The 144,179-nt window shown below is 41.0% G+C and overlaps 1 protein-coding gene across 2 annotated transcripts; it reads right to left on the bottom strand.

Moving 5' to 3' along the window:
• Positions 1-30,748: 30,748 nt before the first annotated feature.
• LOC128686360 (acyl-coenzyme A thioesterase 13) lies at positions 30,749-142,268 on the bottom strand. 2 transcript variants are annotated; one of them, XM_070085873.1, is made up of 5 exons: positions 142,198-142,268; positions 120,127-120,363; positions 86,833-87,017; positions 85,255-85,330; positions 30,749-35,383 (listed from the first exon to the last, which is right to left on the bottom strand). In XM_070085873.1, the coding sequence occupies exons 2-5, from the start codon at positions 120,214-120,216 to the stop codon at positions 35,327-35,329; spliced, it is 408 nt and encodes a 135-aa protein (XP_069941974.1). In that variant the 5' UTR covers positions 120,217-120,363; positions 142,198-142,268; the 3' UTR covers positions 30,749-35,326. The 2 variants fall into 2 exon arrangements, with proteins under 2 accessions (XP_069941974.1, XP_069941973.1); XM_070085872.1 differs by lacking the exon at positions 85,255-85,330.
• Positions 142,269-144,179: the final 1,911 nt, after the last annotated feature.

Genomic DNA, 144,179 nt, shown 5'->3' with positions numbered 1-144,179 from the left:
GGTGATGTTGGCGGTGACATGCGTCATGTGGCACCAGCAGCAGGCCACGCCACTAACTTGGCACAGCCACAACAAAGGCCACACTCCCACAACCTGCACAACCACTGCCACCTGTCAGTATCCATTACCCACCAACAGACCGCATCTGGGATTGGCAGCAAGGTGCTAATTTTGTTCCCAATCCCCATCACTTTGATGAAACGCAAAGTGGAAAACGGCCATCGTGTACACTTGGGAACAAAGCCACTGAACCGGAATGCTTTCAGTTATTCTTCGATGAAGCCCTGATAGACATTATTGTCAGACAAAGTAACACACGCATACTTTGAATACACCATGGCAAACACAATTGTTTCACCAGCATCACGCCTACACAAGTGGAAGGACGCAACTGTGGCAGAGATGTATCTGTTCTTTGCTACAATAATGCTTATGCCACATGTGTATAAGCACACTGTCACCACATATTGGTCAACAGACTGCCTGATTTCAACCCCATCTTTCAGTGACATTATACCAGTGAATCGATTTCTGCTACTGTTAAGTATGCTACATTTCTCAGACAAAACTAGGCCTGACAGAAACGACAGGTTATATAAGATAAGGAATGTGATGAACGGTTTTGAAAACCAATGAGTTGGAGAATTGAGACACTTATGCACCATATGTGAATGTTTATTGAAGAAATGTTTTGCCACACAGTGGCTTCATCAGTCCATTACAAATTAGGAGGAGATTGAGGTAATCAGTTCCTCAGCCTTGAATCGATGTGTTCAGTCCATCACTCTTGTAGGAAGTACAGCATAGGGCCAGAGAGGTGGCTTATATACTGCAGACAGGTGAGTAGAAGCAGGAGGAGGCAGGATCTCGGTGGGACCTTCCACTGGTGTAAGTAGGCCGTCGTCCAAAGATTGGACAAGTGTTGAAGAAGTCTTTGTACCAAGATCCCATGATGTTGCAGTGTCTGACAGATGGACTGATGAAGCCACTGTGTGGTGAAACATTTCTTCAATAAAGATTCCCATATGTTGCATAAGTGTCTCAATTATCCAAGATAAGGAATGTGTTTATGTACCTGAAATAAAAGTGCTGTATGTATTTCTATCCCTTCAGGAAGCTTGTTATTGATGAGTCTTTGATTTTGTTCAAAGGTAGACTGTCGTTCAAGCAGTACAGTGGACCCAGGGGAACAGCATTAATCCATTCCAGAGAGCTTGCCTTTAACCGATTTTGCCATTATCCGAATTAATTTTGCCCATAAGAAATAATGGAAATCCAATTAATCTGTTCCAGACACCCAAAAGTATTAAACAATTTTTTTTTTTTTTATGAAATATACATTTCCCTACACAGAAAACAACAAGACATGCACAATAAACAATACTGAAATGACACTTATCTTTATTGAGGACTTATTGATGAGTGATGAGATGGGAAGAGGGAGAGGATGGAGGTGTATTATTGTTTGGGATACGCTGTATAGCCCTTGTGGCTTAGCGCTTCTTTTTGATTATAATAATAATCCCCTTCCATAAAGACTTTAGGTAGCAAGTCCTTTTCTGAGGTTACCTCCCTTCTTTGTTTTTTAATGCCACTAAGACCAGCTTGAGAGTCACTGGACCCCTGTCACACCAAAAATCTGTCCAGAGAACTCTGTTTCTGGCATGTCTTTAAGATTTCCCTAAAATGGGATACAACACTGTCATTGTAAAAGTCACCAGCACGGCTTGCAACAGCTGTGTCAGGGGTGATGTTCATCCATAAAGGCTTGCACCTTTGTCCACATTGTACAAATGTCCACTATCTCCTGATAATTGTTTCTTGTTGATCCACACCAACAAAAGTCTCTGCACATCTTCGAGTATTTGTGATCTCTGTTTTGTAAGCATACTTGCACCTTTCGCAACAACAGCTTCCTTGATTGCATTTTTGTTGGCCAAGATAGTAGTGATGGTTGAATGGGGTTTGTTATATAACCTGGCCAACTCGGAGACACGCACTCCACCTTTGTATTTTCTAATGATCTCTTTCTTCAAATCGATAATATTTCTCATCCTTTTTACCAGAGGGCTGGCACTAGAAGGTTTCTTTGGGTCCATGGTGGCATATTTAGCAGTTACAAGCACTAAAAAAATGGAATACAAAATATTCAAATTCAAATTCAAAGTTTATTCTCTATAAGGATTACAATGTTGAATTTACAGAATTTGGTTATTGTGTGGTTTACATGTAGTTAAATAATGATTACAGAGTGTACCACTAGAACACCTAGCATGGCTAGGTATTTCGGGCAGACTTAGTTTAATTCTTTATTTTAAAATATTACAAATTATGAGGTAAGTTGGTATTATGGCTAAGTGACTAAATACTAGTTTGTGAGTTTAGCAATGTGAATGCTTTTGTTTTGGCACAGTACATAGTTTCAGTATTGGAGTATCATAGGATTCATTATTTTAAGATTGAGATTAATATTTCTGTTTATTTATTTTTTAGTAATTTAAGCATACAAACAGAGGTACAAAAAATACAGGTAAGAGCAGCATGCCAAAGCCACTTACATGCATAGCATTACGGGCTGGCTTAAAATTAACTTAAGATTAACTAAGCAATGATGAAATCAGTGATAAAACATTATTGTAAACAGATAACTATAAAGCACAAATGAGTATTACAAAGACAGGTCATATGGTTGCTTGCATTGCTGTACATTCAGTCGAATGGAGTATTCTGTTAGGTAGTGTATTTAAAAAATAATAAAGTTAGATTGGGTCCTAGGTTTAACATTTGTGTGATATAATTGTGAGTAACATATAGGATATACAATTTATAAGGTTCAGTTATTCAGTATTTGGTTTTGAGTGAGTAAGTGATCTTTGAGAAGAGACTTGAATTTATAAACAGGTAGTGTTTCTTTTATATTTACAGGTAATGAATTCCAAATTTTAGGGCCTTTTATGTGCATTGAGTTTTTGCATAGCGTGAGATGGACACGAGGAACATCAAAGAGTGATCTGTGCCTTGTGTTATGGTCATGTGTTCTGTTGAGGTTGGCAAGGAGATGTTTGAAGGGAGGGTTAATATCAGAGTTAAGTGTTCTATGTATGTAATAGGTGCAATAATAAGTATGGATGTTTTGTATAGTGAGTAGGTTGAGTGTTTTAAATATTGGTGGAGTGTGTTGCCTGTAGTGAGAATCTGTTATCATTCTAACTGCAGCCTTTTGTTGGGTAATTAGTGGTCTGAGATGGTTAATTGTTGTTGAGCCCCATGCACAAATTCCATAGGTGAGATAGTGGTAAATAAGAGAGTGATAAAGGGCCAGGAGGGCTGACTGTGGAACATAGTACCGTATCTTCGATAGTATGCCTACAGTCTTGGAGATTTTATTAGAAATTTGTTGTATATGTGTATGAAATTTGAGTCTATTATCGAGGTGGATTCCTAGGAATATTCCCTCTGTTAGCTTTGTGATAGGTGATCCGTTTATTGTTATGTTAAGAGGTACATCTGTAGCTCTGTTACCAAACTGAATGAAGTAGGTTTTGTCAATGTTTAGTGTAAGTTTGTTAGTCATCCAGGTAGATATTTTCTGTAATTCAGTGTTTACAGTATTGGCTAGCGTGACTGGGCTCGGGTGAGAGAAGACGTATGTAGTGTCATCTGCAAAAAGTGTGGGTTTGAGTAATTGCGAAGCATTTGGTAGGTCATTTATGTATAGGACAAAGAGAAGAGGGCCAAGGGCACTTCCCTGTGGGACACCAACTGTAATTGGTTGTGCGGAAGAGCTTGCCCCATTTGCGTACACATATTGGCTTCTGTTGCTGAGGTAAGACTTGAGGTAGTTGAGGGAGTGCCCTCTAATACCATAGTGTGACAATTTTACGTGGAGCAAGTCATGGTCAACTGTATCAAAAGCTTTACGTAAGTCAATGAAGATCCCCAGTGGGACTTCTTTTTTCTCTACTGCAGTGTATATATGTTCTAGCATGTGTATAATAGCATCATTAGTATTTTTATTAGGCCTGAATCCAAATTGGCAGGGGTTGAGAATGTTTTGGGAGATGAGGTAGGAGTAGATTCGTTTATGAATTAATTTTTCGAAGATTTTTGAGAGAGGGTGTAAATTGGATATTGGCCTATAGTTATTCAACTCTGTTTGGTCTCCTCCTTTATGGATCGGGGTGACCCTTGCTATTTTGAGAACTGTAGGGAAGGTGGAGGATTCAATGGATTTGTTAAAGAGTGTTGCAATGATTGGTGATAGTACTTGTGATGCTTTTTTTGTATATAAAGGGTGGTAAGGTATTTAAATCTCCTGCCTTGTTTTTCAGTGCGTTGATAATAAGGGAGACTTCGTATGGGTTAGTCGGAGCTAGGAACAGTGTGTTTGGGTAGTTGCCAGTGAGGTAGTCATTTGGTGGGGTATCTGAGCTTGGAATTTTATTGGCAAGGTTTTGACCTATAGTGGAGAAGAAATCATTGAGTCTGTTTGCTGTTTCTGTTGGTGGGAGTTGGGGTTCATCTGATTTTGCTAATTTTATTTCTCTATGTCGTGATATCTTTTTTGCTCCCAGAATTTCTGATAGGATCTTCCAGGTCTTTTTTATATCACCTCGTAAGTTGGATAATCTGTTCTCATAATACAATTTTTTTGCCCTTCTTATCAGGCTGGTTAGGATTGACGAGTAACGTTTTGTTTGGTCTCTGGTTATGTGACCCATTCTGTACTGTTTTTCATATCGGTGTTTTGTATTTATGGATTTGAGAATGCTGGGTGTTAGCCAGGGACTGTTCAGTCTCTTAGCTGTCATCTGTTTAGTTTTTTTTAGGGCAGTGCTTGTTATAAAGGTATTGGGTCTTTTTTAGAAAATTATTAAAACATTCGTCAATATCTGTATAGATTTCTAGCTCAGTGTGCCAGTCAATGTTTGTTACTGCTGTTGTGAAGTTATTAATGGCTGCCTCATTGTGAAGTCTGAAGGTGACTTTAGTAGTGTCTTGGGGTATTTTACCAAGAGTTGTTATGAGGAAAGTAGGGTAGTGGTCTGTGGTATTATCTGTAATTATGCCTGATTTTAAAGGGGATATGGTGTTGGTCCAGATGTGGTCAAGTAGGGAAACACTAGTCTCTGTAACTCTTGTAGGTTTTGTTACTGTTGGTAGCAACATGCAGTTACTCATTGTGTTTGTGAATTCAGTAACGTGTGGGTCCTGGTCTTGCAGGAGATTTATATCGAAGTCACCTAAGAGTAGTAAGTGATCTTTGTTCATGCGTGCATCAGTTACCATACTTCCTAGGTTTTGACTAAATTGGCTAATGTTTGATTGTGGAACTCTGTAGATGTTTATCACTGTGAGAGGTTTTTGTAGGTATTTGGATTTGAATTTAGCTATTATATATTCCCCATGTTCATCCCTTGTGCAAGTATTAGTAATACATTCTAGTTGGTCTGAGTAGTATATAGCAGTGCCACCCCCTTGTTGGTCTGGCCTACAGTTGTGTATGGCTGTGTAACCAGGAATGGCATAGACATCTGTAGTATCAGGCTTTAGCCAGGTTTCAGTTAGTGTAATGATGGACATACTGGCATGCAAGGAATTTAGTAATGCTAGGAGGTCATCATAATGCTTGCTTAAAGATCTGATATTGTAGTTAAAGATAGTTATGTTGTTGTTAGCTCTGAGAAGTGCCTTTGATTGTTCTGCTGTGTAGTAATTACAGTAACTGTTTGAATCATTTAAGTCATTAAATAAGAGGTTGGTATCAGGATCAATGCTTGTAATCATAAGATTTGTAGTGAATCTATAGTTAGAATTAAGTAAAAAATAAAGTAAATATTCTAAAGCTAAAAAAAAATAGCACCTGAATTATTTAACAAATGTAAAAATAATGAGCTAAGGTAGTTTTTTAAAGCTAAAATAAAGGAGACAATATAAAAGGGACTAAAATAATTTGTGGTGAGCAAATAAAGTGATGATCAAATAATGGAGCTTGGGAATATGATAGTAGGTAGTACTTTAAAGGTAATTCTTTAAAGTTAAAATTATAATATAAAAGGGACTAATATAAGTTGTGGTGAACAATAAAGTGGTAATCAAATAATTGCACTAAGGTCTAATATAATGACTTTTGTGGAGTCTATGTTTTGAGCTAGAATGAGCTATAGTACAACTAGATTTAATCTAATAATATAACAATACAAATTAAAAATAGCACCAGTCTCTCACTAGTAATTGCAATATGGTCTAATATAATGAATTTGGTATTGACTATAGTACAACTGAGTTTAATCTAATAATATAAAAAAGGCACAAGACTCTCAATTGTAATTGCACTAAGGTGTTATATAAGTTGTTTACAAGAATTAGAGTATAACTAGATTTAAATTGACAAGATAAAATATGCAAGTTAAGGTAGCAAAAGAATAAAAAAAGTAGAAAAAAAATATATGAGGTAGTTGGTACTAGTTAGCAAAAGATAGTTAAGGGCCTTGAACAATAATATAATTGAAATATACACTAATTGCACACACAATATAGTCACTAAGATATGAAAACAATCTTAGAGTAGGAATTATAATACAAACTTATAATATAAAAAATACAAATTGAAATGGTACTTGCAATTGCACTAGAGTCTGGTATAGGTTGTTGACAAGATCAGGAGTATAACTAGATTTAAATTGACAAAATATAATTCACAATTAAAGTACAAAAGAATAATAGTAAAAAAATAACAAGGGTAATGTCTTGGTGATAATATGATAATAAGATGGTAGACAGGTACACAGGTACAAAGGATAATATAAAGGTTGGAGTTGAATATACAAACTTGAAAATTTGGCAACAAAATGTTATGGGAAGTATAAAATAATGTTTAATGTACAAAAGTAAAATTGACTGGTAGTAAATATGGTGTTTAATAAAATTTTAGTAAGTAATAATGATTACAAAAAAGTGAAAAAGTAATGTTTATTTCATTCAGTATTGCACTGGTAGTTATACTAGAGGTTATATGGCAGCACAAGGTAATTAAGAGTACTCTAAGATAGTAAATGTGGTATTAAAACAGGTAAAGGTAATTAGACAAGTAATGGTTATTAAATGTCAAAAATGTTAAGAGTAAATTGAAATTATAGTAAAAATGATAATTATTAATTTTAGTAAGTAATATCAATTGATAGTATTTAAAAAATATGAGGTAATAATATGGACAGAGAAAGTATCAATTCAGCTAATGTTTATGGTCAAATAGGTGAGTGAGTGTAAGTGTGAACCACCAGGTGGTATTCGTGTAGTTAGTTGATGGGGTGTATCAGGGAGATAAGATGTTTTCTAATGGTAGTTTTGAAGGTGATGAATGTTTCTGCAGTTCTAGAGTTCTCAGGTAGGGTGTTCCAGATTTTAGGGCCTTTGATATACATGTACATTGAATTTTTGTAAAGGTTTAGTCGGACACGGGGAATGTCGTAGAGATGTTTGTGTCTGGTGTTATGCCTGTGGGTTCTGTCACAACTATCAAGAAAGCGTTTTAGGTCAAGGTTGATATTGGAGTTTAAGGTCCTGTAGATGTAGATTGCACAGTAGTAAGTGTGGATGTACTGAACAGGGAGTAAGTTTAGATCTATGAAGAGTGGGGGGGTGTGTTGCCAGGGATGGGATTTAGTGATTATTCTTACTGCAGCTTTTTGTTGGGTTATTATTGGCTTTAGGTGTGTTGCTGCAGTTGATCCCCAAGCACAAATAGCATAGGTGAGGTATGGATAAATAAGTGAGTGGTATAGTGTGAGAAGGGCATTTTGCGGCACGTAGTATCGTATCTTGGAGAGGATCCCAACCATTTTGGATACTTTTTTGGTTATGTGTTGGATATGGGTGCTGAAATTTAGGTTGTTGTCAAGGTATAGGCCTAGGAATTTGCCCTCATTATGTCTGGTAATTAGAGTGTTGTCGATCTTAATGTTAATTTGTGCATCTCCTGCTCTGCTACCAAACATAATATAGTAGGTTTTGTCAGTGTTAAGCATAAGTTTATTGGCTGTCATCCAAGTCGATATTTTGATCAGCTCCTCGTTAACAATGGTGTTGAGGTGGCAAGATTAGGGTGAGAGATGACATAAGTCGTGTCGTCAGCAAAGAGAATGGGTTTCAGGTGTTGGGATACGTATGGAAGATCATTGATGTATATGAGGAAGAGCAGGGGACCAAGGACACTTCCCTGCGGAACTCCAGTATCAAGTGGCCTTGTTGTTGATGCTGTGTCTTTAATGGTGACATACTGATACCTATTAGTAAGGTAAGATTTGAAATAAGCAAGCACATGGCCTCTTATACCATAATGGTCAAGTTTGTGGAGTAGGATGTCGTGGTCTACTGTGTCAAAAGCTTTTCTTAGGTCAATAAAAATTCCTAGTGGATATTCCTTATTTTCCAATGCTGTGTAAAGCAGATCTAGCATTTTTATGATTGCATCATTAGTGCTTTTATTTTTCCTGAATCCAAATTGGCAGGGGTTGAGTATGTTTTCTGCCGTTATAAATGAATATAGTCTCCTGTGCACGAGTTTCTCAAAGATTTTGGATAGCAATGGTAAGTTTGATATTGGCCTATAGTTGCTTAAGTCTGTAGGGTCACCACCTTTATGTATTGGTGTAACCCTTGCCATCTTGAGTAGTTTCGGGAAGGTGCTAGTTTCTGGTGACTTGTTAAAAAGTAATGAAATAGCATGCGAAAGGACATGGGCCGCTCTCTTGTACAGTAATGGTGGGCCATGAGACAGATTCCCTGAGTTATTTTTAAGTGACTTTATAATCTCGGTGACTTCTGTGGGCTCAGTTTGTGCAAGATAGAAGGAATTTGGGAAATTCCCATCTAGGTAGTCCCCGGCATGGGCATTGGTATGTGGGATTTTATTGGCGAGATTAGATCCTATGGTTGAGAAGAAGTCGTTTATCTTGTTAGCTGTGTCAGTGGGATGTAGTGGTGTTTCATTAGGTTTAGTTAGGACAATATTCTTGGTTTTTTTCAGTTTGTGGGTCCCTAGAATCTGAGTGTGTTTTCCAGGTCTTTTTTATATCTCCTCTTGTGTCAGTGAATCTACTGGAGTAGTATATTTGTTTGGCTTTCTTTATTACTTTGGTGAGGACTGATGAATAGTGTTTAAGAATATCTTTGTGTATTAAGCCCTGTCTATATTGCTTTTCATATTGGCGTTTCTTATCAATGGATTTCAGAATGGTGCTGGTTAGCCATGGGCAACCAAGCCGTTTGTTTGTGATCTGTTTCGTTTTTATAGGACAATGTTTGTTGTATAGTCTAAGTAATTTGTTAAGAAAAATGTCTGTCCATTCATCAATACCATTGACCTTGGAGAATTCTGTAGGCCAGTCATCAGTCTCTAGGTCAGCTGTGAACTTCCTTATTGAGACCTCGTCATGGAGTCTAAATGAGACTTTGTTGTATTCAAGTGGTGGTTTACTAATGTTTGTCAGGCGGAAGGTAGGGTAGTGGTCTGTAGTGTTATCTGTGATTATCCCTGATTTAAGGGGGGCTAGTATATTGGTCCATATGTGGTCTATTATGGTTGCACTTGTCTCAGTGAGCCTGGTTGGTTTAGTTATTGTTGGTATGAGAAGTGTGTTGTTCATATTGTTGATGAAATCAGTTACAGGCTGATCATCTAGTAAGCCAAGGTTGATGTTAAAGTCTCCAGCTAAGAGAAGGTGGTGCTTATTCATTTGTCTGTTTGTTATTAGTGACTTTAATTTCTCACAGAAATTTGGGATGTTTGTGTGAGGTATCCGGTAAATGGCACCGATTGTTATAGGTGTCTTAAGGCTTTTTACAGTAAAATTAGCAAAAATGTATTCCCCATATTCATCACTAAAGCAAGTGGTGCTAAAACAAGATAACTGGTTAGAGTAATAGATTGCAATACCGCCCCCAACTTGGTTTGGTCTGCAGTTGTGAATTGCTGTGTATCCTGGTAGAGGGTAGATATCTATTGTGTCCTGCTTAAATCGTAATGGCTTGATAAAGCTCCTGGAGAGCGAAACGTTGCCACAATAAAATGTCACATTAGTTGCACTTGTGTCGTTTTACTTTACATACAACATTAAATCACCTAAGACCACTAATAAACCCAGCAAAAGGCAGCAGTCAGAATGATAACAAATTCCCACTCCCAACAGCATACTCCACCAATATTCAAAAGTCTAAATCTGCTCACCATTAATAACATCCATACTTATTCATGTGCCTTCTACATACATAGAATAATACACGCAAACATAAACCCTCTACTCAGACTTTTCCTCACCAATCTTAACAGGACACACGACCATAACACAAGACAGATCTCTTTTTGATGTACCCCGTGTCCATATCACACTGTAAAAACTCTATTCACATAAAGGGCCCAAAAATTTGGAATTCATTACCAGAAAATACCAAAGTAACCCGGTCTGAAAGTCAACTTAAGACTTCTCAAAAGCCACTTAATCACCCTAGACTAAATACTCAGTACTCAGTAATTAACATTACCAATAAATCTACCAATTACCTAAATCTTAAAACTCCATGACTAGACAACCAAGCTCATATATTGACAAATTACCACATAGAAGTATGCATACCTACCAAAACCAGTACTGCCCTTCACCAAATTGTAGCATTCTCGTACTGTAAACTACTGAAAACTACTACTGAATCATGTTTCATAAAATGCATTTTTGAATACATGAATACCCTTTGGTTTGTATAAATTAGATTCACTTACAATTAATAGAATTACTATTGTACAACTATGATAATTTATTTAGTGATAAGTAGTCAGTAAGCCATTAAATTAAGTCAGCCCATAATGCCAAGGCATAATAGTGGCTCTCTTTGCACTACAACCTATCATTGTATAAATATTATCTCAATGTACTACTTGCAAAGAAATAAATGAATTTGAATTTTGAATTTTGTAGTCCTGTTTAGCTTTTCTTATTCCCTCTTAATGTCAATATATTGATTTATAAGATGACCCTCACCTCTTCTGATGCGCCTATAAATTCCTTTTTTCTGCCCTAAAAGATATTGGAGCCTATTCATCCGTTTTGGGTCATTTCTATTTGATCTAATTTCTTTATACGGGATAAACATTCTTTGGGCAGCATGTACAGTATTTAGAAAGCTATCATATTGATAGCTCTCTTCTTTACCTCAGTCAACAGATGATAAGTGTTCTCTAAGCCCAGTGTAATCTGCTAAACGAAAATCTGGGACTGTTACTGAGTTGTTCCTACTGTCATACTTCCATTCAATGCTAAAGGTAATTGATTTGTGGTCACTTGTGCCGAGTTCCTTCATATTTCTAAATTATTAACAAGGGTTTCCTTGTTTTCCAGAACCAAGTCAAGCAGGGTATTTCCCCTTGTAGGTTCTGTCACAAACTACTTCAAAAAAACAATTCGGAACTACTACTAAAAAGTTGTTAGATTCTATAATCCGTCAAAAAATTCCAATCAATCTTACTAAAGTTAAAGTCCCCTAGAATTACGTTTTCATGCCTTGTGGCCTTAACAATTTCCTCCCAAAGTAGTCTCCCTTGGTCCCTATCTAAGTTTGGGGTTCAATATATCACACCAAAAATCAATTTTTCATACCTCTCTGAAAACTCTATCCAGACTCTGTATGTGTTATTTCACTCTTTATACCCATTTTAATGCAACAATTTACCCCTTAAGGGAGGTTCCTTGATGTTGGTGAGGGGCTCTTGATCTAGGGAATTGGATCTGTGCTCCAGTTCCCTGAATTGAGCCTGAATACCTTCTATCCCCTCCACTTGCACTGTATAATCCTACGGGTTTAACGCTCCCTCATAATTATAATAAATGCAACAATTTAAACGATCTCAGATATAGAGTGCCACCCCACCTGCCTTACCGATACTTCTACTTACTTGAAACAATTTAAAACCCTGAATGTAACATTCAGCAGGCATGCCTCGATTTTTCATATTAAACCACGTCTCAGTTATGGCAAAAATATCAATGTTACCCGCACTTGCAACTAATCTCAATTCACCCATCTTATTTCTCACACTACGTGTATTAGTATGAAATATGTTTAAAAAACCTCCCTTCTCTTTTTGCTTCCTGCTGATTTCTGTTCCTCCACTATACCTGTTACTCTCCTTGTCACTTAGTGCTACTGAGTTTCCAATATTCACCAGTAACTCTACTTCATTCTGCCTATTACTGGTTTCCCTAAAACTCACACTATTGCTACACTGAGAATTCACTGATTTTTCCACAAAAACCCATACCACTATCTATTTCTGGTTTAAAGACCTAAGAGCTCCCTCCACTGCACTGGCCAGTGCTCCCACCCCAAACCTAGATATGTGAGAATCCTATTCCTTCCTTGTCATTTCTACCATAGAAGAGGTCCCAGTTGTCTATGAATGTTACTGAATTTTCCTTACAGTGTTTGTCCAGCCAGCAATTGATATCAATTTCCCTGGACAACCATTCATTTCCAACTCCTCTCCTGGGCAAAAGGCCACATATCACAGGATTCCCATCCATCTTCCTAATTATCTCTTTTGCTGTCCTATACCTGCTAATCAGGTCTTCACTCCTACATCTGCCAACATCAATGCCTCCTGCACTGAGGCAGATAATAGGATTGCTCCCATTACCTTTCATATCATCTAGATGGCTAACAACATTCCCCATCCCAGCCCCATGAAAACATGCCCTCTGCCTCCTCTTCCTGTCCCTAAGACAAAAAGCCCTATCCATAAACTTAACCTGACTGTCCCCAACTAAAACGATGCTCTTACCTTAATGCGAATGAAAAGCTCTTTATCCAGAATTAAAACTACCCTTCCTTTCTTTGGATTGAACATGATTTCTCAAGGCACTGCACTCCCCAATGTGACACTAGTATTTTTTTTGTGTGTGGGTTTACTTTTATTGTAATTCATAACTAATAAATGGGATAACTTTATTTACAAAACACACAGTACTATGCATAGGCATGTATGCACATTTATATATAATCATAATTAAATGCTAAACCCACAAGAGTATACACATTTATAATGTGGGTAAATATTCTTATAAAGCCCAATTATGAGGTATGTCTTTTCAGGCTCCAACAAACTGCATTACCTTTTCACAAATTAAGGTATGTATTGCTAGTTCACAATGCACAAGATTTAAATAAACCTATTATAAAATTTACAAGTTTACCGCATGTTTTCAAGTATAATTTTTTCAAGTTCCCAAACCTCATATACAAGTATTAACCCTTAAACGGTCCAAACATACATATACGTTAACTCGCGCAGCACCTCGAATATTTTGAAATGTTTTTTTTTTATAGAAAAAAAGAACACATTTTTTGACATGTTTTAGAATAAAAAAAAAATTAGGGTCAGTACTTACCAAGGTATGAGACCGAGAAGTTGGCACTGGATGCTCATGTGACAGCAACATTGAGTCCTGCCGCTTGCATTATTATTATTATAATCAAGGGGGAAGCACTAAACCCGTAGGATTATGCAGCGCCTATGAGGGGATGGAAGGGATTATTATTATTATTATAATCAAAAAGAAGCGCTAAGCCACAAGGGCTATACAGCGCTGCAGGGTAGGGAAGGAAGCGAGGGTATTGGGCGGTAGAAGGTGGGAGGGATGATCAGTAGGATACAGAAAACAGCGGGGCAGGGGTAGAGGGCAGCAAGAGATTGAGGTAGAAAGGGCTGAAGGTATCATCAGAGTTTGTGAAGTAAGTCAGTTGTTGTCAAAAAGTCAATGAGAGAGTCCGGATGAAAGGTGGGTCCATCAGCGAGAAGGGAAGGTAAAGAGAGAGCTGCGGAGCGAAGACGACGTTGGAGGTATATTCTGCATGCTCGTTGATAAAGTGGGCAGTCTAATAGAATGTGACTAACCGATAATGGAACCTGACAATTCTCACAGAGAGGAGCAGGGCGCCTTTCCATGAGATAACCATGAGTAAGACGAGTATGGCCAATGTGAAGACGGGAGAGAGTAGTCTCCCAACCTCGACACTGGTGACAAGAAGACAGCCAGTAACCTATACTCGATTTAATAGATCGAAGTTTGTTACCGAGCAGAGTAGACCAACGTTGTTGCCAACAGGTGTGAAGGTGGGTAGCTATTGCAGCAAAATAGTCCATAAATGGAACACCTCTATATGAAACTGGTAGGTCATGTACTGCTGACCGTGCAGCAGTGTCTGCCTGTTCATTGCCCTGTATGTCAACATGACCAGGGACCCAACAAACAATATCTTTATGCTTGGAAGAGATGCGGCGTAGCCAAAGTTGGATACGGAGGACTAAGGGGTGAGGTGTATCAAATTTCTGTATAGCCTGTAAAGCACTAAGGGAGTCTGAGACAACCACAAATGATGACATAGCCATAGATTCAATATGGATAAGTGCTGCAAGAATGGCATACAATTCAGCAGTAAAGATACTAGCTGAAGATAGTAAATGCCCTCGTACGACGCTGTCCGGAAACACTGCTGCAAATCCTACGCCGTCAGAAGACTTAGAGCCATCTGTACACACTGCAATGGCATGAGAACGAGAGTGGAAGTGGTCAAGAAAAAGAGAGCGGGAAGCTACTGTAGACAGTTGGGCTTTCGAGCAAGGGAGTGAGAAAGAACAGACTCGAACAGCTGGAACTTCCCAGGGGGGTAGGGAAAAGTGAGATGCTACATGAACATAGAGAGGTGGTAATTGAAGAGAAGACAAGAGTGAATGTAGGTGAAGGGAGAAGGGATGGAGCAAACAGGGGTGGAGAACAAATATAGAATGTCTACTAATATCGGTGACCATTCTATAAATGGAAGGATTGTGGAGATCATGAGAGCGTACATAGTAGCGAAGGCAATGGGCATCATGGCGATCGGATAAGGATGGAATGTTCGCTTCTGCATAGAGGCTCTCAACAAGGGAAGAGCGAAAAGCACCAAGGCATAAACATAATCCTTGGTGATGAATGGGGATAAGGCTAGAGAGAGTAGCAGGAGAGGCCGCTGAATAGATCTGGTCACCATAATCAAGTTTCGATAAAATGAGGGCGGAATGTAGGCGAAGGAGAGTTCGACGATCAGCTCCCCATGAAAAATGAGCAAGGGTTTTAAGAAGGTTCAGCCGGCTGTGACAAGTTGCCTTCAGAGAGGTAATGTGAGGTTTCCAGGATAACCTATGGTCAAAGAGGCGGCCTAGAAACCTGACTGTATCACGTTCAGGGATACGGGAGCCATAGAGGTACAAAGGATGATCGGAGATGACAGAGCGTCTAGTGAAAGTAATTTGGTGAGTTTTGGCACTGGAAAATTTAAACCCATGTGTGGTGGCCCAATTGGAAACACGGTCGACCGCATGTTGGAGAGAAACTGTAATGAGGTGACAGTCAGCACCTGCACAAGCAATAGCGAAGTCATCAACATAGAGTGATAACCAAATATTGGATGGAAGACTAGAGGCCAAATCATTTATAGCAAGGAGAAAAAGTGTTGTGCTCAGAACACATCCCTGGGGGACACCTTCAGCTTGGATAAAGTCCGGGGAGAGCACATTATTAACCCGAACACGGAAATGTCTGTCAGTTAAAAAGTTCTTAAGGAATCATAGTACATAGCAGCGGCAGCGGCAGCAGCGACTTCCAAGCTCCGTACTTTTCTCCAACTACCAGAGCTACCAATGCTCCTATGATGACCTAGTTACAAGCAAAACTGCACTACCCAACGTAGCACCCAGAATGACCAAAGATTACCAACAGTGAAACCTACAAATCGAAAAAATAGAGATCAAAGGAAGACTGCAAACAAACCGAAAGCAACACCCCGCTGCCAGCCGAACAACGTAACCCTAAGCTTTGTATACTACAACTTCTTCTTAACTACAACAATTCCTGTAGTATTATGAGGCGCAATCTAAGAGGAAACAGCACCAAGGCCAGCAAGAAAACACCGAAAAATCAACTATTCAACAAGTGTAGTCAGGAGGACGCCAGCCCAGCAACCACCCCACTCACCACCACTCAAGGCGACACCACAACAATAACAACAAACATGGCTGCCACCAGCCCATCCTCCCCTCTCTTCCCCGGATTCAACCTACCAAGTAGTCTCTCAGGTATGACCAACGCTCCAGATACCCTAAAGTCATGCATCTCCAACTTAGTTATTGAAAATATGAATCTTCGAGAGACACTAACAAAACAACACACCAGGATGACACAACTCGAAAACAAAATCCTCAGTCTTGAACAAAAGTTATCAACACCAGGAATGACTAACTGTGACAAGACCATCCAAACAGTCAAAGATAGCCATACCCAACAAATAATATCTCTTAATACAAAGGTTGAAGAAGCAGTAAAAGAATGGAAGAACAACTTAGATAACCAGTTCAGTGACTACTTTGCTCTCCAAGAAGATAAAACGGAACAAGATAAACTATCGGACGCAGTAATAGTTAACAGTCCACTTTTTCCCAGTGATATGAACCAAACAAACAGTAAAGAAATTACTCTGCAGATCATAAAGGACCAAACAAGTGTTATTGTACCAGAGTCAGAAATAAAAGAAGCCAGGTTACTAGGATCCCATGGTAGAAAAAGTGTTATGCTTAGATTCCACTCACTTGACAGGAAAAAAGACTTAATTATTGCATCTATTAAAGTAAAGAAAGAGGTATACATAAACGAGTGTCTTACCAAAAAACGTCAGAACCTCCTGTATAGAGTCAGAAAACTTAAGCGAGAGAATAATGACACAATACACCAATGCTTCACACGGGATGGGAAAATTCTAGTTAGGAAAACAAATGTAGGTCAACTGTACACAATCACGAACTAGAATGATCTATCACGATTTCTCAGGGATACTAATCTTACAGAGAACAACTAAACAATGTCCAACCTAAAAGCCTACGTAGTGTAGTGTACGTTTTGCTCCATTATTGTTCAAATTTCATTGTACAATCTCTTAGTAATTAAATAATCAACTACCTCATTTTGTGATTTTACTAGTAAGCATAAGTCACCTTATGTGATTTTCTTATTTACTATTGTTCGCTTAAACATTAGCTGAATTGATACTTTCTCTGTCCATATTACTACCTCATATTTTTTTAAATACTATCAATTGATATTACTTACTAAAATTAATAAATATCATTTTTACTAAAATTTCAATTTACTCTTAACATTTTTGACATTTAATAACCATTACTTGTCTAATTACCTTTACCTGTTTTAATACCACATTTACTATCCTAGATTACTCTTAATTACCTTGTACTGCCATATAACCTCAAGTATAACTACCAGTGCAATATTGAATGAAATAAACATTACTTTTTCACTTTTTTGTAATCATTATTACTTACTAAAATTTTATTAAACACCATATTTACTACCAGTCAATTTTACTTTTGTACATTAAACATTATTTTATACTTCCCATAATATTTTGTAGCCAAATTTTCAAGTTTTTATATTCAACCCCAACCTTTATATTATCCCTTGTACCTGTGTACCTGTCTACCCTCTTACTATCATATTATAACCAAGACATTACCATTGTTATTTTTTTACTATTATTCTTTTGGTACTTTAATTGTGAATTTTATTTTGTCAATTTAAATCTAGTTATAATCTTGATCTTGTCAACAACCTATACCAGACTCTAGTGCAATTGCAAGTACCATTTCAAATTGTATTTTTATATTATAAGTTTATATTATAATTCCTACCATCTGTCCATTTAACTTTGCTTACCATTACTTAATTTTAGTCCCTTATATATTTTCTCCTTTATTTTAGCTTTATATAACTATCCTAGTTTATATATTCACAATTGTTAAAATAATCAAGGTGCTATTCTTAGGTGCTAAAGTAGAATAAGTTCACAATTTTGCCATTATATTCCAAAGCTCATTTATTTGATTACCACTTTATTGTTCACCACAACCTATATTAGTCCCTTTTATATTATAATTTTATACTATAATTCTAACTTTAAAAAATTACCTTTATAGTACTACCTACTACCATATTCCCAAGCTCCACTATTTGATCATCACTTTATTTGTATTAGTCCCTTAGCTCATTATTTTACATTTGTTAAATAATCCAGGTGCTATTTTTTAGCTTAAGACTATTTACTTTGTATTATACTTAATTCAAACTATAGATTCACTACAAATCTTATGATTACAAGCATTGATCCTGATACCAACCTCTTATTTAATGACTTAAATGAATCAAACAGTTACTGTAATTACTACACTGCAGAACAATCAAAGGCACTTCTCAGTGCCACCAACAACATAACTATCTTTAACTACAATATCAGATCTTTAAGCAAGCATTACGATGACCTCATAGCATTACTAAATTCCTTACATGCCAATATGTCCATCATTACACTAACTGAAACCTGGCTAAAGCCTGATAGTACAGATGTCTATGCCATTCCTGGTTACACAGCCATACACAACTGTAGGCCAGACCAACAAGGGGGTGGCACAGCCATATACTACTCAGACCAACTACAATGTATCACTAATACTTGCACAAGGGATGAACATGGGGAATATATAATAGCTAAATTCAAATCCAAGTACCTACAAAAACCTCTCACATTGATAAACATCTACAGAGTTCCACAGTCAAACATTAGCCAATTTAGTCAAAATCTAGGAAGTATGATAACTGATGCACGCATGAACAAAGATCACTTACTACTCTCAGGTGACTTCAATATAAATCTCCTGCAAGACCAGGACCCACACATTACTAAATTCACAAACACAATGAGTAACTGTATGTTACTACCAACAGTAACAAAACCTACAAGAGTTACAGAGACTAGTGTTTCCCTACTTGACCACATCTGGACCAACACCATATCCCCTTTAAAATCAGGCATAACTACAGATAATACCACAGACCACTACCCTACTTTCCTCATAACAACTCTTGGTAAACTACCCCAAGACACTACTAAAGTCACCTTCAGACTTCACAATGAGGCAGCCATTAATAACTTCACAACAGCAATAGCAAACATTGATTGGCACACTGAGCTAGAAACCTATACAGATATTGACGAATGTATTAATAATTTTCTAAAAAAAAACCCAATACCTCTATAACAAGCACTGCCCTAAAAAAACTAAACAGATGACAGCAAAGAGACTGAACAGTCCCTGGCTAACACCCAGCATTCTCAAATCCATAAATACAAAACACCAATATGAAAAACAGTACAGAATGGGTCACAAAACCAGAGACCAAACAAAACGTTACTCGTCAATCCTAACCAGCCTGATAAGAAGGGCAAAAAAATTGTATTATGAGAACAGATTATCCAACTTACGAGGTGATATAAAAAAGACCTGGAAAACCCTATCAGAAATTCTGGGAACAAAAAAGATATCACGAAATAGCGAAATAAAATTAGCAAAATCAGATGAACCCCAACTCCCACCAACAGAAACAGCAAACAGACTCAATGATTTCTTCTCCACTATAGGACAAAACCTTGCCAATAAAATCCCAAGCTCAGATACCCCACCAAATGACTACCTCACCGGCAACTACCCGAACACACTGTTCCTAGCTCCGACTAACCCATACGAAGTCTCCCTTATTATCAACGCACTAAAAAACAAGGCAGGAGATTTAAATACCTTACCACCCTTTATATACAAAAAAGTGTCACAAGTGCTATCACCAATCATTGCAACACTCTTTAACAAATCCATTGAATCCTCCACCTTCCCTACAGTACTCAAAATAGCAAGGGTCACCCCGATCCACAAAGGAGGAGACCAAACAGAGTTGAATAACTATAGGCCAATATCCAACTTACACCCTCTCTCAAAAATCTTTGAAAAATTAATTCATAAACGAATCTACTCCTACCTTATCTCCCAAAACATACTCAACCCCTGCCAATTTGGATTCAGGCCTAATAAAAATACTAATGATGCTATTATACACATGCTAGAACATATATACACTGCAATAGAGAAAAAAGAAGTCCCACTGGGGATCTTCATTGACTTACGTAAAGCTTTTGATACAGTTGACCATGACTTGCTCCACGTAAAATTGTCACACTATGGTATAAGAGGGCACTCCCTCAACTACCTCAAGTCATACCTCAGCAACAGAAGTCAATATGTGTACGCAAATGGGGCAAACTCTTCTGCGCAACCAATTACAGTTGGTGTCCCACAGGGAAGTGTCCTTGGCCCTCTTCTCTTTCTCCTATACATAAATGACCTTCCAAATGCCTCACAATTACTCAAACCCACACTATTTGCAGATGACACTACATACGTCTTCTCTCACCCGAGCCCAGTCACGCTAGCCAATACTGTAAATACCGAATTACAGAAAATATCTACCTGGATGAGGACTAACAAACTTACACTAAACATTGACAAAACCTACTTCATTCAGTTTGGTAACAGAGCTACAGATGTCCCTCTTAACATAATGATAAACGGATCACCTATCACAAAACTAACAGAGGGAAAATTCTTAGGAATCCACCTTGATAATAGACTCAAATTTCATACACATATACAACAAATTTCTAAGAAAATTTCCAAGACTGTAGGCATACTATTGAAGATACGGTACTATGTTCCACAGTCAGCCCTCCTGGCCCTTTATCACTCTCTTATTTACCCCTATCTCACCTATGGAATTTGTGCATGGGGCTCAACAACAATTAACCATCTCAGACCACTAATTACTCAACAAAAGGCTGCAGTTAGAATGATAACAAATTCTCACTACAGGCAGCACACTCCACCAATATTCAATACACTAAACGTACTCACCATACAAAACATCCATACTTATTACTGCACCTATTACATACATAGAACACTTAACTCTGATATTAACCCTCCCCTCAAACATCTCCTTGCCAACCTCAACAGAACACATGACCATAACACAAGGCACAGATCACTCTTTGATGTTCCTCGTGTCCATTTCACACTATGCAAAAACTCAATGCACATAAAAGGCCCTAAAATCTGGAATTCATTACCTGTAAATATAAAAGAAACACTACCTGTTTATAAATTCAAGTCTCTTCTCAAAGATCACTTACTCACCCAAAACCAAATAAATACTGAATAACTGAACCTTATAAATTGTATATCTTAAATGTTTCTCACAATTATATCACATAAATGTTAAACCTAAAACCGAATCTAACTATTATTTTTTAAATACACTACCTAACATAATCACTACCTAACTGAATGCAACCATATGACCTGTCTTTGTAATACTCACTTGTGCTTTATAGTAATCTGTTTACATTAATGTTTTATCACTGATTTCATCATTGCTTAGTTAATCTTAAGTTAATTTTAAGCCAGCCCGTAATGCTATGCATAGTATAAGTGGCTTTGGCATACTGCTCTTATCTGTATTTTTTTGTACCTCTGTATGTGTGCTCAAATTGGAAATAAATAAATAAATAAATAAATAAAAAAAAGAAGGATGGTAGACTACCTCGAAGGCCTAAGGAATGGGCTTGGGCCAAAATATTATACCTCCAAGTTGTGTCATATGCCTTCTCAAGGTCAAAAAATATGGCAATAACTGACTGGTTATTCGCAAAGGCATTACAAACATACGTATCCAAGTGTAGTAAGGGGTCTATGGTAGAACGGCCATTACGAAAGCCATATTGATGAGGGGAGAGACTGTTGTGTGTCTCTAAATACCACACTAAACGTCTATTTACCAGGCGTTCCATCACTTTGCAAACTGCACTGGTAAGAGCAATGGGACAATAGTGGGAGGCTTCATGTCCCGTAGTACCGGGTTTGCAGAAAGGGAGAACAATGGCAGATTTCCACAGCTGTGGAAGAACTCCCTGTGACCAAATAAGATTGAAAAGGCGTAATAGGACTGCAAGGGCTGACTGATGTAAATGTTGTAGCATACGAATATGAATGTCGTCGGGCCCAGCTGCCGATGATCGGCAAGCTGAGAGTGTTGCCTCCAGTTCCTGAAGTGTAAAAGGTACATTATACTGTTCTTCTCTGAGAGAAGAAAAGTCCAAGGGTGCTAACTCTCTGGCAGACTTTCAGGAAAGAAACGAGGGGCATAGATGGAGCCCCTGAGAAATATGGACCAGATGATTGCCAATTTCATTGGCAACATCTAGTGGGTTTGCCACATCAACACCGGCAACCCGCAGAACAGGAGCCGGGTCAGGAGAATATTTACCACTCAGTTTTCGTACTTTTTTCCAGACTGCACTCATAGAGGAAGCAGAGGTGATGGTGGAGACATAATCTCGCCAGCAAGTGCGTTTAGCGTCATGGATGAAACGGCGAGTGAGCGCACGCTTCTGCTTAAAATCAAGAAGTCTCTCTGTGGTTCTAATGTACCGGTACCTGCCCCACGCAGCACGTTTCAAGCGTACTGCACGAGCACAAGCAGGAGACCACCAAGGCACGCATTTCTGAGAATGCCTGCCCGAAGTTTGGGGTACAGAATGAGAAGCTGTGGTTAAAACGGAGGATGAGAAGAGGTGTAAAAGCTCATCAATGAAGGATAAACAAGGAACCTCACTAAAAACAGCTGTGAGTAAAGGTTCCAATTTGCCTGATCAAATTGCCAGCGTGGGTTACGAAGAGGTGGTGAATATGAAGGGGAAGTAAGAATGATTGGGAAATGATCGCTGTCATGTAAATCCAGGAGAAGAGACCAGGTGAAATCTAATGCGGCGGAGGAAGAGCAGACCGAGAGATCGATGCAAGAGGGAGTATGAGTCCGAGGATCAAAATGGGTGTGAGTACCTGTATTTAAAACATGGAGGGGGTGGGTAGCAAGAAAAGCTTCTAACTGAATGCCATGGAAATCACAGCGAGACCCCCCCAGAGGAAATGATGGGCATTAAAATCTCCAAGTAACAGAAGTGGTGGCGGTAATGATGAAACAAGAATGGCAATATCTGGGATAGATAATGCCCAAGAAGGAGAGAGATACAAAGAACAGAGTGTATACCACCTATGCAAGTGAATACGGGCTGCTGTGTAATGCAGCGAAGTACGAACAAATAGCTGATGGTAAGGAATATCAGTGCGCAAAAGAAGGGCACTTTCATTAAAAGTCCCATTAGGAAAAGGATCTGAAGAATACAATAAATTATAGCCTGAGATAGGATAGATAACGGCAGAGTGTAATTTTGGTTCCTGTAAGCAAACACCAACAGGGAAAAACTGGGAGAACAACATCTGAAGCTCACCCCGATTACCCCTGAGGCCGCGAATATTCCACTGTAAATAGGCCATGATTGGCAACGATAAACATACCTGAAATCCACTGGTAAGGGTACCTACGGACTAGAGGGGTTAGAAAAGTCTACATGCGGGGGCAAAGGAAAACGTTCAAGTAGCGAAGGAACGGTGCGTTGTGAAGAAAGGAGTTGTGCAGATGGAGAAGAGGAAAGAGAAGGAACAGAGGGTGGATCAGTGTCCATTAATGGTTTGGTCTCTGCAATATATTCAGAGATTGCTTCAAGTGTTTCGGAGTTCAGAGACGTCGTATGGGAGACAATATTGGAGATGGAAGTAGGAGGAGTTTGAGTAAAGATCGGAGCTGTAATGGACTGTACCAAGGTAGGGGAGGGCGAAAGGGTGGAGGAAACTGGAGAAGTGTGGGAGGGGAGAGAAGAGGCAGAAACCTGGGAGGTGGCAGAAGAGGAAGAAACTTGGGGGGGGGGGGACAGGGGAGGAAGGCACAGTACGAGGAGGAGGAGGATGAACCTCCACACTTGTAACAGAGCCAGTGAAAGGGGAAGACTCAGGTACAGAGACCAGGAAGGTAAAATGTGGAGGTGGATGAAGGGAAGGAGGGGTTAAACGAGATTTTTTGGGCCTCTGAGAAGTAGAGGGACGATTGGGAGGAGGTGTCGTACGAGGTCTTGTCAATACCGGGGTTTGTGAGGGAGGACACAAAGAAGTGAGGACAGACTGAGGAGTTGAAGTAGGGATGTCTGAGCCCAGGACAGCAAAAGAATTAGATACAGGAGTGACTATGGGACTGGCAACCACAGAGGAGGCTGCAGAAGATGTGACCCGAGAAGTGGGGGGACGCTTTGAAACACGAGAATAAGAAACACAGGGCAGTCTCCCTTGGAGGCGGAGATGAGAAACCACCATAGCATAAGGGAGACCTTCTGCCTCTTTGAGGCAACAAATTTCCCGCTCATTTAAGTAGACTTGGCAACGGCGAGAGTACAAAGGGTGAGCCTCATGACAATTAAGGCAAGAGGGAGTTCAACTGCAAGACGTATTAGAATGATCATCGGCACCACAGACTAGGCATTCGGCTATAGATCTGCAATATTTTGCTGGGTGGCCAAATCGCCAGCAATTCCTACACTGTTGCGGTGTAGGGATCACCTTCCGAACTTGTAACTGATGTCCTGCTACATAAACAGAGGATGGGAGTTCACGGGTGTCAAAAGTTAAACGAGCCACATTGCAAGGGTATTGTCTTCGCCCGCGGGCAGGAAGAACATAAGTGTCTACCTTGAGAATTGGGAGATCTTGGAGTTCCAGCTGTTCGAGAATGTCAGTGCCACATGTCTGGAAATTCTGTTGGACTATGGTATGGGGCAGAATAACAGTACCACTACAAGAATTGAGGGAATGATGTTTTTCGATAGTGATAGGAATAGTATCGATATGTGAAAGAAGAGAAAGATCATGAGCTTGGGTAGAATTCTGGATTGTGATGATGCACGTACCACTCTTAAGAGCATGAAAGGAAATACAGTGGTCCCTCAATAATCGTCCATAATCCGTTCCTGGAAGTGGGACTATTATTGAAATGGACGATTTTCGAATCAGTTTTCCCCATAAGAAATAATGTAAATCCAATTAATTTGTTCCAGACACCCAGAAGTATCAACAACAATTTTTTTTTTTACCTAAAAGATAGATTTACATGCACAAAAGAATGAACATTCAACATGACAGTTACCTTTATTGAAGGCTGCTGTTGATGAATGGAAGACAGGGAGGAGGAGAGAGGGAAGAGAGGTTATTTGGAAGGGGAATCCCCCTCCATAAGGACTCTAGGGCACTAATAAAATGTATAAATGAACATTGGTAATAGGGGTAGTTGATGAGTGGAACGGTCTGCCTAGTAGGGTGATCGAAGCTAAAACATTGGGTAGTTTCAAATTTAGGTTGGATAAATACACGAGTGAGAGGGGTTGGATTTGAGTCGGACTTGCACCTGAGCTTATTGCTTGGGTAGCATTTGTTCTGTTAGTGGGTTGGATTTGTGAAGGACTAGCCTAGTATGGGCCAACAGGCTTATTGCAGTGTTCCTCCTTTCCAATGTTCTAAAAGCTATGGCTTGGGTAGTTTCAAATTTAGGTTGGATAAATACACGAGTGAAAGGGGTTGGATTTGAGTCGGACTTGCACCTGAGTTTATTGCTTGGGTAGCATCTGTTCTGTTAGTGGGTTGGATTTGTGAAGGACTGGCCTAGTATGGGCCAGCAGGCCTGTTCCAGTGTTCCTACTTTCTTAAGTTCTTATTTAACATCACACTTACCAGTAGGGTGATCGAGGCTAGGACCTTGGGTAGCTTTAAGAAGAGATTGGACAAATATATGAGTTGGAGGAGCTGAGTTTGATTTGTGTCATTGGGTGCGGGAGTAAATTCTTGGGTAGCTTTGGGTAGAGGTCATTTTGATAAGGACCTGCCTTGTATGGGCCAGTAGACCTGCAGTGTTCTTCCATTGTTATGTTCTTATTGGCTATTTGTTTGTGTGAGGGAGGGATGGCAAGTTTATTGTTGGAGAATATGACACTAATATCAACTCTATGGCTTATTTATCTATCACAATTCAACTAATATGACATAAAAAACAATATTAATAACATAGAAACATGGAATATACTCTAGAATGAATAAAATAAGTCATTATGTATGTCACGAGAGGTGTTGAGTTGTATTGTGTTTATAAGGGCCACTGAGTGTAAGCCGTCCATAATGGTGGTGAAGCAGCAGCTGAGGCAGCGGTGGTTTTTGTAGCCCTATATAACTCCAACAACATTGGAGGAGTTGGTAGAATCGCTGAATCACTAAAGAAGGAACCCTCTACCACCATCACTACGACCTTCTACCACTATTACAACTGTTACCACCATCACTACTACCTTCTACCACCAACACTACTACCTTCTACCATCATCACTACTACCTTCTACCACCATCACTACCACCAAAGAAAGCTTCTAGTGCCAGCCCTTTGGTAAAGAATGTGAGAAACATAATTTATGAAAAAGTTCGTAGAAAAATACAAAGATGGTGGTGGTAGAGTGGAAGCAGTTGTGATAGTGGTTGAAGAACATAAGAAAGGAGGATCACTGCAGCAGGCCTGTTGGCCCATGCTCGGCAGGTCCTTTACAATTCATCCCACTAACGAAACATTTTCCCAACCCAGTCCTCAGTGCTACCCAAGAGTAAATTTGCTGATGATACAAAGATAGGCCATATAATTCACTCTTAGGAGGATATCAATGAACTCCAGGAGGATTTGGACAAATTAATGTCTTGGTCTGAAAAATGGCAGATGAAGTTCAATGTGGATAAGTGTAAGGTACTTGCCCTTGGTAATGAAAATAACCCTCGAAGCTATAATCTAGGTGAAGTAGAGCTTGATCATACAGAATGTGAAAAAGACTTGGGAGTCATGGTAAGCAGAAATCTAAAGCCAAGACATTATTATTATAATCAAAAAGAAGCGCTAAGCCACAAGGACTATACAGCGCTGCAGGGCAGGAAGGAAGCGAGGGCATCAGGTGGCAAAAGGGAGATGGATGAGTAATAGGTTACGGATAACAGCAGGGCAGTGGATGGTGAAAGGGTAAAGGGCAGCAAGAGACTGAACTAGAAAGGGCTGAGGGGAGTGCGAAAAGTATCATCAGAGTTTGTGGAGTAAATCAGTCATTGTCAAGAAGTCAATGAGAGAGGATTAAAGGAGGGTCCATCAGCAAGAAGGGAAGGTAAAGAGAGAGTAGTAGAACGAAGACGACGTTGGAGGTAAATTCTGCGTGCTCGTTGATAGAGAGGGCAGTCTAACAGAATGTGGCTAATCGATACTGGAACTTGACACTGCTCACAGAGAGGAACAGGGTGCCTCTCCATGAGATACCCATGAGTATGACGAGTGTGACCAATGCGAAGGCGGGAGAGAGTGGTCTCCCAACTTCGGCACTGATGACAAGAAGACGGCCAGTAACCTATGCTCGGTTTAATAGAATGAAGTTTGTTACCGAGCAGAGTTGACCAACGGTGTTGCCAACGGGTGCGAAGGTGGGTAGCTATTGCAGCAAAATAGTCCAGAAATGGAATACCTCGATAGGAAATTGGTAGGTCATGTACTGCTGACCGCGCAGCAGTGTCTGCCTGTTCATTGCCCTGTACGTCGACATGACCAGGGACCCAACAAAAAACAATATCTTTATGTTTGGTAGAGATACGGCGTAGCCAAAGTTGGATACGGAGAACTAGGGGATGAGATGTATCAAATTTTCGTATAGCCTGTAGAGCACTAATCTGAGACTACTACAAATGATGACACAGGCATAGATGCGATACGAATAAGTGCTGCAAGAATGGCATACAGTTCAGCAGTAAAAATGCTAGCTGAAGATAGTAAATGTCCCCGCACGACGCTGTCAGGAAACACTGCTGCGAATCCGACGCCGTCTGAAGACTTAGAGCCATCTGTGTACACAGCGGTGGCATGAGAATGGGAGTGGAAGTGATCAAGAAAAAGAGAGCGGGAAGCCACCGTAGGCAGTTGAGCTTTCGAGCAAGGGAGTGAGAAAGAACAGACCCGAACAGCTGGAACTTCCCAGGGGGGTAGGGAAAAGTGAGATGCTACATGAACATATAAAGGTGGTAACTGAAGGGAAGACAAGAGTGAATGTAGGCGAAGAGAAAAGGGAGGGAGCAAACAGGGGCGGCGAACGAATAAAGAATGTCTACTAATATCGGTGACCATTCTATAAATGGAAGGATTGTGTAGATCGTGAGAGCGTACATAGTAGCGAAGGCAATGGGCATCACGGCGATCAGACAAGGATGGAACATTCGCTTCTGCATAGAGGCTCTCAACAGGGGAAGAGCGAAAAGCACCAAGGCACAAACGTAATCCTTGGTGATGGATAGAGTTAAGGCTAGAGAGAGTAGCAGGAGAGGCCGCGGAATAAATCTGGTCACCATAATCGAGTTTCGATAAAACGAGGGCTGAATGTAGGCGAAGCAGAGTTCGACGATCAGCTCCCCAGGAAAGATGAGCAAGGGTTTTAAGAAGGTTTAGCCGGCTGTGACAAGTTGCCTTCAGAGAGGTTATGTGAGGTTTCCAGGATAACCGACGGTCAAAGAGAAGGCCTAGAAACCTGACTGTATCACGTTCGGGGATACGGGAGCCATAGAGATACAAAGGATGATCGGAGATAACAGAGCGTCTAGTGAAAGTAATTTGGTGAGTTTTGGTACTTGAAAATTTAAACCCATGCGTGGTGGCCCAAGTGGAAACATGGTCGACCGCATGCTGGAGAGAAACTGCAATAAGATGACAGTCAGCGCCTGAACAAGCAATAGCGAAGTCATCAACATAGAGTGATGACCAAATATTGGGTGGAAGAACAGAGGCCAAATCATTTATAGCAAGGAGAAAAAGTGTTGTGCTTAGAACACATCCCTGAGGGACACCTTCAGCTTGGACGAAGTCCGGGGAAAGAACATTATTGACTCGAACACGGAAATGTCTGTCAGTTAAAAAGTTCTTAAGGAAGGATGGTAGATTGCCTTGGAGGCCTAAGGAATGGGCCTGGGCCAAAATATTATACCTCCAAGTTGTGTCATATGCCTTCTCAAGGTCAAAAAATATGGCAATAACTGAGTGATTATTCGCAAAGGCATTACGAACATACGTATCCAAGCGTAGTAAGGGGTCTATGGTAGAACGACCCTTACGAAAGCCATATTGACTAGCGGAGAGACTGTTGTGTGTCTCTAAATACCACATTAAACGTCGATTTACGAGACGTTCCATCACTTTGCAAACTGCACTAGTAAGAGCGATGGGGCGATAGTGGGAGGCATCATGTCCTGTAGTACCCGGTTTGCGGAAAGGGAGAACAATGGCAGATTTCCACAGCTGGGGAAGAACTCCTTGTGCCCAAATAAGATTGAAGAGGTGTAAGAGGACTACAAGGGCTGACCGATGTAAATGTTGTAACATACGAATATGAATGTCGTCAGGCCCAGCTGCCGATGATCGGCAAGCTGAGAGCGTTGCCTCCAGTTCTTGAAGTGTAAAAGGCACATTATACTGTTCTTCTCTGAGAGAAGAAAAGTCCAAGGGCACTAACTCTCTGGCAGACTTTGAGGAAAGAAACGAGGGGCATAGATGGAGCCCTCGGGAAATACGGACCAGATGTGTGCCAAGTTCAATGGCAACGTCGAGAGGGTTTGCTACATCAACACCAGCGACCCGTAGAACAGGAGCTGGATCAGGAGAGTATTTACCACTCAATTTCCTCACTTTTTTCCAGACTGCACTCTTAGAAGAAGCAGAGGTGATGGTGGAAACATAGTCTCGCCAACAAGTGCGTTTAGCTTCACGGATGACACGGCGAGCGATCGCACGCTTCTGCTTAAAATCAAGAAGTCTCTCAGTGGTTCTATTGTACCGGTACCTGCCCCATGCAGCACGTTTCAAACGTACTGCATGAGCACAAGAGCGGGAGACCACCAAGGCAGGCACTTCTGAGAATGCCTGCCTGAGGTTTGGGGTATAGAATGAGAAGCTGCGGTATAAACTGACGTCGAGAAGATGTGTAGGAGCTCATCAATGGAGGATGAAGCCAAGACAGCAGTGCCTTAGTGTGCGCAACAAGGCCAACAGATTACTTGGATTTATCTCAAGAAGTATAAGTAACAGAAGTCCAAAAGTTATTTTACAGCTCTATACATCACTAGTGAGGCCTCATTTAGATTATGCTGCTCAGTTTTGGTCCCCTTACTACAGGATGGACATAGACTCATTAGAGAACATACAGAGAAGAATGACTAAAATGATTTACTGTGTAAGGAACCTCCCGTATGAAGATAGACTTAAAGCCTTAAATCTCCACTCTCTGGAGAGGCATAGAATGAGGGGAGATATCATTGAAGTGTATAAGTGGATGACAGGCATAAACAAGGGAGATATTAATAAGGTACTGAGGGTGTCGAACCAGTTAAGAACCAGAAATAATGGATATAAGTTGGATAAATTTAGATTTAGAAAGGACATAGGTAAGTACTGGTTTTCTAACAGAGTTGTAGATGCGTGGAACAGTCTTCTCAGTGGGGTGATAGAGGCTAGGACCTTGGGTAGCTTTAAGAAGAGACTGGACAAATATATGAGTGGGAGGGGCTGGGTTTGATTGGTGTCATGGGGTACGGGAGTTATTTCTTGGTTATCTTTAGGTAGAGGTCGTTTTGATAAGGACCTGCCTCGTATGGGCCAGTAGGCCTTCTGCAGTGTTCCTACATTCTTATGTTCTTATGCTCTTAAATAAGCTCTGATAACTCCATCCACTCATTTGGGACTTGCAAATGAGTAGATAGAGTTATCAGAGCTTATTTCTTTGGTAGCATTGAGGACTGGGTTGGGAAAATGTTTCGTTAGTGGGATGAATTGTAAAGGACCTGCCGAGCATGGGCCAACAGGCCTGCTGCAGTGATCCTCCTTTCTTATGTTCTTATGTTCATCAACCACTATCACAACTGCTTCCACTCTACCACCACCATCTTTGTATTTTTCTACAAACTTTTTCATAAATTATGTGTTTCTCACATTTTTTACCAAAGGGCTGGCACTAGAAGCTTTCTTTGGAGCCATGGTAGCTATTTAGCACTTGCAAGCACTAAAATCAATGGAATATTATGAATTATTTCGTAGGAGCATGTGAGGGGACCGTCACTCACTGGTAAACAATGGCACACTGGCTGGGAAGGCAGGCCCAGACGGCTCAGAGTGTGAGTACCCGTCCCAGACGAAGGACGATTAGCGAGTTAATGGACCATTTGCGAGCCAATATTTAGACGAAAAAACAGGACTATTTCCGAAATGGACGTTTTTTAGGCAGGACGATTATTGAGGGACAACTGTATCTCTCCCAACGTGGCGTAGGAGCGCTTTGCCAATACTGTGGTTGGAAAGCTAGGCAGTAGAAGAAGTCGGTCTTAATGTAAAGAATTTAGTCCATTGTGTGGTCTGAAACTGAGTGTGGAGAGGGAGTGCATGACGTGTTGGTCTTTTCAGAGTAGAAAGGGAAGGTAACGAAGTAACATCATTAGGAGATTGTCGTTGACGTTTAGAAGTGGGACCAGAGTCGGTCCGACGTGGGATGGGCCCGCGATTCGAAAATCGCTGCACCGTAGAGGGAGAAGCCGGAAGCATAGTCAAAGGAGAGCGGAGGTCAGACAAATCGAAGGGGTCAGTGGAAGGCCCGGTACTTGAAGCTGGTGAGGAAACAGCACCAACAAGAGGTACAGGGGCCTTAGGAATGTCCGAAGAGTGGCCAAAAGACAAGGCGAGGTCAGAATGGGGTGCAGTAACAATAAGGGGCCCGGGGGTAGCGGGGTCATGGATCGGGTACTCCATGGTTAGGTTACTTCTTTCTTTTTGTTTTTAAGAAAAAAAGAAGAAAATAAAATAAAAAAAAAGAAAGAATAAAAAAAACGGGGGACCGGGGAGGGATAGTTCCTAGGAGGAATGAAAGGGCCAGAAATCTCCCTCCGTGCCCAAGAGGACCTCAGCACCCCAAGTAGCGCAGATGCAGCATGGAATCCATGCCATACCCTACCCATCATGCCAGTAAACCAGCAATCCGGGATAGCAACCTCACATCTGCCGAGCTACCTCGGTGGACAAAAGAGAGGGCGGCCAGATATCTGCCACAAAGCATACCTCCTTAGGCCAACACCCTCGGAATCCGAAAGGTGGCTTCCAGAGATACACCCGTCGCCCGAAAGACACCCAAAGCCATCCTCCGGGATACTGGAGAGGGATCGGGACATCCCCAGGCAATCCAAATTCCATGGCAAACTACGCCACCGCCAAGAACCTCAACGGAATGGGATAGACCCCAGTACCCTTTCCCCTACCTAGGAACTAGCGTGCCTGTGGGAAAAAATCCCAAAGGCCAAAAAAGAAGGGCAAAAGGGAGGGGTGGGGGGGAGGAAAGGAAAAAGGGGAGGATGGGAGAGGGAAGGGGGGGGTAATTAGGTTCGGTCTGAGGAAGGAGACCGACAGGTCTAATTCCCCAGACCAAGAGCCTCTTCACCACGCCAAGGAGCCCCCCTTAAAGAGGGGGATGGAAGGGATTCAGGCTTAATTCAGGGAACTGGAGCACAGATCCAATTCCCTAGATCAAAAGCCCCTCACCAACATCAAGGAACCTTCCTTGAGGGGCCTATCGCTTGCAGAAGTGTTGCCAATACCTTTTTTTTTTCTATTTTTCATATTATTTTATGTTATTTTTATGTTCTGATAATTACAATTTGTAGTAGTTCTTATTATTTTATAACCAATCTTTGTTCTGACATTAGTATTAGGTACTGAAATTGTACTCAAATTGTCACAAACACACTGACAGGTGGACATTTACACCTGCCTTAGCCATTTACTATTGTCTTGGAATATATACAAAGTATTTACATGTCCTAGCAATGTTTTGGATACCTGGAGTTTACCTGTAGAGAGTTCCCGGGGTCAACGCCCCCGCGGCCCAGTCTGTGACCAGGCCTCCTGGTGGATCAGAGCCTGATCATATATAATACATATATAATAATATAATACATATATAATAACAATGAGGAGGAGGAGGAGATGGAGGAGGAGATGGAGGGGGAGATGGAGGAGGAGGAGAAGAAGGAGGAGAAGAAGGAGGAGGAGGAGGGGGAGGAGGAGGAGGAGGGGGAGAAGGAGGAGGAAGAGGGGGAGAAGGAGGAGGAGAAGGAGGAGGAAGAGGGGGAGAAGGAGGAGGAGGAGAAGGAGGAAGAGGAGGAGGAGGAGATGGAGGAGAAGAATAATAATACGTAATAATAACAATAGGTAATAATAAGTTCCCTTGAAGCATGAAAAACAAAGTCCACCCCTGACAGTGACATTTTAAGATGAGATAACATCTGATAAGAGCTGACATTTGATGAACATACACAAGGGTGGGGAAGGGTGCAGCAGAAAAGAAAAGATTAGAGGTGATATTTGACGAGCATCGCCCTCACTTTGTTTTTGCTGGTACACAAACATGTGTACCAGCGGATGGGTCTATGAAAGATGAGGTGAATCATAGAATTGATGAGGGGAAAAGAGTGAGTGGTGCACTTAGGAGTCTGTGGAGACAAAGAACTTTGTCCTTGGAGGCAAAGAGGGGAATGTATGAGAGTATAGTTTTACCAACGCTCTTATATGGGTGTGAAGCATGGGTGATGAATGTTGCAGCGAGGAGAAGGCTGGAGGCAGTGGAGATGTCATGTCTGAGGGCAATGTGTGGTGTGAATATAATGCATAGAATTCGTAGTTTGGAAGTTAGGAGGAGGTGCGGGATTACCAAAACTGTTGTCCAGAGGGCTGAGGAAGGGTTGTTGAGGTGGTTCGGACATGTAGAGAGAATGGAGCGAAACAGAATGACTTCAAGAGTGTATCAATCTGTAGTGGAAGGAAGGCGGGGTAGGGGTCAGCCTAGGAAAGGTTGGAGAGAGGGGGTAAAGGAGGTTTTGTGTGTGAGGGGCTTGGACTTCCAGCAGGCATGCGTGAGCGTGTTTGATAGGAGTGAATGGAGACAAATGGTTTTTAATACTTGACGTGCTGTTGGAGTGTGAGCAAAGTAACATTTATGAAGGGGTTCAGGGAAACCGGCAGGCTGGACTTGAGTCCTGGAGATGGGAAGTACAGTGCCTGCACTCTGAAGGAGGGGTGTTAATGTTGCAGTTTAAAAACTGTAGTGTAAAGCACCCTTCTGGCAAGACAGTGATGGAGTGAATGATGGTGAAAGTTTTTCTTTTTCGGGCCACCATGCCTTGGTGGGAATCGGCCAGTGTGATAATAATAAATAATAAAAACAAACATGTCTGTCTATTTGTCTGTCTGTCAAGCTCCCTGTCTATCCATCTAGCTCTCTGTCTCAGAGAGAGCCACAAGACTGCATCATCACCTTTTATCTTCAAGCAGAGTATAGAACTTTGTCTGGATTTTTTGGGTTATCCTAGGTAATTTACACTATGTATACTTGTATTTATGTGTTCCTGTGAGACAGAGATAGACAGAGAGAGAGAGAGAGATTGAAAGAGATAGAGACAGACAAAGACAGACAGAGGTAGACAGAGATAGAGAGACCCTAAACTTGGGGTTAACATCACTTTCCTCTTAAAAGAGGAGTGTAATATGACATTACATCAGTGAATCCTTGGTGTTTGCCGCACTGTTTGCTCTAGCTGGCGCTCAATTTAACTGGTGCTCCCACAAGGTACTAAGTGGTCCCAGATTTTTTTAATACCATGCACAATGAGTGTTAGGACCCATTCTATGCTGACAAGGCATCTCAGGCCAATCATGCCAAATTTGAAGGCAGGAAAAATAAAACGTATATATACATTTGAGGCACTACGCGTAAGAACGTATATATACGTTTGGACCATTTAAGAATTAAAAAGTGGTAAGCCACATAACTCTTCAATAATCATTACCCGAGTAATGATTTTTCATCGGCTAAATTTTAGTATGCACGAACATAAAAGATTATACAGTGGAGTGTTTCACTCACAAATGGGCTTTATTAAGTATCTGATAAAGCCCACTTTTTGGCATGCCATGTTTTATAGTAAACAAGTGCATATTAGATTCTATACAATTTGAAAAGGATATTCTCCCAAGAGAGGTGCCATAATGCAAGGAATCAAACCTAACCTCCCATTTCTTGGATTTAACCTGATTGCTTCTAGGTTAGTGGTCCCCTCCCATGAATGTAATAACAATACTATATTCAATAACATGTACTAAACCTGTATGGGTCATACAGCTTGAAAAGCATGTATGTTCATGAAAAACAGCATTAATGACACTATCCCATAAATTTTGTGTGGCTACCCTTTGCAATAAGAGCACCAGATTCTTTGTTTGTTATGTCAACACTCAAGAAAGCTAGAGATCTTCCAATTTTAAGGGTTTCTGCATTTATCATTATTTCTTCTCCAGTCTTGGCTGCTCTTAAATATCTGTAAAGAAAAGAGATGTATAACTGGATTTTATAATTAGAGCATTATTACATCTAATATAAAGTTCTTAATATAAGGTCCAACTATATAAGTAATGAGAGGCTTCTACTATAGTAACACCCTCTAATGGCCCTTATCCCTGATGTCCTCTCCCTGGCTGCCTTCCTCTCTGATAACCCTGTCAATACACTTTGTAACTTTTGACTAAACACCATTTCATCAGACTTAACATTTCTCTTTAGCAGAAGAGCCTATTCACATTTCATGCTCGGTGTAAAGCCCTGTGTAACTCATAATTATGGCCCCTATTACTGAAGGGGAAAGGTAATGAGCAAGTAGACTCAGCTGCTCGATCAGCTGTTCATGACTCCCAATTTCCCATGGGCAATCCTTACTCAAACTATTTTTTCAGTAATTACTCGATGACAACACACCTCACTCGGATACCTCGAGAAAAATTGCCTGGCTCCACTCCACGGGGGACTGTTGGGCTGCACTGTCAGTTCACTATGTCTTACTGCCCAGCCTATCAATGGGCACATTATTATAATCAAAACTAAGTGCTAAACCACCAGGGTCATACAGCACTGCAGGGTAGGGCTGTAAGGTTGGCAAAGAGTGCTAAAGGAAGTACAGTGGAACCTCAAATTTCGAACTTAATCCATTCCAGGACCTAGTTTTAAAGTTGAAAAGTTTGAAAGGCGAAGCAATATTGCCCATAAGAAATAATGGAAATACAATTAATCAGTTCCAGAAACCCAAAAATATTCACAAAAATACATTTTATAGATAGTATTACATTATAGTTTTACATACAACAAATATGGTGTACAATTATTAATAAATTTAAATAAACATATAAAATAACATTTTTACTTACCTTTAGGTAAGTAAAAATGTTAGGTATCAAAGCCCTCTCTGGGGTTACTTCCCTTCTGTCTTTTAATGCCACTAGGACCAGCTTGAGAGTCACTGGACCCCTGTCTCACAAAATAACTGTCCACAGTCCTCTGTTTCTGGCGCCTCTTTAAGATTCCCCTAAAATGGGACGTGTTGCAAAGATGGCTTGTTTCAGCTTGCTCAGGGTGGTACTTCTCCACAAACATTTGGACATCATTACACTTGGCGCAAATCTCCTTAATCTTTGAATCGGCATGCAACTTCCTTGCCTTTTCATAAATAATTGTCTCTGAAACACTATCACCTGCCATCTCTTTATCCTTGATCCACACCAGCAACAACTTCTCAACCTGATCGACTGTCTGTGGTCTTTTTTTGATTAGCATATCAACACCTTTTGCAACATCAGCTTCCCTGATTTGTTCTTTCTTTGCCAGGATAGAAGTGATGGCTGACTTGTTTTTCCCATACATCCTGGCAAGCTCAACAAGTCGCATATCACTCTCATACTTCTGTGTTATTTCCTTCTTCACATCTATGGTGTTTCTCACTTTCTTTACCACAGGGGTACCACTAGCAAGTTTCTTTGGGCCCATGGTAGCTTATTTCACAGTCCCACAAGCACTAAACACAATTAATTAATTGTAAAATGTTTGAATGAGACCACAGGTTAGTGTTCACTAAAGAATCAACAAATCCAGACTGGCTCACGGTGCCTGTGTGGGGACGCGGACAGATCCAGTACCCGGCAGTTCGAAAGAAGGGGCGAGTTCGATAATAGGGACAAAGTTGGTTCAAAAAAAGTGGTCTGATTTTTGAAGAGTTCGATAAGCGATACGTTCAAAATTTGAGGTTCCACTGTATGTATAATCAAAGGTTGTGTAATAACTCTGTTGCTGTCAAAAAGCCAGAGGGAGTCTGTGTCAAAGGTGGAGCCATCAGTGAGGAGGGAAGATAAAGCAAGGGTGTTAGACTGGTTATGATGTTGAAGGTAAATTATGTGTGCTCGCTGATAGACTGGGCAGTCCAACAGAATGTGGCAAACTGAACTTGGAACTTGACAATTTGCACAGTGGAACTGGGCGCCTCTCCACGAGTGAGATGTGTGCCCAATGTGAAGACAGGAAAGCAGTCTCCCATGCACGACATCAATGACAAGAAGACCAGGTTCCTAAACTCGGCATGATAAAGTGTAACTTGTTATGAATCAAGTTAGACCAACATTGTTGCTAAAGGTTGCAAAGGTGGCTAGATATTACAGCAATAACTTAGACCTACTTTCTTTGCTGACAATACAACTTTTTTCATCTCCCACCCTAATCTTACCTCGCTCAACACTATTGTTAATGAAGAGCTAATAAAAATATCGACCTGGATGACTACCAATAAACTTACACTTAACACTGACAAAACTTTCTAAATTATGTTTGAGAGCAGAGCAAGAAATGTTCAACTAAACATTATGATTAACCATACTTTTATTGCTAAACAATGAAGGAAAATTTCTGGATATGCATCTTGACAGCAACTTGAAATTCAAAACCCATTTCCAACACACAACAAAAAAGTATCCAAAACAGTTGGCATCCTCTCAAAGATATGCTATTATGTACCACAAACAGCACTACTCACATTATACTATTGACTGATCTACCCCTACCTCACCTATGCTATTTGTGCCTGGGGACCTCTTCAAGGGGGACTCCTTGGCATGGTGAAGAGGTTCTTGGTCTGAGGAATTAGACCTGTTGGTCTCCTTCCTCAGGCCGAACCTAATTACCCCCCAATCCCCCCTTCCCTATCCCATCCTCCCTTTTTCCTTTCCTCCTCCTCCTCCCCATCCCTCCCTTACTCCCTTCCTCTTTTTGGCCCTTGGGATTCTTCCCACAGGCATACTAGTTCCTAGGTAGGGGGAAGGGTACCGGGGTCCATCCCATTCCGTTGAGGTTCTTGGCGGTGATGTAGTTTGCCATGGAATCTGGATCGCCTGGGGATGTCCCGATCCCTCTCCAGTCTCCTGGGAGGTGTCTTTTGGGTGATGGGTGTATCTCTGGAGGCCACCTTTCGGATTCCGGGGGTGGTTGCCAAAGAAGGTATGCTTTGTGGTGGATATCTGGCCGCCCTCTCTTTTGTCCACCGAGGTAGCTCGGCAGATGTGAGGTTGCTATCTCAGATTGCTGGTTTACTGGCATGAAGGGTAGGGTATGGCATGGGTTCCATGCCACATCTGTGCTACTTGCGGTGCTGAGGTCCTCTTGGGCGCGGAGGGAGATTTCCGACCCTTTCATTCCTCCTAGGAACTATTCCTCCCCATTCCCCCCTTTTTTTATTCTTTTTTTTTATTTTTATTTTCTTTTCTTCATTTTCTTAAAAACAAAAAGAAAGAACCTAAACATGGAGAACTCAATCCATGACTCTGTTACCCCCAGGCCCCTTCTTGTTACCACACCCCATTCTGACCCTGCCTCGTTTTTTGACCACTCTTCGGACACTTCTAATGCCCCTGTACCTCTTGCTGGTGCTGTTTCATCACCTGCTTCAGGTTCCGGGGTTTCGACTGACTCCTCCGATTTGTCTGACCTCCGCTCTCCTTTGACTATGTTTCCAGTCTCTCCCTCTACGGTGCAGCAATTTTCGAATTGCCAGCCCGTTCCACGTCAGACCAACTCAGGTTCCACTCCTAAACGCCAACGACATTTACCTGATGATACTTCTTCATCACCTTCTTGTTCTACACAGAAAAGACCAACATGTCATGCACTCCCTTTCCACGCTCAGTTTTGGAATGCACAATAGACTAAATTCTTTACTTTATGACCGACTTCCTCTATTACCTATCTTTCTGACCATAGTATTGGCAAGGCACTCCTATGCCATGTTGGTAGAGATATTTCCTTTCATGCTCTCAAGAGCGGTACATGCTTCATCATTGTCCAGAATACTACCCAGGCTCATGATCTTTCTCTTCTCTCACATATCGATACTATTCCTGTCACTATCGAAAAACATCATTCCCTCAATTCTTGTAGTGGTACTGTCATTCTGCCCCATACCATAGTCCAACAGAATTTTCAGTCGTGTGGCGATGACATTCTCAAACAGCTGGAACTCCAAGATCTCCCAATCCTCAAAGTAGACACTTACGTTCTTCCTGCCCGCGGGCAGAGACGATACCCTTGCAATGTGGCTCGATTAACTTTCAACAGCTGTGAACTCCCATCCTCTGTTTATGTAGCAGGACATCATTTACAAGTTCGAAAGGTGATCCCTACACTGCAACAGTGTAGAAATTTCTGGCGATTTGGTCATCCCAGCGAAATATTGCAGATCTATAGCCGAATGCCCACTCTATGGTGCCGATGACCATTCTAATACGTCTTGTTGTCGACCTCCCTCTTGCCTTAATTGTCATGAGGCTCACCCTTTTTTACTCTTGCCGTTGCCAGGTCTACTTAAATGAGCGAGAAATCCATTGCCTCAAAGAAGCAGAAGGTCTTCCTTATGCTATGGCAGTTTCTCATCTATGCCTGAAAGGGAGCCTACCCCATATTTCTCATTCTCATGTTTCTAAACGTCCCCCCACTTCTGGGGTCTCATCTTTTGCAGCCTCCTCTGTGGTTACCCCTCCCATAGTCACTCCTGTCTCTAATTCTTTTGCTGTCCTGGGCTCAGAAGTCCCTACTTCAACACCTCAGTTTGTTCTCACTTCGTGTTCTTCCTCACAAACCCCGGTATCGACAAGACCATGTGTGGCACCTCCTCCCAATCATCCCTCTACTTCTCAGAAGTCCAAAAAATCCCCACTGCTCAAATCTCCTTTAACCCCTCCTTCCCTTCTTCCACCTCCACATTTTACCTTTCCAGTCTCTGTACCTGGTTCTTCCCCTCTCACTGGCTCTGTTACAAGTGTGGAGGTTAACCCTCCACCTCATACTGGGCCTTCCTCCCCTGTCTCCTCCCAAGTTTCTTCCTCTTCTGCCACCTCCCAGGTTTCTGCTTCTTCTGTCCCCTCCCACACTTCTTCTCCAGTTCCCTCCACCCTTTTGTCCTCCCCCTACTTTGGTACAGTCCATTACTGTCCCAATCTTTACTCACCTTACTCCTTTCATCTCCAATATTGTCTCCCATGCAATATCTTTGAATTCCGAAACACTTGAAGCTATCTCAGAATATATTGCAGAGACTAAACCATCAATGGACATTGATACATCCCCTGTTCCTTCTCTTTCTTCTCATCCATCTGCGCAACTCCTTCGCAGCACTCTGTTCCTCCACTACTTGACCGTTTTCTGCTGCCACCACATGTGGACTTTTTTAACCCCTCTAGTCCATAGGTACCCTTACCTGCAAATTTCTGGTATCTTTATCGTTGCCAATCATGGCCTATTTACAGTAGAACATCTGCGGCCTTAGGGGTAATCGAGGTGAGCTTCAGATGTTGCTCTCCCGGTTTTCCCTGTTGGTGTTTGCTTACAAGAACCAAAATTACACTCCGCTGTTATCTATCCCATCTCAGGCTATAATTTATTGTATTCTTTGGATCCTTCTTCTGATGGAACTTTTAATGAAAGTGCCCTTCTTCTACACACTGATATTCCATACCATCAGCTGTTTGTTCATACTTTGCTGCATTACACTGCAGCCCGTATCCACTTGCATAAGTCGTATACAATCTGTTCTTTGTATCTCTCTCCTCTGGCAATATCTATCCCGGATGTTGCCTTTCTTGTTTCGTCCTTACCGCCTCCACTTCTGTTACTTGGCAATTTTAATGCCCATCTCCTCTGGGGGGGTCTCAATGTGATTCCTGTGGCATTCAGTTGGAGGCTTTTCTCACCTCTCACCCCCCCCCCATGTTTTAAATACAGGTACTCCCACCCATTTTGATCCTCGTACTCATACTCTCTCTTGCATCACTCTCTCAGTCTGCTCTTCCTCCACTGCATTAGACTTCACCTGGTCTGTTCTCCCGGACTTACATGACAGCGATCATTTTCCAATCATTATTACTTCTCCTTCAGAGTCACCATCTCTTAATAGCCGACACTGGCAATTTGATCAAGCAAATTAGGACCTCGCCTCGCACTTTACTGTTTTAGTGAGGCTCCTTCTTTGTCCTCCACTGATGAGCTTTTACATCTCTTCTCGACCTCAGTTTTAATCGCAGCTTCTCATTCTATACTCCGAACCTTGGGCAGGCATTCTCAGAAGTGTGTACCTTGGTGGTCTCCTGCTTGTGCTCGGGCAGTACGTTTGAAATGTGCTGTGTGGGGCAGGTACCGGTACAATAGAACCACAGAGAGATTTCTTGATTTTAAGCAGAAGCGTGCAGTCGCTCGCCGTGTCATCCGTGACGCTAAACCCACTTGCTGGCAAGATTATGTTTCCACCATCGCCTCTGCTTCCTCTATGAGTGAAGTCCGGAAAAAAGTATGGAAACTGAGTGGTAAATACTCTCCTGACCTGGCTCCTGTTCTGCGGGTTGCCAGTGTTGATATTGCAAACCCTCTCAACGTTGCCATTGAAACTGGTAATCATCTGGTCTGTATTTCTCCGGGGCTCCATCTATGCCCCTTATTTCTTTCTTCAAAGTCTGCCAGAGAGTTAGTGCCCTTAGACTTTTCTTCTCTCAAAGAAGAATCTTATAATGTGCCTTTTACACTTCAGGAACTGGAGGCAACACTCTCAGCTTGCCAATCATCGGCAGCTGGGCCTGATGACATTCCCATTCGGTTGTTGCAACATTTACATCAGTCAGCCCTTGCAGTCCTCTTACAACTCTTCACTCTTATTTGGTCACAAAGAGTTCTTCCCCAGTTGTGGAAATCTGCCATTGTTCTCCCTTTCCGCAAACCGGGTACTACGGGACATGATGCCTCCCACTATCGTCTCATTGCTCTTACCAGTACAGTTTGCAAAGTGATGGAACGTCTGGTAAATCAACGTTTAATGTTGTATTTAGAGACACACAACAGTCTCTCCACTGGTCAATATGGCTTCCGTAAGGGCCGTTCTACCAGAGACCCCTTACTACGCTTGGATACATATGTACGTAATGCCTTTGCAAATAACCACTCAGTTATTGTCATATTTTTTGACCTAGAGAAGGCATATGACACAACTTGGAGGTATAATATTTTGGCCCAAGCCCACTCCTTAGGCCTCCGAGGCAATCTACCATCCTTCCTTAATAACTTCTTAACTGACAGACATTTCCATGTTCAGGTTAATAATATGCTCTCCCCGGACTTTGTCCAAGCTGAAGGTGTCCCCAAGGGATGTGTGCTGAGCACAACAATTTTTCTTGCTATAAATGATTTGGTCTCTCTTCTTCCATCCAATATTTGGTCATCACTCTATGCTGATGACTTCACTATTGCTTGTGCAGCCGCTGACTGTCACCTCATTACAGTTTCTCTCCAGCATGTGGTCAACCGTGTTTCCAACTGGGCCACCATGCATGGGTTTAAATTTTCCAGTACTAAAACTCAACAAATTACTTTCACTAGACACTCTATCATCTCCGATCATCCTTTGTACCTCTATGACTCGTGTATCCCTGAACGTGATATGGTCAGGTTTCTAGGCCTTCTCTCTGACCGTAGGTTATCCTGAAAACCTCACATTACCTATCTGAAGGCAACTTGTCACAGTCGGCTGAACCTTCCTAGAATCCTTGCTCATCTTTCATGGGGAGCTGATCGTCGAACTCTCCTTCTCCTACATTCAGCCCTCATTTTCTCGAAACTCAATTATGGTGACCAGATCAATTCAGCGGCCTCTCCTGCTACTCTCTCTAGCCTTAATCCCATCCATCACCAGGGATTACATTTATGCTTTGATGCTTTTCACTCTTTCCCTGTTGAGAGCCTCTATGCAGAAGCGAATATTCCATCCTTGTCCGATCACCGTGATGCCCATTGCCTTCGCTACTATGTTCGCTCTCATGATCTCCGCAATCCTTCCATATATAGAATGGTCACCGATGTTAGTAGACATTCTTTATTTGTTCACCGCCCCTGTTTGCTCCATCCCTTTTCTCTTCACCTACATTCGCTCTTGTCTTCCCTTCATTTACCACCTTTCTATGTTCATGTAGCATCTAATTTTTTTCCTACCCCCCTGGGAAGTTCCAGCTGTTCGTCTGTTCTTTCTCACTCCCTTGCGCGAAAGCCCAACTGCCTACGGTAGCTTCCCGCTCTCTTTCTTGACCACTTCCACTCTCATTCTCATGCCACTGCAGTGTACACAGATGGCTCTAAGTCTTCTGACAGCATCGGATTTGCAGCAGTGTTTCCGGACAGTATCGTGTGAGGGCATTTACTATCCTCAGTAGCATTTTTACTGCTGAATTATATGCCATTCTTGCATCACTTATCCATATTGCATCTATGCCTGTGTCATCATTTGTGGTTGTTTCAGACTCCTTTAGTGCTTTACAGGCTATACGAAAATTTGATACACCTCACCCCCTAGTTCTCTGTATCCAACTTTGGTTATGCCGTATCTCTACCAAGCATAAAGATATTGTTTTTTGTTGGGTCCCTGGTCATGTTGACGTACAGGACAATGAACAGGCAGACACTGCTGCGCGGTCAGCAGTACATGACCTACCAGTTTCATAGAGAGGTGTTCCATTCACAGACTATTTTGCTGCAACAGCTACCCACCTTCACGCCTTTTGGCAACAACGTTGGTCTGATCTGCTCAATAATAAACTTCATTCTATTAAACCTAGTATAGGTTACTAGCTGTCTTCTTTTCATCTGTGTCAAGGTTGGGAGACTACTTTCTCCCGTCTTCTCATTGGCCACACTCATCTTACTCATGGGAATCTCATGGATAGGCGCCCTGTTCCTCTTTGTGAGAACTGTCTGGTTCCAGTATCAGTTAGACACATTCTGTTAGACTGCACACTCTATCAACAAGCCCGCAGAACTTACTCCAATGTCGTCTCCTCTCTTCTGCTCTCTCTTTACCTTCCCTACTTGCTGATGGACCCTCATTTAATCCGGACTCTCTCATTGACTTTTTGACAACTGATTTACTCCACAAACTCTGATGATGATACCTTTAGCACTCCCCTCAGTCCTTTCTACCTCTATCTCTTGCTACCCTCTACCCCAGCACTAACCACTGCCCCGCTGTTCTCCATACCCTACTAATCATCCCTCTCCCTTTAGCCACCTGATACCCTCGCTTCCTTCCCTGCCCTGCAGTGCTATATAGCCCTTGTGGTTTAGTGCTTCTTTTTTATTATAATAATAATGTGCCTGGGGATCCACAACAGCAACTCAAGCCAATAATAACCCAACATAAAGCTGCAGAACAAATGATTACACAGCCCACTGTTAGACAACCCCCCACCCCACCCCAACTCTTCAAAGACCTAAACCTATGCACTGTACAAAACATTCACTCTTACTACTGTGCATCCTACATTCATAGAACAATAAATTTTAATATTAATCCCAACCTGAAGCACTTTCTTGATAGTTGCAACAGGGCCCATAGACATAATACTAGGCACAAAAATCTCTATGACATTCCCTGTGTCTGGCTAAATCTCTTCAAAAATTCAATGTACATGAAAGGGCCCAAAATCTGGAACACACTGGCAGAAATCTCCAGAACCATTGTCTCAGCCAGCATTTTCAAAACTGCTGTTAAAAACCACCTTATCTCCCTAACATATCCCAGCATCAGCTAAATATGTGAAAACTACATTTCCATATTTTCAATGTCACGAAAACATGTAATGTAACATGTAAAACAATATAATCTTACTCTCAATATCTGTAATTCTTCCAAACATTAAAAAATTGTCCCCTTTATGTTAATAATCAAACCTGTAATTACTTATCAATTAAACTTGATAAAATCCATATAGCATGAACTAATAGGATATTCAATTCTCTTGTATTCACTGTAACTCCAAAATTTATACTTACACTCACCCAGGTGACTGCATGTATCAAATTACTCGATAAATTAGACACAAGTGCAACTCTTGGGTATCTTTATTGAGGAAACGTTTCGCCACACAGTGGCTTCATCAGTCCATACATAGGAGAAACTTGAAGAACAGGAGGAGAATGAGGTAATCAGTCCCTCAACCTTGAGTCGATGTGTTCAGTCCATCAATCTTGAGTAGAATACATTGATGGGCTGAACACATCGACTCAAGGTTGAGGGACTGATTACCTCATTCTCCTCCTGTTCTTCAAGTTTCTCCTATGTATGGACTGATGAAGCCACTGTGTGGCGAAACGTTTCCTCAATAAAGATACCCAAGAGTTGCACTTGTGTCTAATTTATCAACATGTCGGTTCTCTGAACCATTCATCTACAAATCAAATTACTCGTATAGTTACTGCCTTATTAATCATAAATTAGTCTTTAGTTTGCCTGAAATGCTCTGCATATTTAGGGGCTTTCTTCATGTACAGCCTCTTTAACCTTTTGACTGTCGCAACCCCAAATCTTGAAGTGTCTCCTAGTGTTGAAGAATATAAAAAAAAAAAAAAAAAAATTTTCTTATGAAAATATTAAGATTAATTTTCTAATTGTTTTAAGCCCCAAAACAAATTTTTGTGATCAGTAGATCAGTACTTACCGAGATATAGAGGAGTAAAGTTGGCAGAAAATGAACCACGTATAGTAATAGCAGCGAATGCCTCTCACCCAGTAAACTTTGGTTTACTTGCATTCCAAGGTTTCTTGTTTTTTCACTATTTTATTTTTTCCACATAACTTATGTGGCCTGCGAGTCCAATGTAAGGTGCAATGTACATATATACACTAGTTGTATACAACACAATAAGCGCACAAACATAATTAATATATTATTTACAAAACTTGTTTACACAAACAATACAAAAATTTTTTTATTACTATTGTTCTATAATATATATACAAATGTAGTCACTGGACATGTTCCTAGAAGCTCTGCAGCTTGTGGAACTCTCTGAAATATGGTTTCATATACAATTGTATTTTACACTCCACACACATAAAACGAGTGTCTCTGCATTTTTGTGGGCGTTTTTTTTTTGTGTGCACAGACAAAACACCTCTTCTGAGCAGTTTTCTTCATAGTAGTAGCAGACAGTTGTGTTAGGTAGTTTTTTTTTTTTTAACAAGTCGGCCATCTCCCACTGAGGCAGGGTGACCCAAAAAAGAAAGAAAATCCCCAAAAAGAAAATACTTTCATCATCATTCAACACTTTCACCTCACTCACACATAATCACTGTTTTTGCAGAGGTGCTCAGAACACAACAGTTTAGAAGCATATATGTATAAAGATACACAACATATCCCTCCAAATTGCTAATATCCTCAAACCCCTCCTTTAGAGTGCAGGCATTGTACTTCCCATTTCCAGGACTCAAGTCTGGCTATATAAAAATAACCGGTTTCCCTAAATCCCTTCACTAAATATTACCCTGCTCACACTCCAACAGATCGTCAGGTCCCAAATACCATTCGTCTCCATTCACTCCTATCGAACACGCTCATGCATGCCTGCTGGAAGTCCAAGCCCCTCGCCCACAAAACCTCCCTTACCCCTTCCTTCCAACCTTTTCGAGGACGACCCCTACCCCGCCTTCCTTCTCCTACAGATTTAAATGCTCTCCATGTCATTCTACTTTGATCCATTCTCTCTAAATGACCAAACCACCTCAACAACCCCTCTGCAGCCCTCTGACTAATACTTTTATTAACTCCACACCTTCTCCTAATTTCCACACACCGAATTTTCTGCATAATATTTACACCACACATTGCCCTTAGACAGGACATCTCCACTGCCTCCAACCGCCTCCTCACTGCTGCATTCACAACCCAAGCTTCACACCCATATAAGAGTGTTGGTACTACTATACTTTCATACATTCCCTTCTTTGCCTCCATAGATAACGTTTTTTGACTCCACATATACCTCAACACACCACTCACCTTTTTTCCCTCATCAATTCTATGATTAACCTCATCCTTCAGAAATCCATCCGCCGACACGTCAACTCCCAAGTATCTGAAAACATTCACTTCTTCCATACTCCTCCTCTTCAATTTGATATCCAATTTTTCTTTATCTAAATCATTTGATACCCTCATCACCTTACTCTTTTCTATGTTCACTTACAACTTTCTACCTTTACACACACTCCCAAACTCATCCACTAACCTTTGCAATTTTTCTTTAGAATCTCCCATAAGCACAGTATCATCAGCAAAAAGTAACTGTCAATTTCCATTTTGTATTTGATTCCCCATAATTTAATCCCACCCCACTCCCAAACACCCTAGCATTTACTTCTTTTACAACCCCATGTATAAATATATTAAACAACCATGGCGACATTACACATCCCTGTCTAAGACCTACTTTTACTGGGAAGTAGTCTCCCTCTCTTCTACACACCCTAACCTGAGCCTTACTATCCTCATAAAAACTCTTTACAGCCTTTAGTAACTTACCACCTATTCCATATACTTGCAACATCTGCCACATTGCTCCCCTATCCACTATCATATGCCTTTTCTAAATTCATAAATGCAATAAAAACTTCCCTACCTTTATCTAAATACTGTTCACATATATGCTTCAATGTAAATACAGTGGACTCCCGGTTAACGATATTTTTTCACTCCAGAAGTATGTTCAGGTGCCAGTACTGACTGAATTTGTTCCCATAAGGAATATTGTGAAGTAGATTAGTCCATTTCAGACCCCCAAACATACACGTACAAACGCACTTACATAAATACACTTACATAATTGGTCGCATTTGGAGGTAATCGTTATGCGGGGGTCCACTGTACTTGATCTACACATCCCCTACCCACTCTGAAACCTCCTTGCTCATCCACAATCCTACATTCTGTCTTACCTTTAATTCTTTCAATTATGACCCTACTGTACACTTTTCCTGGTATACTCAGTAAACTTATTCCTCTATAATTTTTACAATCTCTTTTGTCCCCCTTTCCTTTATATAAAGGGACTATACATGCTCTCAGCCTCTTTCATACATTTATTAAACAAAAGTACCAACCACTCCAACACTATATCTCCCCTGCTTTTAACATTTCTGTCATGATCCCATCAGTTCTAGCTGCTTTACCCCCTTTCATTCTACGTAATGCCTCACGTACATCCCCCACACTTACATTCTACTCTTCTCCACTCCTAAAAGATGGCATACCTCCCTGGCCAGTGCATGAAATTACCGCCTCCCTTTCTTCCTCAACATTTAAAAGTTCCTCAAAATATTCTTGCCATCTACCTAATACCTCCCTCTCCCCATCTACTAATTCCCCTACTCTCTTTTTAACTGACAAATCCATATGTTTATTTAACTCATTCCAAAATTTTTTCTTATTTTCATTAAAATTTCTTGACAGTGCCTCTCCCACTCTATCATCTACTTTCCTTTTGCACACTCTCACCACTCTCTTCACCTTTCTTTTACTCTCCATATACTCTGCTCTTCTTATAACACTTCTGCTTTGTAAAAACCTCTCATAAGCTAACTTTGTCTCTTTTATCACACCCTTTACTTCATCATTCCACCAATCACTCCTCTTTCCTCCTGCCCCCACCCTCCTATAACCACAAACTTCTGCCCCACATTCTAATACTGCATTTTTAAAACTCATCCAACCCTCTTCAACCCCCCTACTACTCATCTTTGCACTAGCCCACCTTTCTGCCAATAGTCACTTATATCTCACCCGAACTTCCTCTTCCCTTAGTTTATATACTTTCGCTTCCCTCCTACTTGTTGTTGCCACCTTCCTCTTGTCCCATCTATCTCTTACTCTAACTGTAGCTACAACTAAATAATGATCCGACATATCAGTTGCCCCTCTATAAACATGTACATCCTGGAGCCTACCCATCATCCTTTTATCCACCAATACATAATCGTACAAACCACTTTCATTACGTGCTACATCATACCTTGTATATTTATTTATACTCTTTTTCATAAAATATGTATTACTTATTACCAAATCTCTTTCTACACATAGCTCAATTAAAGGCTCCCCATTTACATTTACCCCTGGCACCCCAAATTTACCTACTACTCCCTCCACAACATTTTTACCCACTTTAGCATTGAAATCCCCAACCACAAGTACTCTCACACTTGGTTCAAAACTCCCCATGCATTCACTCCACATTTCCCAAAATCTCTCTCTCTCCTCTACACTTCTCTCTTTTCCAGGTGCATATACGCTTACTATAACGCACTTTTCACATCCAACCTTTATTTTATTCCACATAATCCTTGAATTAATACATTTATAGTCCCTCTTTTCCTGCCATATCTTATCTTTCAACATTATTGCTACTCCTTCTTTAGCTCTAACTCTATTTGAAACCCCTGACCTAATCCCATTTATTCCTCTCCACTGAAACTCTCCCACCCCCTTCAGCTTTGTTTCACTTAAAGCCAGGAGATCCAGCTTCTTCTCATTCATAACATCCACAATCATCTCTTTCTTATCATTTGCACAACATCCACGCACATTCAGACTTCCCACTTTGACAATTTTCTTCTTATTCTTTTCAGTAATCTTTACAGGAAAAGGGGTTACTAGCCCATTGTTCCCGGCATTTTAGTTGACTTTTACAACACGCATGGCTTATGGAGGAAAGATTCTTATTCCACTTCCCCATGGATATAAAAGAAAAAGTAATAAGACCAAGAACTATTAAGATAAAATCAAAGAAAACTCAGATGAGTGTGTATAAATAAATGTGTACCTAAGTGTAAGTAGAAGTAGCAAGACATACCTGTAATCTTGCATATTTATGAGACAGACAAAAGACACCAGCAATCCTACCATCGTGTAAAACAATTACAGGCTTTCGTTTTACACTCACTTGGCAGAACGGTAGTACCTCCCTGGGTGGTTGCTGTCTACCAACCTACTACCTACCTAGTTATCCTAGGTAAATGTGTCATCATTCCTTCCTACCTACCTACCTTTCTTTCTTTCTTCATTCTTTCCTTCCTTCCTTCTGGTTTCTGTAATATATATACACATATATAGTTACTGGACACTTTCATATAACTGCTATTATCTTCAGCAAGCTTGTGTTGTGTGTGTGAGTGTGTGGACTTCTAAATGTGCTGCATCAGGGGTCTGGCAGCTGTCAAAATGACATATTGTATCATTACTCACTCCCCCTACCGCCTGTCAACACAATGGGGTCTGATGCTCGCTTCCCCTCCATCCTCCTACCTAATTATCTTCCTTTCTCCTTCTTTCTTCTTTCTCCTTTTTTCTTTCTTCTCCTTTCTCCTTCTTTTTCTCTTTCTTCTTTCTATTTCTCTTTCATTCTGCTTCTTTCTCTTTCTTTCTTTCTTTCTTCTGGTATCCTGGGCATTGCTTTCGGTCACAAACTCCTTACAACCATGAAATTGATCTTCAAGACACTTCCATCTGTGTTAGAGTGATCATTTGGGAAGAGAAGAGTCCCAGATTTTCCGGGGAGTCGCATATTTCTTACCACTAGGCATGCTGAACAAGGACTTCTGAAATGGCATTCCCACACTGCACCACTGGCTCCCCAATTTTTTGTTATATGGTGCACACTGACCATGGAGACCCATTCTCTCACATGTGGGCCTACCAGCTTTCTCCTGCTTGATTTGAAGCCGCTAGAATTTTGGCGAATTAATATGTCAAACACATTGGCTCATAAGACGTATATATATGACTGAAACAGTCAAAGGGTTAAGGGGGGCTCCTTGCACCTGCAAAGAGGATATCGGTTTGAGAAATTTGACTTCTTGGTCTTCTTCCTGTGATCAAACCTAATTACCCCCCAATCCTCCCTTCCCTACCCCACCCTCCCTATACTCCTTTTTTCCCATTTCCTCCCCCTCTTCCTACCCTCCCCTTGTTTCCTGTCCCATGTGTAGCTTCTGGGGGTCCTCTCCTCTGGCATTACAGTTTCTAAGAAGTGGTGGCATGCCAGGGTTCATCCCACCCCATGAGGTCTCTCGGGGGTGGTGTCGTTTGCTGTAGAATCTGAATTATCTGAAGGTTCCCTACTCCCTTCCCAGATTTCCGGGAAGAGGGTGGGGTGCCCTTTGGGTAATGGGTGTATCTTCAGAAGCTGCCTGTCGGTTCTAGGAGGTGGCGGCCGAAGGGGGTATGCTTTGTGGTGGGTTTCTGACCGCCCGTTCTTTCGTCCACTGAGGTAGCTCAATAGATGTGAGGCTGCTATCCCAGAGCACTGGTTTACTGGTGTGAAGGGTAGGGTATGGCACAGGTTCCATGCTGCATCTTCACCACCGGTGAGCTCAAAGCCCTCTCGGGTGAGGGGGGGAAGCTTTCGGCCCCTCTATGCCTCCTAGCGACTGTCCCTCCTCTGTCCCCCTTTTTTTTTTCTTTCGTTCTTTTTTTTTTTTTTCCTAAAATAAAAAGAAAGGAGATATCACAGAAGATGCATCTATTATTAAGGAGTCTTTGTCCAGTGAAACCCTTCCTCCTCCCAGGCCCCATTTTGAACCCACACCGTTCTGACCCAGCTTCATTATTGGTCCACTCTCTCGACTTCTCATACCCCTGTACCCTCTGCTGGTGATGCTTCGTCACCTGCTTCAGGTGCTGTGGTGTCACCAGTTTCTGTTCATGTCGCTACTTCTAGCACGCCTTTTGCAATGCGTCCAGCTTCCCTGAATACTGTGCAACAGTTTTCGGATTGCCCGCCTCCCTCGGGTCAGACTGCCAGCGGTACTACATGTGCTCCTAAGCTTCCAAGACAACCTACTGGTTCAAGTTCATCAATGAGCGCTCAAAACGACCTACACGACACTCACTACCTTTGCATACCAGGCTAATGAGTGCAAAATGGACAAAATTCTTTTCTTTACAAACGACATCTCAAACGGGTTATCTGTCTGATCATGGAATTGGTAAAACTCTTTTAAGGCACGATGGCCAAAATATATCTTTCCACGCTCTTCAAAGTGGTGCACATGTCATAACTGTACAGAATTCAGAGCAAGCTCATGCTCTCTCCTGCATCACTTCCATAGATAACATACCAGCCACTGTTCATAAGCACACTACTTTTAATTCTTGCAGTGGTACTGTGGTCTTACCGCACACCACTATACAGAGTGTTTTTTGTCTTGTGGCGATGATATTTTAGAACAATTAGCCCTTCAAAACCTCCCTATTCGATAGGTAGATACATACATCCTGCCTGCTCGTGGGTGAAGGCGCTTTCCTTGTAACATCGCTCATTTAACCTTCAACTGCCATGAACTTCCATCCTCTGTCTATATTGTGGGCCATCATTTAGAGATCTGTCAAGTAGCTCCCACCCCCTAACAGTGTCGTAATTACTGGCATTTTGGGCACCCACTAAACACTGAAGATCTGCAGCAGAATGCCTGATCTGCAGTACAGCAGATCATTCCAATACGTCTTGTAGTCTTCCCCCCTCTTGTCTCAATTGCAAGGAACCTCATCTTTCCTTTTCCTGCCAGTGCCAGGTCTATCATAATGAACAAGAGATCCATTACCTTAAAGAGCGCGAAGGCCTTACTTACACTATGGCAGTCTCTCAGATCTGCCTTCAAGGAAAACTTCCCTGTGTCCCATATGCTCGAGTAACCCGCAGACCTCCAACCTCGACAGTCCTCCCACCTCCCAATACCTCTGCATCCATGTCTTCTGGAGTCGCCCCAGTTTCTAATGCTTTTGCAGTTTTATCCTTTGACACTCCTACCTCTGCACCACTTTCTACCTCGCAGACCTACAATTTCTTCGTGTCCATCTCCTGTCCAGAATCTATCTTCTACCTTGGAGACTAGTTCTCACCCCCTATCCAGCTCTCGCTCAAAGGTGGAGATTCACCCTCCCCCTAGTGTAGTTCCCTCTTCCCCTCCCCCCCCTATCTTCCATACTTGCCCTCCAACCTCCTTTCTCTCCTGTTACACTGCAGGACTCTTCTCCTGCAACCAGCACATCTCTCCAGGTTCATACTCCCTGCCCTCCTCAGACCTCTTTGATTGCCTCCATAGTTACTCCGACCTTTACTTGCACTGCCTCTCATCTCTGACATCATGGCAGCATCGACTTCCTTATCAACTGAGGCATTAGACGCTATCTCTAGCTACATAGCAGACACCCCCGATGGACACTGTGCCTCCTTCTACCCATTCTATTTCACGATCCATGCAACAATCTATTCCTCCGCAATATTCTAATTCTTCCTTACACACTTACCAATGCCCCCCACAAAGCCCATAGGCTTTATCATTTCTTATTGTTGTCATTTTTATTTCTGTACATAATGTCTTTTTTACAATGGAATATTTATGGCCTTAGGGGCAATAGAGGAGAACTCCAATTGTTGCTCTCCCAGTTGTCCCCAGTATGTGTTGGGTTGCAAGAGCTCAAAATTTCTTTTGCTGTCATTCGCCCAGTTTCGGGCTACTTGCTGATACATTCTTCCGATCCTTTACCTAATGAATCATTTAATGAAAGCGCGTTTCTTGTACGCGTTGATATACCATATCAACAAGTTTTCATTCATTCCCCACTGCATTATACTGCAGCTTGTATTTATTTACACCGATGGTTTACAGTTTGCTCTCTTTATCTTTCTCCCTCCTGTGCATTCTGTATCTCTGATATCGCATTATTAATTTCATCTCTGCTACCACCCATATTGTTGTTAAGTGATTTTAACGCTCACCATCACCTGTGGGGAGGGTCCCACTACAACTCTCGTGGTGATCAGTTGGAGACTCTTCTCGCATCTCATCCTCTTCATGTTTTAAACACGGGTGCTCCTACCCATTTTGACTCTTGTACTCGGTCTCTCTCCTGCATTGATCTTTCTATCTGTTCCTTGCTCGTTGCACTTGATTTCGTGTGGTCTGTTCTTCCAGATTTACACGATAGTGATAACTTTCTCATCCTTCTTACTTGTACAGTGGACCCTCGACCAACGATATTAATCCGTTTCCGAGAGCTCATCGTTAGTCAAAATTATCGTTAGTCGAGTTAATTTTCCCCATAAGAGATAATGGAAATCAAATTAATCCGTTCCTGACACCCCAAAGTATTGAAAAAAAAATTTTTACCACATGAAATATTAATTTTAATACACACAAACTGAAGAAGACATGTACAATTACATGACATTTACCTTTATTGAAGATCTGGTGATGATTTACAGTGGTCCCTCGTTTTTCGTAATTAATCCGCTCCTGGAGCCGTTACTATCAACAAAATTTACAATTTACGAATCAATTTTCCCCATAAGAAATAATGTAAATACAATTAATCCGTTCCTGACACCCAGAAGTATTAAAACAAAAAATTTTTTTACATGAAATATACATGTAGTACATAAACAATACAATGGGAAATGATGAATGAAACATTAACAGCATAACACTTACCTTTATTGGAGATTCTTCTTAGTGTATGGGAGACTGGAGGAGGAGAGAGAGTGGATTGTTTATAGTTTGGAAGGGGAATCCCCTTCCAGCAACACCTCAGGTACCAATTGCTTTTCTGGGGTTGCTTGTCTTCTCTGTTTCTAAATGCCACTAGGACCACCTTGAGAGTCACTGGAGTCCTGTCTCGCAAAATAACTGTGGAGAGACCTCTGTTTCTGGCGTCTCTTTAACACTTCCCTAAAATGGCCCAAGACTTTGTCACTGTACATGTTGCCAATATGGCTTGCAACAACCTTGTTAGGGTGATGTTTCTCCATAAAGCTTTCCATCTTACCCCACATAGTAAAAATCTCTTTAATTTCTGAAGAAGGCACCTTCTTCCATCTCTCTTCCTCCTCCTCTGCAGCAAGATTCTGAGCTGCGATGTGTTGCTCTTCCTGCTGAAGCTCTTGCAGCTCCTCAGTGGTGAGCTCTTCATTGTGGTCTTCCACCAATTCTTCCACATCCTCCAAACTCACATCCAACCCCATGGAACTCCCCAGTGCCACAATTGATTTTACAACAGACATAGGCTCATCAGGGTCAGTCCCAAACCCTTCAAAATCCCTCTTGTTGACACAATCTGGCCACAATTTTCTCCAGGCAGAGTTCAAAGTCCTGGTAGTCACTCCCTCCCAAGCCATACCTATAAGGGTTATGCAATGGAGGATGCTGAAGTGTTCTCTCCAAAATTCCCTTAAGGTCAAGTGAGTGTCTGTGGTCACAGTCAAGCACCTGTGAAACATTGCTTTTGTGTAGAGTTTTTTTAGTTTGCAATGACCTGCTGGTCCATGGGCTGGAGGAGAGGAGTGGTATTCGGGGGCAAGAACTTTACTGTGATGAACCCAAACTCCTCGAAAATTAGATCATCCAAGTTTGGAGGTTGAGCAGGTGCATTGTCCATTACTAGCAGGCACTTGAGATCCAATTTCTTTTCCAGGAGATACTCCTTCACACTAGGGCCAAACACTTCATTGAACCACTCGACGAAAATTTCCCTCGTGACCCATGCCTTACTATTAGATTTCCAAAACACACAATTTACTCTTCATAACATTGTTTTTCCTGAACACTCTGGGATTTTCAGAATGGTACACTAGTAATGGCTTCACTTTGAAATCCCCACTAGCATTAGCACAGAACATTAGCGTCAGCCTGTCTTTCATAGGCTTGTGTCCTGGCATTGCCTTTTCCTCTTGTGTAATGAAGGTCCTCTTTGGCATTTTCTTCCAAAAGAGGCCTGTTTTGTCACAATTGAACACTTGTTCAGGTTTCAGTCCTTCAGCCTCTATGTACTCCTGGAATTCATGCACATATTTTTCAGCCGCCTTGTGGTCCGAACTGGCAGCCTCACCATGCCTTACCACACTGTGTATGCCAGTACGGTTCTTAAATCTCTCAAACCAGCCTTTGCTGGCCTTAAATTCGCTCACATCACCACTATTTGCAGGCAATTTCTTTACCAAGTCTTCATGCAACTGCCTAGCCTTTTCACAAATAATCGAAGTCATAAGAGCATCTCCTGCTAATTGTTTCTCATTTATCCACACCAATAATAACTTCTCAACCTCTTCGAGTACTGGTGATCTCATTTTTGTCAGCATAGTTACCCCCTTTGCAACAACAGTATCCTTGATTTCCTTTTTTTTGGCCACTATGGAACATAATGTTGTGTAGGGTTTCTTATACATCCTGGACAGTTCGGCCACACTTGTACCACTTTCATATTGTTCAATGATGGTTTTCTTAAATTCAATCGTATTTCTCACCTTCTTTACCACGGGCTTGGCACTAGGAGCTTTCTTTGGAGACATGGTAGCTTATTTAGTACTTTTTTTATTATTTTTTTTATTATCACACTGGCCGATTCCCACCAAGGCAGGGTGGCCCGAAAAAGAAAAACTTTCACCATCATTCACTCCATCACTGTCTTGCCAGATGGGTGTTTTACACTACAGTTTTTAAACTGCAACATTAACACCCCTCCTTCAGAGTGCAGGCACTGTACTTCCCATCTCCAGGACTCAAGTCCGGCCTGCCGGTTTCCCTGAACCCCTTCATAAATGTTACTTTGCTCACACTCCAACAGCACGTCAAGTATTAAAAACCATTTGTCTCCATTCACTCCTATCAAACACGCTCATGCATGCCTGCTGGAAGTCCAAGCCCCTCGCACACAAAACCTCCTTTACCCCCTCCCTCCAACCTTTCCTAGGCCGACCCCTACCCTGCCTTCCTTCCACTACAGACTGATACACTCTTGAAGTTATTCTGTTTCGCTCCATTCTCTCCACATGTCCGAACCACCTCAACAACCCTTCCTCAGCCCTCTGGACAACAGTTTTGGTAATCCCGCACCTCATCCTAACTTCCAAACTACGAATTCTCTGCATTATATTCACACCACACATGGCTCTCAGACATGACATCTCCACTGCCTCCAGCCTTCTCCTCGCTGCAACATTCATCACCCATGCTTCACACCCATATAAGAGTGTTGGTAAAACTATACTCTCATACATTCCCCTCTTTGCCTCCAAGGACAAAGTTCTTTGTCTCCACAGACTCCTAAGTGCACCACTCACCCTTTTCCCCTCATCAATTCTATGATTCACCTCATCTTTCATAGACCCATCCGCTGACACGTCCACTCCCAAATATCTGAATACATTCACCTCCTCCATACTCTCTCCCTCCAATCTGATATCCAATCTTTCATCACCTAATATTTTTGTTATCCTCATAACCTTACTCTTTCCTGTATTCACTTTTAATTTTCTTCTTTTGCACACCCTACCAAATTCATCCACCAATCTCTGCAACTTCTCTTCAGAATCTCCTAAGAGCACAGTGTCATCAGCAAAGAGCAACTGTGACAACTCCCACTTTATGTGTGATTCTTTATCTTTTAACTCCACGCCTCTTGCCAAGACCCTCGCATTTACTTCTCTTACAACCCCATCTATAAATATATTAAACAACCACGGTGACATCACACATCCTTGTCTAAGGCCTACTTTTACTGGGAAATAATCTCCCTCTTTCCTACTTACTCTAACTTGAGCTTCACTATCCTCGTAAAAACTCTTCACTGCTTTCAGTAACCTACCTCCTACACCATACACCTGCAACATCTGCCACATTGCCCCCCTATCCACCCTGTCATACACCTTTTCCAAATCCATAAGTGCCACAAAGACCTCTTTAGCCTTATCTAAATACTGTTCACTTATATGTTTCACTGTAAACACCTGGTCCACACACCCCCTACCTTTCCTAAAGCCTCCTTGTTCATCTGCTATCCTATTCTCTGTCTTACTCTTAATTCTTTCAATAATAACTCTACCATACATTTGCCAGGTATACTCAACAGACTTATCCCCCTATAATTTTTGTACTCTCTTTTATCCCCTTTGCCTTTATACAAAGGAACTATGCATGCTCTCTGCCAATCCCTAGGTACCTTACCCTCTTCCATACATTTATTAAATATTTGCACCAACCACTCCAAAACTATATCCCCACCTGCTTTTAACATTTCTATCTTTATCCCATCAATCCCGGCTGCCTTACCCCCTTTCATTTTACCTACTGCCTCACGAACTTCCCCCACACTCACAACTGGCTCTTCCTCACTCCTACAAGATGTTGTTCCTCCTTGCCCTATACACGAAATCACAGCTTCCCTATCTTCATCAACATTTAACAATTCCTCAAAATATTCCCTCCATCTTTCCAATACCTCTAACTCTCCATTTAATAACTCTCCTCTCCTATTTTTAACTGACAAATCCATTTGTTCTCTAGGCTTTCTTAACTTGTTAATCTCACTCCAAAACTTTTTCTTATTTTCAACAAAATTTGTTGATAACATCTCACCCACTCTCTCATTTGCTCTCTTTTTACATTGCTTCACCACTCTCTTAACCTCTCTCTTTTTCTCCATATACTCTTCCCTCCTTGCATCACTTCTACTTTGTAAAAATTTCTCATATGCTAACTTTTTCTCCCTTACTACTCTCTTCACATCATTCCACCAATCGCTCCTCTTCCCTCCCGCACCCACTTTCCTGTAACCACAAACTTCTGCTGAACACTCTAACACTACATTTTTAAACCTACCCCATACCTCTTCGACCCCATTGCCTATGCTCTCATTAGCCCATCTATCCTCCAATAGCTGTTTATATCTTACCCTAACTGCCTCCTCTTTTAGTTTATAAACCTTCACCTCTCTCTTCCCTGATGCTTCTATTCTCCTTGTATCCCATCTACCTTTTACTCTCAGTGTAGCTACAACTAGAAAGTGATCTGATATATCTGTGGCCCCTCTATAAACATGTACATCCTGAAGTCTACTCAACAGTCTTTTATCTACCAATACATAATCCAACAAACTACTGTCATTTCGCCCTACATCATATCTTGTATACTTATTTATCCTCTTTTTCTTAAAATATGTATTACCTATAACTAAACCCCTTTCTATACAAAGTTCAATCAAAGGGCTCCCATTTTCATTTACACCTGGCACCCCAAACTTACCTACCACACCCTCTCTAAAAGTTTCTCCTACTTTAGCATTCAGGTCCCCTACCACAATTACTCTCTCACTTGGTTCAAAGGCTCCTATACATTCACTTAACATCTCCCAAAATCTCTCTCTCTCCTCTGCATTCCTCTCTTCTCCAGGTGCATACACGCTTATTATGACCCACTTTTTGCATCCAACCTTTACTTTAATCCACATAATTCTTGAATTTACACATTCATATTCTCTTTTCTCCTTCCATAACTGATCATTCAACATTACTGCTATCCCTTCCTTTGCTCTAACTCTCTCAGATACTCCAGATTTAATCCCATTTATTTCCCCCCACCGAAACTCCCCTACCCCCTTCAGCTTTGTTTCGCTTAGGGCCAGGACATCCAACTTCTTTTCATTCATAACATCAGCAATCATCTGTTTCTTGTCATCCGCACTACATCCACGCACATTTAAGCATCCCAGTTTTATAAAGTTTTTTCTTCTTCTCTTTTTCAGTAAATGTCTACAGGAGAAGGGGTTACTAGCCCATTGCTCCCGGCATTTTAGTCGCCTCATACGACACGCATGGCTTACGGAGGAAAGATTCTTTTCCACTTCCCCATGGACAATAGAAGAAATAAAGAGGAACAAGAGCTATTTAGAAAAAGGAGAAAAACCTAGATGTATGTATATATATATGCATGTGCGTGTCTGTGAAGTGTGACCAAAGTGTAAGTAGGAGTAGCAAGATATCCCTGTTATCTAGCGTGTTTATGAGACAGAAAAAGAAACCAGCAATCCTACCATCATGCAAAACAGTTACAGGTTTCTGTTTCACAGTCATCTGGCAGGACGGTAGTACTTCCCTGGGTGGTTGCTGTCTACCAACCTACTACCTAGCACTTGCAAGCACTAAAATAAATGGAATATTATGAAATATTTCGCTGGAGCATGTGAGGGGACCTTCGCTCACTGGTAAACAATGCTAGACTGGCTGCCGCCACGGCTCAAGCCGTGGGTACACGTCTGGGACGAATTACGACTCACGAGTCAACTTATGAAAAGCGAGTCCATGTTTATACAAAAATAACCCTATGATTGGCGAAATTTACGATTGCTGGGAACTACGAAAAGCGAGGGACCACTGTATTTATTTATTTATTTATTAATTTGAACATGATACAGAGAAGTACAAGGAATACAATTTTTAAAAGTGCAGCATGCCAAAGCCCCTTGTATGCAGAGCATTATGGGCAGGCTTAAAATTAATTTAAGATTAACTAAGCAATGATATATTCAGTGGTACAAAGATTATTGTAAAACAGATAACAATTTAGTACAAATTAGTATTACAAAGACAGGTCATATGGTCATTTACTGTGTTGCTGTGTAATAAGTAGAATGGAGTATTCTGTTAGGTAATGAAGTTAAATAGTAACAAAGTTTGATTGGGTCACAGGTTGACATTTATGAAATACAATAATGAGATACATATATGAGATACAATTTATGAGATACAATTATTCAGTATTTATTTAGTTGTGGGTGAATAAGTGATTTTTGAGAAGAGACTTGAATTTATAAACAGACAGTGTTCCTTTTATATTCACAGGTAATGAATTCCAGATTTTAGGGCCTTTTATGTGCACCGAGTTTTTGCATAGCGTGAGATGGACACGAAGAACATCAAAGAGTGATCTGTGCCTTGTGTTATGGTCATGTGTTCTGTTGAGGTTGGTAAGGAGATGTTTGAGGGGAGGGTTTATGTCAGAGTTAAGTGTTCTATGTGTTACGTTGGTTTCCCTTATTTCTTGGAGGGTAAGGTTCTCACTACATGTTCTAGTGTGGGGGTAGCTTTTACTTAATGGCCTTATTTGTCTAGGGGTAATACTTACATCATGGCTGATCATCTTGAGTGTCTCTGATACCCTTTCACCAGCCCTCTTCACAGGTTATGTAAACTACTACTATAAAAATATAACTGTATTCTCAATAGATATGTACAGAATATACAATCACAGCCTCCATTTTCAAAACAAAATCTACACACTCCATGCCTGTGCTCCACATGGTGTGTTGCAACAACTCTTGTCCTTCACTCTTCCTGACATAACTCTGGGCTAACCAGTGTTTTGACACACTTTAGTCACCCTGGGTATGGTGGCCAAAACTTAAATTATAAAAACTCACCCCTGGAGCACACATGATGCCCCAAAAGATAGGAGAAGGACCCAGAGATCCTGCCAGGTTGAAGGTCAGCCACAGAGAGAGGGAGTCAGTGAGAGGGAGAGAGAGAGAGAGCCTGGCTAAGCTCCTCCCACCAAAACAAAAGACTGTTGCCAAGCACAATTCTCCAGTTACCACAATTCTACCACCTCTTAATTTTACTTTTACAAAAAGAAATACAACTTTATAAACTACTTATTTAAATTGTGTGTTTGTGTGTCTATAGTATAACCTATTATATTGAGAAAAATAGGTTTGACCCAGCTGCCTCTCAGTCATAAGGTTGATCAGTCCTTCTGACATTTAGAGCAAAGTCCCCATCAATTCAATATAATTAGGTATTCCAGAGTAACTGTTACTTATAAATACATGTTGGGTCCTATAGCCCCATAACACTATGTATGTAGTAGGTGCAGTAATAAGTATGGATGTTTTGTATTGTGAGTAGGTTTAGAGTTTTGAATATTGGTGGAGTGTGCTGTCTGTAGTGGGAATTTGTTATCATTCTGACTGCAGCCTTTTGTTGGGTGATTAGTGGTCTGAGATTGTTTATTGTTGTTGAGCCCCATGCACAAATTCCATAGGTGAGATAGGGATGGGAGGAGGGGAGAGTGTGGATGGTGTTAGTGTTTAGAAGGGGAATCCCCTTCCATTAGGACTTGAGGTGTCAAGTCCTTTTCCGGGGTTACTTCCCTTCTTCTTTTAATGCCACTAGGACCAGCTTGAGAGTCACTGGACCTCTGTCGCGCAACATATCTGTCCATAGAGTTCTGTACCTCCCGTTCCTTTAAGATTTGTCTAAAATGGGCCACAACATTGTCATTGTAATAGTCACCAGCACGGCTTGCAATAGCTGTGTTAGGGTGATTTTTCATCCATAAAGGTTTGCAGTTCAACCCACTTTGCACACATTTCCTTAATCTTTGAAGTAGGCACAATGGATTCCACAACTGGCATAGGCATCTCAGAGTTAGCCCCAAACCCTTCAAAATCTTTCTTTGTAGATGAATGGTTCAGAGAACCGACATGTTGATAAATTAGACACATGTGCAACTCTTGGGTATCTTTATTGAGGAAACGTTTCGCCACACAGTGGCTTCATCAGTCCATACAAAGGAGAATCTTGAAGAACAGGAGGAGAATGAGGTAATCAGTCCCTCAACCTTGAGTCGATGTGGTCAGTCCATCAATCTTGAAGTTTGATGGACTGACCACATCGACTCAAGGTTGAGGGACTGATTACCTCATTCTCCTCCTGTTCTTCAAGATTCTCCTTTGTATGGACTGATGAAGCCACTGTGTGGCGAAACATTTCCTCAATAAAGATACCCAAGAGTTGCACATGTGTCTAATTTATCAAAATCTTTCTTAATTTCCATACTAATTCTCACCTTTTTTATCACAGAGTTGGCACTAGAAGCTTTCTTGGGGCCCATGGTGACTTATTTTGCAGGTGCAATCACTAAAAACGCTGTGATAATATGAAATGTTCCGATTGTATGTTTGGATGCGACTGCGATTGCTGGCTTGTAAACACTGGCACCCATGGGGCAAGTGAGGCACGCTCAGGACACACGTGGACGCGTCTCGAATGGAACGAATCGTGTTGGTCGAGTTTTCTAGCGCTAGTAGAGGCAAAATTTTTGTGCTAAAATGTATCGCTAGTCAGATTTAATGTTATATGATGCCATCGTTGGTCGAGGGTCCACTGTACTACGTATGCCCGACTGTTTTGTAGCCCTCATTGGCAATTTGCTCAAGCAGATTGGGACTTACACTCCCATCTTACCACCCGTTGTGAGGACCCCCTTTCATCCTCTACTGATGAATTGGCACACCACTTTTCGACCTTGGTCCTAATTGCAGCGACTCCTTCTATTCCCCAAACCTCAGGTAGGCATTCTCAGGCATGCATACATTGGTGGTCTCCTACATGTGCCCGTGCAGTGCATTTAAAATGTGCTGCATGGTGCCATTATCGATATAATCATACAGCAGAGCATTTGTTGGATTTCAAGCGGGCAAGTGCAGTTACTCGCAGTGTCATCCATGCTGCTAAGCACACTTGTTGGCAAGACTATGTGTCCACCATTAACTCGTCTTCCCCTATGTGCTTGATTTGGAAAAAGGTGCGGAAATTGTGTGGTAAGTACATTCCAGACCCAGCTCCCATTTTGCAGGTTGCTGGAGTTGATGTCGTGGAACCCTTAGAAGTTGTCACAGCAATCGGGAACTATCTTGTCCGTATCTCCCAAGGCTTCACCTCTGTCCCTCATTTCTTGCATCTAAACCTACCAAAGAACAACTGCCCTTAGATTTCTCCTCTGATGGGTTAGAGCCGTATAACGTACCTTTTACTCTTAAAGAACTGGGGTCCACGCTTTCCATTTGCCGGCCATTGGCACCGGGACCTGATGATATCGACATCAGCATGCTTCAACAGCTCCATTCTATGGCCCTTCTCATTCTTTTACATCTTTTCAATCCAATTTGGACATGAGGGGTTCTCCCTCAACACTGGAAGTTGGCTACTGTACTACTGTTTTGCAAACCAGGCGCCTCGGGACTTGACACCTCTCACTATCGTCCCGTTATTCACTCATATACCCTTATCTCACCTATGGAATTTGTGCATGGGGATCAACAATATCAAATCACCTAAGACCACTAATAACCCAGCAAAAGGCTGCAGTCAGAATGATAACAAATTCCCACTCCAGACAGCATACTCTAAGAATATTCAAAGGTCTAAAACTACTCATCATAAAGAACATCCATACTTATTCTTGTGCCTACTATATACATAGAACACTACACTCGAACATAAACCCTTCACTCAAACTTCTCCTCACCAACCTAAATAGGATACATGACTATAACACAAGACACAGATCACTTTTTGATGTACCCTGTGTCCACATCACACTATGTAAGAACTCTATACACATAAAGGGCCCCAAAATTTGGAACTCATTAGCAGTAAATACTAAAGTAACCTGGTCTGAACATCAATTTAAGACTCTTCTCAAAAACCATCTACTCACCCTAAACTAAATATACAATACTCAATACTTAAATTTACCAGAAAACCTCCCAATTACCTTAATCTTAATATATTTCAAAATTTAAATAACCAAAGTTCATACATAACTTAATACTACACTGAAGAATAAATACCTGCACAAAACTATACTGCCTTACACCATATTGTAGCATTCTCAAACTGTAAACTACTTTCACCAATGCTCAATATTATATTCCAATATTATAACTTAAATATTTACTATTGATATACACAACCTACAAAATACTCTCAAATTGTCCCAATGTAATATCCCTAGAATGTAACTAGATTGTAATTTGACTGTAACTTACTATGAACAATTTTTCTAGTTTTAAGTAGTCTGTAAGCCATTAATTTAGTCTGCCCATAATGCCATGGCACGATAGTGGCTCTCTTTGCACTGCAACTCATTATTGTAACTACAGAATCTCAATGTAAACTTGCAAAGAAATAAAATTGTATTGTATTGTATTGTATTCCCCTGACCAGTGTGGTCTGCAAAGTGATGGAACGATTGGTGAATAGACGTCTGATGTGGTTCTTAGAGACACACAGTAGCCTCTTTTGCAAAGGCCACTCTACTGTAGACCTCTTGCCCAACTTAGATACATATATCTGCAATGCCCTTGCTAACAACCACTCTGCCTAGTGGTCATTTTTGATATAGAGAAGGTATATGACACCACTTGGAGGTATAACATCTTAGCACTCCTTAGGCCTCTGTGGTAATCTACCAAACTTAATCGCTGATTTCTTGTCTGATAAGACATTTTCAGGTCCATATTGGTGCCTTGCTTTCCTTGGACTTTGTACAAGCCAAAGGAGTTCCACAAGGTTGCGTCCTCAGCACTACTCTTTTTCTCTTAGCTATGACTTACCTTCCGCTCTTCCTTCGCATATATGGTCGTCACTTTATGTTGATGACTTCGCTATACCTTACTCAGGTTGTGACAGACCGAGTCTCCCATTGGACTACTTCTCATGGCTTTAAACTTTCTAGTACAAAAACCCAGTGCATTACCTTCACTAGACGTCCTATTTTTCTTGATACTCCCTTGTACTTACACGGTTCACATATTCCGACATGTGATATGGTCAAGTTTCTGGGCCTGCTCTTTGATCACCAGCTGACGTGGAGACCACACATTTCTTCTTTAACCCTTTCAGGGTATGTGCCGTAGATCTATGCCATGAGCTCAGCTCACTCTGATAAGCTGTGAGCGGTAAATTTGGGCCTAGATATGAGAGAATACGTCTATGTGGTATATGTGCACCACATAAAACAAATCCTGCAGCACAAAGTGCATAATGAGAAAAAAACTGAGACCATAATTTTCAAATAAAACAGTGACTTTGCAGTGTTGTTTTGTATGTTTTTCATAGTTGTATTTGCGATTTCTTGATCTTATTTGATAGAATGGAAGATATATTACAGAAATAGAGATGATCTGGATTGGTTTTAGTACCGAAAATGGCTTAAAACTGAGCTCAAAATGCCAGAAATGTTAAATTTTTGCTGATGTTCAAGAGTAAACAAATGACCTCACACATCTAATACACACCAGCTGGTGGGTCTAATATATATTCACAGGTGTGGTGATATTATTTATACAATTATTACAATATTGCATAACAGTAAATCTTCTGTTTTTTGGTTTGAATAAAAATTCATTATGTGAATTAAAAATCAAAATAGAATTCATTTGTAAAGCCTGAAAACATAACCAATGAACAGAAGAAATGTTAGTTTAGTGCCAGGAATGCCTGCATTCTTTATTCTGGACCCTATTTTGAAATTAGAATATTTTGAACTTTGCATTAAATTGGCCAAATTACCAATTTCCGATCACTTTATTTTGTAGTTGAAACAGGTGACTTGGCAATTTCTTGTGCTCAATCGATAGAATCGAAGTAATACTAGTGAAATAGATAAGAATTTGGTCAATTGCAATAATGTAATTAGCCTAAAATGGGAGTCAGAGTCGGCAAAATTGCCGATGAGTAAATATCACTAACACATCAAAATTCGCGAGAGCATAATTTCGTCAATTTTCCATCAAATTTTGTACTTTTTGTTTTATTACCTTCAGAAAAAGATTCTCTATCATTTCATAAGAAAAAATAAGAAATTGTAATAATGTTGGTAGAATTACCTACAATATGTAAAGCAAAAGGACACAAGTGCAACTAATGTGACATTTTATTGTGGCAACGTTTTGCTCTCCAGGAGAGCGAAACGTTGCCACAATAAAATGTCACATTAGTTGCACTTGTGTCCTTTTACTTTACAAAAAATAACAAAATTATTTTTTGAAAATTCTTGGACCCTGGTGCACACTTTGAAATTTGGCCTCTGGACCCTAAAAGAGTTAACCCTTTGAGGGTTTCGGCCATACTAGTATGGCTTACGACCCAGGGTTTTTGATGTACTAGTACGCCTAAATTCTAGCGCCCTCAAATCTAGTGGGAGAAAGCTGGTAGGCCTACATATGAAAGAATGGGTCTATGTGGTCAGTGTGCACAGTATAAAAAAAATCCTGCAGCACACAGTGCATAATGAGAAAAAAAAAACTTTGACCATTTTTTTTGGAATAAAACAGCGACTTTGCACTGTATTATCGTATGGTATTTATTGTTGTGTTCTAGTTTTCTTGGTCTCATTTTATAGAATGGAAGACATATTATAGAAATTGACATGATTTTGACTGGTTTTACGATGAAAAGTACCTTGAAATTGAGCTCAAAATAGCAGAAATGTTCGATTTTTACCAAAGTTCAAAAGTAAACAAATCATGCCAAGCGTCCAATATACATCAACTGGTGAGTCTAATATTCTTTTGCAAGTGCGCCAATATTATTTATACCATTTTTTACACTAATGCAGTAGTCTGCGTAACAGTAAATCTTCTATTTTTTGTGAGAATAAAAATTCAAAGTGGAAAGCAAAAGAATGTAAGAGGGGCCTTGAGACGTGACTAATGAACAGAGGAAATGTCATTTTAGTGCCAGTAATGTCTTTCTTGTTTATTCTGGACCCTATTCGGAAATTGGCATCTTTTGAAATTTGTGTGAAATTGGCAAAATTGCTAAATTCTGATCACTTTATTGAATAGTTGAAATTGGTAAATGGGTGGTTTCTTGCACTCATTCGATAGACAAAATGGAGTTCTAGCGAAATATTCATGTTTTTTGTTGACTAGTACAGTGGAATTGGCCGGAAATGGGGCTCAAAGTGGGCAAAATCGCCGATGCGTAAACATCGCCGAGACCGCTAACTTTGCGAGAGCATAATTCTGTAAGTTTTCCATCAAATTTCATACTTTTGGTGTCATTATTTAAATTTTTTTTTTTTTTTTAAATTTGGCTGACCCTGAGAACGAGTCTCAGAGAGAACCCGTCGACCCTCAAAGGGTTAAAGACAACTTGTATGGTCAGCTAAATCTCCCTAAAGTTTTCGCTCATAGTTCATGGGGAGCAGATTGTCGCACTCTCCTCCATTTGCATTCCACCCTAGTCTTGTTCAATCTGGATTATGGTGACCAAATATATTCTGTGGCCTCTCCCACAACTCTGTCTAAGTTAGATTCCATTTATCATCAAGGTCTCCATCTGTGCCTTGGTGCCTTTCGTTCATCCCCTGTTGAGAGCCACTATGCAGAAGCGAATATTCCATCCTTGTCTGATCGCCGTGATGCTCATTGCCTTCGCTATTATGTTCGATCTCATGACCTCCACAATCCTTCCGTGTATAGGATGGTCACTGATGTTAGTAGACATTCTTTATTTGTTTGTCGCCCCTGCTTACTCTGCCCCTTTTCTCTCCGCTTCCAGTCACTCTTGTCTTCTCTTCAGTTACCACCTCTCTATGTTCATGTAGCATCTCACTTTTCCCTTCCCCCCCTGGGAAGTTCCAGCTGTTTGAGTCTGTTCTTTTCCATTGCCATGCACAAAAGCCCAACTCACTATGGAGGCTTCCTGGTCCCTTTTTCTTGACCACTTCTGCTCTCATTCTCATGCCATCGCAGCGTACACCAATGGTTCTAAGTCTTCTGACGGCGTCGGATTCGCAGCAGTGTTTCCGGACAGTGTTGTGCAAGCATTTTTATGGCTGAATTGTATGCCATTCCTGTAGCACTTATCCGTATAGCATCTATGCCTGTGTCACCATTTGTGGTCATTTCAGACTCCCTTAGTGCTTTACAGGCCATACGAAAATTTGATACACCTCACCCCCTAGTTCTTCATATCCAACTTTGGCTATGCCGTATCTCTAGCAAGCACAAAGATATTGTTTTTTGCTGGGTCCCTGATCATGTTGACGTACAGGGCAATGAACAGGCAGACACTGCTGTGCAGTCAGCTGTACATGACCTCCCAGTTTCATATAGAGGTGTTCCATTCACAGACTATTTTGCTGAAATTGTTACCCACCTTCGCACCCGTTGGCAACAATGTTGGTCTGATCTGCTTCATAAGAAACTTCATTCTATTAAACCAAGTATAGGTTTCTGGCTGTCTTCTTGTCATCAGTGCCAGGGTTGGGAGACTACTCTCTCCCATCTTCGCATCAGCCACACTCGTCTTACTCATGGGTATCTCATGGAGAGGTGCCCTGTTCCTCTCTGTGAGAATTGTCATGTTGCAGTATCTGTTAGCCACATTCTGTTGGACTGTCCACTCTATCAACGAGCAGGCAGAATTTACCTCCAACATCGTCTCTGCTCTGCTGCCTTTTCTTTACCGTCCCTTCTTGCTGGTGGACCCTCTAGTCCAGACTCTCTCATTGACTTTTTGACAGAGACTGATTTACTATACAAACTCTGATGATGATGCCTCTAGCACTCTCCTCCATCCTTTCTACCTTCATCTCTTGCTACCCTCTACCCCCTGCTCTATCCACTGCCCCGCTGCAATCCATACCCTAATAATCATCCCTCTCCCTCTTGCGGCATCCTACCAGCTCTTCTTCCTCAAAAAAACATCGCTCATCAAAACTTGTGATGGCCTAAGTGAAAGTACAACTATATGAACCCACATAGACCACAAAATGACCCAAGAATACTAAGAATGTAACCCAAATCTTGACAAAATTAGAAAATCTAAGGAAGACAGCCCTGCTAACCTAAACACTGCCTCCGCTGCCAGACAACCACTTAACCCAAGCTCTGAGAAAACAAGCCTTCTCCTCCATTGCTACACAGTATCTACTTCAGTGATACTATGAAAGGATATCACAGAAGAAACATCAGTAATAAAAGAATAACAGCAAGGACCCTAGAACTCAACTTGTCTACCCAGCAGGACGCCGGTGTATCATCAACCCCCCTCACCACCGCCACCCAGGGAACAACAACAACAAACATGGCTGACTCCCCCTCCAATTCCACTCCCTTCAAAGGATTCACCCATGATAACTCAAGTATGATTATTCCTGACAATATCAAGGACTACATCGTTGCTCTAGAAAATGAAATCAAAGATATCAAAGCAATACTCGAGCGACAAGAATCCAAGATAACCAACCTCGAGAACAAGATCCAAAACCTTGAAGAGATTACATCGGGAAGTGTTGACACAGAAAATACTCTGAAAGCAGCTATAGCCAGTCACACTGAACAAATAACAACAATAAATATGAAGGTTAAAGAAGCAATCAAGGACTGGAATCAGAAAATGCACACTCGACTAAATGAATACCTTGAGTTCCAAGATGACAAAACTGAACAAGATGAGTTGTCTGATGCAGTTATAATAAACAGTTCACACATTCCTAGTGACATAACCCAAGCACAGTGCAAAGAAACTGCTATCAGGATAATACAGAACCACGTACAAGTTATCGTGCAAAACAATGAAATCAAAGAAACACATTTGCTAGGAAAACCAGGAAGTAAACACAGTATAATGATCCGACTTCATTCATACGATAAAAGAAAGGACCTAATTAAATCAGCAATTACAATGAAAAATGGAGTGTACATAAATGAGTGTCTAACAAGAAAACGTCAAAACCTTCTGTTCAGGCTGAGAAAACTTAAACAGGAAAACAAAATACATCAGTGTTTCACGCGAGATGGGAAAATACTAGTAAGGAAAACATCAACAGGACAACAATATACCATCTCAAACGAACATGATTTCTCTACCTTCCTTAGAAAAGCGGACATTTCTGTAACAGATTAGATAAGTTCCCTTAATACATATATACGTGTGGTGCATATAGTGTACATTACTATTATATTGTGCATTATTATTTTTTTATTTTTCATCACTAGCTAATGCCAACTACCTCCAATACTTTATACTTCTTTCTTACTGCTATTAATTGCTCATAATTTTATGTTACAAGTCAGATCTTACTCCAAATTAATATTATTCATTGTTCTTACCTGTCCATTTAATTTTGTTTACCACTACTTTTTTTAGTCACTTTTTATTGTGTGTGCAATTAGCGTATATTCCAATTACTTTTTTGCAAGTCCCAAAACTATCTTTTGCTAGCTAGTACCAACTACCTCATATTTTTTTACTTTTTATTGTGCAATAAACTGCTCAACTTATTTAATATTATAAATCAGATCTTACTCCTAAACCAATATTATTTCATAGTGACTATCTGTCCATTTAACTTTGTTTACCATTACTTAATTTTAGTCCCTTATATATTTTTTCCTTTATTTTAGCTTTATATAACTACCTTAGTTCATATATTCACAGTTGTTAAAATAATCAAGGTGCTATTCTCAGGTGCTAAAGTGTAATAAGTTCACAATTTTGCCATTATATTCCAAAACTCATTTATTTGATTACCACTTTAAAGAATTACCTTTAAAGTACTACCTACTATCATATTCCCAAGCTCCATTATTTGATCATCACTTTATTTGTTCACCACAAATTTATTTTAGTCCCTTTTATACTGTCTCCTTTATTTTAGCTTAAAAAAAAAAAACTACCTTAGCTCATTATTTTTACATTTGTTAAACAATTCAGGTTCTATTTTTTAGACTATTTACTTTAGACTATTTACTTTAGACTATTTACTTTGTTTTATACTTAATTCTAACTATAGATTCACTACAAATCTTATGATTACAAGCATTGATCCTGATACCAACCTCTTATTTAATGACTTAAATGAATCAAACAGTTACTGTAATTACTACACAGCAGAACAATCAAAGGCACTCCTCAGAGCCAACAACAACATAACTGTCTTTAACTACAATATCAGATCTTTAAGCAAGCATTATGATCACATCATAGCATTACTAAATTCCTTGCATGCCAATATGTCCATCATTACACTAACTGAAACCTGGCTAAAGCCTGATACTACAGATGTCTATGCCATTCCTGGTTACACAGCCATACACAACTGTAGGCCAGACCAACAAGGGGGTGGCACAGCTATATACTACTCAGACCAACTAGAATGTATCACTAATACTTGCACAAGGGATGAACATGGGGAATATATAATAGCTAAATTCAAATCCAAATACCTACAAAAACCTCTCACATTGATAAACATCTACAGAGTTCCATAGTCAAACATTAGCCAATTTAGTCAAAACCTAGGAAGTATGATAACTGATGCACGCATGAACAAAGATCACTTACTACTCTCAGGTGACTTCAATATAAATCTCCTGCAAGACCAGGACCCACACGTTACTGAATTCACAAACACAATGAGTAACTGCATGTTGCTACCAACAGTAACAAAACCTACAAGAGTTACAGAGACTAGTGTTTCCCTACTTGACCACATCTGGACCAACACCATATCCCCTATAAAATCAGGCATAATTACAGATAATACCATAGACCACTACCCTACTTTCCTCATAACAACTCTTGGTAAATTACCCCAAGACACTACTAAAGTCACCTTCAGACTTCACAATGAGGCAGCCATTAATAACTTCACAACAGCAGTAACAAACATTGACTGGCACACTGAGCTAGAAATCTATACAGATATTGACGATTGTATTAATAATTTTCTAAAAAAGACCCAATACCTCTATAACAAGCACTGCCCTAAAAAAACTAAACAGATGACAGCTAAGAGACTGAACAGTCCCTGGCTAACACCCAGCATTCTCAAATCCATAAATACAAAACACCGATATGAAAAACAGTACAGAATGGGTCACATAACCAGAGACCAAACAAAACGTTACTCGTCAGTCCTAACCAGCCTGATAAGAAGGGCCAAAAAATTGTATTATGAGAACAGATTATCCAACTTACGAGGTGATATAAAAAAGACCTGGAAAACCCTATCAGAAATTCTAGGAACAAAAAAAGATATCACGAAATAGCGAAATAAAATTAGCAAAATCAGATGAACCCCAATTCCCACCAACAGAAACAGCAAACAGACTCAATGATTTCTTCTCCACTATAGGACAAAACCTTGCCAATAAAATCCCAAGCTCAGATACCCCACCAAATGACTACCTCACTGGCAACTACCCGAACACACTGTTCCTAGCTCCGACTAACCCATACAAAGTCTCCCTTATTATCAACGCACTGAAAAACAAGGCAGGAGATTTAAATAACTTACCACCCTTTATATACAAAAAAGTGTCACAAGTGCTATCACCAATCATTGCAACACTCTTTAACAAATCCATTGAATCCTCCACCTTCCCTACAGTTCTCAAAATAGCAAGGGTCACCCCGATCCATAAAGGAGGAGACCAAACAGAGTTGAATAACTATAGGCCAATATCCAACTTACAACCTCTCTCAAAAATCTTCAAAAAATTAATTCATAAACGAATCTACTCCTACCTCATCTCCCAAAACATACTCAACCCCTGCCAATTTGGATTCAGGACTAATAAAAATACTAATGATGCTATTATACACATGCTAGAACATATATACACTGCAATAGAGATAAAAGAAGTCCCACTGGGGATCTTCATTGACTTACGTAAAGCTTTTGATACAGCTGACCATGACTTGCTCCACATAAAATTGTCACACTATGGTATAAGAGGGCACTCCCTCAACTACCTCAAGTTATACCTCAGCAACAGAAGCCAATATGTGTATGCAAATGGGGCAAACTCTTCCGCACAACCAATTACAGTTGGTGTCCCACAGGGAAGTGTCCTTGGCCCTCTTCTCTTTCTCCTATACATAAATGACCTACCAAATGCTTCGCAATTACTCAAACCCACACTATTTGCAGATGACACTACATACGTCTTCTCTCACCCGAGCCCAGTCACGCTAGCCAATACTGTAAATACCGAATTACAGAAAATATCTACCTGGATGAGGACTAACAAACTTACACTAAACATTGACAAAACTTACTTCATTCAGTTTGGTAACAGAGCTACAGATGTCCATCTTAACATAATGATAAATGGATCACCTATCACAAAGCTAACAGAGGGAAAATTCTTAGGAATCCACCTTGATAACAGACTCAAATTTCATACACATATACAACAAATTTCTAAGAAAATTTCCAAGACCGTAGGCATACTATCGAAGATACGGTACTATGTTCCACAGTCAGCCCTCCTGGCCCTATATCACTCTCTTATTTACCCCTATCTCACCTATGGAATTTGTGCATGGGGCTCAACAACAATTAACCATCTGAGACCACTAATTACCCAACAAAAGGCTGCAGTCAGAATGATAACAAATTCCCACTACAGGCAGCACACTCCACCAATATTCAAAACACTAAACCTACTCACCATACAAAACATCCATACTTATTACTGCACCTGTTACATACATAGAACACTTAACTCTGATATTAACCCTCCCCTCAAACATCTCCTTGCCAACCTCAACAGAACACATGACCATAACACAAGGCACAGATCACTCTTTGATGTTCCTCGTGTCCATCCACGCTATGCAAAAACTCAATGCACATAAAAGGCCCTAAAATCTGGAATTCATTACCTGTAAATATAAAAGAAACACTACCTGTTTATAAATTCAAGTCTCTTCTCAAAGATCACTTACTCACCCAAAACCAAATAAATACTGAATAACTGAACCTTTTAAATTGTATATCTTAAATGTTTCTCACAATTATATCACATAAATGTTAAACCTAAGACCCAATCTAACTTTGTTATTTTTTAAATACACTACCTAACAGAATACTCCATTCGACTGAATGTACAGCAATGCATGCAACCATATGACCTGTCTTTGTAATACTCATTTGTGCTTTATTGTTATCTGTTTACAATAATGTTTTATTACTGATTACATCATTGCTTAGTTAATCTTAAGTTAATTTTAAGCCAGCCCATAATGCTATGCATACAAGTGGCTTTGGCATGCTGCTCTTACCTGTATTTTTTTTTGTACCTCTGTATGTATGCTCAAATTACTAAATAAATAAATAAATAAATAAATAAATAAATAAATAAATAAATAAATCCTTCCCTGCCCTGCTGCACTGTATAACCCTTGTGGTTTAGTGCTTCTTTTGATTATAATAATAATCTGCACGTACATTGTACACCCAAATGTCATTCACCTTTGTACAAATATTGCATCATGCTGAAATAAAGTATGTATTATTATTATTATTATCAATTCCTACAAAAAAAATTCAAAGCCTCTATAACAGCCATTGTTAAGAAGGAAGGTCACAACAGACTAAAGAGCCCATGGTTAAGAAGCTAAAAGTTAAAAAGCAATACTTAAATATTTATTAACCTTACAAAATAATCTATGAAATAGTTTTATGCCACCAGGTTCAATGAAACAAAAGAAAAAACAAGAAAATACTTTCTCAAATATTGGGTTCAAGTAAATTTGCCAAATCCAAATTAAATGAAGCTCCCTTCTAAACCTCTGTAACAGCCAATGAACCTTTTGTTTTTTTTCAACAGGATCAAACCTAGTTGGCAAAATGCCTAAGTTAGAGATTACCTCACTGATAACTACCCAAGCTCTATTTTGTTTTTTTAACACACTGGCCATCTCCCACAGGTGTAGAGTGATCCGAAAAAGTAGACACTTTCACTATCACTTCTCCAGTCTTACTGGTGGCATTAATGCTGATATTTCAGTTCAGATGCCCTTCTAAACAGCAATATCCTCACCCCTCTGGAAGGAGGGGTGGGGATATTGTACTTCCTACCTTCAGAACTCGAGTCTGGCTAACCGGTTTCTCTGAATCCCTTCTTAAATGTTACCTAGCTCACACTCCAACAGCATGTCATGTCATGTCATAACCACTTGCCTCTACTCCTACATGCTCACATATACCTGCACAATGTTCAAGCAAAACCTTTTACCTCCTCTCTCCACTTTCCTAGGATGACTCCTATCCTGCCTTCCCTTCACTAGATTTATACACCCTCCAAGTCATCCTCTTTTGCTCCATCCTCTAAATGTTTAAACCACCTTGACAACCCCTCCTCAGCCCTCTGGATAATACTTTTAGTAACCCTGCACCACCTCATCCCTTTCCCTCTTGCTACCCAATACCCCTATATCCTTCCCTGCCCAGTGGCACTGTATGACCCTTGTAGGTTCAGCGCTTCTTTTTGATTATGATAATTTATTGGGTAATTGAAATAGGTGAATAGGAAGTTTCTTGTACTCAATCGACAGAATAGAAAGAATACTAGTGAAATTGCTATAAATTTGGTGGACTGGAACAATGGAATTGGCCAAAAATAAAGTACAAAGTTTGTCAATGCGTAAATATCACCGAGACCACTAACTTTTCAAGAGCATAGTTCAATAAATTTTTTCCATCAAATTTCGTACTTTTGGTTTCATTACCTTCAGAAAAAAGATTATCATTTCATAAGGAATATTTTTTTTAAATTCTTCAACCCTGAGAGCAAGTTTGAGAGCAGGGGTCTTGACACTGAAAGGGTTAAATAAGTCAATAGAGAGCAATACTTTCTCCAATTTACTTAAGCTAGTGAGGATTACACCCATCTACAAAACTAATGACCCAACACAAGTCAATAAAAACCTATTTCTAACCTGCCATTACAGTATCTAAAAATTCTGTAAAAGTGATACATAAGAAGGTGTATGAATTCATAAACAAACAAATCCTTCACCTGATAGGCCCTTTATTGATCTGAAATGAAAATGAAAATGTTTATTTCCTTGCAAAGCTTACAATGTGTGGTATAAACATTATAAAATATTAATTACAAAGAAGGCCATTAGCATGCCTAGGCATTTCAGGCAGACTAATCCTAATTCTTACTCTATACTGACACAGGTTATGGAGCAGTACACTTTAATATAAATTATTGCATACTAATATAAAAGTTAGGTAACTGAAGTGATTAACATTAATTAGACTGATAATAGTGAGGTAGTACAGTTACTAAATTTAGTAATGGGAATGGTTTTATCTTGGCATGATACACTGTTTCTATAAAAGCTCCTATGTTGGGAGAGTATTTCAGGCAAACTTAGGACTAACTTAAGATTTATTAGGCAATAGCTATATGTATTAGGAATTTTATGTTGACAGTCATTTGGGCGAGTGTAAGTGTAAATTAGGGGGAATTACAGATAATGAGAGTAAGTCTATATTGTTTTGGATGTGTTCATGATTCAAAAAAGAGAATAGGTGGTTTTCACATAGTTAGCTGATGATGGGGTGTGTTAGGAAGATAAGTTTTTTTAATGGCAGTTTTGAAAATGGTGGTTGAGTCTGCAGTTCTGGAGTTTTCAGGCAGGGAGTTCCAGATTTTAGGTCCTTTTATGTACACTGAGTTTTTGTAGAGATTTAGTTGGACACGAGGAATGCCATAGAAATTTTTGTGTCTGGTACTGTATCTATGGGTCCTGTTGCAACTATCAAGAAAGTGTTTTAGTTTAGGGTTAACATTATAATTTATGGTTCTGTAAATGTAGGTTGCACAGTAGTAGGTGTGAATGTTTTATACAGCGAGTAAGTTTAAGTCTTTAAAGAGTGGGGGGGGGGGAGTTGTTTAGCATTGGATTGCATGATAATTCTTACTGCAGCTTTTTGTTGGGTTATTATTGGCTTTAGGTGGGTTGTTGCTGTTGATCTCCAGGCACAAATAGCAGAGGTGAAGTAGGGATAGATGAGTGAGTAGTACAGTTTGAGTAGGGCTGATTGTGGTACATAGTAATGTATCTTTGAGAGGACTCCAACTGTTTGGATACTTTTTTTGTTATGTGTTGGATATGGGTGTTGTTGAATTTCAGGTTGCTGTCAAGGTGCAGACCCAGGAATTTGCCCTCATTATGTTTAGCAATAAGAGTGTTGTCAATCATAATGTTCAGCTGGGCATTACCTGTTGTACTCCCAAACATAATGTAGAAGGTTTTGTTAACATTAAGTGTTATTTTATTGACAGTCATCCAGGTCGATGTTTTTACTAGGTCTTCATTAACAATAGTGTTGAGTGAGGCAAGATTAGGGTGGGAGATGACATAAGTCATGTTGTCAGCAGAGAGAATAGGTTTAAGGTGTTGTGAAAGATTAGGAAGATCATTGATGTATAAGAGGAAGAGTAGGGGGCCAAGGACACTTACCTGTGGTACTCCAGTATCCAGTGGTCTTGTTGATGAGGTTGTCCTTAACCCTTTGACTGTTTCGGTCGTGCATATACATCTTACGAGCCACCATTTTTGATGTATATATACTCATAAATTCTAGCAGCTTCAAATCAAGCAGGAGAAAGCTGGTAGGCCCACATGTGAGAGAATGAATCTGTGTGGTCAGTGTGCACCATATAAAAAAATCCTGCAGCACGTAGTGCATAATGAGAAAAAAAACTCCGACCGTTTTTTTTAATTGAAATGCCGAATTTGTGGTCTATTTTTGTATAGTATTTATGGTTGTATTCTCGTTTTCTTGGTCTCATTTGATAGAATGGAAAACATATTATAGAAATAGAGTGATTTTTGATTGGTTTTACTATGAAAAGAACCTTGAAATGGAGCTCAAAGTAGGGGAAATGTTTGATTTTTGCCGATGTTCAAAAGTAAACAAATGATGTCATTTTTTCAACAAATGTCCAACTAGCCATTCTAATATGCAGTCATGAATGGGTTGATATTATTTATACAATTATTACAATATTGCAGTAGTCTGCATAACAGTAAATCTTCCATTTTTTGTTTGAATAAAAATTAAAAATAGAAAGCAAGAGTAATATCAGAGGAGCCTGGAGACATGACTGATGAACAAGGAAAATGTTTTTTTAAAGCCACGAATGTCTGCATTGTTCATTCTGGACTCTATTTTGAAATTGTCATATTTTTTAATTTTCGTGAAATTGGCCAAATTGCAAATTTCTGACCACATTATTGGGTAGATGAAATTGGTAAATAGGCAGTTTCTTGTACTCAATCGATAGAAAAAATGTTCTTAAGAAATAGCTATGAGTTTGGTCGACTGGAACAATGGAATTATCCAAAAATTGGGCTCAAAATGGGCGAAATCGCCGATTTGTAAATATCGCCGAGGTCGCTAACTTCGCAAGAGTGTAATTCTGTCAGTTTTCCATCAAATTTTGTTCTTTTGATGTCATTACAATCAGTAAAAGATTCTCTATCATTTCATAAGAAAAAATATTTTTTTTTTCCAGAAATTTTGCGACACCAGAAGACACCTCAGGATTTGGAGTTGCAACAGTCAAGGGGTTAACAGAGATGTACTGATGTCTGTTAGTAGGGTAGGATTTGAAATATGTAAATGCATGGCCTCTTATACCATAATGATCAAGTTTGTGGAGTAGGATGCTGTGGTCTACTGTATCAAAGGCTTTCCTTAGGTCCCTTAGCTCCCCTGCAGTGCTCCCTTTTCTTGTTCTTTAGCTGACCTCACTTCTACTAATAAAGTGGACCCACGGATTACAACATTAATCCGTTACAGAGAGCGTGTCTCATACCGAATCTGTCTTAATCCAAACTAATTTTCCCCATAAGAAATAATGGAAATCCAATTAATCCATTCCGGACACCCAAAAGTATTAAACAAAATAAATTTTTTTTACATGAAATATACATTTCCCTACACAGAAAACAATAAGACATGCAGAATAAATATATAATAAAATGACACTTACCTTGAAGACTTACTGATGAGTGATGAGATGGGAGGAAGGGAGAGGATAGAGGTGTACTAGTGTTTGGAAGGGGAATCCCCTTCCATAAAGACTTCAGGTACTAAGTCCTTATCTGGGGTTACTTCCCTTCTTTGTTTTTTAATGCCACTAGGACCAGCTTCAGAGTTACTGGACCCCTGTCGCACAAAATATCTGTCCAGAGAGCTCTGTTTCTGGCGTCTCTAAGATTTTCCTAAAATGGGACACAACATTGTCATTGTAGATGTTGCCAGCATGGCCTGCAACAGCTGTGTCAGGGTGATGTTCATCCATAAATATTTGCACATAAGAAAGCAGGAACACTGCAGCAGGCCTGTTGGCCCATACTAGGCAGGTCCTTCACAAACCATCCCACTAACAGAATCATATTTGTCCAACCCAATTTTCAATGTTTCTCAAGCAATAAGCTTTGATAATTCTATTCACTCATGTGCAAGTCCCAATCAAATCAAATCGTGTGTGTGAGAGAAAGTACCCTGTCTGGTGTGTAGTGATGTACCCTGGCTGGTTTGTGGGGAAGTACCCTGGCTGGTTTGGGGGAAGTACCCTGGCTGGTTTGTGGGGAAATACCCTGGTTGGTGTGTGGGGAGGTACCCTGGCTGGTTTGTGGGAAAGTACCCTGGCTGGTGTGTGGGGAAGTACCCTGGTTGGTTTGTGGGGAAGTACCCTGGCTGGTTTGTGGGGAAGTACCCTGGAAGTACCTTCTATCGCCACCACTTTCGTATCATTCTACAAACTTTTTCTTGAATTCTATAGTGTTTCTCACCCTCTTTACCAAAGGGCTGGCACTAGAAGTTTTCTTTGGGCCCATGGTGGCTTATTTAGTTACAAGCACTAAAAACAATGGAATAATACAAAATGTATCATATGTACACGTGGAATCGTTCTCACTGGCTTGTAAACAATGACTCACGAAATCCTAATGACACGATTGCAAACAAACCATACCACGGTCGGGGTTTGAACCCACAGTCAGAGAGTCTGAAAACTCCAGATCATCACGTTAGCCACTGGGCCAGCTAGCTTCAATAAAATTCATCCAACTAGGTATATTTCTACACCACATACCTAGTTGGATGAATCATATTCAAGCTAGCTGGCCCAGTGACTAACACAATGGTCTGGAGTTTTGAGACTCTCTGACCATGGGTTCAAACCCCACCCATGGTATGGTTTGTAAATAATGGCACACTGGCTACACATGGAGTGTCCGGGCAGCTCACGCTGCGCGGACATGTTCGGGACGAATGACTTTAACCGAGTTCTTTGTCATTAACCAAGCCAATATTTTGATGCAAAAACGTTACTTAATCCGATTATTACTTAATCCAATGACATCATAAGCCGGGGGTCCACTGTACTACCATTCCTACTACGTTTGCCACTAACTTTACTTTTGCCTCCTTTCACCCTTCACTCCCTTTTCTATCTCTTGTCCCACTAAAACTACTCACCCTAATTTCTACTACTGCTACCACTTCTATTAATACTTCTACTACCAGCCTTACCACTACCACTACTTCTTTTCCTTCCTCTCTTGGTCCTGTCCCTGTCCAGCTCGCCTATGTATACTGGTTCCCTCCCTCTCTTTTGTGTTGGCGTGAATGGTCCAAGTCAGACCAAAACTTCATCATAAGCTTCTCTCTCTCTTATGTGCAAGTTATCTGTGTACTATTCTCATCTACATCAATGACTTCCCTTATGCATCCCAGGAACTTACACCAATTCTGTATGCAGATGACACATCTTTTGTCATCTCAAATGTAGATCCAACTGTCTTCAACAACTCAGTTAATGACAAGCTCATAAAGATCTACTTGATGATGACATTATGTTTGGGAACAAAATAAGACTATTCTGTTCAGCATAAAGGTAAATAATACATATGCTGAAAAATAAGATGATGGAAAATTCCTGAGTATACACCTTGATAAGAAACTAAAATTCAAAACACTCATTTAGCACAACTCTAGAAAAAAATCCATAACAACAGACATACTCTCAAAAATACACTATGTACAGTTGCCTGAACAGAGATCAGTTAGGACCCATGGAGACATGTGGTAACTCCTCAAAGTAGTAAATAGTACATAAATAACCCACACATAGGAGAGAGAAGCTTATAACATTTTGGTTTGACTTGGAGCATTTACAAGTCACACTAACACATGAAGGTGAGGAAGCCAGTATATATAGAAGAAGAGGGCAGGGACGGGACAAAGAGATAACAAAAGAAGGAAATGAAGAAGTAGTGGTAGAGGTAATGCTGGTAGTGGAAGTAGTAGTGGTAGTAGAAAGTAGGGGAAGTAGTGGTAGTGGCACAAAAGAGAGAAAGTAGGGGAGTAGTGGTAGTGGCACAAGAGACAAAAAGTTGGGGAGTAGTGGTAGTGGCACAAGAGACTGGCTCCCTCATCTTCATGTGTTAGTGTGACTTGTAAATGGTCCAAGTTAGACTGAAACATTGTCATAAACTTCTCTTTCCTATGTGCAGGTTATGTGTGTATTGTTTCAGTCACAGTACTGCGCCTTTCTGTTCTCTAGTAAACAGTATTTGGTTATGAATGAACTTGTGTCAACACAATTAGTGTTGCAACAGAGGCAAAGACTGAAAATGTCTGAATGTAATATTAGTTCCCTATGTTTTGGGTAAGAACCTGTTATGAAGTATGCACAGAATATTTACGCAGCTATCAACGTGGGTTTGAATCCTGCTGGTTGCACTATTTCTATGTACAGGAAGGCCCCACTTATACGGCGGGTTAGGTTCCAGGCTACCGCCGTAAAGCGGAAATCACCGTAAAGTGGAACACCCTTTTTTTCCACTTATAAATGCATACAAACACTAGATAACAAGTTTACACTAACATATATTAAGTTAGCAATAGAACCAGGCATCAAAAAACAATAAAAAGGTACAATACACACATAGTGCACTCATTACTTACCTTAAAATATTTATAGTCTTAATCTAGGGTGAGACAAGTAGTATTTATTGTAAGAAATCAAGTGTGGTATGTATTGTAATAGCCAGGCTATTTCACCAGGCCACCCCACCCACACATACTATTCTATGATATTTAAGCATCCCAGAGCGATAAAATGTATATACAGTTCACTCATTACTTACCTTAAAATATTTGTAGTCTTAATGTAGGGTCAGGATTAAGTAAATGAGATAAAACGAATAAATGAGAGAGAGAAAGAATGAGTACATGAGAGGTGACAGGCCAGGCACAGAGTAAACAAACCAGGCTCCCACATCTTATATTTATGTTTATTTATTCTATTGTGGGGTGTATTTATCATCTTTTTATGTTATGTATCGTGTTTATTATATAATTTTGAAAAAAATATCATGGCTGGATTAATGAAAATGTGTATATTACCGTAATATACGACATTTAATGAGACTCCGTGACTATTGTTATTATCACCACTTGTGGAAGTCGTCTCCTACCACAGATCACATTTATGTTTATTTATTCTACTGTGGGGTGTATTTATCTTATTTATATGTTATGCATCGTGTTTATTATATAATTTTGAAAAAAATATCATGGATGGATTAATGAAAATGTGTATATTAACGTAATATACGACATTTAAATGACTCGATGTATGTAAGTTTATTTAGGTACAGGTATACATAAGTATAATTATCAGAGTATATATAAAATATGAAATAACTTTTAAAAACATTTGAAATTTTGGAGTTTCCAGACAAAATGGAGAGACTTAGTGCTTACTGAGCTCATGGAGAATGTTAACAAACAGGGTGGGGCATGGTGACCGTATTAGAAAGTCAGGTGGGGGGAGCCATATAGCGAGTTTTGGTCATAATTTGAAATGTCCGTATTAGCGGAACGCCGTAAAGTGAAACGCCGTAAAGCGGGGCCTTCCTGTACATACTTTTACAGGTACCATCCGACTTACAACCAAGCTTGGTTCCGACCAACCAGTCGTAAGTCAAAATGGACGTAAGTCGAACCTTTGAAAATTGCCAACATACTGGGCAGGGCATAATGTCAAACCTTTCCTATATAAACTACCTACATAGTACTGTAATGTAATGCACAATCATTATTTCATTCTTTTAACCATAATTTACTTCTATTGTTATATTTTAATTATTTATGTACTGTATATAATGTATACATGGTAGTGAACTGTATTGTAAATTTTACATCGCATACAGTATCATATGTTACTGTTATCTTTATGTATTGTCTACACAGTGGAATGGAAGAATACCACTGGTCATGTCATCCTGCCAGAATGTAGTATAACCTATACCCTAAGTAAAGAGAAACAACTCTGGAACATGTGTAATACGTATCCGGCTGGCTGGCTGGTTGGCTGGGTGGGGGGCCGGGTGGGTGGTTGGCTGACTGGCTGACTGAATTTGGCTCTCTCTCTATTCTCTCTTTTTTTTTTTTTTTTACACAGGGTTTGACAAGGTTAAGGATCCCTAGTTTTATTGACAAGCTATTTACAGGTTAAGGATTCTCTCTGTATCTCTCTCTCTGTATCTCTCTCTCTGTATCTCTCTCTCTCTGTATGTCTCTCTCTCTCTCTCTCTCTCTCTCAGGTACACATAAATGAAGTTATCATACATAGTATAAATCACCTAGAATAACCCAAAAAAATCCAGACAAAGTGCTATACAGTGGATCTGTGCTCCAGTGCCCTAAATAATAATTTTTTTTTTTTTTTTTTTTCAACAAGTCGGTCGTCTCCCACCAAGGCAGGGTGACCCAAAAAAAGAAAGAAAATCCCCAAAAAGAAAATACTTTCATCATCATTCAACACTTTCACCACACTCACACATTATCACTGCTTTTGCAGAGGTGCTCAGAATATAACAGTTTAGAAGCATATACGTATAGAGATACACAACATATCCCTCCAAACTGCCAATATCCCAAACCCCTCCTTTAAGGTGCAGGCATTGTACTTCCCATTTCCAGGACTCAAGTCCGACTATATGAAAATAACCGGTTTCCCTGAATCCCTTCACTAAATATTACCCTGCTCACACTCCAACAGATCATCAGGTCCCAAGTATCATTCGTCTCCATTCACTCCTATCTAACACGCTCATGCACGCTTGCTGGAAGTCCAAGCCCCTCACCCACAAAACCTCCTTTACCCCCTCTTTCCAACCCTTTCGAGGACGACCCCTACCCCTCTTTCCTTCCCCTATAGATTTATATGCTTTCCATGTCATTCTACTTTGATCCATTCTCTCTAAATGACCAAACCACCTCAACAACCCCTCTTCTGCCCTCTGACTAATGCTTTTATTAACTCCACACCTTCTCCTAATTTCCACACTCCGAATTTTCTGCATAATATTTACACCACACATTGCCCTTAGACAGGACATCTCCACTGCCTCCAACCGTCTCCTCGCTGCTGCATTTACCACCCAAGCTTCACATCCATATAAGAGTGTTGGTACTACTATACTTTCATACATTCCCTTCTTTGCCTCCATAGATAACGTTTTTTGACTCCACATATACCTCAACGCACCACTCACCTTTTTTCCCTCTTCAATTCTATGATTAACCTCATCCTTCATAAATCCATCCGCCGACACGTCAACTCCCAAGTATCTGAAAACATTCACTTCTTCCATAATAATATTAATTAATAATAATAATATTAATAATATTAATTATAATTATTATTATTATTACAATAATACATATGTACTAATATTAATAATAATATTATTATTAAACTATAATATAATAATCATGTCCACTCATTACTTACCTTAAAATATCTGTAGTCTTAATGTGAGAGGTGAGTAAACAAGATTAAATGAATAAATGAGAGAGAGAATGAGAGTGTAGAAGGTTCACGAGTTATGTAAACAAACATTGTTGTTGTTGTTGTTGTTGTTACCAGCCCGGACACGAATGGTTTTTGTTCACTCTGTCAAGCCGACCAGAAAAACATCTCATATTTGTTAATTTATATGTTTATATGTTATGTAGCATGTTTATTATATAATTCTGAAAAAAAGTCATAGATGGATTAAGCAAAATGTCTACATTAACGTTTTATACACATTTAATGTGCCTCAGTGATTATTATTGTTATTATCATTATTAATATGGAGTCTTCAAGACCAATTACACTCTTAATGAGTGGCTCTGAGACAGACAAGCAGACAGAAAGACAGACACAGGTAGACAGAAAGACAGACACACAGGTAGACAGAAAGACACACACAGATAGACAGAAAGACACACAGGTAGACAGAAAGACACACACAGGTAGACAGACACACACAGGTAGACAAAGACAGACACACAGGTAGACAGAAAGACAGACACACAAGTAGACAGACACAGGTAGACATAAAGACAGACACACAGGTAGACATAAAGACAGACACACAGGTAGACATAAAGACAGACACACAGGTAGACAGAAAGACAGACACACAGGGAGACAGACACAGGTAGACAGAAAAACAGACACACAGGTAGACAGACAGATAAACAAACACACAGAGATACAGACAGACACAGATATACAGGCAGACAGATACAGACAGGTTTATGTGCAACAGTGAAAACAAATAAGAGAGTTTGAGAGTAAGAGCCTTTCTTGCCACAATCTCTAGTGCAAGATACAGACTTCATCTTAGGGGCCATGGTGAAATTTACTGTCCAGTTAGTACAGTTAATACAGTATGATGCTGCTGATAGGGCAGGGTTACTCAAACTGATGCTGCCTGCATGACGCATTGCCGCCGCGAGTATTGTCAAATATTGTACAGCCGTGTGCATCAGCCAGCCCAGCCCAGCTGCCAGATGCACGGTCGTAAGTCGAGTGGACGTATGTTGAGCAGGTCGTAAGTCGGATGGTAGGTGTACGTGTTTTTGCAAGGTGCATTGAGTATAGTATTACTCATGAGGCCAGAACATACAGGAGGAAGAAATAGCTGGAAGCCATGCTCCAAATGACCTAACCCTCTCAAAAAATTACTTTTCTACTCTTTGAATTATACCTATCAATGGTATCAATACACAATCTTTCATTGTCATTTGCTGAAAAATTACACAAATTCTTTCTTCTATTTATGAATACTGTAGTAACTTACGTAACACTGATGTCCACAGAAATTCCAGGAACTGCTTTTTCTGTAGTTCTCAATGCCATTGTAGAAACAGCATCTACTAGCATTGCTGTAAAACCTCCATGCAGAACTCCAATTCGATTAGTGTGCTCTTTTTCAATCCTCATTTCTGCTATGCACCTTCCCTTTCCACCAGACACAATACGTAGCTAAAAAAATATGTAAAAAATATCATGATATGCAGATTCTATTTACAGTATATCATAATATACAAAAAAGTGGATATTAGTAAAATTAATGGAAGCTATTACACTTCTCAGGCTTTAATTTTCCTGCACACACATTAATAGCTTACTGAGATAAATTCCACAAAATCACACCATATACAATACAATTTTTATTTCTTGCAAGTTTACATTGAGATTCTTTAGTTACATTAATGAGTTGTAGGCAAAGAGAGCCACTATCTTGCCGTGGCATTATGGGCAGACTAAATTAATGGATTACAGACTACTTAATACTAGAGAAATTGATCAAAGTTTATTTCAGTTGTATATCTGTTTTTATTTAAAGCAGACAGTAAGTTAACTCAAGTTAAAATCTGGGGATATTACATTGGGACAATATGAAGGTATTCTGTAGGTTGTATATATCAATAGTAAATATTTAAGTTATATTACTGGAATATAATACTGAGCGATGGTGAAAGTAATTTAGAGCATGAGAATGATGCAATATGGTGTAAGGCAGTATAGTTTTGTGCAGGTATTTATACTTCAGTATAGTAGTATTAAGTTATGTATGAACTTTGCGTATTTAAATTTTGAAATGTTAAGATTTAGGTAATTGGGAGATCTTAATTTAAGTATTGAGTATTGAATATTTAGTTTAGGGTGAGTAGATGGTTTTTGAGAAGAGTCTTGAATTGATGTTCAGACCAGGTTACTTTAGTATTTACTGGTAACGAGTTCCAAATTTTGGGGCCCTTTATGTGCATAGAGTTCTTACATAGTGTGGTGTGGACACGGGGTACATCAAAAAGTGATCTGTGTCTTGTGTTATGGTCGTGTGTCCTGTTAAGATTGGTGAAGAGAAGTTTGAGTGAAGGGTTTATGTTTGAGTGTAGTGTTCTATGTACGTAGTAGGCACAAGAATAAGAAGAGATGTTCTTTATGGTGAGTAGTTTTAGACTTTTGGTGGAGTATGCTGTCTGGAGTGGGAATTTATCATCATTCTGACTGTCGCCTTTTGCAGGGTTATTAGTGGTCTTAGGTGATTTAATGTTGTTGATCCCCATGCACAAATTCCATAGGTGAGATAAGGGTAGATGAGTGAGTGATACAGTGCAAGGAATGCTGATTGTGGAACATAATACCATATCTTTGATAGTATGCCTACTGTTTTAGAGATTTTCTTGGAAATTTGTTGTACAGTGGAACCTCGGGTTACAAATTTAATCTGTTCAGTGGACTTGTTCGTATCGTGATTTGTTCTTTGTTTGTTTGCTGGGTCAATTTTCCTCATTTAAATTAACTGAAATGCAATTAATTCATTCCAGCTGAATTCCTGCTCTCGGGAGGCATGACAAAATAACCCTAATATCAACTCTACGGCTTATTTATCTGTCACAATTCATCTAATATGACATAATAAACAATACAAATAACACAGAAACCTGATACACACTCTAGAATTAATAAATTATGTTTACCTGGAGTTTACCTGGAGGGAGTTCCAGGGGTCAACGCCCCCACGGCCAGGTCTGTGACCAGGCCTCCTGGTGGATCAGAGCCTGATCAACCAGGCTGTTACTGCTGGCTGCACGCAAACCAACGTACGAGCCACAGCCCGGCTGGTCAGGAACCGACTTTAGGTGCTTGTCCAGTGCCAGCTTGAAGACTGCCAGGGGTCTGTTGGTAATCCCCCTTATGTATGCTGGGAGGCAGTTGAACAGTCTCGGGCCCCTGACACTTATTGTATGGTCTCTTAACGTGCTAGTGACACCCCTGCTTTTCATTGGGGGGATGTTGCATCGTCTGCCAAGTCTTTTGCTTTCGTAGTGAGTGATTTTCGTGTGCAAGTTCGGTACTAGTCCCTCTAGGATTTTCCAGGTGTATATAATCATGTATCTCTCCCGCCTGCGTTCCAGGGAATACAGGTTTAGGAACCTCAAGCGCTCCCAGTAATTGAGGTGTTTTATCTCCGTTATGCGTGCCGTGAAGGTTCTCTGTACATTTTCTAGGTCAGCAATTTCACCTGCCTTAAAAGGTGCTGTTAGTGTGCAGCAATATTCCAGCCTAGATAGAACAAGTGACCTGAAGAGTGTCATCATGGGCTTGGCCTCCCTAGTTTTGAAGGTTCTCATTATCCATCCTGTCATTTTTCTAGCAGATGCGATTGATACAATGTTATGGTCCTTGAAGGTGAGATCCTCCGACATGATCACTCCCAGGTCTTTGACGTTGGTGTTTCGCTCTATTCTGTGGCCAGAATTTGTTTTGTACTCTGATGAAGATTTAATTTCCTCGTGTTTACCATATCTGAGTAATTGAAATTTCTCATCGTTGAACTTCATATTGTTTTCTGCAGCCCACTGAAAGATTTGGTTGATGTCCGCCTGGAGCCTTGCAGTGTCTGCAATGGAAGACACTGTCATGCAGATTCGGGTGTCATCTGCAAAGGAAGACACGGTGCTGTGGCTGACATCCTTGTCTATGTCGGATATTAGGATGAGGAACAAGATGGGAGCGAGTACTGTGCCTTGTGGAACAGAGCTTTTCACCGTAGCTGCCTCGGACTTTACTCTGTTGACGACTACTCTCTGTGTTCTGTTAGTGAGGAAATTATAGGTCCATCGACCGACTTTTCCTGTTATTCCTTTAGCACACATTTTGTGCGCTATTACGCCATGGTCACACTTGTCGAAGGCTTTTGCAAAGTCTGTATATATTACATCTGCATTCTTTTTGTCTTCTAGTGCATCTAGGACCTTGTCGTAGTGATCCAATAGTTGAGACAGACAGGAGCAACCTGTTCTAAACCCATGTTGCCCTGGGTTGTGTAACTGATGGGTTTCTAGATGTGTGGTGATCTTGCTTCTTAGGACCCTTTCAAAGATTTTTATGATATGGGATGTTAGTGCTATCGGTCTGTAGTTCTTTGCTGTTGCTTTACTGCCCTCTTTGTGGAGTGGGGCTATGTCTGTTGTTTTTAGTAACTGTGGGACGACCCCCGTGTCCATGCTCCCTCTCCACAGGATGGAAAAGGCTCGTGATAGGGGCTTCTTGCAGTTCTTGATGAACACGGAGTTCCACGAGTCTGGCCCTGGGGCAGAGTGCATGGGCATGTCATTTATCGCCTGTTCAAAGTCATTTGGCATCAGGATAACATCGGATAGGCTTGTGTTAACCAAATTCTGTGGCTCTCTCATAAAAAATTCATTTTGATCTTCGACTCTCAGTCTGGTTAGCGGCTTGCTAAAAACTGAGTCATATTGGGACATATTTCTTACAGCTAGACATGCTGAAATGGCATTCCCACAATGCACCACTGGCTCCCCGATTTTTTTATATGGTGCACACTGACCATGGAGACCCATTCTCTCACATGTGGGCCTACCAGCTTTCTCCTGCTTGATTTGAAGCCGCTAGAATTTATGCGTATAGATACATCAAACACGGTATCTCCTATGACGTATATATACGACCACGACAGTTAAAGGGTTAAGAACTGTTATGCACAATTTTTATGTTTATCTCACTACACTGCATATCTCTTGTGAGCTGTTTCTCTGTCAACCATGTCAACAGCAGTTTTCCATCTTTTCATTGACAGAGGTCCACTGCTTAGAAATTACTGTAATGCCCTTTGCTGGCACTATAGCCTTATAGATTCCTTCTGCTTTAGTATTGTACATATAGCAGAGGGGCTATGCTTGTACTCAACTCACTAAGTCCTCAACCCTAGTCTGTGCTTATTAATCATTTCTTGCTTTAATTCCATGCAAATCGTCCTCTTTTTCTTCTCGGTACTGTCTACTGCACTTGCTTTCTTGGGAGCCATGGCCAGAAGAAAGAAATCTGGCGAATTAACTGCACAAAATATATGGAAATCACGAGAATTCCTTGCACTGCGAGGGTAACTCTGTAAGCACATGTGCACTGGTGACCATTGTTTTGATTGACACTGCTGTCTGGTGGTGGTGTTGTCAAAGTAAATTATATGCAGTATGTACATACAGTTGTCCCTCATTTATCGTCGTTAATCCGTTCCTGGAAGTGCAACGATTATTGAAATTGACGATTTTTTAATCAATTTTCCCCATAAGAAATAATGTAAATACAATTAATCCATTCCTAACACCCAGAAGTATTAAAACAAAAAAATTTTTTACATGAAATATAGATGTAGTACATAAACAATACAATGTGACATGATGAATGGATCATTAACCCCTTCAGGGTCCAAGGCCAAAATCTGAAGTGGTGCTCCAGTGTCCAAGAAATTTTGAAAAAAAAAAAAAAAATATTTTTTCTTACAGAATCAAAGAGTATATTTTTGTGAAGGTAATAAGACAAAAAAAAAAGTTTTTTCTGATCAGTACTTGCCGAGATACAGCGGTGGGAAGTTGACCCAAAATGACCGGGTGGTGGCAACATTAGTGACTTCCGCAAAATCCCATTTTTTTATTTTATGTTTTTTATACTTTTTTCTTTTCTTTTCTAATTTTTTTCTTTTTTCTAATAACATTTGTGGCCTGTGAGACCAGTATAATGTATATTGTATAAGTGTACACTCATTGTATTCTACACAATAACTGCACTAATTTGTTTATCATTATATTGCTTACAAAACTTGTTTATAAATTTATTGTAAACAAAATGATGAAAATATTAGTGCGGTTATTGTGTTGAATACAACGGTACCATATAGTATCATATGGTACAATGGTGCCATAGGGTGCAATGGTACCATATGGTACAATGGCATCATATGATACAATGGTACCATATGGTACAATATGGTACAATGGCACATGATACAATGATACCATATATTCTCTATAAGGAGAATATATGGTACCATTGTAGTACCATATGGTACAATGGTGCCATAGAGTGCAATGGTACCATAGGGTGCAATGGTACCATATGGTACAATGGCATCATATGATACAATGGTACCATATGGCACATGATACAATGGTACCATATGATACAATGGTACCATATGGTAGAATGGCACCATTTGGTACAATGGTACCATATGATACAATGGTATCATATGGTGCAATGGTACCTTATGGTACCACATGGTGTAGTGGTACCATATGATGGAATGGTACCATATGGTACATTGTACCATACAGTACAATGATGCCATATGGTTCATTGTACCATATGGTACTGTTGTATTCAACACAAACACACTAATATTTTCATTATTATTTTGTTTACAATAGTTGTTTACAACAAAAATATGCAAAAATGTTGTATATTAGTAATGTTCTATTATATATTTACAAGTGTACAGGAATTTTATGTGTTCCTTGAGGTGGATGACAAAGCACTTCGTCTCGGAAACTGCGGAGTCAGTAGCTAGCTTGCGTCGCCACTCACTCAGTCTTGGCTGGTGTCTCCTGCCACCAACACCTATTGACCATATGGTACATGGTATATGTTACAGGGTACCATATGGTACATTGTACTATATGGTAAAGGGTACCATGCAGTACAGGATAACATATGGTGCAGGGTACCATATGGTACAGGGTACCATATGGTACAAGGTACCATATGGTACAAGGTACCATACAGTACAGGACACCATATGGTACAGATACCCTGTACCATATGGTACAGGGTACCATATGGTACAGGGTACCATACAGTACAGGACACCATATGGTACAGATACAGGGATAACTATGGAAGTAAGTCACCCAGACTTTTTTGGGTTATCCTAGGATTTTATACATATGCTGCTATGTATGATAATCTATGTACGTAATTGTATTTCTGTACACCTGAATAAACTTATTCAAGTGCATGTGACATCATAAGTAAGTTTATTTAGTTATACACAAATAAAGTTACATAGAATATCATACTTAGCAGCATATGTTTGGAGAACCTAGGATAACCCAAAAAATGTCAGACAGATTTATTTCCATTAGGGTCCCTGTACCCTGTACCATATGGTACAATATACTATATGGTACAATGTACTATATGGTACATTGTACCATATGGTATCATTGTACCATATGATACCATTGTATGCCATGGCACCATTGTACCATATGGTACCATTGTACCATATGGCACAATGGTACCATATGGTTCAAAACCATAGAATTCATCTTCAGCTCCATTTCCATCAGTCTTAGAACTGTAAGTTGTGAAGAGGAGAGTCAGAATTCGCCCGGAGAGTGAGTGGGGAGTGAGAGCTTCCTTGCCGCCAGGCACTATGAACAAAGCTACTTTGCCGGCGTTCCCACAATGCCATGTGGGTGTCCAGATTTTTTCTATGGTGTGCACACTGACCACCCAGACCCATTCTCTTAGATGTAGGCCTACCAGCCTTCTCGTGCTAAATTTGACGGCGCTAGAATTTTGGCGTAGATCTACGGTTTGGACCCTGAACGTAAAGCCGTAGATCTACGGGACGGACCCTGAAAGGGTTAACAGCATAACACTTACCTTTATTGGCAATTCTTCTTAGTGTATGGAAGACTGGAGGAGGAGAGAGATTGGATTAGTTACTGTTTGGAAGGGGAATCCCCTTCCATCAACACCTCAGGTACCAAGTCCTTTTCTGGGATTACTTCTCTTCTCTGTATCTTAATGCCACTAGATGCCACTAATGCCCTAGAATATAAGAAAGGAGGAACACCGCAGCAGGCCTGTTGGCCCATACTAGGCAGGTCCTTTACAATCCATCCTACTAACAAAACATTTGCCCAACCCAATTTTCAATACTACCCAAGAAATAAGCTCTGATAACTCTATCCACTCTCATATGCAAGTCCCATTCAAATCCAACCCCTCTCACTTATGTATTTATCCAACCTATATTTGAAACTACCCAAGGTTTTAGCCTCAATAACCCAACTAGGTAGGAAATATAAACACATATGCAGTATAATGTGATCCTTTATTGACAACGTTTCGCCCACACAGTGGGCTTTTTCAGGCCACAAACAGACCTACCTGGGTGGAAGGTACACAAGTATTTATAGCCAGGTTCAGAATGCTGTGGTCAGGTGGAGAATGCTGCATCTGATGATCTACTGAGTGGGGTTATAGAGTCTAAAATCTTGGGTAGTTTGGAAGTGAGATTGGATAAGTTTGTGAGCAGACCTTCTGCAGTGTTCCTCCATTCCTATGCTCTTATGTGGGATAGCGATGAAGAAGTTTCTTGGCAAGTGGTTCAGGTATGTTATAGAAGCCATTGTTCTGGTTGAAGTTGCTGGATATAGAGATAAGCGATGATTCCAGGATTCTTCGGTATTGAGTGTTGTCTTCTCTGGCGATAAGTCTTGAGTTTCTGTAGTTTATTAAATGGTTGTGAGAATTAAGGTGTTGTACACAGGCATTCCTTGTATCATCAGACCTGCTTGCGTATTGGTGTTCTGAAATACGTGTTTGGAGGTCTCTTGATGTTTCGCCCACGTATAATTTGCTGCAGTCATTACAAGGGATTATGTATACCCCTGCTGTCATACTGATAGCTCTCTTCGTTACTCCAGTCCACAGATGATAAGTGTTCTCTAAGCCCATTGTAATCTGCTAAGCAAAAATCTGGGACCATTACTGAATTATCTCTACTATCATACTTCCATTCAATGCTAAAGGTAATTGATTTGTGATCGCTTGTTCTGAGTTATTCTGTAATTTCTAAATTATTAACAAGGGTTTCCTTGTTTGCCAGACCCAAATCAAGCAGGTTATTTCCCCTTGTAGGCTCTGTCACAAACTGCTTCAAAAAACAATCCTGAACTACTTCTAAGAAATCGTTAAGATTCTAAATTCCCAGTCATGAAATTCCAATCAATCTGACCAAAGTTGAAGTCCCCTAGAATTACTACGTTATCTTGCCTTGTGGCCTTAACAATTTCCTCCCATAGTAGTCTCCCTTGGTCCTTATCTAAGTTTGGGGGATGGTATATCACACCTAAAATCAATTTTTCATGGTGCTTTGAAAATTCTATCCAAACAGACTCTGTATGTGTTATTTCAGATTTTATACCCTTTTTTATGCAACAGTTCAAGCGATCTCGGACATACAATGCCACCCCCCCCCCTTCCCGATACTTCTATCTACTTGGAACAATTTAACCCTTAAACTGTCCAAACGTAGATCTACGTTTTTTCAACATTTGAAAGAATGTAAAAAAGTAGATCTTTTTTTTTTTACATTTGAAAACATGTAAAAAAACTTTGATCTACATTTTTTTTTGTTATATTTGAAAATATGTAAAAAAAACGTAGATCTACTTTTGGAGCACTACGCATGTGAACATAGATCTGCTTGGACAGTTTAAGGGTTAAAGCCCTGAATATGACATTCTGCAGGCAGGTCCCGACTTTTTGAATTAAACCACGTCTCAGTTATGGCAAATACATCAATGTTACCTGCACTAGCAACTAATCTCAACTCATCCATCTTATTCCTAGCACTACGACTATTAGCATAATATACATTGAAAGACCCTCCTTTCTCTTTACTCTTCCTGCTCATTTCTGTTTTTCTACTAAACCTATTACTGTCCTTGTCACCTAGTGTCACTGGCTTTTCAATATCTACCTCGTTCTGCTTATTACTAGTTCCCCTAGAACTCATAATATTACTACATTGGGACTTCACTGTTTTCCTGCCAAAACCCATACCACTAACTATTCCTAGTTTAAAGTCCTAACAGCTCCCTCCACTGCAGTTGCCAGTGCCCCCACCCCAGACCTAGATAAGTGTACCCCATCTTTGGCATACATGTCCCAGTTGTCAATGAATGTTACCACATTTTCCTTACAGTATTTGTCCAACCAGCAATTGACACCAATTGCCCTGGACAACCATTCATTTCCAACTCCTCTCCTTGGCAAAATACCACATATGACAGGGTTCCCACCCTTCCTCCTAATTATCTCTATTGCTGACCTATACCTGCTAATCAGGTCCTCACTCCTATATCTGCCAACATCATTGCCTCCAGCACTGAGACAGATAATAGGATTGCTCCCATTACCTCTCATAATGTCATCCAGATGGCTAACAATATCCTTCATCCCAGCCCCACAAAAACACACTCTCTGCCTCCTACTCCTATCCTTCAAGAAGAATGCCCTATCCATGTACCTAATCTGGCTATCCCCAACAACAACAATGTTTTTACCTTCCTTGGCATCGTCCATCGTGATGTTCCCAGTAGTCGACTCACATTCGTCAGGTAGCACTACACCCTCAGTTGTGGAATTCATCAAGATGTTCTCGATGGTCTTTGTTGGGGCTTCTAGGGATGTCTCACTCATGTCTGCCAATGCTTCCTTGGTGCTTGTTGTGGCATTCCCAATAGAACACCCACATCTGTCAGGTAGCACCAAAAATGGGTTGGAAGTTTCCACAGTAGTCTTCTGGTTCCTCGTTGTTTCTACCTCTCCAACAGTCTTCTTGATCCTCAGCTTGGTTCCATGTTGCCCGGCCACTGACCAAGTTTCCCTCTTAACCTGGGGACTCACAACAGGAGGATTACTACGAATCCTCTTGTTCTCCGTTAATGTTCGTATCTCCAGCCTAGCAACCCTAAGCTCTTCCTTCAGCTGCTGGTAAAGTTGCTCAAGAGAGGGCATCCTGGTTCAGATTCACAGAGAGCACACAAACAGGTCTTCACAGAGCTGACAAACAGGTCTTCCTTTCTTATGTTCTTATTGAAGACTTGTTTGTGTGAGGGAGGGATGGCAAGTTTATTGTTGGAGAATATGACATTAATATCAACTCTACAGCTTATTTATCTATCACAATTCAACTAATATGACATAATAAACAATATTAACCCTTTCAGGGTTGGCAGGCCCTCTTCTAAACTTGTTCTCAGGGTCGGAAATTTTTTGAAAAAATAATAATTATTTTTTCTTATGAAATGATGGAGAATCTTTTCCCAATCATAATGACACCAAAAGTATGAAATTTGATGGAAAAATTTATGGAGTTATGCTCTCGTGAAGTTATCGGTCTCGACAACATTTACGCATCGGTGATTTTGCCCACTTTGAGCCCTATTTTCGGCCAATTCCAATGTACCAGTCGACAAAAATCATACCTATTTCGCTAGAACTTCATTTTTTCTATCGAATGAGTACAAGAAACCACCCATTTACCGATTTCCACTATCCAATAACGTGGTCAGAAATTGGCAATTTTGCCAATTTCACACAAATTTCAAAAGCTGCCAATTTCCAAATAGGGTCCAGAATAAACAAGACAGACATTTCTGGCACTAAAATAACATTTCCTCTGTTCATTATTCATGTCCCCAGGCCTCTGTTACATTTCTTTTGCTTTCCACTTTGAATTTTTATTCTCACAAAAAATAGAAGATTTATGTTATGCAGACTACTGCATTTGTGTAGAAATGGTATAAATAGTATTAGGGCACTTGTGAAAGAATATTACACTCACCAGTTGATGTGTATTGGACGCGTGGTATGATTTGTTTACCTTTGAACTTTGGCAAAAATCAAACATTTCTGCTATTTTGAGCTCAATTTCAAGGTACTTTTCATTGTGAAACCAATCAAAATCATCTCAATTTCCATAATATGTCTTCCATTCTATAAAATGAGACTAGGAAAACTAGAATACAACTATAAATAGCATACGAAAATACACTGCAAAGTCCCTGTTTTAAACCAAAAACACGGTCAAAGTTTGTTTTTTTTCTCATTACTCACTGTGTGCTGCAGGATTTTTTTATACCACGCACACTGACCACATAGACCCATTCTTTTACATGTAGGCCTACCAGCTTTCTCTCGCTAGATCTGAAGGCGCTAGAATTTATGTGTACTAGTACGGCACCAACCCTGGCGTGCAAGCCATACTAGTATGGCACCAACCCTGAAAGGCTTAATAACAGAGAAACATGGAATACTCTAGAATGTATCAAATAAGTCGTTATGTATGTCATGAGAGGTGTGATGTTGTGTTGTTGTTGGGTATATAAAGGCAACTGAGAGTAAGCCATCCATAATGGTGGTGAAGCAGCAGCTGAGGCGGCGGTGTTTTCTGTAGCCCTATATAACTCCAACAACATTGGAGGAGTTGGAAGAATCGCTGAATGACTGAAGAAGACACCCTCTACCACCGTCACTATCACCTTCTACCATTATTACAACTGCTACCACCATCACTACCACCTTCTACCACTATTACAACTGCTACTGCCATCACTACCACCTTCTACCACTATTACAACTGCTACTGCCATCACTACCACTTTCTACCACTATTACAACTGCTACCATCATCACTACCACCTTCTACCACTATTACAACTGCTACCACCATCACTACCACCTTCTACCACTATTACAACTGCTACCACCATCACTACCACCTTCTACCACCATCACTACCACCCTCTACCACCATCAACCACTATCACATTTGCTTCCACTCTACCACCACCACCTTCGTATTTTTCTACAAACGTTTTCTTAAATTATATGTGTTTCTCACATTCTTTACCAAAGGGCTGGCACTAGAAGCTTTCTTTGGAGCCATGGTGACTTATTTAGCAGTTGCAAGCACTAAAACGAATGGAATATTATGAAATGTATCGTATGAACTCATGGGATCATCCTCACTCACTGATAAACAATGGCACACTGGCTGGGAATGGAGTGTGAGGCGGCTTGGGGCTGTGTGTACCTGTCCCAGACAAATGACTATTTGCGGGTCAAACAACAATTCACGAGCCAATGTTTTGACGAAAATAGCGTTATGATTTTCGAAAATTAAGACTATCGAGCCTTATGATTATTGAGGGACCACTGTAGTTGAAATTTCTCCTTGTTGAACTTCATATTGTTTTGAGAGGCCCATTCGAAGATTTGGTTGATGTCCGCTTGGAGTCTTGCAGTGTCTTCGATGGAGGTCACTGCCATAGTGATACGGGTGTCATCTGCAAAGGAAGACACGGAACTATGGCTTACATCTCTATGTCAGAAATGAGGATGAGGAATGGGAGCGAGTACTGTGCCTTGTGGAACAGAGCTTTTTACCATGGCTGCCTGGGACTTTGTTTACTATTACTCTTTGTGTTCAACTTGTCAGGAAGTTGTAGATCCATCTATTAACTTTTCCCATTATTCCTTTATCCCACATTTTGTGTGCTATTACACCATGGTCACACTTGTCAAAAGCTTTTGCAAAGTCTGTGTATACTACATCTGTATTTTGTTTATCCTCTACAGCATCCAGGACCTTGTCATAGTGGTCCAGTAGCTGGGATGGGCAGGAGTGACCTGCTCTAAACCCGTGTTGACCTGGGTTGTGTAACTGATGGGTATCTAGGTGGTTGGCTATCTTGCTTCTTAGAACCCTCTCAAAGATTTTTATATGGGATGTTAGTGCTATCGGTCTGTAGTTCTTTGCAATTGCTTTACTGCCACCTTTGTGGAGTGGGGCTATGTCTGTTGTTTTTAGTGTGTAGGATGACCCCTGTGTCCATGCTCCCTCTCCATAAAATGCTGAATGCATTTCTTGATGAACACAGAGTTCCACGAGTCTGGGCATGGGGCAGAGTGCATGGGCATGTCATTAATTGCCTCCTCAAAATCTTGTGGAGTTATAATAATATCCGAGAGTTTTGGGATGACCAAATTTTGGGTTTCGCTCATAAAGAATTCATTTGGATTGTTGACCCTCAGAGTGGGCAGTGGATCGCTGAACACTGAGTCATATTGGGACTTTAGTATCTCACTCATTTCTTGGCTATCATCTGTGTATGTCCCATCCTGCCTAAGCAGGGGCCAAATACTGGATGTTGTTTTTCCCTTAGATTTAGCATAAGAAAGGAAGTATTTTGAGTTTTTTCAATTTCCTTTATGGCTTTTAGTTCTTCCTGTGATTCTTGTCTCCTATAAGATTCCTTCAGCTTAAGTTCAATATTTGCAATTCCACTGACTAGTGCTTCCCTTCGTATTTCAGATATATTGACCCCACTCAGCAGCTCTGCGACTCTTCGCCTTCGTCTGTATAGGGATCGTCTCTCTCTCTTTCTAGTTTACATCTTCTCTTTCTTTTTCTTAATGGAATGTGTCTTGAGTAGATCTCAAGAACCACAGAATTCATTTTTTCAAGGCAGATGTTCGGGTCCGTGTTGTTTAGGATATCTTCCCAGCTTGTTTCATTTAGGACATGGTTTACTTGATCCCATTGTAAGTTTTTGTTATTGAAATTGAATTTCGTGAAGAGACCTTCATGACTGCTCACATTTTGCTGGTCTGGAGCCCTGTGCATACATGTCTGTACCTCTATTATGTTGTGATCTGAGTGAATTGTCTTTGATACAGTTATATTACATATCAAATCATCATTGTTAGTGAAGATGAGGTCCAGCATATTTTCTAGTCTTGTAGGTTCTACTATTTGCTGGTTTAAGGTAAATTTGTTGCAGAGATTTAATAGTTCATGTGTGTGTGAATTTTCATCTGAGCTGCCTCCCGGGGTGATCTCCACTAAAACATTGTTTGCTATACTCCTCCATTTTAGGTGTCTCAGGTTGAAATCTCCTAGTAGTAAGATGTTTGGGGCAGGAGTTGGGAGATTTTCCACACAGTAGTCAATTTTCTCAAGATGCTTCTGAAACTGCTGGGAAGTTGCATCTGGAGGCTTGTATACTACCACAATGACAAGGTTTTGGTTTTCGATCTTTACCGCCAAAACTTCAACTACATCATTTGAGGTGTTTAATAGTTCTGTGCAAATGAGCGACTCTGTGACATACAGGCCAACCCCCCCTTGTTGCCTGTTTAGTCTATCGCATCGGAATAGGTTATAACCTGGGATCCATATTTCGTTGTCATATTTTTTATTTTATTATCACACTGGCCGATTCCCACCAAGGTAGGGTGGCCCGAAAAAGAAAAACTTTCACCATCATTCACTCCATCACTGTCTTGCCATAATGATCCTTTATGTGGGTCTCTGTAAATGCTGCAAACATTGCATTGACTCCGTGAGCAGTTCCTTGATGTAAGGAATTTTACTGTTTTTTGACGGCTTTAGACCCTGTATGTTTGCAAAGACAAATGTCATATTGGTGGAATTTAGGGAAGGTTTTATTTGCTGGCTCTAATATCTGTTGTTCTGGGGTAGAGGCCAATGTCCATGCCTCTGCTCCAGAAGTGTTTTCAGGTGGTGTAGGACTATTGTCATTTCTTGCCAGTCTTTTTTCCCTTCTGGCCCTAAAAAACCTGTCCCTGGAGAGGTTGAGGTTCCTCTCTTTTGTTTCCCATAGTCTGGTTGGTCTGTGTCTTCTAGCCCCCTTCAGATGATATGCCTGGTAGTATGCATTGTAGCATTTTCTTTCATGGATTGATAAGTGACACATTTCTGGGTGAAATAAGTTGCAAGAAAGGAAGTTGCACTCTCCTGTTGTCATGTGGGTGTGGCATTTTTTGGGATGGTCAAAGGTGCATGTCCCACCTGTTTTACCAGATATACCGTGCCTGCAGATACCCAAGGCATAGTATTTACATAGATTGTACTTCTGTTTGCTAGGATTCATTGTAGCTGCGTTCACTGCTGGTGCATTTATTTTTCCTGTTTCCTCAATATCTTTTACCCCTGTATGGACATCAGTGCTTCCACCAGGTTTTGCTGGTAGTGTGTTGACACTATTTCCTGAGGAATCATCCCACTTTGATCCATCTCCAGCAGTATCTCTATTTTGAACCTCTGTGGACTGAATAACGTTGTCTTCAGTGTCCTCCAGGACAACACCAGTACCCTCAGCACTGTCCTCCAGGACAGCACTAGCACCCTCAGGAGTACTTTCCTCCAGCACAACACTAGCACCCTCAGCACTGTCCTCCAGGACAACACTAGCACCCTCAGGAGTACTGTCAGCCCCGTCCCTACCACCCATCTTTTTCTCCCAGCTGTCATACCATGCTGACATGTCTTTCAAGAAGGATGTTTTATTGGCGTTCTTGTCTTTTAACTCTTTTGGGGTTTCGGCCGTACTAGTACGGCTTACGCACGAGGGTTTTTGATGTAGTACGCATAAATTCTAGCACCCTCAAATCTAGCAAGAGAAAGCTGGTAGGCCTACATATGAAAGAATGGGTCTATGTGGTCAGTATGTGCAGTATAAAAAAATCCTGCAGCACACAGTGAGTAATGAGAAAAAAAAACTGTGACAGTGTTTTTGGTTTAACCCCTTCAGGGTCCAAGGCCAAAATCTGAAATGGTGTTCCAGTGTCCAAGAAATTTTGAAAAAAAAAAAAAATTCTTACAGAATTAAAGAGTATATTTTTGTGAAGGTAATAAGACAAAAAAAAAGTTTTTTCTGGTCAGTACTTACCGAGATACAGCGGCGGGAAGTTGACCCAAAATGACCAGGTGGCAGCAACATCGGTGACTTCCGCAAAATCCCATTTTTTTATTTTATGTTTTTTATACTTTTTTCTTTTCTTTTCTAATTTTTTTCTTTTTCTAATAACATTTGTGGCCTGTGAGACCAGTATAATGTATATTGTATAAGTGTACACTCATTGTATTCTACACAATAACTGCACTAATTTATCATTATATTGCTTACAAAACTTGTTTACAAGCTTATTGTAAACAAAATGGTGAAAATATTAGTTTGGTTATTGTGTTAAATACAACAGTACCATATAGTACCATATGGTACAATGGTGCCATAGGGTGCAATGGTACCATATGGTACAATGGCACCATATGATACAATGGTACCATATGGTACAATATGGTACAATGGCACATGATACAATGGTACCATATAGTACCATATGGTACAATGGTGCCATAGGGTGCAATGGTACCATATTGTGCAATGGTACCATATGGTACAATGGCATCATATGATACAGTGGCACCATATGGTACAATATGGCACAATGGCACATGATACAATGGTACCATATGATACAATGGTACCATCTGGTAGAATGGCACCATTTGGTACAATGGTACCATATGATACAATGGTACCATATGGTGCAATGGTACCTTATGGTACCATATGGTGTAATGGTACCATATGGTACCATATGATGCAATGGTACCATATGGTACATTGTACCATACAATACAATGATACCATATGGTTCATTGTACCATATGGTACTGTTGTATTCAACACAAACACACTAATATTTTCATTATTATTTTGTTTACAATAGTTGTTTACAATAAAAATATGCAAAAATGTTGTATATTAGTAATGTTCTATTATATATTTACAAGTGTACAGGAACTTTACGTGTTCCTTGAGGTGGATGACAAAGCACTGTCTCGGAAACTGCGGAGTCTTGCGTTGCCACTCACTCAGTCTTGGCTGGTGTCTCATGCCACCAACACCTATTGACCATATGGTACACGGTATCATATGTTACAGGGTACCATATGGTACATTGTACTATGTGGTAAAGGGTACCATGCAGTACAGGATAATACATGGTGCAGGGTACCATATGGTACAGGGTACCATACAGTACAGGACACCATATGGTACAGATACAGGGATAACTATAGAAATAAGTCACCCTGACTTTTTTGGGTTATCTTAGGATTTTATACGTATGCTGCTATGTATGATAATCTATGCAATTGTATTTCTGTACACCTGAATAAACTTACTCAAGTGCATGTGGCATCATAAATAAGTTTATTTAGTTATACACAAATAAAGTTACATAGAAAATCATACTTAGCAGCATATGTTTGGAGAACCTAGGATAACCCAAAAAAGTCAGACATATTTATTTCCATTAGGGTCCCTGTACCATATGGTACAATGTACTATATGGTACATTGTGCCATATGGTACCATTGTACCATATACCATTGTACCATATGATACCATTGTATGACATGGCACCATTGTACCATATGGTACCATTGTACCATATGGCACAATGGTACCATATGGTTCAAAACCATAGAATTCATCTTCAGCTCCACTTCCATCAGTCTTTGAACTGTAAGTTGTGAAGAGGAGAGTCAGAATTCGCCCGGAGAGTGAGTGGGAAGTGAGAGCTTCCTTGCCGCCAGGCACTATGAACAAAGCTACTTTGCCGGCGTTCCCACAATGCCATGTGGGCGTCCAGATTTTTTCTATGGTGTGCACACTGACCACCCAGACCCATTCTCTTAGATGTAGGCCTACCAGCCTTCTCGAGCTAAATTTGACGGCGCTAGAATTATGGCATAGATCTACGGTTTGGACCCTGAACGTAAAGCCGAAGATCTACGGGACGGACCCTGAAAGGGTTAAAACAGCGACTTTACATTGTATTTTTGTATGGTATTTATTACTGTATTCTAGTTTTCCTGGTCTCATTCTATAGAATGGAAGACATATTACAGAAATTGAGATGATTTTGACTGGTTTTACAATGAAAAGTACCTTGAAATTGAGCTCAAAGTAGCAGAAATGTTCGATTTTTACCAAAGTTCAAAAGTAAACAAATCATGCTAAGCGTCCAATACATGTCAACTGGTGAGTCTAATATTCTTTCACAAGTGCGTTGATATTATTTATACTATTTCTACACTAATGCAGTAGTCTGCATAACAGTAAATCTTATTTTTTTTGTGAGAATAAAAAATCAAAGTGGAAAGCAAAAGAAATGTAAAAGGGGCCTGGGGACATGACTAATGAACAGAGGAAATGTTATTTTAGTGCCAGGAATGTCTTTCTTGTTCATTCTGGACCCTATTTGGAAATTGGCATCTTTTGAAATTTGTGTGAAATTGGCAAAATTACTAAATTCTGAATACTTTATTGGATAGTTGAAATTGGTAAATGGGTCGTTTCTTGTACTCATCCGATAGAAAAAACGGAGTTCTAGCGAAATAGTTATGATTTTTGTCGACTAGTACACTAGAATTGTCTGAAAATAGGGCTCAAAGTGGGCAAAATCGCCGATGAGTAAACATCGTCAAGACCACTAACTTCGTGAGACCATAATTCCGTAAGTTTTCCATCAAATTTCATACTTTTGGTGCCATTATGATCGGGAAAAGTTTCTATTTTTTCATAGGAAAAAAATAATTTTTTTTTTTTTAAATTTTGGCGACCCTGAGAACAAGTCTCTGAGAGGGCCTGGCGACCCCAAAGGGTTAATATAGATGTCAATTCCTCATACAGGTGTATCTCGTTTGGGCAGACCCAAAAACATCTCTCTGAGTTTATGTCAAGTGTGGTCACTAGTTTAAAATCCCTGCATATACTATGGGACCACTGACCACACAGATGAGTAGCAATCCAGGCCTGTCTTCATCCTTTACCCTTTCTGCAGACTACACAGATCTTCATGGAAGTGGTCCTCTTACAATACTGGACCACTCTCTTAGCTAGCTAGTCTATAATTCCCCAATGCAAATAATTTTTTTAACAGTTCTTCCGATTTGGCTTTATTTCCAATGAAACCACCTGAATCCACTCGAATCCGGCTTTATTTCCACAAAAAGCGTTTGAATCCACCTGAATCCAGCAAAATCCGTTTGAATCCTCCCGAATCCAGCGAAACTGGAAGAATCCAGTTAGTGAATCACTGTATACCTTTTTTCTAATAATCACCTTAACAGTAGATCTGTCTACCTGTATTGTAACTATTTGTTGTATTTAATTTTTTGTAACAGTTCTTCCGGATTGGCTTTATTTCCAATGAAACTGTTTTAATCCGCCCGAATCCGGCTATATTTCCAACAAATCATTTGAATCCGCCCGAATCCAGCGAATCTGGTGGAATCCAGCTAGTGGATCATTGTATATCTTTTTCCTAATACACCTACCACCCAACTTACGACCTGCTCGACTTATGACCACTCGACTTACGACCATGTTTTTTATGCCAAATTTCTGGGAAATAAACAACTATTTGTGTTGTACACAGTGTTTATCCTAAACCTTACAGTATAAAATACAGTACTAACAACATAAAAAGTAAAGTAAAACATGAAATACCAAAATAAAACAATAAAATAAAGTCATTACAAAAATATTTTGTTGATATTCAGTAGTAAAGTTCAACTTACGACCATTTCGACTTACGACCAGTTTCTCGGAATCGAACTCGGTCGTAAGTCGGATGGTAGGTGTAATCACCTTAACCCCTTTTCAGGGTTGGTGCCGTACTAGTACGCATAAATTCTAGCGCCTTCAAATCTAGCGAGAGAAAGCTGGTAGGCCTACATATGAAAGAATGGGTCTATGTGGTCAGTGTGCACAGTATAAAAAAAATCCTGCAGCACACAGTGCGTAATGAGAAAAAAAACTCCGACCGTGTTTTTGGTTTAAAACAGCGACTTTGCGGTGTATTTTCGTATGGTAGTTATGGTTATATTCTAGTTTTCCTGGTCTCATTTTATAGAACAGAAATTGAGATGATTTTGATTGGTTTCACAATGAAATGTACCTTGAAATTGACCTCAAAGTAGCTGAAATGTTCGATTTTTGCCAAAATTCAAAAGCAAACAAATCATGCCATGCGTCTAATACACATCAACTGGTGAGTCTAATATTCTTTCACAAGTGTGCTGATATTATTTATACCATTTCTACACTAATGCAGTAGTCTGCATAAAAGTAAATCTTCTATTTTTTGTGAGAATAAAAATTCAAAGTGGAAAGCAAAAGAAATGTAACAGAGTCCTGGGGACGTGACTAATGAACAGAGGAAATGTTATTTTAGTGCCAGGAATGTCTGTCTTGTTTATTCTGGATCCTATTTGGAAATTGGCATCTTTTGAAATTTGAGTGAAATTGGCAAAATTGCCAATTTCTGACCACTTTATTGGATAGTTGAAATTGGTAAATGGGTGGTTTCTTGTACTCATTCGATAGAAAAAAATTGAGTTCTAGCGAAATAGTTATGATTTCTGTCAACTGGTACACTGGAATTGTCTGAAAATAGGGCTCAAAATGGGCTAAATCGCCGATGCATAAACATCATCGAGACTGCTAACTTTGCGAGAGCATAATTCCGTAAGTTTTCCATCAAATTTCATACCTTTGGTGACATTATGATCGGGAAAAGATTCTCTATCATTTCATAAGAAAAAATAATTTTTTTTTTCAAAAAATTTCCAACCCTGAGAACAAGTTTAGGAGAGGGCCTGCCGACCCTGAGAGGGTTAACCGTAGATCTGTCTATCTGTATTGTAACTATTTGTTATAGTTCATGTTTGAGTGTTTGATAGGGCATGTCAGTGCACTGTCAGTGAAACCAGTCAGAGGATACATTGTTATCAACGAATCCGTTTGAATCTGGTCGTTGGATGAATCCGGGCAGATCCGGATTAGGCTCACTGGGTGATATTGGACTAGCTCATGAAAAGGACTACTGGAAGAAAATTAAACAGAGTAATAAATGTTCAGCTTGACACAGAAAGTATAACTTGCGTGTTTGGGCGCCAATGGCTTCAATATATGGAGATTACTGGAGGAATAATGATTTTCGTTGTTTATATAGCGACCGCTGCTAACTACAGGTTTACCACACACTGTATACGTCACTCCGTCACAATAAGTACTAACAACTATACGCTGCTTATCATATTTCTACAAAACTGTACACTTCTCTTATTTCCTCGAGATTTTGCACCTCTTCGTATTTCAACAGTAAAGTTTTACTCACTGGAATCACTAATTTATAAGTCAGGTACACTAGCAGACCTGCTTGGGAGGGTTCTGGCGACTGCTGGCAACTGTTTACAACATGAACCTGCCTCTTTGGGCCTAACACTTCAGTTTTAAATTTCACCTTATCCTTTATTATCCATATAATACCAGGGTACCACTGTGGTACACACTATAACACTATGTATAACAAATTATTATCAGGGAAACCATACCCCGGCCGGGATTGAACCCGCGGTCAGACTCTCAAAACTCCAGACCGTCGTGTTAGCCACTAGTGGCTAACGCGACGGTCTGGAGTTTTGAGACTCTCTGACCGCGGGTTCAATCCCGGCCGGGGTATGGTTTGTTTGCAATCGTGTCATTACGATTTCGTGAGTCATATCATCAGGGAGACTGTCTTTCCTCTTACAAAAAAAAAGTTCTAATATTATTTTCACTGGCACTCTAGGCCTCAAGTTCCCCTCTGAGAGAATGGTTATGCTTTGTTATTGTACACTGATTCTCCTTTTTTGACTCAGTAGATATTATTTTCTGCTAGATTAGTTCGAAGCGCTGGAGGGATGTATCTTATAAGTTCACTGGCACAGTTTAAAGTTCTAGTATGCAAAAGAGACCGTGAAAAACACAAAAGAACACGGCGGCATGGCGACATTAGTTGGGGATAATGCTACTGCGTCAACTTCATGCCTCTATATCTCGGTAAGTACTGATTACAATTTTTTTTTTAAAACACTCACAAAAATATTCTTAAGATTTTGGTAAGAAAAAATATTTTTTTTTTTTATTCCAAATATTTTTCAACACTGCGACTTCAGCATCAGGGGTCTCGACAGTGAAAGGGTTAAGTTTGCCCAAAATGTTCTGAATGCTCAGGGGCTTTCTGCATGCACACCAAAATGTCACCCATCTCTGTAAAACAATGTATCATTCTGAAATAAAGAATCTGAATCTGAGGTGGATTTTATGATTTGACATGCTGTTAGAGTATGAGCAAGGAATTAAAGGAAACTGGTTAGTTGGGTTAAAGTTCTGTAGGTGAGAAGTACAGCACCTTCATTCTGAAGAAGTTGGGATGTTGCAGTTTGGAGGGGCATCTGAACTGTAATGTAAGCATGCCTCTGGGAAGATGGAAATATAGTGGACCCCCGGATAACGTAACTAATCCATTCCAGGGAGAGTGTCTTATACTGAATCTGATTTAATCTGAATTAATTTTCCCCATAAGAAATAATGGAAATCCAATTAATCCATTCCAGACACCCAAAAGTATTAAACAAAATAATTTTTTTACATGAAATATATATTTCCCTACACAGAAAACAATGAGACATGCTGAGTAAAACATTACTAAAATGACAAATTACTGAAGACTTATTGATGAGTGATGACACAGGAGGAGGGGAGAGGATTGAGGTGTACTATTGTTTGGAAGGGGAATCCCCTTCCATAGAAACTTCAGGTACCAAGTCCTTTTCTGGGGTTACTTCCCTTCTTTGTTTTTTAATGCCGCTAGGACCAGCTTGAGAGTCACTGCACACCTATGGCACTAAATATCTGTCCAGAGAGCTCTGTTTCTGTCATCCACTTAAGATTTCCCTAAAATGGGACACAGCATTGTCATTGTAGATGTTGCCAGCACAGCCTGCAAATGCTGTGTCAGGGTAATGTTCATCCATAAATGTTTGCATATAAGAAAGCAGGAACACTGCAGCAGGGCTGTTGGCCCATACTAGGAAGGTCTTTCACAAACCATCCTACTAACAGAATCTCATTTGCTCAACCCAATTTTCAATGCTTCCCAAGCAATAAGCTTTGATAATTCTATTTACTCATGTACAAGTCCTGCTCAAATCAAATCGTGTGTGGGGAAGTACCCTGTCTGGTGTGTGGGGAAGTACCCAGGCTGGTGTGTGGGGAAGTACCCTGGCTGGTGTGTGGGGAAGTACCCTAGCTGGTGTATGGGGAAGTACCCTGGCTGGTGTGTGGAGAAGTACCCTGGCTGGTGTGTGGGGAAGTACCCTGGCTAGTGTACCACCATTACTACCACCCTGTACCACCACCACTTTCGTATCTTTCTACAAACTTTTTCTTGAATTCTTTGGTGTTTCTCACCCTCTTTACCAAAGGGCTGGCACTAGAAGCTTTCTTTGGGCCCATGGTGGCTTATTCAGCAGTTACAAGCACTAAAAAACAATGGAATAATACAAAATGTATCGCATGTACACGTGAAATCATCCTCACTGGCTGGTAAACAATGGTGCACTGACTGTACATGGAGTGTCTGGGCCGCTCACAGCATGCGGACACGTTCGGGACGAATGACTAACCGAGTTCAGTGTCATTAACTGGGCCAATATTTTGACGCAAAAATGTTACTTAATCCAATGATGTCTTAATCCGGGGTCCACTGTAGAATCAATAATGGTGAAAGCATTTCTTCTTCTTTTATTGGGGTCACTACCACAGTGGGAAACACCCAACTGATAAAAAAAAATCCCAAGATACATCATAATTAACAGTGTATATTGCTTATAAGGAATAGATCATAATTATGCAAAGGCATTGGCTTAAGCCAGTAGGAGACTTGGACCTGCCTCACATGGGCCAGTAGGCCTGTTGCAGTGTTCCTTCTTTCTTATGTTCTTAAATACTGAGAAATTCCTATGGAACACTGGCCAACTTTAGATTACTCTTTAGATATATAGATAGGGAAATACTAAAATACTTTCTTAATAAACGTTAGCCCAAACCTGAAAAATACAGAAGTGGTGTGATGTCTGCACCTGAAATAGTGGCAAGCTATAAAAAAAGACCAATGACAAACTACAAAATGGCTCCAAGGGATAAAAAAAAAAATAGTTGCAAAAGGCTGAAAGCATTAGACATTCCTTCTTTTTGCCAATAGGAAAAGAGAAGATTATATAAAATTATAAATGTATATTCCAAATAATGAATGTTAATAACAACAGTTGTGTTGTCATGCTGATAGCAAGGCTCAGGTTAGGTTATGCAGAAGGGAGGGGAACAATTTCCAAGTGAAAACAGTACTTAGACATGTGTTATATCACCATGTCTTTTTAACAGTCATAGATTGGGTTATAAAAGAAGTGAATGCTAGGGTGCTGAGAACAGGTGTGGAATAGAAACCTGTTGCATTTGCACAAAGTGGGGGGAGATGTCAAAGTTGCTCTTGACCAGTGATACAGATTTTCTAGGAGCTTTTAAAGTCAAGTTACAAAGGATGGTGGATAAATTTGGGAAGGTATGTAAAAGTAGAAAATTAAAAGTGAAGATAGAAATTAACAAGGTGATGAGGGGTAACAAAAGAAGTCTAGGTAATGATAGGCTGAGTATCAGAAGAGAGAGAGAGAGAGAGAGAGAGAGAGAGAGAGAGAGAGAGAGAGAGAGAGACAGAGAGAGACAGAGACAGAGAGACAGAGAGAGACAGAGACAGAGAGACAGAGAGACAGAGAGAGACAGAGAGAGACAGAGAGAGACAGAGAGAGACAGAGAGAGACAGAGACAGAGAGAGACAGAGAGAGACAGAGACAGAGAGAGACAGAGAGAGACAGAGAGAGACAGAGAGAGACAGAGAGAGACAGAGAGACAGAGAGAGACAGAGAGAGACAGAGAGAGACAGAGAGAGACAGAGAGAGACAGAGAGAGACAGAGAGAGACAGAGAGAGAGAGAGAGAGAGAGAGAGAGAGAGAGAGAGAGAGAGAGAGAGAGAGAGACAGAGAGACAGAGAGAGAGAGAGACAGAGAGAGAGAGAGACAGAGAGACAGAGAGAGAGAGAGACAGAGAGAGAGAGAGACAGAGAGAGAGAGAGAGAGAGAGAGAGAGAGAGAGAGAGAGAGAGAGAGAGAGAGAGAGAGAGAGAGAGAGAGAGAATGAAAAAAGTGGATACTAGGTTATAGGGTAAAAAACAGTAAGCGGTGTGCTTGGGAATCTGGGGAAAGAAATTTATCTGTGGAGGCATAAAAAAAAAAAAAAAAGATGTACCAGGGCATAGCGGTATCAACACCTTTGTATGGATGTGAAGCATGAGCTTTGAACATTACAGCAACGAGGTAGTCAGAGGTAGTGGAGATGCCATGTTTGAGAAAATGTGTGGTGTGAATATCAACCCGTAAACAGTCCAAACATATATATACGTTCACTACCCCAGTGCCCCGAATATTTTGAAAAATAAAACAATCGTTTATTTTAATGAAAATACTGTAAAGAGCACATTTTTCTAAGTGTTATAGGATAAAAAAAAATTAGGGTCAGTACTTTTAGAGATATGAGGCCGAGAAGTTGGCACTGGATGCTCACATGACAGCAACATGGAGTCTTGCTGCTTGCAGAAGTGTTGCCGATATGCCTTTTTTTGTAATTTCATATTATTTTATATAATTTTTTTATTTTTTTTATTATCACACTGGCCGATTCCCACCAAGGCAGGGTGGCCCGAAAAAGAAAAACTTTCACCATCATTCACTCCATCACTGTCTTGCCAGAAGGGTGCTTTACACTACAGTTTTTAAACTGCAACATTAACACCCCTCCTTCAGAGTGCAGGCACTGTACTTCCCATCTCCAGGACTCAAGTCCGGCCTGCCGGTTTCCCTGACTCCCTTCATAAATGTTACTTTGCTCACACTCCAACAGCACGTCAAGTATTAAAAACCATTTGTCTCCATTCACTCCTATCAAACACACTCACGCATGCCTGCTGGAAGTCCAAGCCCCTCGCACACAAAACCTCCTTTACCCCCTCCCTCCAACCCTTCCTAGGCCGACCCCTACCCCGCCTTCCTTCCACTACAGACTGATACACTCTTGAAGTCATTCTGTTTCGCTCCATTCTCTCTACATGTCCGAACCACCTCAACAACCCTTCCTCAGCCCTCTGGACAACAGTTTTGGTAATCCCGCACCTCCTCCTAACTTCCAAACTACGAATTCTCTGCATTATATTCACACCACACATTGCCCTCAGACATGACATCTCCACTGCCTCCAGCCTTCTCCTCGCTGCAACATTCATCACCCACGCTTCACACCCATATAAGAGCGTTGGTAAAACTATACTCTCATACATTCCCCTCTTTGCCTCCAAGGACAAAGTTCTTTGTCTCCACAGACTCCTAAGTGCACCACTCACTCTTTTTCCCTCATCAATTCTATGATTCACCTCATCTTTCATAGACCCATCCGCTGACACGTCCACTCCCAAATATCTGAATACGTTCACCTCCTCCATACTCTCTCCCTCCAATCTGATATTCAATCTTTCATCACCTAATCTTTTTGTTATCCTCATAACCTTACTCTTTCCTGTATTCACCTTTAATTTTCTTCTTTTGCACACCCTACCAAATTCATCCACCAATCTCTGCAGCTTCTCTTCAGAATCTCCCAAGAGCACAGTGTCATCAGCAAAGAGCAGCTGTGACAACTCCCACTTTGTGTGTGAATCTTTATCTTTTAACTCCACGCCTCTTGCCAAGACCCTCGCATTTACTTCTCTTACAACCCCATCTATAAATATATTAAACAACCACGGTGACATCACACATCCTTGTCTAAGGCCTACTTTTACTGGGAAAAAATTTCCCTCTTTCCTACATACTCTAACTTGAGCCTCACTATCCTCGTAAAAACTCTTCACTGCTTTCAGTAACCTACCTCCTACACCATACACTTGCAACATCTGCCACATTGCCCCCCTATCCACCCTTTCATACGCCTTTTCCAAATCCATAAATGCCACAATGTTCTGATAATTACAATTTATAGTAGTTCTTGTCATTTTATAACCAATCTTTGTTCTGACACTAGTATTAGGTACTGAAATTGTACTCACAATGTCACAAGCACACTGACAGGTGGACATTTACACCTGCCTTGGTCATTTACTATTGTCTTGGAATATATACAAAGTACAGTGGACCTGACTCAAGAAATCGTAATGACACGATTGCAAATAAACCATACCCCCGACCGGGATTGAACCCGCGGTCATAGAGTCTCAAAACTCCAGCCCGTCGCGTTAGCCACTAGACCAGCTAGCCACAATAAGATTCATTCAACTAGGTATATTTCTACACCATAGGAAAGTTAGCACAGGCACCTCTGTGACCACAAATGCGAGTTTTTTACAGACGAATCTCCAGCTAGCGTGGCCGTGACGAACTCTAGCTCAAGTCCCTTCACTGCCGTCAACATGACTCAAGAAATCGTAATGACACGATTTGCAATCGTAATTTGCAATCGTAATGACACGATTTGCAATCATGTCATTACGATTTCTTGAGTCATGTTGACGGCAGTGAAGGGACTTGAGCTAGAGTTCGTCACGGCCACACTAGCTGGAGATTCGTCTGTAAAAACTTGCATTTGTGGTCACAGAGGTGCCTGTGCTAACTTTCCTATGGTGTAGAAATATACCTAGTTGGATGAATCTTATTGTGGCTAGCTGGTCTAGTGGCTAACGCGACGGGCTGGAGTTTTGAGACTCTATGACCGCGGGTTCAATCCCGGCCGGGGGTATGGTTTACAGTGGACCCCCGGCTTACGATATTATTTCATTCCAGAAGTATGTTCAGGTGCCATTACTGAACGAATTTGTTCCCATAAGGAATATTGTGAATTAGATTAGTCCATTTCAGACCCCCAAACATACACGTACAAACACACTTACATAAATACACGTACATAATTGGTTGCATTGGGAGCTGATCGTAAAGCGGGGGTCCACTGTATTTATAGATCCCAGCAATGTTTTGGATATGTGGAAGTAGATGATGATAATGATGATCATGATGACGATGACGATGATGATGATGAGGAAGAGGAGGATGATATGTATATAATAAACGTAATAATAAGTTCCCTTGAAGCATGAAAAACAAAGTCCACCCCTGACAGTGACATGATAAGATGAGATAACATCTGATAAGAGCTGACGTTTGATGAGCATACTCGAGGGTGCAGTGATAACACTTGATAAGAGAAGATTAGAGGTGACATTTGATGAGCATCGGGCCTTGCTCTGTTTTCGCTGGTACACAAACATGTCTGTCTATTTGTCTATCTCAAGCTCCCTGTCTATCCATCTAGCTCTGTCTCAGAGAGAGCCACAAGACTGGGTCATCACCTTTACTCATATCTTCAAGCAGAGTATAGCACTTTGTCTAGATTTTTTGGGTTATCCTGAGTAATTTACACTATACAGTGGACCCCCGGTTTACGATATTTTTTCATTCCAGAAGTATGTTCAGGTGCCAGTACTGACCGAATTTGTTCCCATAAGGAATATTGTGAATTAGATTAGTCCATTTCAGACCCCCAAACATACATGTACAAACGCACTTACATAAATACACTTACATAATTGGTCGCATTGGGAGGTGATCGTAAAGCGGGGGTCCACTGTACTTGTATTTATGTGTACCTCTGAGACAGAGATAGACAGACAGATAGAAAGAGACAGATAGACAGAGACAAAGACAGAGAGACAGAGATAGACAAAGATATACAGACAAATGGAGACAGAGCCAGGCCGCCAACAGCTGGCCAGCCACGCAGCTGGCCGGCCAGCCCGCCGGCCAGCCAGCCAGCCAGCCAGATTGTTTCTCTTTACTGAAAGGGTGTTGCACAAATGTTGCACATGGGTTATTATCGAGATTTTTTGATATTTCATCGACCACTTATGGCCACATCCACCTGAAAGCCACTAAACTTGGGGTCAAAATCACTTTCCTCTTAAAATAGGCGAGTTAATACTACATGAAATCAGTGAATCCCAGGTGTTTGCTGCACTGTTTGCTCTAGCTGGTGCTCATTTGAACTGGTGCTCCCACAAGGTACTAAGTGGTCCCAGATTTTTTTAATACTGCACACACTGAGTGTTAGGGCCCATTCTATGCTGACAAGGCATCTCAGGCCAATTGTGCCAAATTTGAAGGCGGGAAAAATAAAGCGTATACACGTATATACGTTTGGGGCACTAGCGGTAAAAACGTATACATACGTTTGGACCGTTTACAGGTTAAATATTATGCAGAGTGTTGAGAGGGCTGAGGAGGAGTTGCTGAAGTGGTTTAGGCATTTAGAGAATGAAGGGGAATAGGATGATGAAAGAGGTGTATAAATCAAGGGTGGAAGGTAGGAGGGGAAAGCATCATCCCAGAAATGGTTGGAGGCAGGGGTTAAGGTGGCTTTGACTTTAAAGGGCCTGAGTATCCAGCAGGCTTGTATGAGCATGTTAGACAGGAGTGAATGGAGACAAAAGGGCTTTAATGAGGTGTGAGCAAGGTAACATCAATGAAGGGATTCAGGGAAAACTGGTTGGTCAGACTTGAGTCTTGGGGGTGGTAAGGGCAGTGCCTGCACTTGGAAGAAGGGGTGAGGATGTTGCAGTTGGAGGGTATCTGAATCATGATGACAGCACACTTTTCTCAAGACAGTGACTGAATGTATGATGACATATGTGTTTCCTCTTTGGGTCACTCTGCCTTAGCAGGATACAGCCAATAAGGTAAAAAAAAATAATAGAACATGAGGCAGAACAAGAGGCCATACCTATACACCTAGGAAGACAATGTGGTAAAAGGATACTGTGGAAGATGTTCTTTGCAGAATAACAGAATGATGGAATGAGTTATAAGAAGTAGTAATTTCTAGTCAATGGAAATTTTCAACAAACTTCATGACGTATTAAATACTGAAGATGTAACACTGCCAACTTAGGTCTATTTTCTCCAAACCTCCAGATTTACCTCCATCTACCCTACAGAGAAGTGTTGCCAATAAATTGGCTGCAGTTCCAGGGACAGGCCCAATTTCCAAGTAAAAATGAAAATACATACAGTATACAGGACTTCATATATGGCAAAAGCACAGGGCTGCACTTGGTTAAGTATTTGTAGGCTACAGCCATCCTTGAAAGGGAAGTCCCAGCCACTGCAGTTTAAAACATCAATGAAGATTAATCCCCCACCACTGAAAGGAGCTGTCTTTGAGGGGAGAGATGAGGGAGCTGGAAGACAGATACAGCCCAATGGAAACTTGAACGAAGTGAGACCCAATTGTTTTTTCCATGTTGAGTGAGTTGACAAATTCCACACCAGCAATGTTATGAATGGGTGCTGTGTTTTAGGTAAGCACTTCCCAGCTAATTTCTGTCACTTCTTTAATAAAAATGGGACAATGAGAAAAATAAAAAGAATGAGCCACTGCCCTACAGATAATCAACAGTACTTTGCTTGATGGCCAATGCCACAGCTCTGCAGTCATCACAATCAATCTCCTGAAAAATACACCACTGAATGATGGAAACTGTAGTCAAAATGGCTCTGGTCATGTTAGGATATTTATGGTGGCCACATACTGGGTGAAAGGGTGAATGGTCTTGATACTTGAGACAAGTAAACCCTGCAGCAAGAGTTGTATACATCCTCTGCACATTTATTCTGCATTCTTCCTTGCATGGCAAGGAAGAATGATTTGCATGGCAAGAAAGATGACCTTGCAATGCCAATATAACTGGACATGTCAATACAGTGATGGAAATATAATTCACTGCCTGTAATTTGAACAAGGTATAACTGGACATGTCAATACAGTGATGGAAATATAATTCACTGCCTGTAATTTGAACAAGGTAAATTATCACAAGTGACATTGTGGCCAACCTAAAGATATTTTATTTTCACCAAAACTACTCCCAGCAATGTTAAAGCACTTATGCGAATCTTTATTTTGAAAATGTTTTGCCACGCAGTGGCTTCATCAGTCCAGTACAAAGTAGAAATGGGTAAGGAGAGGAGGAGTTTGAGGTAATCAGTCCCTCAGCCTGGAATCGATTCCAGTCCCTCAGCCTGGAGTCGATATGTTCAGTTCATCAATCTTGTAGAAAGTACAGCATAGGGCCGTAGACGTGGCTTATATACTGTAGTCAGGTGATGTGAAGCAGGAAGAGACGGGGTCATAGTGGTACCATCCACTAGTTGAAGTAGGTCTTCGTCCAAAGGTTGGACAAGGTTGAAGAATTCTTTGTATCAAAATCCCTTGATGTTACAATGTCTGACAGATGTGATAAATGGTTTAAAAAACTGACAAGTTGAAGATTGAGACACTTATGCAACATATGGGAATCTTTATTAAGGAAACATTTTGCCACACAGTGGCAAAACATGGACTGAACACATCGACCCCAGGCTGAGGGACTGGAATCAATTCCAGGCTGAGGGACTGGAATCGATTCCAGGTTGAGGGACTGATTACCTCAAACTCCTCCTCTCCTTATCCATTTCTACTTTGTATTGGGCTGATGAAGCGACTGTGTGGCGAAACGTTTCCTTAATAAAGATTCCCATATGTTGCATAAGTGTCTCAATCTTCAACTTGTCAGTTTTTTAAACCATTTATCACATCTGTCAGATACTGTAACATCAAGGGATTTTGATACACAGAATTCTTCAACCTTGTCCAACCTCTGGACAAAGACTTACTTTGACTAGTGGATGGTACCACTATGACCCCGCCTCCTCCTGCTTCGCCTCACCTGACTACAGCACATAAGCCACGTCTACGGCCCTATGCTGTACTTTCTACAAGATTGATGGACTGAACACATCGACTCCAGGCTGAGGGACTGGAATTTATTCCAGGCTGAGGGACTGATTACCTCAAACTCCTCCTCTCCTTACCCATTTCTACTTTGTATTGCACTGATGAAGCCACTGTGTGGCAAAATATTTCCTCAATAAAGATTCCCATATCTTGCATAAGTGTCTCAATCTTTAACTTGTCGGATTTTTAAATCATTTATCACAATGTTAAAGCAACTGGGACCTAGATAGTAGGCTGGTAGACAGCAACTGCCCAGGGATGTATACTGTCCTGTCAAGTGAGTGTGAAGTGGAAACCTGTAATGTTTTACATGATGGTGGGATTGCTAGTGTCTTTTTTCTGTCTCATAAACAAACAAGGTTTCAGGTATGCCTTGCTAATTCTACCTACACTTAGGTCACACTACACATGCATGTGCAAGCATATATATACACACACCCCTCTGGGTTTTCTTCTATTTTCTTACTAGTTCTTGTTTATTTCTGCTTATCTCCATGGGAAAGTCGAACAGAATTCTTCCCCTGTATACCATGCATGTCATAAGAGGAAACTAAAGTGCCGGGAGCAAGGGGCTAGTAACCCCTTCTCCTGTATACAGTACTAAATTTAAAAAGAAAAACTTTCATTTTTGTTTTTGGGCCACCCTGTGTTGGTGGGATACAGCCAGTTTGTTGAAAGAAGAAGTGAGGCTCAGATTAGGGTATGTAGGAGAGAGGGAGATTACTTTCCAATAAAGTAGGCCTTAGACAGGGATGTGTAATGTCACCAAGGTTGTTTAGCATACTTATAGAAGGAGTTGTAAAAGAAGTAAATGCTAGGGTGTTGGAGAGAGGGGTGGGATTAAATTATGGGGAATCAAATACGTTTTGCTGATGGTATTGTGCTTATAGGAGATTTTAAAGAGAAGTTGCAAAGATTAGTGGAAGAGTTTGGGAGGGTGTGTAAAGAAAGTTGAAAGTGAACATTGATAAAAATAAGGTGATGGGGGTATCAAATGAGTTAGGTAAAGAAAAACTGGATATCACAATGGAGGGGGGCAGTATGGAAGAAGTGAATGTGTTCAGATATTTGGGAGTAGAATTGTCAGCAGATGGGTTGATGATTGATAAGTTAACCATAGAACTGATGAAGGAAAAAGGTGAGTGGTGCGCTGAGGTTTCTGTGAAGCCAAAAAACGTTATCCATGGAGGCAAAGAAGGGAATGTACAAGAGTACAGTGGTACCAACACTCTTTTATGGGTGTGATGCATGGTTTGTAAATGCTGCAGTGAGAAAGAGGCTGGAGACAGTGGAGATGTCATGTCTAGGGCAATGTGTGGTGTAAATATTATGCAGAGAATTCATAGTGTGGAAATTAGGAGGTGTGGAATTACTAAATGTACTGTTCAGAGGGCTGAGGAGGGGTTGCTAAGGTGGTTTGGTCATTTAGAGAGGATGGGGCAAAATAGGTTGACTTGGAGGGTGTATAAATCTGTAGTAGAAGGGAGGAGGGATAGGAAAGAATGGAGGGGGGTAAAAGAGGTTATGTGTGTAAGAGGCCTGAACATGCAGCAGAACCAGTTAGCCAGACTTGAGTACTGGAGATGGGAAGTACAATGCCTGCACTTTAAAGCAGGGGTTTGGGATATTGGCTGTTTGGAGTGACATCTAAACTGTCATATTGAGGTGCCTCTGCAAAGAGTGACATTGTGTGAATGATGGTGAAAGTGTTTCTTTCTTTTTTGGGTTGCCCTGCCTAAGTGGGAGATGGCTGTCGTGTTAAAAAAAAATAAGTTTAACAAACATTGCAACATACTTTAGACAGAGTTTTGTCAAAGCCTCCTCCTTCTATAGCAACAGCCAGTATGTGCTGAAGAAATTTTTTTGCTCCATTTGTTGCTGCCATCTCTGTAAGTTGTTGTACAGCACTTTATTTTGAGTCCACTGCTGTGAGATAACTCACTTTTATATAAAGTTTGCTGCTTTGCTTGTGCTAACTGGCTATTTATTTCTTCTTTTAAATCTTCAAAGGAATACTGCCAGCTAGCAGATTCTGTAGATACATACAAAATGAAAGGTTAATATCACATAAAAACTTAAAGAGAATGACTTAGCATTTGAAGGAATAAGGTCAAATTAGCATTTTTATAAATCAAGCTAATACACAATACAGTGTTTCTATTAACTAGCTAAGACATAAAACTGTTTATTCATATTTTAAAACTTATGCTAAAATAGTGCTCAGTTTGTGGGTATACAGCAATCTACAGACACTTAACTTCAAGGATATTTTAATTTCTTAAAAAAGAAACAGTTATCATATATTTCTAGGATCAAATAAATCATCATCAAAAAACAATAATTCTAACTAAACATAATGAACCTCCCATATTAAGCCACCAAAATTACAAATTATTATTATAATTATTATATTATTATTCTAATCAAAACTAAGTGCTGAACCACCAGGGTCATACAGTGCTGCAGTTTCTTCTTAGAGAAGGGATCAAATATACAGTGGACCCCCGGTTTACGATATTATTTCATTCCAGAAGTATGTTCAGGTGCCAGTACTGAACAAATTTGTTCCAATAAGGTATATTGTGAATTAGATTAGTAAATTTCAGACCCCCAAACATACATGTACAAACGCACTTACATAAATACACTTACATAATTGGTCGCATTGGGAGCTGATCATAAACCGGGGGTCCACTGTACAGTGGACCCCCGCATAACGATTTTAATCCGTGCAAGAGGGGTAATTGTTATGCGAAATAATCGGTATGTGAATGAATTTTCCCCATAAGAAATAATGGAAATAAAATTAATCCGTGCAAGACACCCAAAAGTATGAAAAAAAATTTTTTTTACCACATGAAATATACATTTTCCCACACACAAAGAGAAGGATACATGCACAATAGTAGAGTAGTACATGCACAGTATATATTGTGCATGTACTAGTCTACTAAATGAAGAATAAATGACACTTACCTTTATTGAAGATGCAGCAATGACTGATGAGACACTGTGTCCTGGGAGTGCCTTTTCCTCCTGAGTACTGTAGGTCCTGTTTGGCATTTTCTTCCAGAACAGGCCTTATCACACTGTGTATGCCACTACGATTCTTAAATCTCTCAAACCAACCTTTGCTGGCTTTAAATTCACCAATATGAGCACTAGTTCCAGGCATTTTTCCCTGTTCACCTGGGTGTTAGTCGACTTGTGTGGGTTGCATCCTGGGAGACAAGATTAAGGACCCCAATGGAAATAAGTTAGACAGTCTTCGATGACACTGACTTTTTTGGGTTATCCTGGGTGGCAAATCCTCTGGGGTTAATTGTTTCTTGGTATTCTCAATAAGCCACACCAACAACGGTGCTACAGCAGCAGCAGCAGCTGACGGTGGTACAGCAGCAACAGACGATGCTACAGCAGCAGCAGACGATGCTACAGCAGCAACAGACGATGTTACAGCAGCAGCAGACGATGCTACAGCAGCAGCAGCAGCTGACGGTGGTACAGCAGCAACAGACGATGCTACAGCAGCAACAGACGATGTTACAGCAGCAGCAAACGATGCTACAGCAGCAGCAGCAGCTGACGGTGGTACAGCAGCAACAGACGATGCTACAGCAGCAACAGACGATGTTACAGCAGCAGCAGACGATGCTACAGCAGCAGCAGCAGCTGACGGTGGTACAGCAGCAACAGACGATGCTACAGCAGCAACAGACGATGTTACAGCAGCAGCAGACGATGCTACAGCAGCAGCAGCAGCTGACGGTGGTACAGCAGCAACAGACGACGCTACAGCAGCAACAGACGATGTTACAGCAGCAGCAGACGATGCTACAGCGGCAGCAGCAGCTGACAGTGCAGCAGCAGCAGCAGCTGACAGTGCAGCAGCAGCTGTACCACCAATAGTAGCGATGGTTGATTGGGGTTTATTATACAACCTGGCCAGCTCGGAGACACGCACTCCACTTTCATACTTATCAATGATCTTTTTCTTCATCTCTATTGTAATTCTCACCCTTATTGCTGTAGGGTTGGCACTAGAAGCTTTCTTGGGGCCCATGGTCACTTATTTTCCAGAAAAAGCACCGAAAACACTGTAATAATACGAAATATTCCGATTGTATGCTTGGATGTTACCGCGGAGGCTGGCTGGTAAACAATGCCACCGGCGGAACATGTGAGCGTGGCTCAGGCTGCACATTGGACGCGTCTCGGACGAAAATCGGTGAGCGGGTTTTTAAGCGGTATGTGAGGCAAAATTTTGGCGATTAAAGCAAGCGGTATGCGGATTAATCGCTATGTGATGCCATCGGTATGCGGGGGTCCACTGTACTAGTAAAAGAAAAAATCTTTAACACTTAAGCCTACGCTGGAGATTACCCTAGCTCCATATACAAATCATCAGCAATTCCTTCAGCAACCTGTACTTGAAGCAGATATAGTTTATTTGTGTATACTACTTTAAAACATGTTGACTTCTGTACAGCCGAATTATGAATTACATTCATGGGAAAAAGGGGGAAAGATTAAGGACCCCAATGAAAATAAGTCACTTTGATATTTTTAGGGCTATCCTAGATAATCTACACATATGCTGCTATATATGATAATTTATGTAACTGGATTTATGTGCATCTGTAAGTGTATAAACTTACTTACTTACTAACCCATAAGAGTCATACAGCACCTCAGAAATGGGAGGCAGTCAGGTTTGATCCAAGGAACTATTCCTTATGGGATGTCCATTCTAAGACATAACAAAAATACTATACAGTAGGACCCCCGTATCTGCAGGGGATAAGTTCCAAGACACTGCCGTGTATACTGAAACCATGGATAGTAGTGAACCCAATATATGTCCTATACATACTTATTATAAAGCTAATTGATAAATTATGCATAATAAGTGGAGAATTATCACTGAAGGGAAGCACTTTGCAGCTTCTCTTAGCCTTTGAAGAACTTCCATCATCATTGCTTTTGCACTTTGAGGCCATTATTAAACAAAATTAAGGGCTATTTTCAGGCCATGGTAAACTGTGGATAACTGAAACAGCAGATACCGGACCCGTAGATACAGGGGGTCCTATTCTATTATTTATTCTAGGTCAAACTAAATTAATCTATCTAAAATTTAAATAATACTGAAATTATATAAAGAAGTAGTTTGTGCCTGGCAGCATGGGAGATATCATTGGTACAGTACACTTAAACTGTTGTCTTTAGAGATAAACTCCATTAAAAAGAGTCCTGCAGCAAATGGTAAGCAGACAAATTATTGCTATACTAGGGTGTCTTGTGGTTTGATTGCTTGTGCATACAGCTCACACACTGAGGTCCGGAAGGGGGCAATTCCTGGTATGGGTGGAAACATTAGGACGTGTTTCCTTAACCCTTTCAGGGTCCGTCCCGTAGATCTACGGCTTCATGTTGAGTGTCCAAACTGTAGATCTACGCCAAAATTCTAGCGCCGTCAAATTTAGTGCGAAAGCACTCATAGGCCTACATGTGAGAGAACGGGTCTGCATGGTGGGTGTGCGCCATAAACAAAAAATCTAGGCGCCCGCATAGCATTGTGGGAATGCCGGCTCAGTTACCCTTGTTCACCATGCCTCGTCGCAAGTCAGCTCTCACTCCACGGAAAATTGGGACTCTCCTCTTCCTGTCTGATAGTTCTGACACTGATGGAAGTGGAAATGAAGATGAATTCTTTGGCTTTGATCAGTTAGTGACCGAAAGGAATGACCAGGATATCGATAATAGTGCAGAAAACCCTGACGATCCTCAACCTTCTACCTCTGGTGTGAGCACTCGTCAGTCACGGTCAGGTGTACCTCAACGCAAGAGAAAACTAATATTTTCACGTGGCCAGGCCTCTGACTTCAGTAATGATGATGATGGTGACGTGGATTGTGATTTTATTGCACTTGACGATCATTCAAGTAGTGATAGTGAGGAATCATATTCACCAGTGAAGCATCGGTATGTACGCCGCCGCATGCGCTCGGGTAGTGTACTGTATGCTGTGCCCAGGGGACGGAGTACATCCCGGAGTACATCCCAGAGTACATCCCATGGCCCTACACCAGGTTTAGATAGTGATAGTGAGGATGATGTGGCTACACTTGGCATGGATAGACCACAGGCATCAGCAGATGGTGGTAGTGGTGATGGTAGTGGCACCGCCATGCGTGACTCACCAGCCCAGGCTGGGACCCACGCTGCTGACTCCTCAGTTCAAGGACAAAGCGGAGCGTCAGCCACCAGCCCACCGCAACCACAAACACCCGCACAACCAGCCTATGATGTCCAGTTTCCACCAGCAAACCGTATCTGGGATTGGCAGCAAAATCCCAATTTTGTTCCCAAGCCCCACCACTTTGATGGCTCTCAAAGTGGAATTCTACCTACTTGTCCCCTTGGAACCATGGCCAATGAACTGGAATTCTTTGAATTATTCTTTGACCAGCCATTGATGGAAACTATTGTCAGGGAAAGTAATAAGTATTTTGAGTACACCATGGCAAATACGATCATATCACCACAGTCAAGACTACACCAGTGGAAAGAGACAACTGTTGCAGAAATGTATTTGCTTTTTGCAACAATAATACTTATGCCTCATGTCTATAAGCATAATATAAAAGCATCCTGGTCCACAGATCGGCTAATTTCTACCCCGGTCTTCAGTGAAATCATCCCAGTGAACAGGTTTATCTTACTGTTACGTATGTTGCACTTCTCTGACAAAACCAGGCCTGACAGAAGTGACAGGTTATACAAGATTAGAAATGTTTTTATGTATCTCAAACAAAAGTTCAGCATATACTTTTATCCATTCAAGAATCTTGTAATTGACGAGTCTTTGATTTTGTTCAAAGGTAGACTGTCATTCAAGCAGCATATACCGAGCAAGAGGAAATGCTTTGGTATAAAACTGTTTATACTCTGGGACTGTGACAGTGGCCCGGTGTTGGATATTGTTGTATACACGGGAAGTAAAACATTGAAAGATACCAAGATGTTATTGGGTATCTCAGGTGACGTAGTGAGAAACATGATGGCACCTTATCTTGGTAAGGGGCATACATTATACGTATACTGATAACTGGTACACAAGCCCATTACTCAGTGATTTCTTGCGAGTGAACAAGACAGATGTGTGTGGCATAGTGCGTTCTAATCGTAAACATATGCCCAGGCTCATCGCAGGTGCTCGTGGTGATGACGTGCAGGTGTTTATTGCCAATGACATCATGGCATTACGGTGGCATGACAAACGAGATGTCACATTGTTGACAACCATTCACCGTAATGAAATGCAAGACAGTGGCAAAGTTGATTGAGTGACTAATGAACGTATTCGAAAACCAGTGACAGTGATTGATTGTACACAAAACATGCGCTTGGTTGACAAATGTGACATGCAGATTGGTTTTGTTGATTGTGTTCGTAAGAGTTACAAGTGGTACATGAAACTTTTCTTCCATCTCATGGACATTTCAATGCTCAATGCATATAATATGTACCAAATAAAGGCTGGCAACAGACCACCGTATGGTGAATTTTGTTTGTCTGTTGTCAGACAACTCATAATGAAGTACCAGGTAAGAACACCTGCTATACAACAAGGTCCTCGAATTCCTCAGGATATACCCAAGCGTTTGAGGAGGGAAGGTGATCATTTCATAATACAGCTTCCTTCAACTCAGAAGAAATTTGCTCAGAAGAGATGCATCATCTGTGCACAAACAAAACGATGGCAACAAAGACGCAAAGACACTCGGTTTATGTGTGAGGAATGTAAGGTGCCTCTGTGTATGATGCCTTGTTTCAAGAAGTTCCACAAGCTCCAGCAGTTCTAAAACCATGTCCAGTGATTGTAAATACAGTGGACCTCCGGTTAACGATATTTTTTCACTTCAGAAGTATGTTCAGGTGCCAGTACTGACCAAATTTGTTCCCATAAGGAATACTGTGAAGTAGATTAGTCCATTTCAGACCCCCAAACATACACGTACAAACACACTTACATAATTACACTTACATAATTGGTCGCATTCGGAGGTAATCGTTATGCGGGGGTCCACTGTATGTAAATATATGATAGAACATTAGTATTATACAAGATTTGTGCATGTTTATTGTAATAAACAACAATGGTAAACAATAATATGATAATAACTTTAGTGCGGTTATTGTGTTCAATACAGTGAGTTTATATATATACATTATATACAGTATTGGTCTCTCAGGCCCCAAATGTTAGTAGGAAAAGAAAAAAAATTGGAAAAGAAAAGAAAAAACTACAAAAACTGCTAAATAAAGTAATGCGCATATGTGGAATTCGTCGATGTTGCCGCCACCACATCATTTTGGACAAACTTCTTGGCACTGTATCTCGGTAAGTACTGATCAGAATTTTTTTTTTGTCTTATTACCTTCACAAAAATATGCTTTTTAATTCTGTAAGAAATTTTTTTTTTTTTTTTCAAAATTTCTTGGACACTGGAGCACCACTTCAGATTTTGGCCTTGGACCCTGAAGGGGTTAAGGCACTTGCTGTCCATGTTCACCTATCAGTAAAATAGGTACCTGGGTGTTACTTGACTGATGTGGGTCATATCCTGGGGACAAAATTGACCTAATTTGCTCGAAATGTTCTGCATAAGAAGAGGCTTTCTATATAATAGTACAGTGGACCCCCGAGTTTCGTGATTAATCTGTTCCAGAGAGCCTGCCTAAAGTCGAAATTCACGAAACTCAAAACTATTTTCCCCATAAGAAATAATGAAAATAAAATTAATCCGTTCCAAACACCCAAAAATATTAAAAAAAAATATTTTTTTTTCAAATTAAATAAAGATTTATATACTGAAATCAATGAGAAATCAAGTACATGCATATAAAAAATAATAATATTACACTTACCTTTACTGAAGACTTCTGGGTGGATGGAAGATGGGAGGAGAGGATAGGGGGAAGGTGTACACTATTGTTTGGAAGGAGAATCTCCTTCCATTAGGACTTTAGGTAGCAAGTCCTTATCTGGGGTTACTTCCCTTCTTCTTTTAATGACACTGGGAACAACTTGAGGGTCACTGGACCCTTATCACACAAAATATCTGTCCAGAGAGGTCTTTTTCTGGCGTTTCTTTAAGATTTTCCTGAAGTGGGACACAACACTGTCATTGTACATGTTGCAGATATGGCTTGTTTCAGCTTGGTCAGGGTGATACTTTTCAACAAAACTTTGCAACTCATTCCACTTGGCACAAATCTCCTTAATCTTTGAAGAAGGCACCTCATCCACTCCCTCTTCCGCCTCCTCTGAAGCAAGTTCCTCGGCTGTGGTCTGATGCTGTTCCAGTTGAAGCTCTTGCAGTTTGTCAGTGGTTAGCTCTTCCCTGTGGTCCTCCACCAACTCTTCCACACCCCCGTCACTCACCTCCAACCCCATGGACTTGCCCAATGCCACAACACCTTCCACAACAGGCAGAGGGTTGGCAGGGACAGGGTCTGCCTCAAACCCTTCAAAATCCCTCTGGATCGTGTTCCTCACTTTATTTACCAAAGGGCTTGCACTAGCTTTCCTTGGGTCCATGATGATTTATTTAGCAGTTGCAAGCACAAAAAACAATGGATTATTATGAAATGTATTGTATGAACCCGCGGGGTGATGGTCACATGTTGGTAAACAATGGCACACTGAGTGTGAATGGTGTGGGACACTGGCTTGGTGTGTGCAGTGATGAGCGGACGGGTACCGGACGGTTGCCGAAACAAGAGTCTAATCACGAAACTCGAGGCCAAATTTTGCCAAAAAAAACTCACCGAAGGTCGAATTTCACGAAAGCCGAGGCTGCCGAAACTCGAGGGTCCACTGTATATCACTGATGTCAGCTAGAACTGTATACCTTGTACATATACTTGTAGAAATAATGATTATAAATATTATTATAAACAGAAGCTGTATCTTTTCGAACAAAAAGTAAATTGAAAATGGGTAAATACTTTTAATATAGTGTAATGGGAAATTATTATTATTATTATAATCAAAAAGAAGCGCTAAGCCACAAGGGCTATACAGCGCTGCAGGGTAGGGAAGGAAGCGAGGGTATTGGGCAGCAGAAGGGGGGAGGGATGATCAGTAGGTTACAGAAAACAGTGGGGCAGGGGATAGTGCGGGGGTAGAGGGTAGCAAGAGATTGAGGTAGAATGGGCTGAAGGTATCAGAGTTTGTGAAGTAAGTCAGTTGTTGTCAAAAAGTCAATGAGAGAGTCCTGATGAAAGGTGGGTCCATCAGCGAGAAGGGAAGGTAAAGAGAGAGCAGCGGAGTGAAGACGACGATGGAGGTAAATTCTGCATGCTCGCTGATAAAGTGGGCAGTCTAACAGAATGTGGCTGACTGATAATGGAACCTGACAATTCTCACAGGGAGGAGCAGGGCGCCTCTCCATGAGATATCCATGAGTAAGACGAGTATGGCCAATGCGAAGACGGGAGAGAGTAGTCTCCCAACCTCGACACTGGTGACAAGAACACGGCCAGTAACCTATACTCGGTTTAATAGATTGAAGTTTGCTACCAAGCATAGTAGACCAATGTTGTTGCCAACGGGTGTGAAGGTGGGTAGCTATTGCAGCAAAGTAGTCCGTAAATGGAATACCTCTATATGAAACTGGTAGGTCATGTACTGCTGACCGCGCAGCAGTGTCTGCCTGTTCATTGCCCTGTATGTCAACATGACCAGGGACCCAACAAGAAACAATATCTTTATGCTTCGTAAAGATGTGGCGTAGCCAAAGTTGGATACGGAGGGCTAAGGGGTGAGGTGTATCAAATTTCTGTATAGCCTGTAAAGCACTAAGGGAGTCTGAGACAACCACAAATGATGACATAGGCATAGATGCAATACGGATAAGTGCTGCAAGAATGGCATACAATTCAGCAGTAAAAATACTAGCCGAAGATAGTAAATGCCCTCGTACGATGCTGTCCAGAAACACTGCTGTGAATCCTACGCCATCAGAAGACTTAGATCCATCTGTGTACACTGCAATGGCATGAGAATGAGAGTGGAAGTGGTCAAGAAAAAGAGAGTGGGAAGCGACCGTAGACAGTTGGGCTTTCGAGCAAGGGAGAGAGAAAGAACAGACTCGAACAGCTGGAACTTCCTAGGGGGGTAGGGAAAAGTGAGATGCTACATGAACATAGAAAGGTGGTAATTGAAGAGAAGACAAGAGCGAATGTAGGCGAAGAGAGAAGGGACGGAGTAAACAGGGGTGGCGAACAAATAAAGAATGTCTACTAATATCAGTGACCATTCTATAAATGAAAGGACTGCGGAGATCATGAGAGCGTACATAGTAGCGAAGGCAATGGGCATCACGGCGATCAGATAAGGATGGAACATTCACTTCTGCATAGAGGCTCTCAACAGGGGAAGAGCGAAAAGCACAAAGGCATAAATGTAATCCTTGGTGATGAATGGGGTTAAGGCTAGAGAGAGTAGCAGGAGAGGCTGCTGAACAGATCTGGTCACCATAATCAAGTTTCGATAAAATGAGGGCGGAATGTAGGTGAAGGAGAGTTCGACGATCAGCTCCCCATGAAAAATGAGCAAGGGTTTTAAGAAGGTTCAGCCGGCTGTGACAAGTTGCCTTCAGAGAGGTAATGTGAGGTTTCCAGGATAACCTATGGTCAAAGAGGAGGCCCAGAAACCTGACTGTATCACGTTCAGGGATACGGGAGCCATAGAGGTACAAAGGATGATCAGAGATGACAGAGCGTATAGTGAAAGTAATTTGGTGAGTTTTGGTACTGGAAAATTTAAACCCATGTGTGGTGGCCCAATTGGAAACACGGTCGACCGCATGCTGGAGAGAAACTGTAATGAGGTGACAGTCAGCGCCTGCACAGGCAATAGTGAAGTCATCAACATAGAGTGATGACCAAATATTTGATGGAAGACTAGAGGCCAAATCATTTATAGCAAGGAGAAAAAGTGTTGTGCTCAGAACACATCCCTGGGTGACACCTTCAGCTTGGATAAAGTCCGGGGAGAGCACATTATTAACCTGAACACGGAAATGTCTGTCAGTTAAAAGGTTCTTAAGGAAGGATGGTAGATTGCCTCGGAGGCCTAAGGAGTGGGCTTGGGCCAAAATATTATACCTCCAAGTTGTGTCATATGCCTTCTCAAGGTCAAAAAATATGGCAATAACTGAGTGGTTATTCGCAAAGGCATTACAAACATACGTATCCAAGCATAGTAAGGGGTCTATGGTAGAACGTCCCTTACGAAAGCCATATTGACGAGTGGAGAGACTGTTGTGTGTCTCTAAATACCACACTAAACGTCTATTTACCAGGCATTCCATCACTTTGCAAACTGCACTGGTAAGAGCAATGGAATGATAGTGGGAGGCTTCATGTCCCATAGCGTCTGGTTTGTGGAAAGGGAGAACAATGGCAGATTTCCACGGCTGTGGAAGAACTCCATGTGACCAAATAAGATTGAAAAGGTGTAATAGGACTGCAAGGGCTGACTGATGTAAATGTTGTAGCATACGAATATGAATGTCGTTGGGCCCAGCTGCCGATGATCGGCAAGCTGAGAGTGTTGTCTCCAGTTCTTGAAGTGTAAAAGGCACATTATACTGTTCTTCTCTGAGAGAAGAAAAGTCCAAGGGTGCTAACTCTCTGGCAGACTTTGAGGAAAGAAACGAGGGGCATAGATGGAGCCCCTGAGAAATACAGACCAGATGATTGCCAATTTCATTGGCAGCATCTAGTGGGTTTGCTATATCAACACTGGCAACCCGCAGAACAGGAGCCGGGTCAGGAGAATATTTACCACTCGGTTTTCGTACTTTTTTCCAGACTGCACTCATAGAGGAAGCAGAGGTGATGGTGGAGACATAATCTCGCCAGCAAGTGCGTTTAGCATCACGGATGACACGGCGAGCGACCGCATGCTTCTGCTTAAAATCAAGAAGTCTCTCCGTAGTTCTATTGTACCTGTACCTGCCCCACGCAGCGCGTTTCAAACGTACTGCACGAGCACAAGCAGGAGACCACCTAGGCACGCATTTCTGAGAATGCCTGCCCGAAGTTTGGGGTATAGAATGAGAAGCTGCGGTTAAAACGGAGGACGAGAAGAGGTGTAAAAGCTCATCAATGGAGGACGAAGAAGGAACCTCACTAAAAACAGTTAGTTGTGAGTAAAGGTTCCAATTTGCCTGATCAAATTGCCAGCGTGGGATACGAAGAGGTGGTGAATATGAAGGGGAAGTAAGAATGATTGGGAAATGATCACTGTCATGTAAATCCGGGAGAACAGACCAGGTGAAGTCTAATGCGGCGGAGGAAGAGCAGACTGAGAGATCGATGCAAAAGAGTGTGTGAATCCGAGGATCAAAATGGGTGTGAGTACCTGTATTTAAAACATGGAGGGGGTGGGTGGCAAGAAAAGCCTCTAATTCAATGCCACGGGAATCACAGTGAGACCCCCCCGAGAGGAAATGATGGGCATTAAAATCGCCAAGTAACATTAGTGGTGGCGGTAATGACGAAACAAGAAAGGCAATATCTGGAATAGATAATGCCCGAGAAGGAGAGAGATATAAAGAACAGAGCGTATACCGCCTATGCAAGTGGATACGGGCTGCTGTGTAATGCAGCGAAGTACGAACAAATAGCTGATGGTACGGAATATCAGTGCATAGAAGGTCACTTTCATTAAAGGTCCCATCAGGAAAAGGATCTGAAGAATACAATAAATTATAGCCTGACTTGGGATAGATAACAGCAGAGTGTAATTTTGGTTCTTGTAAGCAAACACCAACAGGGAAAAACTGGGAGAGTAACATCTGAAGCTCACCCTGATTACCCCTGAGGCCGTGTATATTCCACTGTAAATAGGCCATGATTGGCAACGATAAAGATATCTGAAATCCGCAGGTAAGGGTTCCTACGGACTAGAGGGGTTAGAAAAGTCCACATGCGGAGGCAGCGAAAAACGTTCAAGCAGCGAAGGAACGGTGCACTGTGAAGAAAGGAGTTGCGCAGATGGAGGAGAGGAGAGAGAAGGAACAGAGGGTGGATCAGTGTCCATTGATGGTTTAGTCTCTGCAGTATATTCAGAGATTGCTTCAAGTATTTCGGAATTCACTGATGTCGTATGGGAAACAATATTGGAGATGGTAGGGGGAGGATGAGTAAAGATTGGGACTGTAATGGACTGTACCAAGGTAGGGGGGGGGCGAAAGGGTGGAGGGAAATGGAGAAGAAGCGTGGAAGGGGACAGAAGAGGCAGAAACCTGGGAGGTGGCAGAAGAGGAAGAAACTTGGGAGGGAACAGGGGAGGAAGGTACAGTACGAGGAGGAGGGTGAACCTCTACACTTGTAACAGAGCCAGTGAGAGGGGAAGAACCAGGTACAGAGACAGGGAAGGTAAAATGAGGAGGTGGAAGAAGGGAAGGAGGGGTTAAAGGACCTTTTTATGACTTCTGAGAAGTAGAGGGACGATTGGGAGGAGGTGTCGTATGAGATCTTGTCGATACCGAGGCTTGTGAGGGAGAACACGAAGAAGCGAGAACAGACTGAGGCATTGAAGTAGGGACGTGTGAGCCCAGGACAGCAAAAGAATTAGATACAGGAGTGACTATGGGAGAGGTAACCACAGAGGAGGCTGCAGAAGATGGGACCCCAGAAGTGGGGGGACGTTTTGAAACATGGGAATAAGAAACACGAGGTAGTCTCCCTTGGAGGCGGAGATGAGAAACTGCCATGGCATAAGGGAGACCTTCTGCCTCTTTGAGGTAACGGATTTCCCGCTCATTTAAGTAGACTTGGCAATGGCGAGAGTATGAAGGGTGAGCCTCTTGACAATTAAGGCAAGAGGGAGGTCGATTGCAAGACGTATTAGAATGGTCATTGGCACCACAGACTGGGCATTCGGCTATAGATCTGCAATATTTCGCTGGATGGCCAAATCGCCAGCAATTTCTACACTGTTGCGGTGTAGGGATCACCTTTCGAACTTGTAACCGATATCCTACTACATAAACTGAGGATGGGAGTTCACGGCTGTCAAAAGTTAAATGAGCCACATTGCTAGGGTATCGTCTCCGCCCGCGGGCAGGAAGAACATAAGTGTCTACCTAGAGGATTGAGAAATCTTGGAGTTCCAGCTGTTCAAGAATGTCATTGCCACATGTCTGGAAATTTTGTCGAACTATGGAATGGGGCAGAATGACGGTACCACTACAAGAATTGAAGGAATGATGCTTTTCAATAGTGACAGGAACAGTATCAATAAGGGAAAGAAGAGAAAGATCATGAGCTTGGGTAGCATTCTGTACAGTGATGATGCGTGGACTGCTCTTAAGAGCATGAAAAGAAATATCTTTACCAACATGGCGTAGGAGTGCCTTGCCAATACTATGGTCTGAAAGATAGGCAATAGAGGAAGTCGGTCGTAAAGTGAAGAATTTAGTCCATTGTGCATTCTGAAACTGAGCGTGGAAAGGGAGTGCAGGACGTGCCGATCTTTTCTGAGAAGAACGAGAAGGTGGAGAAGTATCATCAGCAGGCAACTGTCGTTGGTGTTTAGGTGTGGGACCAGAGTTGGTCCGACATGGAACGGGCCGGCGATTCGAAAATTGCCGCACCGTAGAGGGAGAGGCCGGAAGCATAGTCAAAGGAGAGCAGAGGTCAGATAAATCGAAGGAGTCAGTCGAGACCTCAGTACCTGAAGCGGGTGAGAAAACAGCACCGGCAAGAGGTACAGAGGCATTAGGAGTGTCCAAAGAGTGGTCCAAAGACGAGGCGGGGTCAGAACAGGGTGCTTTATCAAGAAGGGGCCTGGGGGTAGCAGGTTCATGGACTAGGGCTTCCATGGTTAGGTTACTTCTTTCTTTTTGTTTTTAAGAAAAAAAAGAAAGAAAATAAAATAAAAATAAAAAAATAATAAAAAAAGGGGGGACCGGGGAGGGATAGTTCCTAGGAGGAATGAAAGGGCCAGAAATCTTCCTCTGCGCCCAAGAGGACCTCAGCACCGCAAGTAGCGCAGATGCCGTATGGAACCCGTGCCATACCCTACCCATCATGTGAGTGAACCAGCAATCCGGGATAGCAACCTTACATCTGCCGAGCTACCTCGGTGGACAAAAGAGAGGGCAGCTGGATGTCTGCCACAAAGCATACCTCCTTCGGCCACCACCCCCGGAATCCAAAAGGTGGCTTCCAGAGATACACCCGTCGCCCGAAAGACACCCAAAGCCACCCTCCGGGATACTGGAGAGGGATCGGAATATCCCCAGGCAATCCAGATTCCACGGCAAACTACGCCACCACCAAGAACCTCAACAGAATGGGATGGACCCCGGTACCCTTTCCCCTACCTAGGAACTAGCATGCCTGTGGGAAAAATCCCAAAGGCCAAAAAGGAAGGGCAAAAGGGAGGGGTGGGGAGGAGGAGGAGGAAAGGAAAAAGGGGAGGATGGGGAGGATGGGAGAGGGAAGGGGGGATTGGGGGGTAATTAGGTTCGATCTGAGGAAGGAGACCGACAGGTCTAATTCCTCAGACCAAGAGCCTCTTCACCACGTCAAGGAGCCCCCCTTGAAGAGGTGTGTAATGGGAAAACCATCACTTCAGTGAAATATCTGGGAATTCCCTTTGTCCCAAGTATGTCAGAACTGATAGCAACAACATAATAAGAAAAAGCAATAGCAGATATGTTCCTTTATAGACAGGCACAGTATCTACCTACAGACACTTACAGAACCCTGTGTCTAGTCACACACAAAAATGCACAGGGCTAGTTTAGGTAAGATTTGTCAGGAAATCGAATATTTCCTGACACAGGAAACCAATTAAAGCCATATTGCATGAACTAATAGAATATTCAATTCTCTTGTACTCATTGTAAACTCACCTAATGACCATATGTACAAAATTACTGCACTGTTATTGCCTTATTAATCTTAAGTTTGCCCAAAATGCTCTGCATATAAAGGGGCTTTTGGCCTGTACACTCAATTGTTATACTCCTTTGTACAAACATGCATCAAGTTTGAAATAAAGTTGTTATTATTATTCATGATGATCACCACTGGAGCTTGAGGTAATCCAACCGAAGCTTCCACTGGCTTACAGGTCCACCTCTTTAAAAAAAAATTTTAATTAATTACACTAAGAGAAGAGCCAGAATATATACGGAAGGGGGAGGTGGGGGATGGGAGATGGTATTGTGACTTTTAATAATAATAAAACAGTAATATCTTTATTCCTATAAGTACATGTACAAGGTACGTATACAGGCCTAGCTGACATCAATGACATATTACTACATAGAAAGCCGCTCGTTATGCAGAGCATTTCGGGCAAATTAGGTCAGTTTTGTGCCAGGATGTGACCCACAACAGTCGACTAACACCCAGGTATGCATTATTACTGATGGGTGAATGTGGATAACCTGTGTATTGAAACACGCCCAATGTTTCCACCCCTTCGCAGGGAATCGAACCCAGACCCTCACTGTGCAAAGCAAAAGCTTTTGCCACCAAAGGCAATAAATGACATGCCCATGCACTCTGCCCTTGGTCTGGACTAATGGAATGCTGTGTTTATCAAGAACTGCAAGAAGCCCCTGTCACGTACAGTGCTAGTCACGGAATTATGCCGGGTGACCACCCCGGCATAATGCCATGACGAAAATCAAAGGCCTACCATACGGAGGGGTCTTTTTTCGTCAGTGCATTATGCCAAATAGCAGCCGTTAGCATGATGTCATGGTCTGCTGCCACACTCCACAGTGACTCCTCAGTGCTCACGTGGCTGCCATGGTGAGAGAAAGTGTTGCACTTTTGTCTCTCATCCACCCCACCTCTTGTCCAGAGTTTCTTTTGGTTTTGTGTCTATACAGTAGGGCTCCGCCTTATGGCATTTCGCTTTATGGCATTCCACTAATATGGACATTTCATATTATGACCTAAACTCGCTATACGGCTCCCCCCACCTGACTTTCTAATACGGTCACTGTGCCCTGCTTGGTTTGCTGACATTCTCCATAAGCTCTGTAAGTACCATGTCTCTCCATTATGTCTGAAAACTCCTAAATTTCAAGTGTATTTAAAAATTTCATATTTCATATTTTAAAGCAAAAGACTCATCAGGAGATGCAACATTCCCCCAATGAAAAGCAGGGATGCAACGAGTACATCGAAAGACACCACAATAAGTGTCCGGGGTCCAAGACTGTTCAACTGCCTCCCAGCCTACACAAGGGGGATTACCAATAGACCCCTGGCTGTCTTTAATCCGTAAACGGTCCAAATGTATATATATGTTTTTTCAACATTTGAAAGTATGTAAAAAAAGTAGATCTTCTTTTTGTTTTTTTACATTTGAAAATGTGTAAAAAAACTTTGATCTACTTTTTTTTTGTTATATTTGAAAATATGTAAAAAAACGTAGATCTACTTTTGTAGCACTACACATGTGAACGTAGATCTGCTTGGACCGTTTATGGGTTAAGAAGGCATTGGACAGGCACCTAAAGTCAGTACCTGACCAACCGGGCTGTGGTTCATACGTCAGCTTGCGTGCGGCCAGTAGTAACAGCCTGGTTGATCAGACCCTGATCCACCGTGAGGTCTGGTCTCAGACCGAGCCGCAGGGGCGTTGACCCCCGAAACCCTCTCCAGGTAAACTCCAGGTACCAGGTACCAGGTACTCTGATAATTATACTTATGTATACCTGTACCTAAATAAACTTACACACTGTGCTGGCATGCAGGTACACATTAAAATCAGTGTCTTATGTCTTAAGATGCCATATTAGTAATGATAATAATACTCAATAATAATCATCCAGTCTAATTAAATGTCATATATTATGTTAATATACACATTTTCATTAATCCATCAACGATAATTTTTCAAAGTATAATAAATGCGATACGTAACACATAAAGATGATAAATACACCCCACAATAGAATAAATTAGCATAAATATGAGATGTGGTAGCCAGACGACTTGTACGGGTGATGACAAGAATAACGTTTTCTCTAGTCCAACATAAGATAAAATGTGTTACTGGGGGTAACTGTAGAAAATTATTCCTTTCGTATGCCTTCACTCAGAGCATCACTTCTTCTAAAAATGGTATTACATGAGAATGGGAGTGTTCCTCTTTATTCTACTGAATCAACATAGAGACAACTTGTATACAATGTAACTCGTACAAAAACCAGACGCGTTCCCTTGGTTTGTTTACATAACTCTGCCCTGTCCTCTCTCATGTACTCGTTCTCTCTCATTTATTTGTTTTATCTCGTTTACTCACCTCTGACCCTACATTAAGACTACGAATATTTTAAGGTAAATAATGAGTAAACTGTATATGCATTTTATCGCTCTGGGATGCTTAAATGTCATAGAGTATTATGTATGGGTGGGGTGACCTGGCATGGCAGCCTGGCTGGCTACCATACTTACCACACTTGATTTCTTACAATAAATACTACTTATCTTACCATAGATTAAGACTGCAAATATTTTAAGGTAAGTAATGAGTGTACTATATGTGTATTTTACTTTTTTATTGCCTAGTTCTATTGCTAACTTAATATATGTTAAGTGTAAACTTGTTATCTAGTTTTTATATGCATTTATAAGTGGAAAAAAAGGGTGTTCCACTTTACGGCGGTAGCCTGGAATCTAACCTGCCATATAAATGGGGCTTTAATCACAAACCTGCACACCAGGCAAAAGAAATAGTGGAGAATATTGGTGTGTGTGAGTGTTCAGTGAGGAACTGGGTGCAGCATTTTAAGGCTGATGGCAGTACAGTGGACCCCCGCATAACGATTTTAATCCGTGCAAGAGGGGTAATTGTTATGCGAAATAATCGGTATGCGAATGAATTATCCCCATAAGAAATAATGGAAATCAAATTAATCCGTGCAAGACACCCAAAAGTATGAAAAAAAAAATTTTACCACATGAAATATACATTTTCCCACACACAAAGAGAAGGATACATGCACAATAGTAGAGTAGTACATGCACAGTATATATTGTGCATGTACTAGTCTACTAAATGAAGAATAAATGACACTTACCTTTATTGAAGATGCAGCAATGACTGATGAGACACTGTGTCCTGGGAGTGCCTTTTCCTCCTGAGTACTGTAGGTCCTGTTTGGCATTTTCTTCCAGAACAGGCCTTATCACACTGTGTATGCCACTACGATTCTTAAATCTCTCAAACCAACCTTTGCTGGCTTTAAATTCACCAATATGAGCACTAGTTCCAGGCATTTTTCCCTGTTCACCTGGGTGTTAGTCGACTTGTGTGGGTTGCATCCTGGGAGACAAGATTAAGGACCCCAATGGAAATAAGTTAGACAGTCTTCGATGACACTGACTTTTTTGGGTTATCCTGGGTGGCAAATCCTCTGGGGTTAATTGTTTCTTGGTATTCTCAATAAGCCACACCAACAACGGTGCTACAGCAGCAGCAGCAGCAGCTGACGGTGGTACAGCAGCAACAGACGATGCTACAGCAGCAACAGACGATGCTACAGCAGCAACAGACGATGCTACAGCAGCAGCAGCAGCTGACGGTGGTACAGCAGCAACAGACGATGCTACAGCAGCAACAGACGATGTTACAGCAGCAGCAGCAGCTGACGGTGGTACAGCAGCGACAGACGATGCTACAGCAGCAACAGACGATGTTACAGCAGCAGCAGACGATGCTACAGCAGCAGCAGCAGCTGACAGTGCAGCAGCAGCAGCAGCTGACAGTGCAGCAGCAGCTGTACCACCAATAGTAGCGATGGTTGATTGGGGTTTATTATACAACCTGGCCAGCTCGGAGACACGCACTCCACTTTCATACTTATCAATGATCTTTTTCTTCATCTCTATTGTAATTCTCACCCTTATTGCTGTAGGGTTGGCACTAGAAGCTTTCTTGGGGCCCATGGTCACTTATTTTCCAGAAAAAGCACCGAAAACACTGTAATAATACGAAATATTCCGATTGTATGCTTGGATGTTACCGCGGAGGCTGGCTGGTAAACAATGCCACCGGCGGAACATGTGAGCGTGGCTGAGGCCGCACATTGGACGCGTCTCGGACGAAAATCGGTGAGCGGGTTTTTAAGCGGTATGCGAGGCAAAATTTTTGCGATTAAAGCAAGCGGTATGCGGATTAATCGCTATGTGATGCCATCGTTATGCGGGGGTCCACTGTATTGAGTTACCATCTGCCAAACCTCAGCCTGGCCCCTTCAAGAAGGCATCTGCTCATACCTTAACTGTGTTAAAGTAGCAGTTAAGAGAGTACACCTAAGATAACTGCTAGAGAATTGAAAGAAAAGAACTCACATATTCTCTCAGAGGTGTCTGTAAGAACTGTTAACAGACGTGTGTGAGAACTGGGCTACAGTAGTCACCACCAGGTTAAGAAACCGATCCTCTCCAAGCCACAGAAGAAACGGAGGCTGGATTATGCAAAGAAATATCTTCATTGAAATTCTCAACAGTGGTCTGAAGTGCTTTGGAGTGATGAAGCAACCTTCACCGTCACCTGTAACTGTGGGGAACCGCAAGACCCACACTACACCTGTGGGACCACCAAACACCCAGACTTGCTCATGGTTTGGGGGTGTTTCAGTGCTCAGAGCATTGGTGAACTCACTGTGTGACAATTTACCTGAGGCATTTTGACAAGTGGGGGGCTATGGTTTTTATGCAGGATGGTGCACCTTGTCATACCACCAAATCTGTAGTTTAGTGGCTTAAGGACTGTGAAGTGAGATTCTTTAATGACTGGCCAGGCAATTCCCTAGACCTAAACCCTATTGAGAACCTCTGGTCAATAATGAAACATAGTTTACTCGGCAAGGATATCAGTTCCATCCCACGGCTGGAGGCTGCTCTACATGAGGCATGGAATAGACCTCCCAAAATCCTCAAGAATTTGTATGTGAGTCTTCCTACATGGCTGAGTGATGTGATTAAGTGTAAAGGACGCAGCACCCAGTATTAAAACCTCAGTGTGCAAATATATATATTATAATCTATCATGGTATGTGTTTGTTTTGGTACATGTGTGGGGGAGGGGCGGCATAATGCCGTGACTAGCACTGTACCTTCAGCATTCTATGAAGAGGGAGCATGGACACCGGGGTCATCCCACACTCACAAAGGTGGTAGTAAAGCAATTGCAAAGAACTACAGATTGATAGCACTAACATCCCATACCATAAAAATCTTTGGAGGGGTTCGAAGAAGCAAGACTGCCATCCACCTAGATACCCATCAATTACACAACCCAGGTCAACACGGGTTTAGCGCAGGTCGCTCTTGCCTGTCCCAGCTACTGGACCACTATGACAAGGTCCTGGATGCTATAGAGGATAAACAAAATGCAGATGTAGTATACACAGACTTTGCAAAAGCCTTCGACAAGTGTGACCAAGGTGTAATAGCGCACAAAATGCGTGATAAAGGAATACCAGGAAAAGTTGGTAGATGGATCTACAACTTCCTAACAAACAGAACACAAAGAAAAACAGTAAAAAGAGTAAAGTTTGAGGCAGCTACAGTGAAAAGCTCTTCCACAAGGCACAGTACTCACTCCCACCTGTTCCTCGTCCTCATATCTGAGATAGACAGGGATGTAAGCCATAGCTCCGTGTTTTCCTCTGCGGATGATACCCGAATTGCCATGACAGTGTCCTCCATCAAAGACACCACAAGACTCCAAGTGGACACCAACCAAATCTTCAAATTGGCCACTCAAAACAATATGAAGCTCAGTGAGGAGAAATTTCAACTATTCACATATGGAAAACTTGAGGAAATTAAAACAGAATTAGGGTACACAAATTCTAACAATACAACAGAGTGAAAAAGTAATGTGAAGGACCTGGGAGTGATAATGTCAGAGGATCTCACCTTCAAAGACCACAACAATGTATCTACTGCATCTGCTAGAAAAATGAAAGGATGGATAATGAGAACCTTCAAAACTAGGGATGCCAAGCCCATAATGATTCTCTTCAAATCGTTTGCTCTCTCTAGGCTGGAATACTGCTGTACACTAACTGCCCCCTTCAGGGCGGGCGAAATTGCTGATCTGGAAAGTGTACAAACAACTTTCACAGCACACACAAGTATGATAAAGCACCTAAATTACTGAAAATGTTTGAAGCCCCTTGATCTCTATTCCCTGGAATGCAGGCGAGAAAGACATGATAATATACACCTAGAAAATACTAGAGGGATTAGTGCCAAGCTTGCACACGAAAATCAGTCCTTATGAAAGCAAGACTCGGCAGGAGATTCTACATTCCCCCAATTAAATGCAGGGGTGCCACAAGTACACTGAGAGACAACACAATAAATGTCAAGGGCCCAAGACTGCTCAATTGCCTCCCAGCATACATACGGGGGAATTACCGATAGACCCTTGGCTGTCTTGAACAAGGCGCTGGACAGACACCTACAGTCAGTACCTAACCAGCCGGGCTGTGGTTCGTACGTCAGTTTGCGTGAGGCCAGCAGTAACAGCCTGGTTGATCAGACCCTGATTCGCCACGAGGCCTGGTCTCAGACCGGGCCGCGGGGGCGTTGACCCCCGAAACCCTCTCCAGGTATACCACCCCTCAAGGAAGGTTCCTTGATGTTGGTGAGGGGCTCTTGATTTAGGGAATTGGATCTGTGCTCCAGTTCCTTGAATTAAGCCTGAATGCCTTCCACATCCCCCCCAGGCACTGTATAATCCTCCGGGTTTAGCGCTTCACCCTTGATTATAATAATAATAATCCAGGTATACCAGGCCACGGCCACTGTTGTTGTTGTTGGGATTTTATAGGGCCACTGACAGCATACGCCGTATCAAGCCCTGTTTTCCAGCGTTCGAAAAAGGAACCTCGACCATAGTGGAAGGATCAAATCAATCAAATCAAACTTTATTCTCTATAAGGATTACAATGAGGGGGTTACAGATTTTGGTTATTGTGTGGTTTACATGTAATAATATAGTAATTACAGAGGGGGCCACTAGAACACCTAGCATGGCTAGGCATTTCGGGCAAACTTAGATTAATTCTTAACCCTAAATTATTACAAATTGTGGAGTAAGTTGACTAAATACTAAGTGACTAAATACTAGTTTGTGAGTTTAGCAATGTGGCACAATACATAGTTTCTATATTGGAGTATCACAGGCAAACTTGTGACTAGTTAGGAATCATTATTTTAAGATTAAGATACGTATTTCTGTGTTTATAGTCAAATGGGTGAGTGAGTGTAAGTGTGAACCACCAGGTGGTTTTTATGTAGTTAGTTGACGGGGTGTATCAGGGAGATAAGATGTTTTCTAACGGTAGTTTTGAAGGTGATGAATGTGTCTGCAGTTCTAGAGTTTTCAGGTAGGGTGTTCCAGATTTTAGGGCCTTTGACATATATTGAATTTTTGTAAAGGTTTAGTCGGACACGGGGAATGTCGTAGAGATGTTTGTGTCTGGTGTTAAGCTTGTGGGTTCTGTCACAACTATCAAGAAAGCATTTTAGGTCAAGGTTAATATTGGAATTTTATATATGTAGATTTATATATGTATATTTTGTATATGTAGATTGCACAGTAGTAAGTGTGGATGTTCTGAACAGGGAGTAAGTTTAGATCTATGATGAGTGGGGGGGGTGTTGCCAGGGATGGGATTTAGTGATTATTCTTACTGCGGCTTTTTGTTGGGTTATTATTGGCTTTAGGTGTATTGCTGCAGTTGATCCCCAAGCACAAATAGCATAGGTGAGGTATGGCTAAATGAGTGAATGGTATAGTGTGAGAAGGGCATTTTGCGGCACGTAGTATCGTATCTTGGAGAGGATCCCAACTGTTTTGGATACTTTTTTTGATATGTGTTAGATATGGGTGCTGAAATTCAGGTTGTTGTCAAGGTATAGGCCTAGGAATTTGCCCTCATTATGTCTGGTAATTAGAGTGTTTACCTGGAGTTTACCTGGAGAGAGTTTCGGGGGTCAACGCCCCCGCGGCCCGGTCTGTGACCAGGCCTCCTGGTGGATCAGCACCTGATCAACCAGGCTGTTGCTGCTGGCTGCACGCAAACCAACGTACGAGCCACAGCCCGGCTGATCAGGAACTGACTTTAGGTGCTTGTCCAGTGCCAGCTTGAAGACTGCCAGGGGTCTGTTGGTAATCCCCCTTATGTGTGCTGGGAGGCAGTTGAACAGTCTCGGGCCCCTGACACTTATTGTATGGTCTCTTAACGTGCTAGTGACACCCCTGCTTTTCATTGGGGGGATGGTGCATCGTCTGCCAAGTCTTTTGCTTTCGTAGTGAGTGATTTTCGTGTGCAAGTTCGGTACTAGTCCCTCTAGGATTTTCCAGGTGTATATAATCATGTATCTCTCCCTCCTGCGTTCCAGGGAATACAGGTTTAGAAACCTCAAGCGCTCCCAGTAATTGAGGTGTTTTATCTCCGTTATGCGCGCCGTGAAAGTTCTCTGTACATTTTCTAGGTCGGCAATTTCACCTGCCTTGAAAGGTGCTGTTAGAGTGCAGCAATATTCCAGCCTAGATAGAACAAGTGACCTGAAGAGTGTCATCATGGGCTTGGCCTCCCTAGTTTTGAAGGTTCTCATTATCCATCCTGTCATTTTTCTAGCAGATGCGATTGATACAATGTTATGGTCCTTGAAGGTGAGATCCTCGGACATAATCACTCCCAGGTCTTTGACGTTGGTGTTTCGCTCTATTTTGTGGCCAGAATTTGTTTTGTACTCTGATGAAGA

This window comes from Cherax quadricarinatus, chromosome 17 (assembly GCF_038502225.1).
Source record: "Cherax quadricarinatus isolate ZL_2023a chromosome 17, ASM3850222v1, whole genome shotgun sequence".
In the NCBI taxonomy this organism is placed as follows: Eukaryota; Metazoa; Arthropoda; class Malacostraca; order Decapoda; family Parastacidae; genus Cherax; species Cherax quadricarinatus.
The sequence above is the reverse complement of the archived record's forward strand: the minus strand, read 5'-3'. Positions and strand labels throughout refer to the sequence as shown.

Coding starts and splice junctions, on each gene's coding strand:
- LOC128686360 (XM_070085872.1), bottom strand. CDS start 120,216: ATGGCAGCAACAAATGGAGCAAAAAAATTTCTTCAGCACATACTGGCT. Junction 87,018..120,126: donor TTGACAAAACTCTGTCTAAA/GTATGTTGCAAT, acceptor ATATTTTTTTAG/CTACGTATTGTGTCTGGTGG. Junction 35,384..86,832: donor TCTGTGGACATCAGTGTTAC/GTAAGTTACTAC, acceptor TTTTCTTTACAG/ATATTTAAGAGCAGCCAAGA.